We start from the raw sequence: 141,725 nt of genomic DNA, 5'->3' as shown, positions 1-141,725 counted from the left end.
AGCATCAGAGTCCTTTCCAATGAGTCAACTCTTCGCATGAGGTGGCCAAAGTACTGGAGTTTCAGCTTTAGCATCATTCCTTCCAAAGAAATCCCAGGGCTGATCTCCTTCAGAATGGACTGGTTGGATCTCCTTGCTGTCCAAGGGACTCTCAAGAGTCTTCTCCAACACCACAGTTCAAAAGCATCAATTCTTCAGCGCTCAGCCTTCTTCACAGTCCAACTCTCACATCCATACATGACCACAGGAAAAACCATAGCCTTGACTAGACGGACCTTTAGTGTCTCTGCTATTACTTGGTCATAAAAAAGAATGAAATAATTTGCAGCAACATGAATTGACATAGAGATTGTCATACTGAGTGAAGTGAGAAAAAAACACCGTATTATGTCACTTATATGTGGACTCTAAAATGTGGCACAAATAAACTTATCTACAAACAGAAACAGACTCACAGACATAGACTTGTGGTTGCCAAAGTGCAGGGGAGTGACGCAGGGAAAGACTGGAAGTTTGGGACTACAGATATAAAGTCTTACATATAGGATGAATAAGGAACAAGGTCCTTTGTATAGCCCAAGGAACTGATTCAATATTCTGTGACAAACCATAATGGAAAAGAGTTTTTAAAAAGAATGCCTATATGTGTATAACTGAGTCACTCTGCTATATAGTGGAGATTGGCACAACATTGTAGATGAAGTATACACACTGAAATTTACAATTTTTCAAAAATAAAAAAATGAAAAATTTAAAAAACCTTGTACACAAATGTTCACAGCAGCACTATTCACGATAACCAAAAACTGGAAACAACCCAAATGTCCATCAACTGATGAACAGATGAACAGATTGTGGTCTACCCCCATAGTACATGAGTGCTCCACCACAAAAAGGAATGACATGCTGACACACACCACGTGGACAAACCTTGAAAACATAATGGTAAGTGAAAGAAGCCAGACCAAAAGGCCACATACATGAGATGTCCAGAACAGGCAACTCCTTAGCGTCAGGAAGGCACTGAGAGGTTGCCAGGGGCGCTGGGGAGGGGACACGGGAGGAACTATTAATGCGTATGGAGTTTCTTTTTGGTGTAATGAAAATGTTCTAGAATTGATTACCGTGATGCTGGCACAATCTGTGGATATACTAAAAACCACTGTACCTTTTAAATGGGTGCACTGTATTATGTGTGAATTATACCACAATACAGCTGTTTATACTCTGCTGACACGGCTGTGGGGTAACACACACTCTTAAACATTGTGAGAATGCACAATGGAAGGTGAATTGTCAGTATCTAACAAAACTAGATTTGTATTAATATTTAGCCTTTGACCCAGAAATACCATTTCTAGTGCCTTCCTCTTAAAATACACCAGTAACAACAAGAAAATACACAGGCATAAGGATACTCAGCATTACTCATCCTTACAAAATAGTAGAAACTACATACGTGTGCAAATCAAGCTATTTGCTAAATAAATGATGATTCACCCACAATATGGAGTACTATGTAGCTGTAGGAAAAGAATGTGGATGATCTCTATGAGGTGGTGTGGGGTAGATTCCAGGGTATACTTATTTATATACACAAAAAACATATAAATCATCCATTCCCATTTGTTTAACAAAGGGGAAAGAAGTAAATATGCATGTATCTCCATACTTTTGCAAAAGGAAACAGGAAGCATGAACCAGGAAACAATTCACCTATAAGTTTAGGGGTAGATGTGAACAATATGGAATAAATCAAAAGGAAGATGGCCCTTGCAGGGTATATCTTTGTGTATAGTTTAATGGTGAAAGGTCAGAAAAGAGAGCTTCTAGGGGCTCTCAGCATCCATACATGGGCCAACATGGGGCATCAAATAAAGGTGACAATAAAGGATTATTTCAAGGGATTAGATCTGGTAGACAGAGTGCCTGAACCATGATGGACAGAAGCTCGTAACACGTACAAGAGGTGGTGACCAAAATCATCCCCAAGAAAAAAGAAATGTAAGAAAGCAAAGTGGTTGGTCTGAGGAGGCCTTGCAAGCAGCTGGGAAAAGAAGAGAAGCGAAAAGCAAAGAAGAAAGGAAAGGTATACCCAACTGAATGTAGAGTTCCAGAGAATAGTGAGGAGAAGAAAACACTCCTGAGTGAACAGTGCGAAGGAATAGAGGAAAACTATAGAATGGCAAAGACTAGAGAGCCCTTCAAAAAAACTTGAGATGCAAAAGGAACATTTCATGCAAAAATGGGCACAATAAAGGACAGAAACCACAAGGACCTAACAGAAGCAAAAGAAATTAAGAAGAGGTGGTAAGAATACAAATAAGAACTATACAAGAAAGGTCTTCACGACCCGGATAACCACAATTGTGTGGTCACTCACCTAGAGCCAGATATCCTGGAGTGTGAAGTCAAATGGGCCTTAGGAAGCATCACTATGAAAAGGCTAGTGGAGGCAACGGAATTCAAGCTGAGCCATTTCAAATCCTAAAAGATGATGCTGTTGAAGTGCTGCATTCAATATGTCAGCAAATTTGGAAAACTCAGCAGTGGCTACAGGACTGGAAAAGGTTAATTTTCATTCTAATCCCAAAGAAAGGTAATGCCAGAGAATGTGCAAACTACTGTACAATGCAACCATTTAGCACGCTAGCAAGGTAATGCTCAAAATTCTTCAAGCCAGGCTTCAACAATACATGAACCGAGAACTTCCAGATGTACAAGCTGGATTTAGAAAAGGCAGAGGAACCAGAGACCATCAAATTGCCAACATCTGTTGGATCACAGAAAAAGTAATAGAATTCCAAAAACAACTACTTCTGCTTCACTGACTACACTAAAGCCTTTGTGTGGATCACAACAAACTGTGGAAAATTCTTAGAGATGGGAATACCAGACCACCTTACCTGTCTCCTGAGAAATTTATATGCAAGACAAGAAGTAACAGTTATAATCGGACATGGGACAACAGACTGGTTCAAAATTCAGAAAGGAGTATGTCAAGGCTGAATATTGTCACCCTGCTTATTTAACATCTATGCAGAATACATTATGTGAAAAGGGCTGGAAGACTCACAAGATGGAATCAAGATTGCCAAGAGAAATATCAACAACCTCAGATATGCAGATGATACCACTCTAATGGCAGACAGTGAAGAGGAACTAAAAAGCCTCTTAATGAGAGTGAAAGCAGAGAGTAAAAAAGCTGGCTTAAAATTCAACATTCAAAACACAAAGATCATGGCACCCGGCCCCATCACTTCATGGCAAGGAGATAGGGAAAAAGTGGAAACAGTGACACATTTTCTTTTCTTGGGCTCCAAAATCACTGCTGATGGTGACTGCAGCCATGAAATTAAAAGACTCTTGCTCCTTGGAAGAAAAGGTATGGGAAACCTAGATAGCATATTAAAAAACGAGACATCACTTTGTCAACAAAGGTCTGTATAGTCAAAGCTATGGTTTTTCCAACAGTCATGTACGGCTGTGAGAGTTGGACCATAAAGAAGACTAAGTGCTGAAGAATTGATGCTTTCAAACTGTGGTGCTGGAGAAGACTCTTGAGAGTCCCTTGGATAGAAAGAAGATCAAACCAACCTATCCAAAAAGAAATCAACCCTGAATACTTATTGGAAGGACTGATGCTGAAGATCCAATACTTTGGCCACCTGATGTAAATAGTCAACTCATTGGAAAAGACCCTCATGCTGGCAAAGATTGAGGGCAAGAGGAGAAGGGGGCAAGAGAGGATGAGATGGTTGGATGGCATCATTCAGTGTACATGAATACAGCTCAAGAACCTCCCTGAGATTCACCTCTAGGCTGTATTCTCAGGACCTGGAAAAAATTTGACCCTGAAAATCTTAGAAAGAAAAGGCTCACATTCTTTTTGCAACAAAACTTGGAACCTGTACAAATTGAGGAAATATGAAAAATGGCCTTTGAATGGCACACTAAATTATAACGCAATCCTCCAACTTGATCTCTTTTGCTGTTCCTCATGATCAAACCTTTATGGCACTTAGTCTGACTCCAGATCTAAGGGACTCATGCCACATACGTCTTTCGGTTGCCACCTTATCCTCTCAACTCCCTCTGGCTCTCCCCCTCAGATTTCCAAGCCCAGGACTTTCTCCTGTAATCAAAAGCCTGGGAAAACTCTCCTAACATTCTAAAGAATCCCCTTCTCACTCCTCCTACCTCTTGGGGGCAGGGTTGGGGGGAGGGAGAAGAAAATGGGAAAGGAACCAAGCTTCCTCTCTTTCTGCAAGTTCCCTTATTCTTCCAAATTCTTCTGATCAAACTAAGATCCCACCTCCCCAGGGGAACAATCGCTGCTGAGACAACATCAGTCAGTCTGCCCCTGTCATCAGAGCCAATTTGAGCACTCTCTAATTTAAATGTTGTCTATGAAACTATGACTACAAAAAAGAGATGACATTTTTGACATTGGATGGCCATGATATTCTTTCGACCCTGAAAAAAAAAAACTGGTTAAAATGAAATCTTTTTGAAATTGCAAAACTGGTTCTTTTTGCTATTGCAATTAGGAAAAAGCTGGTTTGTTAAAATCTCTACTTTTCTTTTTTTAGCTCTGACCCAGTCTGAGAAAACAGAAACATACCTAGTAAAAAGCCTAAAGTTAACTCTTACCATGCCCTGAAATATACACCCCACTCTGCCTGAGACTCCAGCCCTGAGCAAGTTAGCAAAAACTTGAAGCCAAGGGAAAAAAGGGGCAAAGAGACATGTTAAATCTCAAGCAGAAAACTGTGAGATTTCTGTCCAGATTTTGTATGTCTCAGTGTGTCTGTGTCTTTGGATGATATTGCTGAGGTTATTCTGTCAATGGGCTCTATTTAATCTGCCCAAAGAAAAGTAAGCACTTACAAATCATACAATTCTTAAGTCAAGAAAAAAAATCAAACTGAATGAATTTCATGTTCATGTGAACTGGAAAATATTCACTATTAAGTTAATACCTGGTATGAACGTTTATTTGTTAATCTAATGAACATAGACATTGTGAAGGTACTTTTAAGAAAATGCAAATGACCTAAGAGTTTTGGGTGATTTATGTTTACCAATCTACGGAATGCTTATATAAAGGACAGTCCATGGTTGCTGAAGGAAAGTAGGATATATGTTTTCAGTAAAAAGGTATAAGAAATGAAACTACATTTTATTAAGGGAAAAGGAAGGTAAGTCTAAACTTACAGGTGCCTGTTCTCTGACTGAGCAAGTGATGTATTTACTGAAAGCATAAAAAATGTTTGTGGGACATGGACCCCAAAAAGAGAGTTTTGTGCATGGTACAAGCTTCTTAAGATGTTAAACTGCATTTGAAATCTTATTGTTACTTTGGCTAAGTGAATAACTATTGTTTCACAGTGAATATAAGCTGGTACCAAACTGGAATTTGGTTTTGTCTCCCTGTTAAAAGAATAAACTTTTCTTGGACTATGGCTTTTAATAACAGATTATGTAAATTTCTTCATCTTTAAGTGATTTATATTTGCTTTCAAAACTTATTGTTACTTTGGCAGAATGAGTATTATTCCACTATGACCTATGAAGACTGTGACACACAGACAAAGCTCATTCTGCTTCCACAAAAATTAGCCCCTCATCTACTCCTAATCAGGGAATTTAAAATGGATCAAGAATGGCTGTACATCAAACAGTCAGGGCTATGGGAAATCCAAGACGGCCATTTGGCTCTTCCTGGCTCCCTGACAAACCTCACTTTCATTTGATGGGATAAAGCCTTTCCTGGTGGCAGATTTGATGCTCTTGCAATGAAAAAAAAAAAAAAGTTTAAAATGTTTCTTCCACTTGGATATATGTTCTACAATCTCCAGTGAGCAAGGCACCCACTTCACTGGACAAATCATACAAGCATTAACAAAAACTTCACAGACTTCTTAAAAACTATCACTGTCACTGCCATTCCCAGTCATCAGGCAAGGACAACAGAACAAGATTAACTACACGGGATTAAATAAACTGCTAAATATGATTACAATTTTAATCTTTGTTTTCAGATATAAAGAAGCTCTTCTCCTCAAAGTACTTGCGGTCTAAAACAATTTAGCAATTTACACCTGTGGGTAAAATTAAAACTTTTCTCTCTGCCTTGTCCCTCTACAAATTTGAGACACTTGAGCTCTGAATAACCTTATCAGGTAAATGAAAAGACTGTCTCCTGGCATATAGAGAGATTTCAAAGTGTAGTAGGGACCTCTAGAAGAAAATATCCACCTTACAAAAACTCATGACAGGTGTATGGTGTCTATAGTCAATGGACCAAACTTATTTTAAAAAGAAATTAGTTTTGACTGTGTTTAATAAAAAGGGGGGCAGAAAAATTTATGTTTCACTGAATATTAAATTCTAGTTTTGTTAATTTAAGGTCTATGTTTACCAAGACTCACTTCCCAGTTAGTCCCTTGCTGTTATGTTTTACTATTATAAGGTCTAACTGAGTTGATAAAAGGACACTCGAAGGTTGTTTCTGAAGCCTAACTTCATAATCAATCTTTGGATAAAGATCAGGTGCCTCATGACCTACAACCAAGAGATGAACACCAGCCTACAGTCGTTCAACAAAGTCAGACAACATGGTATATACTGGGCTGCATCTAATAAAAGTTCTTAAATTCTTACTTGTGAACTTACTACTAGCATATTGTTTTCTTTTTTAAATTAATTTAATTGGACGATAATTTCTTTACAATATTGTGGTGGTTTTTGCGATACATTGACATGAATCACCCACAGGTATACATGTGTCCCCCACATCCTGAATCCCACCACCACCTCCCTCCCCACCCCATCCCTCTGGGTTTTCCCCAAGCACTGGCTTTGAGTGCCCTGCTTCATGCATCGAACTTGCACTGGTCATCTGTTTCACATATGGTAATAGACATGTTTAAATGCTGTTCTCTCAAATCATCCCACCCTAGCCTTCTCCCTCATAGTCCAAAAGTCTGTTCTTTACATCTGTGTCTCTTTTGCTGCCTCGCATATAGGATCATTGTTACCATCTTTCTAAATTCCCTATATATGCATTCAGATCAGATCAGATCAGTCTCTCAGTCGTGTCCGACTCTTTGCGACCCCATGAATCACAGCACGCCAGGCCCCCCTGTCCATCACCAACTCCCGGAGTTCACTCAGACTCATGTCCATCGAGTCAGTGATGCCATCCAGCCATCTCATCCTCTGTCGTCCCCTTCTCCTCCTGCCCCCAATCCCTCCCAGCATCAGAGTCTTTTCCAATGAGTCAACTCTTCGCATGAGGTGGCCAAAGTACTGGAGTTTCATTGGTGTTTTTCTTTCTGGCTTACTTCACCCTGTATAATAGGCTCCAGTTTCATCCACCTCATTAGAACTGACTCAAATGCATTCTTTGTTATAGCTGAGTAATATTCCATTGTGTATATGTACCACAGCTTCCTGATTCATTCGTCTGCCAGTGCACATCTAGGCTGCTTCCACGTCCTGGCTATCGTAAACAGTGCTAGCACGTTGTCTGCTATATTGCACGGTTTACAAAACTGTTGTCTCTTACATTACCAAATGTGTGACTGAGCCTCTAATAAACTGATGATATGCAGTTCCATAAGAGATCAATGATTGTAATAATGTTAACTCTAGATATGGGTATATGCATTCAAATCAGATCAGATCAGATCAGTCGCTCAGTCGTGTCCAACTCCTTGCGACCCCATGAATCGCAGCACGCCAGGCCCCCCTGTCCATCACCAACTCCCGGAGTTCACTCAGACTCATGTCCATCGAGTCAGTGATGCCATCCAGCCATCTCATCCTCTGTCGTCCCCTTCTCCTCCTGCCCCCAATCCCTCCCAGCATCAGAGTCTTTTCCAATGAGTCAACTCTTTGCATGAGGTGGCCAAAGTACTGGAGTTTCATTGGTGTTTTTCTTTCTGGCTTACTTCACCCTGTATAATAGGCTCCAGTTTCATCCACCTCATTAGAACTGACTCAAATGCATTCTTTGTTATAGCTGAGTAATATTCCATTGTGTATATGTACCACAGCTTCCTGATTCATTCGTCTGCCAGTGCACATCTAGGCTGCTTCCATGTCCTGGCTATTGTAAACAGTGCTAGCATGTTGTCTGCTATATTGCACGGTTTACAAAACTGTTGTCTCTTACGTTACCAAATGTGTGACTGAGCCTCTAATAAACTGATGATATACAGTTCCATAAGAGATCAATGATTGTAATAATGTTAACTCTAGATATGGGGAGAAGCAACACGAGGGAATGTTTTCCTGGACTATAAGAGACCAGTAAGGCAGATATGGTCCAGGACTTTTGTTACTTTCATGGCCTAGTCCAGTAATGGCATACTGAGTGACCTATCAAAAATAAATCTTCACCAGACCTGAGCACCGCTACCACCATGGGACAAAATGGACCATGAGTTGCCCCCAAAACCAAGGTCAAATGTATAGCCATGAAGGAGCCCTGCTGACTGGAAACTGGCACTTGCTGTTTGCCTCTACAGAGATGAAATCAGGAGGCACTGCAGCTACTGACCTTCCACAGCCCCTGAAAGCAGTTCAGGCTAGCAATCACAACTGAGGCACTTTGTGCTCTGGGAAAAACTGGCAGAGCAGGCCTTCAGGTAATTAGGTATTTTCATGAGTCCCAATTCTTGCATCTTCGCATACCTAGAGAAACACCAGCATCATGGGCCAATGTCTGATCCTAGTCCTCCTGACTAGCCCCTCTTCTAGGCCCCTGGCAGCTTCTCTACTTCTATTAATCTTTGGGCCACGTTATCTCTAACCATCCTGTTAAGTTTGTTTTTTCTAGAAGACAACAAGTAAAATTTCCAGATGCTGTTACAACAAGGATACCAGCTGGTTAACACACTGGAACAGGCGGTTTTGTCATTCTGTGGACTCTCGACTCCCTGAGCAGATGCACCCTGACAGAGAGCGGGCACCGGGACCCAGGGCCCCACAGTGCCCCTGGCCAGCAGGAAGAAGCCAGAGTGCTCTGCGCCCCTCGCCCCAGTGACCTGGGTCCCCACGTCCCAGGCCGGGATAGGCAGGTAGTTAGACATGAGCAGGGTGTTAACGGGCCATAGATTTGGCCCATTCATAAGAAGAGGGACGAATGTTGAGTTCCTGCCCCCAAGGCCACAGGTGTGAGGACTTGCACCAAGGCCACAGAAGCGGAGCCCAGAACCAAGGACACCTCTGAAACTGACTGAACCCCTTTGAAATCCCTGATCACTAACAAGCTCCCTGACTCCCAATTAGATCTTGGGAGTCCTGGGAAGACTTGGGAAGGCATCTTGGGAAGACCCTACTCCAGTAAACACCCTAAGGCACCCCAACCAATCACCTAATGTCAACCATCCAGCAGGAATTTTGCCTTGAGGCTATAAAAATTGGCTATTAACTCACAAAAACTATCAACTCTCCCTGGCTTGTCAGGAGGATGGTCCACTGCGCTCGCGGTGCCCATGTTATCTCTGCTCTTAGTTTGATAAACTAACTCCCTTCTCAAATGCTCTATGTCTGGAAATTCTTTTCCAACCCTGACTCAACAAATACTATCTACAATGATGATAAGACTTTAGCTGGTTAGACTCATCTGTTAAAATACAGGGAAACATACAGCAGGCCTAATTTCCCTGCGGGGAAAGGTAATCGCAGACCAGCATTACTGATGTTCTCTACTCCTAAACCTGTTCGTAACTGTCTCTCCCAGGCAGGATTCTCTGCATGTTTGTTCAGTTTTCACCTGGTGTCCTTCCCAAGTCTCACCAAGCTGCGTTGAAATGTCTTATTGTCCATTTGGGCCATTGATTCCAACAGTAAGAACCAACGAATATCTCCTGGGCACAAACCTATACAAAGACTATATTTAGCTAGGCATCTACCAGCTGGGATTCTACTAGGAAAGTCACTTAAAACTTTGTCTGTACCTCCATTTCTCTGCTTTAAAATAGCCCCCATGAACAGGAAGATCTTGTCTTCAATTTGGGGCACATCCAGACAACACATTAGAAACGCTTGTGGAGAGAAGGAATATTTCATTTGGAGATACTTCCCTAGCCTAAGGGAACATACAACACAGCTGGAAAGACAGAAACACATCAGACATTGAAGTGATTTGTGCAGAGGATTGATGTGAGAAAAGGCAATTTTAATCCTGGTCTACCATGAATTCCCTGTGTCACCGTGGCACATGATACAATCTCTTAAACCTTCCTGTCTCATTTGTAAACTGAGAAGGCTGGAGTGGGGGATGATAACGATAATAGCTAAAATTCACTGAGCGTTTCTTATATACCAGGCCCTATAGTAAGTACTGACCATGGATTAACACACTGAAACCTCACAATACTGCTGAGGTAGGTACCACTACCATCCCTATTCCGCAGATAATCCATGAGATCTAGTGTTCTATAATTATATGGTTTCAAGTTAAAGATTATGGGAGACAGTATTTTCCAAAGGTGGCCCTGACAATAGATCCCATTCCACATGCTCTTCTTAGAAAGTATGACTTTGACACTCCTGCTTTAGAGAGGTGGGTCTATGTCCCCTCTCAGTGAATCTGGGTGGGCTTTTGTCTGGAGAAAGTTATGTTATGGGACTTCTGAGAAGAGATCATAAAAGCCAATTAATACAGTTTATATTAGATTTCTACTGCTGCACAACAGATTATCACAAACAGTGGCTTAAAATAAGACATGTGATCATCAAAAAGTCTACACACAAATGTTGGAGAGGGTGTGAAGAGAAGGAAACTCTTCTACATTAGTGGTGGGAATGTAAATTGGTACAGTCACTATGGAGAACAGTATAGAGTTCCTTAAAAAACTAAAAAATAGAGCTACTATCAGTTCAGTTCAGTCACTCAGTCGTGTCTGACTCTTTGGGACCCCATGAATCGCAGCACGCCAGGCCTCCTTGTCCATCATCAACTCCCGGAGTTCACGCAGACTCACGTCCACTGAGTCAGTGATGCCATCCAGATGCTAAAGCTTAAACTCCAGTACTTTGGCCACCTCATACGAAGAGTTGACTCATTGGAAAAGACTCTGATGCTGGGAGGGATTGGGGGCAGGAGGAGAAGAGCTACCATATGACCCTGCAATTCAACTCCTAGCCATATAGTTGGAGAAAAATACGATCCAAAAGGATACATCCACCTCAGCGTTCACTGCAGCACTGTTTACCACTGCCAAGACACAGAAGCAACCAAGACCCAGAGTTATGGATACAGAAAATGTGGTACATATATACAATGGAATATTATTCATCTAATAAAAGAATGAAATAATACCATTTACAACAACATGGATGGACCTAGAGACTGTCATACTGAATGAAATAAGTCAGAAAAAGAAATGCATGCAGAATCTAAAGACAAATGATAGAAATGAACTTATTACAAAATAGAAACTGTGTGAAGTTAGTCAGACAAAGAGAAATGTATGTGGAATCTAAAGACAAATGATAGAAATGAACTTATTTACAAAATAGCAACAAACTCATAGAATGAATTTCTGGTTACTAGGGAAGGGTTGGGGGGAAGATATAGTTATGGAGTTTGGGATTGACATGTACACACTGCTATATTTAAAATGGGTAACCAACAAGGACCTACTGTGTAGCACAGGAAGCTCTATTCACTGTCATGTGCCAGACTGGATGGGAGCGAAGTTTGGGGGAGAATGGACCCATGTATATGCATGGGTGGGTGACTTTGCAGTCCACCGGAAACTAGGTGGTATAGTAGTAAAGAATCCAGCTACCAAGGCAGGAGACGCAAGAGACACGGGTTCAATCCGTGGGTCGCTAAGATCCCCTGGAGTACGAAATGGTAACTCCCTTTAGTAATCTTGCCTGGAAAAATCCATGGACAGAGAAGCCTGGTGGGCTACAGTCCATGGGGTCTCAAAGAGTCAGACAGGACTGAGCATGCACACGCGCACTTGCCTGGAATACTCCTCCCCACCCCCAGTGAAACTAGCACAACATTGTTAACTGGCTAAACTCCGATATAAAATTAAAAGTTTGATAAAGAAACTACACAGAGAACATCAATTAGGATGTCTGCAACAAAAATGACAGAGAATAACAAGTGTCAGTGAGGTTGTGGGGACACTGGAACCCAAATACATCACTGGTGGCAATGTAAGAAAGACACTGAAGCCCACTTTGGAAAAACAGTCTGGCAGCTTTCAAAAGACTAAACACAGAGTTACTTATGACCCAGTCATTTCACTCCCAGGGTCTACCCAAGAGATGTGAAAACATACAATCACATAAAACAACCCAATCAAAAAGTGGGCAGGAAGCCTTGACAGACATTTCTTCAAAGAAGATACACAGATGTCAGTAGGCACATGAAAAGGTGCTCAACATCACTAATTATTAGAGAAATGTAAATCAAAAGTACAATGAGGTACCACCTCACACCTGTCAGAATGGCCATCATCAAAAAGCCTACAAATAACAAATGTTGGAGAGGATGTGGAGAAAAGGGAACCCTGCTACACTGCTGATGGGAATGTAAACTGGCACAACCATTATGGAAAACTGTGGCATTTCCTCAGAAAACTAAAAACAGAATTACCATATGATCTAGCAATCTCATTCCTGGGCATATACCCAGACAAAACTATAATTCAGAAAAGATACCTGCAAGAAAACACTTGAAGACATTACAGTCAAAACCTTCCAAACACGATAAAGGAAATAGCCGGCCAAGTCCAGGAAGCACAGAGTCCCATACAGGATAAACCCAAGGGGAAACACGTGGACACACATATTAAACTAACAAGTATAAATTCAAAGAAAAAGCATTAAAAGCAGCAAGGGAAAAGTAACAAATAACATACAAGGGAAACTTCATTAACTTATCAGCTGATTTTTCAGCAGAAACTCTGCAGTCCAGAAGAGAGTAGCAGCATACATTTAAAGTGGTGAAAAGGAAAAAAACTACAACCAGGATTACTCTACCCAGCAAGGTTACCATCCAGATTCAATAGAGAAATCAAAAGTTTTACAGACAAGCCAAAACTAAGAGAATTCAGTACCACAAAATCAGCTTTACAACAAATGCTAAAGGAACTTCTCTAGGCGGGAAACACGAAAGAAAAAAGACTTACAAAAACAAACTCAAAAGAATTAAGAAAAGGGTAACAGGAACATACATACTGATCATTATCTTAAATATAAATGAATTAAATGCTCCAATCAAATGGCACAGGCTGGCTGAATGGATACAAAAACAAGACTACTATATATACTGTCTACAAGAGACCCACTTCAGATCTAGGAACACATACAGACTGAAGGTGAGGGCATGGAAAAAGATATTCCATGCAAATGGAAATCAAAAGAAAACTGGAGTAGCAATACTTTTATCAGACATAATAGACCTTAAATTAAAGACTGTTGCAAGAGACAAGGAAGCACACTACATAATGATCAAGGAGAATCCAAGAAGATATGATTGTAAATACTTATGCACTGAACATTAGAGCACCTCAATGCATAAGGCAAATTCTAACGGCCATAAAGGGGGAAATTGACAGTAACACAATAATAGTGGGGGACTTTAGCACTCCACTTACACCAATGGATAGATCACCCAGAAAAAAGTTAATAAGGAAACACAAGTCTTAAATGACACACTAAACCAGACAGACTTAATTGATACATATAAGACATTCCATCTTAAAGCAGTAGAATACACTTTCTTCTTAAGTGCACATGGAACAGTCTGCAGCACAGATCTCATCTTGGGTGAAAAATCAAGACATGGTAAATTTAAGAAAACTGAAAGCAGATCAAGCATCTTTTCAAACCATAATGCCATGAGATTAGAAATCTATTACAGGGGAAAAAAACGTAAAAGAAAACCCCACAAAAACATGAAGGCTACATGATATGCTACTAAATAACCAAGAGATCACTGAAGAAATCAAAGAGGAAATAAAAAATACATAGAAACAAATGACAATGAAAACACACACAAAACCTATGGGATGCAGTAAGAGCAATTCTAAGAGGGAAATTAATAGCAATATAATCCTACCTCAAGAAACATGAAAAATCTCAAATAAATGACCTAACCTTACACCTAAAGCAACTAGAGAAAGAAGTACAAACAAAACCCAAAGTTACTAGAAGGGAAGAAATCATAAAAATCAGAACAGAAATAAAGGAGACTCATCAAGAAAAAAATGGAAGAGGACACAATATATAAAACTATAAATGGAAAAGAAGAAATTACAACTGACATTGCAGAAATAGCATTATAAGAGACTACTTCCAAGCAACTATGAGGCTTCCCAGGTGGCTCAATGTGAAGAATCTGCCTGCCAATGCAGGAGATGTGGGTCCAATCCCTAGGTTGGGAACATCCCCTGCAGAAGGGAATGGCGACTCACTCCAGTATTCTTGCCTGGAAACTCCCATGGAAAGAGGAGTCTGAGAGGCTACTGAATGACTGAGCATGCATGGACAAGTAAGTATATGTCAATAAAATGGATAACCTGAAGGAAATTGACAAACTCTTAGAAACATACAACCTTCCAATTGAACCAGTAAGAAACAGAAAATATGAACTGGCCAATCACAAGTATGAAATTGAAACTATGTTTAAAAATCTTCCAACAAACAAAAGTCCAGGACCAGATGGCATCACAGGTGAATTCTATCAAACATTTAGAGTAGAGCTAACATCCATCTTTCTGAAACTCTTCCAAAAAAATTGCAGAGGAAGGAACACTCCCAATCTCATTCTACAAGGCCACCATCACACTGATACCAAAACCAGATTAACATATCACAAAAAAAGAAAATTACAGACCAACATCACTCATGAACATGCATGCAAAAATCCTCAACAAAATATTAGCAAAAAGAATCCAACAACACATTAAAAGGACCATAGAACCATGATCAAGGGAGATTTATCCCAGGGATGCAATGATTCTTCAATAAACACAAATCAGTGTGATACACTGTATTAATAAATTGAAGAATAAAAACCATATGATTATGTCACCAGATGTAGAAAAAACGTTTGACAAAATTCAATACCTATTTAGGCACTGAGGGAAACTACCTCGACATAATAAAGGCCAGATACAACAAAAACACAGGAAACATCATTCTCAATGGTGAAAAACTGAAAGCATGTTCTTCAAGGTCAGGAATAAGAGAAGGATGTCCACTCTCATAACTATTAATCAAAAATAGTTTTGGAAGCACTAGCCAGGTCGGCAGATAAGAAAAGTAATAAAAGAAATCCAATTTGGGAAAGAAGATATAAAACTGTCACTGTTTTCAGATGACATACTATACATAGAAAATCCTGAAGATTCTACCAGAACACTACTGGTGCTAATCAACGAATTTAGTAAAGTTGTAGGATACAAAATTAATCCACAAAAATCTGTTGCATTCCTATACATTAGCAATGAATGATTGGAAAGAGAAATTAAGGAAACAATCCCATTTATCACTGCAACAAAAAGAATAAAATACCAAGGAATAAATTTACATAAGGAGACAAAAGACCTGTACTGAGAAGACAAGAAGATACTGATGAAAGAAATCAAAGATGACACAAACAGATGGAGAGACATACCATGTTCTTGCAATGGGAAAATCAATATCATCATGAAAATGACGATAACTACCCAAAGCAATAAACAGATTCAATGTAATCCCAATCAAATTACCAATGGCATTCTGCACAAAATTAAAACAAAAAAAATCTCACAATTCATATGGATACACAAAAGACACCAAATAGCCAAAGCAATCTTGAGAAAGGAAATGCAACTGGAGGAATCAGGCTTCCTGACTTCAGATTATACTACAGACCTACAGTCATCAAGACAGTAGAGTACTGGCACAAAAACAGAAATACGTATCAATGGAACAGAATGGAAAGCCCAGTGATAAACCCATGCACCTATGGTCACCTCATCTTTGACAAAGGACACAAAAATACACCATGGAGAAAAGACAGCCTGTTCAATTAGAGGTGCATGGAAAACTGGAGAGCTACATGTAAAACAATGAAATTAGAACACTTCCTAAAACCATACACAAAAAATAAACTCAAAATGGATTAAAGACCTAAAATAAGGCCTGACAGATAAGACTTCTACAGGAATACAAAGGCAGAACACTCTAGCATAAATTCCAGCAAGATCTTTTTTGACCCACCCTACAGAATAATGAAAATAAAAACAATATAAACAAATGGGACCTAGTTAAACTTTAAAGTTTTGCACAGCAGAGGAAATCATCAACAAAACAAAATGATGACCCTCAGAAAAGTGCAAAGTCCTTGCAAAGTAAGCAAATGAGAAGGGAGTAATCTTCAAAATATACAAACAGCTCATGTAGCTCAATATAAAAAAAAGCCAATCAAAAAAATGGGTGGTATCCCTAAACATGCAGTTCTCCAAAGACGACATACACATGAAAATATGCTTAACATCACTATTTATTAGAGAAATGCAAATCAGAACTACAGTGAGGTACCACCTCACACTGGTCTGAATGGCCATCATCAAAAAATCTACAAGAAATGAATGCTGCTGAGGGTGTGGAAAATAGAGAACCCTCCTGCACTGTTGGTGGGAATATTTATTTGTACAATCACTAAAGAGAACAGTATGGAGGTTCCTTAAAAAACTAAAAGTAGAACTACCACATGACCCAGCCATCCCATTCTTGGGCACATGCTTGAGGAAAACCACAATTCCAAAAGATGCATGGACCCCAATGTTCACGGCAGCACTATTTACAAGAGCTAGGATATGGCAGAAAGTAGAGAAGAACTAAGGAGCCTCTTGATGAAAGTGAAAGACGAGAGTAAAAAAGTTGGCTTAAAATTCAACATTCAGAAAACTAAGATCATGGTATCCGGTCCCATCACTTCATGGCAAATAGACAGGGAAACAGTGGAAACAGTGACAGACTTTATTTTTTGGAGTTCCAAAATCACTGCAGATGGTGATTGCAGCCATGAAATTAAAAGACGCTTACTCCTTGGAAGAAAAGCTATGAGCAACCTAGACAGCATATTCAAAAGCAGAGACATTACTTTGCCAACAAAGGTCCATCTAGTCAAAGCTACGGTTTTTCCAGTAGTCATATATGGATGTGAGGGTTGGACTATAAAGAAAGCTGAGCACCGAAGAATTAATGCTTTTGAACTGTGGTGTTGGAGAAGACTCTTAAGAGTCCCTTGGACTGCAAGGAGATCCAACCAGTCCATTCTGAAGGAGATCAGCCCTGGGATTTCTTTGGAAGGAATGATGCTAAAGCTGAAACTCCAGTACTTTGGCCACCTCATGCGAAGAGTTGACTCATTGGAAAAGACTCTGATGCTGGGAGGGATTGGGGGCAGGAGGAGAAGGGGACGACAGAGGATGAGATGGCTGGATGGCATTACCGACTCTTGGAGAAGACTCTTGAGAGTCCCTTAGACTGCAAGGAGATCCAACCAGTCTATCCTAAAGGAAATCCGTCCTGAATATTCACTGGAAGGACTGATGTTGAAGCTGAAACTCCAATACTCTGGCCACGTGATGCAAAGAACTGACTTATCTGAAAAGACCCTGAAGCTGGGAAAGATTGAGAGCAGGAGGAGAAGGGGACGACAGAGGATGAGATGGTTGGATAGCATCACCAACTTGATAGACATGTGTTTGAATAAGCTCCGGGAGTGGGTGATGGACAGGGAAGCCTGGTGTGCTGCAGTCCATGGGGTCGCAAAGAGTCGGACACAACTGAGCAACTGAACTGAAGTGAGGATATGGAACCAACCAGAATGTCCATGAAGAGATGAATGGATAAAGAAGATGTGGTACATAGACGCAGCGGAATATTACTAAGCCATAAAAAGGAGCAAAATTGTGCCATTTGTAGAGACATGGATGGGCCAAGAGCTTGTCATACAGAGTGAAGTAAGTCAGAAAAAGCAACTTTCTATCATATATTAATGCATATATGTGGGGTCTAGAAAAATGGTACAAATGAACCTAACTGCAAAGCCAAAATAGAGACATAGATGTGGAGAACAAACATATGGACAACCAGAGGGGAAAATGGGGGCTGGGATACATTGGGAGACTGGGATTGACATATATACGCTACTATGCATAAAATAAATAAAGAATGAGAACCTAGTACACAGTACAGAGGGCAAAAAGTACAATCTGTTTCAACACATGGGTTATTGTTGTTCTTTAGTTGCTACGTCATGTCCCCATGGACTGTAGCCCGCCAGGCTCCTCTGTCCATGGGATTTCCCAGGCAAAAATACTAGAGTAGATTTCCAATTCTTTCTCCAAGGGATCTTCTCAACCAAGGTATCAAACCCACATCTTCTGCTTTGGCAGACGGGTTCTTTACCACTGAGCCGCCTGGGAAGCCCAAGACATATATTAACTTTAAAAATGCAGTGTTTATTAGGTGCAAATAGTTTGATTCCACTCATATGAGGTACTTAGAATAGTCAAATCATAGAGTCAGAAAGTACACTTGTAGATGTCAGGGGCCCTGGGGTGGGAAGTGAGAGTGGGGAGTGTTTAATAGGGACAGACTTTCAGTTTAGTGAGGTGAAAAATTTGGGAGATGGGTGATGGTGAGAGTTGCACAACATCATGAATGTATTTATTGCCACCGAGTTAAATGAATGTATTTATTGCCACCGAGTTAAATGAATGTATTTATTGCCACTGAGTTAAATGAATGTATTCATTGCCACTGAGCTAGACAGTTAAATATGGTTACAATACTATGATTTATATTATGTGATTATTTTTACTACAATAGAAAACATTCAAAAAGATACACACACCCCTATGTTCATAGGAACACTAAACATGGAAACAAGCTAGATGCCCACTGACAGATGAATGGATAAAGAAGATGTGGTGCATATATACAATGGAATATTATTCAGCCATAAAAAGAATGAAATAACGCCATTTGAAGCAACATGCATGGACATAGAGATTGTCATACTGAGTAAAGTAAGTCAAAAAGAGAAAAATATCCTATGATGTCACTTAAATGTGGAATCTAAAATCTGGTACAAATGATCTTGTTGACAAAACATAAACAGACTCACAGACATAGAGAACACACTTGTGTTTGCCAAAGGTGAGAGGATTGAGAGAGGGAAGGGCTGGGAGTTTGGGGCTACAGATGTAAGCAATTACATATAGAATGAATAAGCAACAAGGTCCTAGTGTTTGGCAAAAGGAAATGTATTCAACATTCAGTGATAAACCATAACAGAAAATAATTCGAAAAAGAATGCCTATATGTGTAAAACTGAGTCACTTTGCTGTACAGTGGAGATTGGCACAGCATTGAAAATCAAGTATACTCCAATTTAAAATTTTTCAAAAATAAAAATTTGAAACAGCCTTGTACACAAATGTTCACAGCAGCACTATTCACAATAACTGAAATGTGGAAACAACCCCCATGTCCGTCAACTGCTGAACAGATGAACGCAATGTGGTCTACCCCCATACCAGAAGAGTGTTCCACCATAAAAAGGAAGGCAGCCCTGACAACAGAATGCTAAGCGAGAGAAGCCAGACCAAAATGAGGTGTCCAGAATGGGCAACTCCTCAGAGTCAGGACGGAGAAGGCAATGGCACCCCACTCCAGTACTCTTGCCTGGAAAATCCCATGGACGGAGGAGCCTGGTGGGCTATAGTCCATGAGGTCACTAAGAGTCAGACACGACTGAGCAACTTCACTTTCACTTTTCACTTTCATGCATTGGAGCAGGAAATGGCAACCCACGCCAGTGTTCTTGCCTGGAGAATCCCAGGGACGGCAGAGCCTGGTGGGCTGCCGTCTATGGGGTCGCACAGAGTCGGACACGACTGAAGCGACTTAGCAGCAGCAGCAGCAGAGTCAGGAAGGTGTTGGAAGGTTGCCAGAGGCACTGGGGAGAGTACAGAGGAGGAAGTACTAACGGGCATCGAGTTTTCTTTCGGCTGGCGAAAACTTTCTAGGATTGATGACCATGACACAGCTCTGAGCATATACTAAAAACCAGTGTACGTTTTAAAGGGGTGAATTGTATTATATGTGAATTATACCTCAATACAGCTGTTTATACACTGCTGACAAGGCTGTGGGTAACACACATTCTTGAACATTGTGAGAATGCACAATGGAAGGTGAATTGTCAGTATCTAACAAAACTAGATTTGTATTAACATTTAGCCTTTGACCCAGGAATATTTCTAGTGCCTTCCTCTTAAAATACACCAGTAACAACAAAAAAATACACAGACACAAGGTTATTCAGCATTACTCATACAATATGGCAGAAACTACTCAAGTGTGCAAATCAAAGCTATTGGCTAAATAAATGATGATACACCCACAATACGGAGTACTATGTAGCTGTAGGAAAAGAATGTGGATGATCTCTATGAGGTGGTGTGGGGTGGTTTCCAGGATACACTGTAACACAAAAAGTATATAAATCATCCGTTCCCATTTGTTTAACAAAGGGGAAATAAGTAAATATGCATATATCTCCTTATGTTTGCAAAAGGAAACACAGAAAGGATGAACCAGAAAACGATGAAGTTTTCTACTTATAAGTTTCAGGGTGGGGGTGGACAACATGAGCTAAATCAGAAGGAAGATGGCCCCTGTAGGGTATATCTTTGTGTGTATTTTAAAGTTGAAAGGTCAGAGGAGACAGCTTCAAGGGGCTCTCACTGCCCAAACGTGGGCCAACTGGGGCATCAATTTAAGGGCACAGTAAAAAGTTATTTCAAGGGATTAGATCCGGCAGACAGAGTGCCAGAAGAACTATGGACAGAGGTTTCTAACACCGCATAGGAAGCAGTCACCAAAACCATTCCCAAGAAAAAGAAATGCAAGAAGGCAAAGTGACTGTCTGAGAAGGCCTTACAAATACCTGAGAAGAGAAGCAAATGGCAAAGGAGAAAGGGAAAAATATACCCAACTAAATGTGGAGTTCCAGAAAATACCAAGGAGAGGTAAGAAAGCCTTCCTAAGTAAACAGTGCACAGAAATAGAGGAAAAGAATAGAATGAGAAAGATTAGAGATCTCTTCAAGAAAATCAGAGATACCAAGGGAACATTTCCTGCAAAGATGGGCACAATAAAGGACAGAAATGGCATGGACCTAACAGAAGAAGATATTAAGAAGAGGTGGCAAGAACACAAAGAACTGTACAAAAAAGGTCTTAATGACCCAATCACTCACCTAGAGCCAGATATCCTGGAGTGTGAAGTAGAGTGGGCTTTAGGAAGCATTACTATGAACAAAACTAGTGGAAGTGATGGAATTATAGAGGACTGTTTCAGATCCTAAAAGAGGATGCTGTGAAAGTGCTGCACTCAATATGCCAGCAAATTTGGAAAACTCAGCAGTGGCCACAGGACTGGAAAAGGTCAGTTTTCATTCCAATCCCAAAGAAGGGCAATGCCAAAGAACATTCAAACTACTGCACAACTGCACTCATTTCATATGCTAACAAGGTAAAGCTCAAAATTCTTCAAGCTAGGCTTCAATAGTACATGAACCAAGAACTTCCAGACATACAAGCTAGATCTAGAAAAGGCAGAGGAACCAGAGATCAAATTGCCAACATCTGTTGGATCATAGGAAAAGCCAGGGAATTCCAGGAAAACATCTACTTTTGCTTCATTGACTATGCTAAAGCCTTTGACTGTGTGGATCACAACAAACTGTGGAGAATTCTTAGATGGGAATACCAGATCACCATACCTGCCTCCTGAGAAACCTGTATACAGGACAAGAAGCAACAATTAGAACCTTACATGGAACAACTGACTGGTTCAAAGTTGGGAAAGGAGTACATCAAGGCTGTATATTGTCACCCTGCTTATTTAACTTATATGCAGAGTACATCATGCAAAATGCCAGGCTAGATGAAGCACAAGCTGGAATCAAGATTGCTGGGAGAAATATCAATAACCTCAGATATGCAGATGACACCACCCTAATGGCAGAAAATGAAGAGGAACTGAAGAGCCTCTTGATGAAGGTGAAAGAGGAGAGTGAAAAAGCCGGCTTAAAATTCAACATTCAAAAAACCAAGATCATGGCATTGGTCTGATTAATTCATGGCAAATAGATGGGGAAACAATGGAAACAGCAACAGACTTTATTTTCTTGGGCTCCAAAACCACTGTTGACAGTGACTACAGCCATGAAACTAAAAGACGCTTGCTCCCTGGAAGGAAAGCTATGACAAACCTAGACAGTATATTAAAAAGCAGAGACATAACTTTGCTGACAAAGGCCTGTATAATCAAAGCTATGGTTTTTCCAGTAGTCTTTGTATGGATGTGAGTGTTGGACAATAAAGAAGGCTGAGTGCTGAAGAATTGATGCTTTCGAACTGTGGTGTTGGAGAAGACTATTGAGAGTCCCCTGGACAGCAAAGAGATCAAACCAATTAATCCCAAAGGAAATCAATCCTGAATATTCACTGGAAGGACTGATACTGAAGCTGCAACTCCAATACTTTGACTACCTGATGTGAATAGTCAACGCATTGGAAAAGATCCTGATCCTGGGAAAGAATGAGGGCAAGAGGAGAAGGGGGCAACAGAGGATGAGATGGTTGGACGGCATCACTGACTCAATGGACATGAGTTTGAGCAAACTCTGGGACATAGTGAAAGACAGGGAAGCCTGGTGTGTTGCAGTTCATGGGGTTGCCAAGAGCTGGACACGACTTAGTGACTGAACAACAAAGGATTATAACCCAGTAAATAAAATATGAATCTGTGAGGTCACTTTAATAATAAATAGGTTAAGTATATAAATGGGCTTCCCATGTGGCATAAAGAACCCTCCTACCAATGTAGGAGACATCAAGAGACCTGGGTTCCATCTCTGGGTCAAGAAGATTCACTAGAGGAGGGCATAGTAACCCACTCCAGTATTCTTGCCTAGAGAATCCTGTGGACAGCGGAGCCTGGTGGGCTATATAGTCCATGAGGCTGCAAAGAGTCGAACACGACTGAAGGGTTTAGCACGCGGGCAAGTATATACCCCCCTGTGCCCCTCCCCAGGCTCACACTAGACTCCTGGCCAGTCTCTCTTCAGGGCCCATGGCCCGCTTTGGCTCCTCACACTGACTGGCTGGCAACTTCTCCTCACTCCAGGTCCCCCATCACATCACCTCCCCAGCTTCGTCTGCTGTAACAAACCCCTTCTTAAGCTCAGTGGCCCTGCTTCCCAGATAGAACCCTAAGGCTGGTTGATCTCAGGAAAGGGTATGTGAGAATTTTTTGCATTCTTGCAACGTTTTTTGTTAAGTGTGAAATAGCTTCAAAATAATGTCTTAAAAAACTGATTTTTTCTAAGATTTACTTGAGGATGCTTTCAGTAAAAGGTTAATAACAGAAGGTTTTCATTTCTGGTGCCAAGACTAAGTATGAGTAACAGGCACTGCATATTTCCTATGACAGGACCCTGGGAATGAGGCAGGAGAGGGATGGGGGAGTCTTGCAGCCTTTTGCTCATTTCACCACTGACCTGATCTGAGGACATAGGAGTCAGGCAGAAATGAAACAGAAGACGACAAGGAAGCCATGGTCCATTGGGGGCTGGAACCAATGACCCCCTCCTGCCACTCGACCGCAACGAGGGGACCAGACCAGAACACGGGGTGTTTTATAGCTAGAGAAGCAGAGCTACAACACACTTGATTGATATTTCTGAGTTACAGGAATACACTGGATAACCACCCAGCCTTTAGCCACTGTATTTACACGTGGGGAAAAAGAAAAATAGCATAAGAAGGCAAAAGATTAGAATCAGGGCCACAGACGGCTCTAATATTCATTTTTGCAGTAACTGAAAATAGCACAACCAATATATCCACCTATTGTCTTCCTTATCCAGCTTTTCTGGAGGCACTATTCTATTTATTCCCTTTGGTAGAAGGTGAGAGCAAATATTCCAAGGAAATCAGCATCAAATGTGGCCCCCCAAATTTTTATAAAATACCTAAATCATAAATGTTCAGTTTTCACAGCCATAATTCAGGAATAATTCTCATGTTTTATAAATGTTGGCCAGCATGCCAGGGCAGCTCTAAAGAAATACAATTTCTAATTTTTGTGTTAAACCATAAGACAGAAAATCATTAAAAAAAAAAAAATATTGCCATCATGACTGTAATTCTTTTTTTTTGCCTGTACTGTGTGGCTTCCAGGATCTTAGTTCCCCGAGCAGGGATTGAACCTGGGCCCCTGCAGTGAGAGCACTGAGTCCTAACCACTGGACCACCAAGGCATTCCCACCCATGATAGTAATTCTTGATTCAGGCAGAATCATCAATGGATGCTAAAACTAGTAGTTAAATATTTGATGAGGAAATGGATATTTACATAGGCTCAAAGTATCTCCCCACAAATTATGAATTACAAAGGGGAAAATACTGTGTTTTTGAGAAATCTAGGGAACATCACTGGAGAAGGCAATGGCAACCCACTCCAGTACTCTCTTGCCTGGAAAATCCCATGGAGGGAGGAGCCTGGTAGGCTGCAGTCCATGGGGTCGCTGAGAGTCAGACACGACTGAGCAACTTCACTTAGGGAACATCACTTCAGTCTCATGCGTCACCAGAATGCCATACGTCTCACTAAAAACAGTCACATGCCTCCTAAGGTGCCTCGCTGGGCACAGGACGTCATTTCTGTGGGGCTCCTGCTAAACATGAACTTCCTGCAGGCAGTTATGAGGAAACATGCAGTGAACCCAAACTGAGGGACATTCTATAAAACAGCTGGCCTGTACTCTTCTCAAATGTCAAGGTCATGAATGCTGGGGAAAGGCTGAAGAACTGTTGTAGATTACAAGAGATTACAGAGACAGTTGCCTTATTAACAGACAGATTAACAGAGACAATTAAAAACAATGTGTGACCCTGCTCTGGATTCTGGACTAGAAACAGAAAATTGTTATACAGGACATTCAGTACTGGGACAATTGTAGATTACAGTACTATATCAATGGTAAACGCCTTGCTTTTGATGGGTGTATTGCGGTAATGTAAGAGAAACTCCACGAGCATCCAGATGCTTAGGAAATAGACACTGAAGTTCTTCTGAAGTTCTTAGGGGCAAAGAAAACCATAAAGCAAATGTGTCAAAATGTTAACAGCTGGTAAATCTTGGTAAAGGATATACATGAGTTCTTCTCACACTTTCTGCTTTGTTATTCTTGTTTTAAACTATTTTCACTTTTCTGTGAATTTCAGATTATTTCAGAATGAAAAAACTAAAAGAAAATAAAATCAAAAGGTGTGCTCTTCATGGTCCACCTCACTGGAACCCCCTGAGGAGTCACATGGGTCCAGGTCCTTAATGTCAAGGACGATGGCAAGAGACCTATGACCTGGAATCTTTGTTAGAAGAAAGTATGCAATGGCGCATTTTCAATAGACTGCGGAAAGGTAGAAAATCTTAGTATTTGCCAGTCTTCTGCAATTGTTTTCCTTTCTTTTTTTAAATTATTAATTAATTTGGCTGTATTGGGTGTTAGTGGTGGAGTGCAGGCTCTGTAGGTGTGGTGCGCAGCCTTAGTTGCTGTGAAGCGTGTGGGATCCTAGTTTGCTGACCAGGGATTGAACTAGTGTCCCCTGAATTGCAAGGTGGGTTCTTAACCACTGGACCACCAGGGAAGTCCCCAGTGTTCTCCTTTGAAAGGTGATAATGAACTTGCCCTCCGTGTTCATGTGTCTGGAGGGGGAACCACACAGGAGACTCTGAATGCTTTATGTTGGCGAGGCGGCACAGACTGTAGAAAAGCCACTTTCAACGATATTAATATCATTATCTACAATACTATCTACAATAATCATAAATCTTTAGCTGCTTTGTCTCATCTATTAAAATACAGTGAAATATACAGCAAGTCTAACTTCTCTGTGGGGAAAGGTAATCCCAGGACAGCATTACTGATATTCTCTCATTTTAAACTGGTCACTATCTTTGCCAGGTAGGATTCTCTACAGCTTTGTTCATTCCTCGCCCTGTATCTTTCTCAAGTCCACCCGAGTTGCGTTACAACGTCTTACCCTCCATTTGGGCCATTCATTTCAACTGCAAATACCAACAAATATCTTCCAGGCACAAACCTTATACAAAGACTATATTTAGCTAGGCATTTACCAACTGGGATTCTACTAGGGATGTCACTTAAACTTTGTCTCTACCTCCATTTCTCTGCTTTAAAATGCCCCCCGTGAATGGGCTTCCCTGATAGCTCAGTTGGTAAAGAATCCTCCTGCAATGCAGAAGATCACGGTTCGATTCCTGGGTCGGAAAGATCCGCTGGAGAAGGGATAGGCTACCCACTTCCAGTATTCTTGGGCTTCCCTTGTGGTTCAGCTGGTAAAGAATCCACCTGCAATGTGGAAGACCTGGCTTCGATCCCTGGGTTGGGAAGATCCCCTGAAGAAGGGAAAGGCTACCCACTCCACTATTCTGGCCTGGAGAATTCCATGGACTGTGTAGTCCATGGGGTCACAAAGAGTCGGACATGACTGAGTGACTTTCACAACACAACAACAACATGAACAGGCAGATCTTATCTTCTTCAATTTGGGCCACATCCAGGTAATACATTAGAAAGGTTTGTGGGGAGAAGGAATATTTCATTTGGTGATACTTCCCTGGTGGCCTAAGGGAACTTACAACAGAGTTGGAAAGACAGAAACACATTAGACATTAAAGTGATTGTGCAGAGCATTGATGTGAGAAAAGGAAATTTTAATCCAGGTCTACCATGAATTCCCTGTGTCACCATGGCACATAACACAACCTCTTAAAGCTTCCTGTCTTATTTGTAAAATGAGAAGGCTGGACTGGATGATGATAATAACAACAGCTAAAATTCACTGAGCGTTTCTTATATACCAGGCCCTATATTAAGTACTGACCATGGATTAACACACTGAAACTTCACAATACTGCTGAGGTAGGTACCACTACCATCCCTATTCTGCAGATAATCCATGAGATCCAGTGTTCTATAATGATGTCATTTCAGGTTAAAAAATATGGTAGACTGTATTTTCCAAAGGTGGCCCCAACAGTAGTTCCCATTCCACGTGCTCTTCTTAGAAAGTATGACTTCAACATTTCTGCCTTAGAGAGGTGGGTCTGTGTCCCCTCTCATTGAATCTGGGTGGGTTTTTGTCTGGAGAAGTTATGTTATGGGACTTCTGAGAAGAGATCATAAAAGCCAATTAATACAGCTTATATTAGTTTTCTACTGCTGCACAAAAGATTATCACATATTTAGTGGCTTAAAATAACAGTCATTTAATCATCAAAAAATTTACAAACAACAAATGCTGGAGAGGGTGTGGAGAGAAGGAAACTCTCCTAACATTGTTGGTGGGAATGTAAATTGGTATAGCCACTATGGAGAACAGTATGGAGGTTCCTTAAGAACTAAAAACAGAGGTATCATATGACCCTGCAACCCTACTCCTGGGCATATATCTTGGAAAAAAAAAAAAAACATGATCCGAAAGGATACATGCACCCCAATGTTCATTGCAGCCCTGTTTACAAGAGCCAAGACATGGAAGCAACCTAAATGTCCATCAACAGAGGAATGGATACAGAAGACGTGGTACATATATAATAGGAATATTACTCAGCCATTATAAAGAATGAAATAATGTCATTTGCAGTAGAGTGGAAGGACCTAGAGTGTCATACTGAGTGAAGTCAGACAGAGAAAGAGAAATATCATATGACATCCCTGATATGTGGAATCTAAAAAGAAATGATATAAATGAACTTACTTACAAAATAGAAAGAGACTCACGGACTTAGAAAAAGAACTTACAGTTGCCCATTTGGGGAAGGGATAATCAGGGAGTTGGTAAGGTTATGTATACACTGCTATACTCAAAATGGATAACCAACAAGAACCAGCTGCACAGCACATGGAACTTTCCTCAATGCCACATGCCAGCCTGGATGGGAGGGGGTTTGGGAGAGAATGCGTGTGTGCTTAGTCACTCAGTCGTGTCCAACTCTGAAACCCCATGGGCTATAGCCTACCAGGCTCCTGTCCATGGGGATAATCCAGGCAAGAATACCAGAGTAGGGGAGTGGGTTGCCATTTCCTTCGCCAGAATATCTTCCCGATCCAGGGACGGAACCCACGTCTCTTACGTCTCCTACACTGGCAGGCGGGTTCTTTACCACGGCCGCCCCCTGCGTGGATACATGTATATGTATGACTGAGTCCCTTTGCTGTTCTCCAGAAACTACTACAACATTGGTAATCGGCTACAACCCAATACAAAATAAAAAATCTCAAGTATGAAAAGAAAAACCCAGCCATTTATCAGCTCATAGTCTGTAGGCTGGGATTCTGGGCAGAGCATGGCTAGGTTCTCTGCTCAGGGTCTCACAAGGTGTGCATGTTGTCGGAGGAATTCAGTTCCTTGTGGCTACAGGGCTCTGGTCTGCCTCTCCTCACTGGCAGTCAGCTGAGGATGCACTCAGCTCCTAGAGGCTGCCTACATTCCCTGCCAGAAGGCCATTCCATGCTCCAAGTCAGCCAGAGAGACTGTCCCTCATGTCAAATCCCACTCACAGTTTCGATCTCTTTCTCTGTCTCTGACTAACAGACCCAGATTCAAATGGCTCGTATGAGAGAGAAGACACTCAGGAGAGGAGGCATGTTACTCCAGAGGCAGAGTCTGGAGTAATACGGCCACAAGCCTAGGTATGGAAGATGAAAGAGGCTTAAGTTTGGACTTTTAGCCTCCAGTATTGTGAGAAAATAAATTCCTGTTGTCTTATGCTATGCTATGCTATGCTAAGTCACTTCAGTCGTGTCCGACTCTGGGCGACCCCACAGACAGCAGCCCACCAGGCTCCGCTGTCCCCGGGACCCTCCAGGCAAGAACACTGGAGTGGGTTGCCAATTCCTTCTCCAATGCATGAAAGTGAAAAGTGAAAGCAAAGTCGCTCAGTCGTGTCTGACTCTTAGCGACCCCATGGACTGCAGCCTACCAGGCTCCTCCATCCATGAGATTTTCCAGGCAAGAGTACTGGAGTGGGGTGCCATTGCCTTCTCCGCCTGTTGTCTTAAGCCAAAAACAAAACACCTCATGTGATCAGGTCAGGCCCACTTAGAGAATCTCCCCATGTTAAGGTCAACTGATTTGGGACCTTACTCTTATCTTCAAATTCCCTTTCATCATATAATCATGGGAATGATATTTAATCATATTCATGCATTCTGCCCACACTTGAGGGGAGATTATGCAAGATTATGCCTACAACACATCTTCTTAGGCACCGTGCTATGAGGAAGCACAACTGGCTTTAATAGTCCCAGCTGAGCTCCCAGTAACAACCAGTATCAACTTGCCTGCCTTGTTAGCGAACCATTTTGAAAGTGGATCTTCCAACCCCAAGCTGAGCTGCCTCAGGTGGATCAGATAAGCTGGCTATATTTAGTCTCACCCAAATTGAAAATATCTGAGTACAATAAAAGGTTGTTCTGAGCCACTATATTTTGGGGTGATTTGTTACACAGTAATAGGTAATCAAAACCAAGCAGCAATCTATGGGAGATGATCTCCAAGTACTAATAGCTTCTAATGCACAAGGTATGGCAACTTACATTTATTTTAGGACACTGGAGCATCTGGCAGTGTAGACCTAAAATGTCATTCCATTCATGGTTTGCTGATTTATTAATTCCAATTTATAATGAATTGACTCAGACCAGTGTATCAGTCATCTGTATTTGGAAGCCCAGTGCTTTAAAAGGGTTATATAAAAATAATGCTGCTTTCTTTTTGAACAATGGTTATACTGTGTATTTTAAAACTATATTAGTAAAACATCTGGGATGTAAATGAACACAGATAATGAATGTATTAATTTTTAAAAGTATAATGGGCTCGTTGTAAATCACTGTATGTTCTCCAGGCAAGAATACTGGAGTGGGTTGCCACTACCTCCTCCAAGGGATCTTTCCGACCCAGGGATCAAGCCAGTGTCTCCTGCATTGCAGGCAGATTCTTTACCACTGAGCCACCTGGGATGCCCTATAAATCACTACATAAGTACGGACTATACAGTCCATGGAATTCTCCAGGCCAGAATACTGGAGTGGGTAGCCTTTCCCTTCTCAGGGGATCATCCCAACCCAGGGATCAAACCCAGGTTTTCCACATTGCAGGCAGATTCTTTACCAACTGAGCTATCAGGGAAGCCCATAAAATGAAAGTCACTCAGTCGTGTCTGACTTTTTCCGACTGTATAGTCCGTGGAATTCTTCAGGCCAGAATACTGGAGTGGGTATCCGTTCCTTTCTCCAGGGGATCTTCCCAACCCAGGGATCGAACCCAGGTCTCCCGCATTGCAGGAGGATTCTTTGCCAGCTGAGCCACCAGGGAAGCCCATTAATATTTCAATGTATACTTAATTACTTTTCAACTCATCATTTTTACTGGAAAAAGCAGAAAACACTGGGAAGACCACCATCAGTTTTGTCATTAAGAATTTTCATCAATGGATATTAACTATTAGGGGAAAGACTTGGGAGAACACAATATTCACCCACTCTCAAAGAGGCTCCAGAGAGGAGAGGAAAAGGTACCTTTATAATGGAGAAACCTGACAGACTATTCCTTAACCACATGATCAAACTCACTGTCACCAATGATGGAAACAAATGATATCAGGTGCCTCCCACTGTAATGCATTAAGGACAACCACACCTGTGTGGCATTCTTACCCAAAAAAATTCAATTTAAATTTAATATAAAACTGACTCATCCAAATTAAGGACATTCTGAAAAACCACTGACTTGTACTTTTCAAAAATATCATATCACAAAAGAAAAAAAGCTGGGGAACTCTTCTAGATTAAGGGAGGTTAATCTAAAAAATATAACTACATGTGAATCTTGAGTGGATCCTGAATTTTCCCCCTCCAACAAGAAAGAAAAAAACAGCCATAAAACTATTTAAATATGCACTGCTTATTAGATGATAATGCTGTGCTAAATGTTAAGCATCTGAGCGGATTACTGTGGTTTGGAGAATGTCCTTGTGAAGAGCCAGACACTGAAATATATAGAGGTGAAATATCCGCAGGTAACTCAGGCAAATTGTACAGAGAAAATTCTGTACTTGAAGAATTTTGTATCAACATCTAGTCAATGCAGTCCACAGACTAGAGAGAGCAAGCAGTTTCCCTCGTACCTGAGAAGTGGTAAGCTAGACCACCGTCTCCCCCGGCGGCACCTGGAGCACTGAAAGGTTTCAAGCGGCGGCAGCACACCACGGAGGTAAAGACAAGGTTGTACGCGCATCTTTGCTTAAATCATAGCGCACGCGCAAACATGCATGCACATTGTACACACTTTATGGCAGTCATGCAAAGGCACGAAGGCGAGGCCACACTTCCCGTTCCCAAAGACGGACATGACAATGGCACGTGCCCTCTGGTGCACTTTACGGCAGAAACGCAAAGTCACGAGGGCAGGCCACGCCTCTGCCCGCAAAGGAACACAGGCCAGTGGCACGTGCAGTCTGGCATGCTTTACGGCTGTCGCGTGTAGGTGCGAGACTTGGGGCTAATGCAGCTTCAGGATAGGCTGAGGTTCCAGGTTCTACGCCCCACGTCAGTGTCGGTGAGCTGTTCGTTTGTTGGTGCTCCCAAGTCTTAGTGATCATGGCAGCGGTGGTGGCTCTGTGCCGGAAGGCGATGGAGACCGTGAAGACTAAGGAGTTCCGAGATTACCTGGCCAGCACGCACTTCTGGGGTCCAGTGGCCAACTGGGGCCTCCCGCTGGCCGCCTTCAGGGACATGAGGGCATCACCGGACATCATCAGTGGCCGCATGACGACTGCGCTCATCTTCTACTCGATGGCCTTCATGCGCTTCGCCTACCGTGTACAGCCTCGCAATTTGCTGCTGATGGCGTGTCATGGCACCAACATAGTGGCACAGAGTGTGCAGGCGGGCCGCTACCTGAATTACCACTACGGCGGTGGCACCACGGCGGCCACCACTGCTGCTGTCTCTGCCGCTTCTGCCGCCGCTACCGGCTCTGTGGATTCTTCTGCCGCCGCTACCGGCTCTGTGGATTCTTCTGCCGCCGCTACCGGCTCTGTGGATTCTTCTGCCACCTCTACCGGCTCTGTGGATTCTACTGCAGCTACCACCCCTGCAGCTGAAGACCCTGTGGCTCACAGCAACTGCCAGGAGATCACCTGCTGTTATCTAGTGACCTGGGACTGTGATTGAGTGGCCTGATCAAATCTCTGCAGCTTCCGTGCACTGAACTAATCTTCCTAAAGAAAAATTAAAAAGTTTGGCTTTGACTCTGAAACAGTGCAAATTTGATTGAAACCTGCAATTTGGTTAATAAAAAATGGCAAATAGCAAAGAACTGACACTGTTGAGTATCATTTATTTTGTGGAGAAATAAAATTGTTGTTAGAAGGTGAGGGTAGATTGGCTAGTCTTCCTCTCCGCCGGGCCTGCAACTCGAGGGTTAATTTATGTAGGGGAGGAAGAGTGAATGAAAAACACTTTAAAGTATTGATTTTTTTTTAAAAAAAGCTCTCTTGAGAACATGTTTTTGGTACTTGTTTTGGGTGTTCAGGTTTAAATAAGGGTACTTAGTAGAATATGACTTTAAAAACTTGATATAGCCACAATCTCTTTATACCAATAAATTCAAGGGCTGTTTCTACTGAGGTAAATATTTCCAAGTGGGTTTAAATGAATTCAGTGATATCCAGCTTAGACTTTTAAGGTGTACTTAGCAAGAGACCGTAGAATCTCTTGGTGACCAAGAACAATGATAGAACCTTCCATGGAAACAAGATAAACAACTCTGAGGTCAGTGGCTGTCAACCCGGAATTCTTGGTAAATAGAAAATAAAAACAAGATCATAATCCTTTCCTCTTTTCCTCATGCCTAAAAATGGGGGAAATGGCAGTTTGTAAAACTGGTGAACTTATCACCCAGTGTTGCAGGCTAGCTAGGGTTGGGGGTGAGGGTCAGTGGTCAACAGTATAAGCCCAGGGTATCCCTCTCTAGGAGGACTTCCTAAATGGTTTGGTGGTAAGGAATCCACCTGCCAATGCAGGAGATGCAGAAGACATGGGTTTGATCCCTGGGTCAGGAAGATCCCCTAGAGGAGGAGGAAATGGCAACTGACTCCAGTATTCTTGCCTGGGAAATCCCATGGACAGAGGAGCCTGGCGGGCTACAGTAGTCCATGGGGTCTCAAAGAATCAGACATGACTAAGCATGCACACACACACACACATCCAAGCTAGTCCATGGGGTCCCAGAGAATTGGATATGACTAAGTGCATGCACATGTGTGCACCATACACACACACACACACACACACACACACACACATCCATGCTAGGAATCCTATGAGTGCTCAAGGATTTGCTTAAACCTGGGAGCATGAGAAGGGAAAAAGATAAGGATGGGGTTGTGGGTGTGAGGCCATTACCTCTACAGCAGAGGCTGCCCTCTAGGATTTGATCCCAAATCCCCCAAATCCCTTGGGAGAATGCAGGAGGTTCCAAAGTGATCTACTGGGGAACCTCAATCAATGCAAGTGTTCAAAGGTGCTTACACCCTGCTTCTGTCAAAGATTTCAAACGCAAAGACACTGAAAACAACTCTGAAAGCTTCTGAAGACATCAGGTTTTGGACAAGACAGGCCCAAGTTTACCTTCTGTGGCATCTAAGCAACAGTCCTCTTTGGAGGCAGTCTCTGCATTTCACATTTTGCATACAGGGGGAAAAACAAACTCTGGGAAATGACAGCATATGAGTTATCTATTGCTGTGTAACAGATCACCCCCACACTTAGCTTAAAACAACAAATATCTCACACAGAGTTTTGGAGGGTCGGCAATCTGGGAGGGGCTTAAGTGCTTCTGGCTTGGTCTTTCAGCTGTCGGCTGGGGCTGCAGTCTCTGAAAACTTGCCTGGGGCTGGAGGATTCACTTCCAAGCTCATCATTCACACAGTTGTTTGCAGGAGGCTTCACTTCCTTGTCATGTGGGCCATAGGGCTGCTCACAACATGGCTTCCCCCAGGGAAGGTGTTCCAAGGGACAGAAAGTCCAAGATGGAAGTTGCAGTCTTTCATAGCTTAACCTGGGAGGGGACATACTATCACTTCAGCTGTGTTTGCTTGGTCACATGGACCAACCTTGGTGCACTATGGGAAGACAGCAGAAGGGCAGGGATAGCAGGAGGCAGGGATCATTGGGGGCCATCTTGGAGGCTGGCTACCGCACGGTTCTGAAGTAAAAATTTTCATACCTTTCTGAAACTCAGTAGAAAGTAATAAACCACGCAAGATCATTGCCCACCTTCCCCAAGAGATGTCACAAAATGTTCAGTTTACAATTGTGCAATCATTACAAACAAGCATGTATCACAGAGGATGGTTTTTGAGAAGCAGGAAAGAAGTCTCTGGAAGACATGGTAGCTTCTAATATTTCAGATAGTTCAGACATACAATAATAAAAAGCAGTTCTAAAAGTTCTGAAATGAATCATAACCTTGGTATCAAGATTTTAATTGAAACTTTAAAGGATTTTCCCCCTTTGCTCTTACATGAGTAGAAATTAATATATTTCTAGATTTGTTTTACAAAATATATTTTGTAATTTGAGTATTGCATTTCAGTCAAGGGCCACTGTCTGTCGAAGATATATGAGAGCAGGTAGGTTTCTAATTAACCTGGTAAGGGGAAAGGGGGTAATCCCTGCTGATAATTTCCTGTCACTCTACATTTATAATTTAGAAACCCAAACGGTTAGAGAAAAAAATCCCAAAGATTGCAATGCCTCCATTCTAATGCAAGGCTTCACTTACAGGATCTAATTTGTAGTGCACCCACCCAGCTCAGAGCTCCAACCCTTTGTCGTCTAGGATATTAGTGTTTACAGCCATGTAAGTGATTAATACTTTAATAAAAATGCACTCTTCAAATCATTAGGGTAATAATCATTTCATAATCCCCCCAAACTCTCAAACATAATCCTTTCTGGCCTTGACAATTTGACTTAAAACTGTCTACAGGTCTCTACCATTGCTTTATGAAGCAAGAAGTTTTTGTTACTGACACACTTCGGTTATTTCCCAGCATTGTGGTTTTGTATTGAGTTTAATACATAACATCTTTCTCTTGAGGTCTTCTGACTTTCCCAGCAAAGCCCAAGATAAAATCCAAAGAACTGCCTTATCCTTGCAACCTGAATGCTACAACCATTTTGCTCCTCCAATTCTTTCAAAACTGTGAACCTTATACCATGTACCAGGGAGAGGCCAGGTGCGCAGTGCATTGCTGGACCCAAACAAGGCATCTGGAGATGAAACAGCGCTGTGTGGGAAGGAAACCACTTCCTGGGCTTCTCCTGACCCTGACAACTCACAAATGCCCCTGGAGGGGGAGCTGACACCCACAATAATGTAGACCACAATATATTCCAGCAAATGTGACCCACAGGTCTTGCAGCTTGAGTTTATGTCTATTATTTTGAAATACAAAATTTTAATGAAAAAATTTCAAAATACAGGAGTGCACGTTGTCATTCAAATTCCATATGGGAGTGTGCCAAGGACAGAAAAGCCAAATTCGACCCTAATTCTTCTCGCAGAGGCGACCTGGGAAAAAAGCTTGGGAAAAGCACACAGCTTTCCAGATCTCCGTTATCTTGAAAGCGCCATAGTTGTATAGCATGCTATGCATTGTTATACATTCTGCTTTTCTATCTGTACGTCTTAGACATCATTTCCTATCACAGCATGGCAGCCTTACCTCCTTCTTTTTTAACAGTCATCCAATTCTCGGCAACATGGATGTGCTGTGATTGTTCAACCATTTCTCTCTCCATGGCCGCCTGCCAAGACTGCTGTGAACACCCTTCTGTGCACGCTCTGTGCCCTCGTACAGAGATCCAGGTTGATGTCCCTGAATACCCACTGTTTGCTTTAAAGCCCCCTCCGGGCGTGTCTTCTTAAATTAAATGCTGGCCACACCTTGTGGGTCATGGGATCTTAGTCCCCCACACCAGGGATTGAACCTGAGGCTCATGCAGTAAAAGTACTGAGTCCTAACCACTGGACCACCAGAGAATTCCCTGAATTCATTTAATTCATCAGAGCAGACAATAAATCCAGTAAGATGAGAGCTCATGTACCACTGTCCATACTGTACAAATCTTCACTTTTGCATCTACTTCAGTGCCTGGCATGTGGCTGACACTTGATAAATGTTTGTTTGGTAGATAAGGAAAAAATAAAGAGATACAAGAGGAATGAAACGAAAGTATTCATAACCTAAAGTTCCTAAGGTGAGAAACCAGATCTTAAATTGGTTAGTGAATCAAGATTTTATTTGATCTCAAGTTTTGCTACTTTATATCTAGAAACTATGAAACATTTCATGAAGTTTCTTAGTTTGGTTGTGGGGTGTTGCAAGATGAAAGAAAATTCCAACTGTATTACTGAAGTCTTCTAAAGGTATTCCATGAAATGAAGGGAGAAAGAAAAAGCAAGATTAAAGACCAAATAGTAGCATGAAAGATGAAAGCAGGAAGTTACAGGCATATGTGCATTCATCCAGGTTTTACACAATTACATTCAATGCATTTTAATGTAAAAATTCACGAAATATATCCCCCACCCCCATTCCTTAAAAATCACATCCTTGATGGGCAGCTGAGTAAGCAAAGCAGCAGGGCTTCACTTGGGCTCGGACTGGAAGCACTTTCTCCAGGCAGTGGGGAATGTGGCAAGCCTGTCCCTGAAGATCCAGGGGAAACATGGCCTAGCTCGGCACCGCTGTGCTTTTGTGCTTAGTCGCTCAGTCATCTCCAACTCTTTGCGACCCCATGGACTGTAGCCCACCAGGCTCCTCTTTCCATGGGGATTCTCCAGGCATGAATACTGGAGTGGGTTGCCATTTCCTTCTCCAGGGGATCTTCCCAACCCAGGGATCAAACCCAGGTTTCCTGCACTGCAGGCGGATTCTTTACCATCTCAGCTACCAGGAAAGCCCAAGAATATTAGAGTGGGTAGCCTATCCCTTCTCCAGGGGATCTTCCCAACCCAGGAATCAAACTGGGGTCTCCTGCATTGCAGGCAGATTCTTTACCAGCCGAGCTACAAGGGAAGCCCACTGGCTTTGGAGATGAGCAGACGTGGGGGAAGGTGAGGGTAAAGCAGATCCCACAGACCACAGCACACAACAGGCCAGGGGTTTGCAGTTCAAGAAACAAATAGGACAAAGCTGAAAGTGGATGACTTTTGGGGTAAGAGGAACAGAGTGAACTTGTGAAGTTGCTGAAAGAAAATGATGTCTTTGAACTTCCATAAGAATGTTCAAATTTCCTCCTTAAATTTCATAACAAAGGACCAGGCTTGGTTAACAATGTAATGAATATTTACATTATGAATACCTCTACACTATCAGCTGACCCTTCCGTTAAGGAATATTCATCAAGCACACACGGACCACACCCTGCGCTCAGCACTTGAAATAACTGAACAGAAAGAGCTGTGATACCAGCCTGGGCCCTCCCCCTAAGCTGTCAGTCAAGTTACTGTGTTCTCAGCCCAGTTCTCTGTCTTACCGTCTCAGGCTACCAGAAACGGGTACTCACAGTTCTGTACTAACTGGAAATGCTGGCAAGAAGGAAGGATTTCTATCTCAACATCAATACATCACAGCCCACCCATGGGCATCCTCATGATTGAGACTTTGAGGCAAGAGTGTGTGGGCCAATGGGCAGAGAACTCAGCATGGCCCTTCACAACAGGCCTGGCCGAACACAAGCCTAGTTACTGTTGAAGCTGTTAGAGTTTTAGGACCAGAAAAGAATGTCACCTTTTAAACAGCAACACAAAATGAAAAACAAAACCTGAAAAACAAACCACAACAAAAAAAACCCCTGGATGATAGCAAGTTTGGTACAAGAGTATCTAATATTTTTTGGTTGGTACAGATAACACCACGAAGCTTGTGAATGTTAAAAAAAAAAAAAAAAAATACTCCCGAAGAGTCAAAGGAAAGTCCAGGAAAAGACAACACAAATCCCTTTTTGTTTGAGTGGAGTACTCGGGATAGTTTTTCCTTTTGCCCAGAAAAGGATGCCTGAGATGGAAGCCTGGGCGACTTTCACAGAACACGCCTGATCTTTGTGGAAGGTCGACCTAAAATAGAAGAGAACATTTAATTTTCTTCATGAGGGAAAAAAGTAAAACACTGAATACCATTACTTTAATGAGCTTTTCTTATGAAAAGTAACAAGTTGCCATTATTAACGTCCAGCTAAGAGCAAGGCATCACTGCTAGCATTTTAGGACTGAAGCGCTTTTTGATTGTCATAAAGTTGATTCATGTCAGGCTAGCCGAATGACTTCAGGTATACTTGACTAAACAAAGCTGGCAGGGAGTTTATTTTGAATCAGTTCAGATGTGAGACCCATCAATTAGAAAGAGCACAAAGCTCCGTGTTCTTTCTTTCAAATAATAAGGACACAGTGAAACTTCAGATGAGACTGTGTGTGCTATGGCCTTACCTAAGGGAACAGACATCAAAGAGAAGAGGCCATTCAGTCCTTATTTAAACATCATATGCTTAACTCACCTCAGGCCTTCCCTTCAGGTGTCTACACCCCAGGTTCCTTTGAATCTGGTTTTAGATGCTGTTGATGGAGGCTGTCTAGCTTCTGCATATCTTCTGTCAGACCATTTCTAAGATCCTCATTGTTTCTTAGAAATTCTTTCACCACTTCCAGTTGGTTTAAGATCTGTACGAAGAAACCATACAATGCACAGCTTAGCTAATTTTATAGCAGACTTGAAATTCAGATGAAAAACTTACTAGCTCCAAGACTGAGTCCTGCTCCTGTGTCTACCAATAGCTGGTTTGGGGATCACACAAGGGAGTGTTTACTTGTCTCCTTAAATATTTTTGCTTTTAGGGGTTAATATCCAAAATATATAAAGAACTCATATGATTCAATAGCACAAAAACTACCCAAGTTAAAAATGGACAAAGGACCTGAACAGGCATTTTCCCAAAGAAAACATACAAATGGCCAACAGGTACATGAAAAGGTGCTCAATAGCACTAATCATCAGCGAAATGCAGGTTAAAACGACAATGAGGTATCACCTCACACCTGTTAGAATGGTCATCGTCAAAAAGAGAGAACAGATGCTGGTGAAGGTGTGGAGAAAAGGGATGCATGAGCACTGTTGGTAGAAATGTAAATTGGTGCAGCCACTTTGGAAAACAGTATGGAGGATCTTCAAAAAATTTAAAAAGGAACTACCATATGATTTAGAAATGTGACCTCTGGGAAGGTATTTGAAGACAATGAAAACATCATGCTGAAGAGATATCTACATCTACATGTTAATAGCAGCATAATTCACAATAGCTAAGACAAGGAAACAACGTGAGTGTCCATAAACTTACGAATGGATAAAGAAGATGTGGTACATATACACAATGGAATATTACTTGGCCATAAAAAGATGGAAATCCTATCATTTGAGACAATATGGATGGACCTGGAGGGCATTATGATAAGTTAAATAAGTCAAGCAGAGAGAGATAAATACTTCATGATCTCACATATATGTGGAATCTAAAACAAAAACAAAAAAATAAATTCTTAAGAAAAGAGACCAGATTTGCAGTTACCAGAGGTGGGCATGGGTAAGTGAGTAAATCTTAAGTGTTCTTACCACAAGGTAAAAACCATCTTTTTCCTTTTTTGGGCATCTATATGAGATGATGTCCTATAAATATAGGAAGTCCCCTAGAAAAAAATTTTTCAAGATTTTTTTTTTTTGGCTGTAAAACTTCCTGAATAGGTATATACCTATATGTGTGTGTGTTTATATACATATACACATAAACATATGTACATATGTATACATATACACATATACATAAATATGATATATATGTATATAAAAAAATAAAATGAAGCCCTTTCATTTTGAATTTTGTATCCATTTATTATAATTAAATATATATACATACATACATACGAGGGCTTCCCTGGTGGCTCAGTGGTAAAGAATCTACCTGTCAATGCAAGAGATGCACATACATACACATATATGTACGTACACACATATACAAATGTATACACAAACACATATAAGTGTATACACTCACACATATAGAGCTCTTTCATTTTGAATTTTGTACACATGTATGACTATTAAAAATGTCTACATATGTACATTTATTACTATTCAGTATTTATAAAATATATGTACCTATTCAGTAGCAGTAAATATACTGGTACAAAATTCAAAATGAACACAGGGTACAAGGTAAAAAGTTGGTTCTCTTTCACATCCTGTCCCAAGTCACTCAGCTCCTCTTAGAGGTGACCACAGTGAAGTTTCTTAGAGATGACCACAGTGAAGTTTCTTGTATCTCTTCCAGAGATACTCCATGCATTTACATGCGAACACATGTATATATATGTGCACACATTTTAAAAATTCCAGTTTTACTGCGATATAATGGGCACATACACATTTTACAGAAACACAAATGGCAGCATATTAGACGTTATTCAACTGATTTTTTTTTTCTGTATCAGAATATAAAGACTGGCCTCGTTTTTTTTTATGGCTAAACAGTTTTTTAGTTATGGATGTTTCGTATTTTAACATTATTTCAAGCCTTCTGCTAAGAGAAATGCTGCTGTAGTAACTAAGCTGGGACGTGTGTCATTTTGCATAAAGTGACAGGTTATTTGTAGGATCTACTTTTAGAAGCAGAATGGAGTTTTAATTAATAGAGTTTTCTGTTTTAATGTTAATAGATTTTGCCAAAACTGTCATCTCTAGAGGTTACAGCAATTTAAACTCCCATCAGTAACATACTTCCTGACATTTAAACGTAATATAAGTATGTACTCTCAGAATAGTACCACAGACACGTTTTCACTCAGCTTATCCCAGGATACCCTCAACTGGTCACTGTGCTTATTACAAATAGGAACGTTATTAACCTTTTGGGGTGTGGTGAAATTTTTTTTTAAATAAGGGACCCCCAATTCCAAACTAGGTCAAGATGATCAAAAAGTGATGGAGTACCCTACTCCTAGCAGAGTGGTGGTTCTTAAATTTTAGAGATGTACACAATTGATTCTGGTGCCGGGCGTCTAGAGGACCCAAGCAGGCGCCAGGTTGTGGCGTGAGAGAAGGAGACAGTCAGATGCAGAATAGTGGCTGCCAGAGATGGGAGGGAGGGGAAGACTGGCAGGGACTTGGGGCCAGGATGAACAGGGAACAAAGCTGAGGTCTTCCGGTAGGTTACTAAGTAGATGGGGATGTTCCCTTCAGCTGGAGCTGGGTTTTTTTTTTTTTTTTCTTTTTCCAATTTATTTTTATTTTTTGGCCATGCATATGTGATCTCAGTTCCCTGACCAGGGAATGAACTCGAGCCCCTGCAGTGGAAGTGCAGAGTCTGAACCACTGAACCACCAGGAAGTCCTAGCTGGAACTGTTTATTACATGGCTAGAAACAAGCCTACAGCCCCTGAAAGACTGCTGTTGCTGTTGTTTAGTCGCTAACTTGTGTCCAACTCTTCGTGACCCTATGGACTGTAGCCCACCAGGCTCCTCCGTCCATGGGATTTCTCAGGCAAGAATACTGGAGTGGGTTGCCATGCCCTCCTCCAGCAGATCTTTCTGACCCAGGGATCAAACTTGCCTCTCCTGCTTGGCAGGTGGATTCTTTACCACTGAGCCACCTGGGAAGCCCCGCCCGAAAGATGTGTGCTGTGCTTAGTTGCTCAGTCATGTCTGACTCTTTGTGACCCCATGGACTGCAGCTGGCCAGGCTCTTCCGTCCTTGGAAATTCTCCACGGAAGAATACATGCCCTCCTCCAGGGCATCTTCCTGACTCAGGAATCGAATTGGGGCCTCCCACATTGCAGGAGGATTCTTTACCAAGTGAGCCACCAGGGAAGCCCCTTAAATAATAAATTTGGAAGCCATAGAGATGTGCAATGAAGCTTATATCAGTGGTATTATTCACAGTGGACATTAGTCACGGTGGGTACTGCGCTGTTAGCGCTTATTGCCTGTGCCAGGCATTCTAGATGCAGCCCAGGGTCCTTCCCATTACTGCATTCCCGTCAGATGCCTGAGACCATGCTGGCCTGGTCTGTGCACTAAGATGGACTGGGGTCCTCCCTCCCCAGAGACCTTTTCATTTGATGTCTTGAGAGCTATGATCCTTTGTGCTGTCACCTCCTGACCCTCTCTGCTCTTGAAATGTGCTTCACAGAGATGATTATTTTAGCTTGGGGGGAGGATAGAGACAAAAGGAGTTTTTTTTAATTATCAAGAATGGGGAAGTCTTGTGCACCTTTATATGTTAAGTGGGAAGAGGAAGTAAAGATGGAAAAACTAAGTATTAGAAAAGTTATGGAATGCAGTAGGACAGACTTGGGTATTGAAGCCCAGCTCTGACTTTGGGCAAGACTTGACCTCTCAGAGCTTATTTCCATATATGCAAATATAGGATGACCATACATTTGCCAACCAGGATTCTTGCAAGGATTAGATATAATCTACTAAAAGCACATAGCACTACATCTGGTACATTCCTTCCTTCTGACAATTATTTAACAAAAGCATCGTGAGAGTTAAATGGATGACTTATAAGCTGGAATAAAGACTGCCAAGGAGAATTATCAACAACTTCAGATATGTAGATGATACCACTGTAATGGCAGAAAGCGAAGAGGAAGTAAAGAGTCTCTTGATGAGTGTGAAAGAAGAGAGTGAAAAAGCTGGCTTAAAACTCAACATTGAAAAAACTAAGATCATGGATCCAGACCCATGACTTCATGGCAAATAGATGGGGAAAAAGTGGAAGCAATGACAGATCGTATTTTCTTGGACTCCAAAATCACTGCGGACAGTGACTGTAGCCATGAAATTAAAAGATGCTTGCTCCTTGGAAGAAAAGCTATGACAAACCCAGACAGTGTTATTAAAAAGTGGAAATACCACTTTGCAAACGAAGATCCATGCAGTCAAAGTTATGGTTTTTCCAGCAGTCATGTACGAAAGTGAGAGGTGGACCATAAAGGCTCAATGCCGAAGAATTGATGCTTGTGAATTGTGCTGAAGACTCTTGAGAGTCCTTGGACTGCAAGGAGATCAAACCAGTCAATCCTAAAGGAAATCAATTCTGAATGTTCATTAGAAGGACTGATGTGGAAGCTGAAACTCCAATACTTTGGCCACCTGATGTGAAGAGCTGACTCATCGGAGAGGACCCTGATGCTGGGAAAGAATGAGGGCAGAAGGAGAAGGGGTCGACAGAGGATGAGACGGTTGGATGGCATCACCGACTCAATGGACATGAGTCTGAGCAAACTCCGGGAGATAGTGAAAGATAGGGAAGCCTGGCATGCTGCAGTTCATGGGGTCGCAGAGAGTCAGACGTGACTGTGTGACTGAACAATTCTGAGCCTACTATGTGCCTGGTAGGCACTATTCTAGGCAAAAGATGGTTAGTAAGTACTCTCAGCACTTAAGCCAAAACCCTTGCACTTGTCTTTGACGCCTTTCCTTCTCTCACACGCCATGTGTACCCCCGCTTCTCATCACCTCTACTCTTCACCCTTCCACCCTGGCCCGAACTCCCACCTCTCTGACCAGGTAACTGTGGCAGCCTCCTAACATCTCTCTGGTTCCATCTTTGGTCCCCAGCCCCGCATCCTCTACATGGCGCCAGTGTGCTCCTTTTATTGTCCTGCAGCGTTGCTGCCATCTCAGGAGGAAGAGCCTGCGTCCACCCAATGGCTCACAAGGCTTCCCTTCTATCTGCTCCTACCACACTCCCCCTACGCTGCTCATATCACCGTGCCCTCGGCCTGAATGCTCCTCCTCCAGATCTGCCACCTGTCCCCATTCGGCCACTCCTGATCCCCACACTCTGCTCCACACAGTCCTTCTCCTCTCTCTAAATGCCCCATCATTACTTATTACATGGACCGTTTACCATCTGTCTCTCCCAAGGGGACCTTTGTTTTGTTCACTGACGCACGCCAAGCTTCTAGAACTGTGCCTTGCACACGTCAGCACTCACTCATGAACTAAATCTGGACTTTAACGAATGGAGTGTCAATTACATCCTTTCCCCGCCTGCCTTGACTGCATTCTGTCGCAGTCCTTTCTCCCCAAGCTTCCCTATGAAAGTGGCTCCCCCACCAGGGTTTAAAAAATCAGTAATGATTTTAAAGAACAAACACGTGGACACAGAGGGGTAAGGGGAGGTTGTGATGAATAGGAGAGTAGGACTGACATGTATACACTAGCGTGTGTAAACCAGATGGCTAGTGGGAAGCTGCGGTATATAGCACAGGGAGCTCAGCTCGGTGCTCCGTGATCACCCAGAGGGGTGGGAAGGGACAGTGGGGGTGGGAGGGAGGCTCAAGAGGGACAGCATATATATATATATACATAGAGCTCATTCACTTCATTGCACAGCAGAAACACAACACTGCAAAGCAATTATTCTCCAATTTTAAAAAAAGGATGTGCAAGTTCTTTACATGTTTGTTAGCCATTTATGGTGCTCGACGTTCTTCCGCCGAACTTTGAGCCCCCGAGATCCTAACGAAGCAGGTGTGTGTGAAGGGCTCTTGGGTGGCACCTGCTGCTCCCATTGGGCTCTGAGGTGAACCACCCTAGCCCTGCAGCTTTAACAAACACCAGAAACATGCACCAAGAGTCCCATGCTCATAATACAACCACTGTATTTCTTGATTCCTTACTGCACGTTTTCTCATATTTTAACATCTCAAATGAGACTGCACTTTGCCATTCATAGCACGAGCTTGCATGCTAAGTTGCTTCAGTTGTGTCCAGCTCTGCAGCCCTATGGACTATAGCCCTCTGGGCTCCTCTGTCCATGGGATTCTCTAGACAAGAATACTGGAGTGGGTTGCCATGTCTTTCTCCAGGGGTCTTCCTGACCCAGGGATCGAATCCGTGTCTCTTAGTCTCCTGCATTGGCAGGTGGGGTTCTTTACCCCTAGCACCACCTGGGAAGCCCACCATGTATCTTACAGTAAATGAATAGCATTTTTTTTCTTTGAAAGTAACTGAATTAGTGACGTGTCATGCAATTCATAGTGTTTTACAGTCACTGAAATTTGGTTTATCAAATCCTCTGACTTTGGAGACTAACCCGAAAGAACGTGAATAATCATACATAGTGCTATAATTTCAAAAGAAGTCCGTTCCACGCATCGTGGATAGACAACCTGCAGCTTCTGAGATAACGTGCCAATCAAGCCAAACTTACATTCTGATCAATTGAAATATCAAAAGAAATGCCACGGTCTACTGAACAGAAAGCATGAAAAATGAGAATTTATCACCCCTATCTAGAGACTTTGGGACCCAGAGGACAAGTCAATTAACCCCAATTTCCTCTCTGTGAAATGGAGATAATGAGGGGTCAAAATTTCCAATTGCTAGCTCCTTGATGACATGACAGGAGACAGGATAACCACTGCGTGGCATGTGGGAAGGCAGGCTCAGGGTCAGAGTGGGGTGACCCCTGGGCCAGCCCTCATGCCCCAACCCTGAGGCCTCTCACCCAGCAGCACTTGCTCCTCAGGGTTGCTGTAAAGCAGCGAATTGCCAGGGTCCCTTCCCACTCTCAACTGGCAGAGACTCCTGGTTTCAGTGTGTTGCTACTGATGCATTTTGCTCTTTGTTACACAAACAGGAAAAGAACTGCAGCTCCCTCAAGGAAGAAGACAGAATTTCTGATGACTTGGGGTCCATGAGCCTGAGCCCCTGGTTTTCGTCTGTTGGCTGACTTTGGGGGTTAGTTCTAATGGCATTTTCAAATAAAGCCAGATGAAACAGACGGATTTAGAAAACAGATTTCACAGTCTTAATCATCATCTTAAATACCTATTGTGTGCCACGGTGGGGGTGCCCCCAAACCAGTGGTATCCAGTCCCTGTGCCAAAGGAGCCCATCAAGCTGAGTGAAACACCTGGGTCAGGGTCGGGCAACTTAACAAAGGCACATGGACCAGCACGGAGCCTGGCCTCAAAAAGGAGTACATACTTTGTATTAAAACATGCTGTGTTTTATACGACAGCCTGGATGGGAGGGGAGATTGGGGGACAATGCGTGCGTGCTCACTTTAGTCATATCCGACTCTTTGTGACCCCACTGACTGTAGCCTGCCAGGCTCCTCTGTCCATGGGATTCTCCAGGCAAGAATACCGGAGTGGGTTGCCATGCCCTTTTCTAGGGGATCTTCCTGACCCAGGGACTGAACTTGCGTCTCCATCTCCCGCATTGGCAGCAGGCTCTTCACCACTAGAGCACTTGGGGGAGAACAGATACATGTATATGTATTGCTGAGTCCCTTTGCTGTTCACCTGAAACTATGATAACGTTATTCACTGGCTGTATTCCAACACAAAATAAGCAAGTTAAAAAAAAGTAAAGTTCAAAATCAGCCTATTAAAAAAATAAATAAACCACGCTGTGTTTAACAAGGTAATCAGCAAAACTACTTTCCTTGGACAAGGTGGAATGGACAGATAAAATGACCTGTCCAAGATCTCCTGGGAATCTGGAATTCTAATCCAGCAGGATATTTCTAAGCCTTACAACAATATAATTCTATTATTGTTAATTTTTCTTAATACCTTGCCTGCAACAAAGGAGATTCCTAGTTCTTGTACTTGAGATGCTCATTAGCCTGCAGTGTCCAGAGCTAGAAGCCTTGTTGATCCTTCAACCTTTGCCAGCTCCTGCTGGGTCCAAGAAATCTCACCGGCAACTACAAGCCATCAGCTTTGCCCGGCAGTGCCTCCAGAACTTAGCTCACTGCCTCCTGCACACCTCTAGCTTATGTCCTTTTTCTCTCATCCTCATACAACTGCAAGAGCCTCTTGACTTGTCTTCAACCTCTGACTGCACTAAGACTTCACTTTGCAAAAGCCATTATCTAATCTATTTCTTTTACTCTCTCTTGCTTTAAAACCTGTTGGCTGCCGACTGCTTTGGTAGAATAAGGTCCAAACCTCTTAGTGTGGTACAGAAAACCTTTCAAAATGTGGCTTTGACTTGCCAGACCACCCTCACACCTGACCACACCTCCCTCCCACACTGCTTCATCATTGTCCGGCCCAGGCTAGTCTTTCATGCCTTGGCAAGTGCTGTTTCTTCTGCCAAGAACACCCTTCTGCTCTTGCCAATTTTCCAAACTCTGATTTGATTCTTAGTCCCAGTGATGGACAGGGAGGCCTGGCTGCAGTCCATGGGGCTGCAAACAGGCGGACACGACTGAGCGACTGAACCACCACCACCACCACCACCACCAGTGAAACAGCACCTCTCAGCAAAGCTGGTTTTGCAACCCCTTCTCCCCACCTTGACCTGCAGAAACTCCCCAGTGCCTGAGGCTCAAGATTCCGTGGTCACCCTTCCTGTGGTTTTCCACTCAGTGGCATCCAAATGTTTGCTGATCAAGTGAAAATATTTAAGGGTAACAGTATTTTATGCCAAAAGAATATTCATGTCTGGAAATTATTTGACTTATCAGAAACATAACCGGTGACAAGTTAAAATGAGCTACTCTTCCCCCCCTGGGGCCTTTCTTTGCTTTGTTTACTCACATAGAGGATATAGTACTTTTATTTTTTTTTTTTACCTCTTCAGGCAACACCTCTTGTTCTTTTACTTGAAGATAGAGCTCTTGAAGTTTTTCCTTTAGTAATTCCATTTCTATCTCGTTCACTTGGCTCTCACTCAGGTAAACTCCTTTGTCACACCCATCTCGCTGATCTTCCTCAGGGATGTAAACAGCCCAGTCAGATGTCAACAGCTGTTGGGTTACCAAAGAAATAGATGAACTGAATGGAAAATATATTAAAAAAAAAAGAGAGAGAGAGAGAGATATTCCACTGGGTTACATAAACGTGAAAGGGAAAGTCACTCAGTCATGTCCAACTCTTTGCAACCCCATGGACTATACAGTCCATGGAATTCACCAGACAAGAACACTGGAGTGGGTAGCCATTCTCTTCTCCAGGGGATCTTCCCAACCCAGGAATCGAACCCAGGTCTCCTGCATTGCAGGAGGATTCTTTACTATCTGAGCCACCAGGGAAGCCCAAGAATACTGGAGTGGGTAGCCTATCCCTTCTCCAGGGGATTTTCCCAACCTAGGAATCGAATCTGGAGAAGGCAATGGCAACCCACTCCAGTACTCTTGCCTGGAAAATCCCATGAATGGAGGAGCCTGGTAGGCTATAGTCCATAGGATCGCTAAGAGTCAGACACGACTGAGCGACTTCACTTTCACTTTTCACTTTCATGCATTGGAGAAGGAAATGGCAACCCACTCCAGTGTTCTTGCCTGGAGAATCCCAGGGACGGGGGAGCCTGGTGGGCTGCCATCTATGGGGTTGTACAGAGTCGGACACGACTGAAGCGACTTAGCAGCGACAGCAGCAGGAATCGAATCAGGGTCTCCTGCATTGCAGGTGGATGCTTTACCAGCTGATCTACCAGGGAAGAATTTATAATTAAACATTGTTCACTGGATCCATTCTAATACCATCCCGTGACCACAGAAAAGCTGCTCAGATGAATCACAATTCTGACTTCATGTCAACATGCTTACATTCTAAACATGCTTACATTCTAAAATTTTGTTTAAATCTAATAAGCTTTAAATTCTAAATAAGTGACTGTGAACTGTACTATATGATGATCTTTTACTTTTATCTAGCTTGTTTCACTTTTTCTATTTCATATTCAGTACTCCATTTGATTTAGTTTATATTTTCTAATTTCTCCATGTCTTTGTTTTTTGATATTCTTTCTGAAGCTTTGGTATACATATATATATAAATAATAAGTATGATATATACATTTTAAGAAAACTTATGAATAAGAAAACTTATGAATTTTAGTTTTATGAAAACTAAAAACTTTATGACATTTTGATTCCACTTGTTTGACTTAGTATGAATAGAATGCTAGATTTCTAATTTAAAAAATAGATATGCAACAAGTAACAAAGGTTTACTGTATAGTACAGGGAACCACAGTCAATATCTTGTAATAACCTATAATGGAAAATAATTTCAAAAATAATATACATGTGTATGTATAACTGAATCATCTTGCTGTGCACCTGAAACATTGTACGTCAACTATACTTCAATAAAATATATATATTAAGAAAAATAAATAAATAAGTGGCTGCGGATCCTTTTACCTCCCCTTAGTTCTTTAGGCCAGAACTGCTAAATGTAATTTTTACCTCTTCTATTTGGGAGTATACCGCCACAATCTCTGGGATATTTTTGAATTCATTTAGAAAATTTTGGATCTTCATCTGAAAATCTCGTAGCCATACAGAAGATACTTTCATCTCTGAAGAGTGCATGATCTCGTTACGACACTTAATCACCTACAGAAAGACAAAAAAAAAAGAGAGAGAGAGAGAAACCTTCAAAATCCAACAGTGGGGTACACTGAGATTCTGGAGCTCCAGAGAAAAATCACAGAAAGGCCTTGTTCATTCTAAAATCCACAAGTGTGTGGCCTGCAGGTGTTGCCAAGGCTTATTCAACCCCTGTCATTTGAAGACTAAATTAATCAAGGTAAGAAATATAAACAAGCATACAACTGTCCTGAGTCCTTGAACTCTTGGGTGAATCTCTCTTACACAATCCTCCAAATGCCCTAACTTAAAAACACCTGCCAGGGTCTCCGTAGTGGTTCTGTGGTTCAGCCTTGCAATGCAGGGGACACTGGTTCCATCCCTGGTCTGGGAAGATCCTACATGCCTCCATGGTGATGGGCATGGGCAGCTGAGCCCATGCCCTACAACTCCGGACCCTGCATTCTGAATCCCGTGACTGCAACAACTGAGCCCATGCACCACAACTACTGAAGCCCTAGAGCCCACGCTCCATGAGAGGCCACCACAATGAGAAGCCCGCACACTGTGACTAGAGAGGAGCCCCTGCTTGCTGCAACTAGAGAGAAGCCCACACAGCAACGAAAACCCAGCAGAGCCAAAAATAAATACATATTTTTTAAAAAACCTGCCAAAGAGCCAATGCTACTGGCTTTGAGAATACCCAAAGGCTGAAGCAGACAATGCAAAAATCTTTTTAATATGAATATATAATTCCTGCCCAGTCTTCCACATTCTTGATGAAAAGCTATCAAAGGGGTCAGTTTTTTATTGTGATAGTTTTTGTCTTTGCTGATGGTAAAGGACTCTCAGTCCCTTTGGCTGCTGGCATGCTAGCAAAATATACATGCATTTCTGCACATATTATAAATAATCTGTGTGTGCCATATACACTTTTTAATGATCCTCAGAATAACAAATGCACCAGAGCTGTCCTCTGGTGACACAGAGACAGCTGAAATCTCCCAGAGGATGTCTGACAAGCACAGCGATCTGTTCTGACACTGTTTATCCACTAACGTTTATGTTTTCTTTAGGTCAAGGTAACTTGGTCTTGCAACTGTTTACGCTTCCCTGGTGGCTCAGATGGTAAAGAACCTGCCTGAAATTTGGGAGCTGCTGCTGCTAAGTCACTTCAGTCGTGTCCGACTCTGTGCGACCCCATAGACGGCAGCCCACCAGGCTCCCCCGTCCCTGGGATTCTCCAGGCAAGAACACTGGAGTGGGTTGCCATTTCCTTCTCCAATGCATGAAAGTGAAAAGTGAAAGTGAAGTTGCTCAGTCGTGTCTGACTCTTCGCGACCCCATGGACTGCAGCCTACCAGGCTCCTCCGTCCATGGGATTTTCCAGGCAAAAGTACTGGAGTGGGGTGCCATTGCCTTCTCCAGAAATTTGGGAGACCCAGGTTCAATCCCTGGGTCAGGAAGATCCCCTGGAAAAGGTAATGGCTACCCACTCCAGTACTGCCTGGGAGATTCTTTGGACAGAGGAGCCTGGAGGGCTATAGTCCATAGAGTCGCAAAGAGTCAGACACGACTGAATGACTAACACTTTCACTTTCAACTTGGTCTTTCAACTGTTAGCCAATGAGATTGAGAAGGGCAGGACTCAAATACTGGCATCCAATGGAGAGAATGATGCATTGCTCTGTATTTGTTTTTTTAATATGGAAAATCAGTTTGCCTCAGTTTATGACAGAACAGGGAGGAGAAATTTGAGGTTTGCCAGTTTAGCAACACACAGTACAATGGCAAGTTGTTGTTTAACAACTTGGGAAAGTTCAATCAGGGAGAGCTGAAGGGTCAGCTGCTTTCACACGGGGGTTCCGGACATCACAGCAGGTACATGTGACGAGAACGCCGCTCACCTGCTCAGCAATGCCAACGGTGGACCTAAGTCTAACGCTACTCTGTGCACCACTGTCTGGGGAAAAGACTGAGCTCCACCCACATGGCTGCTTTAGCAACACAGGGTGTGGTTCCTGCTTGGCAGCATCTGCTTGGCAATCTGAGGGTTCTTACCTCTGTGACTTTTCTTCGATCAACCACAAAGTGATCACAGGAGTTGATGAGATTCAGAAGAGCAACTGCGTCACATTCCTCGGGTCCCGTTTTGTCTGCCAGTCCTCGGGGCATGAAGGCCTGCAGCAGGGGAGGCCCAAGAGGCTCATGAGTCTCCTCCAAGCCAAAGAGACATCTATCTACACGGGGCTAGCGGAACAAAAAAACGTTATCTGCCTGTTCCCCCAGGGACGACCGAAACTCTCTTGCTGAAGTTAAATTAGAGCCTCATGAGTCCACAATGCAAGTCGGGAAACAGTGCGGCAGCCAAGCCTCAGCCCAGGGCAGTAACTGAAGAGCTGCTTTATCTGTCCCCCTGCTAGTAGAGGCACTTCCACACCTGACCTAACTGTCCTTTCTTAATGGCATATAAGCAGGAGGCAGGCGTAGGAAGCAGGCTTCCCCGGTGGCTCAGTGGTAAAAGAATCTGCCTGCAAGGCAGGAGACTGGGGTTCGATCCCTGGGTTGGGAAGATTCCCCTGGAGAAGAGAATGGCTACCCACTCCAGTGCTCTTGCCTGGAGAATTCCCATAGACAGAAGAGCCTGGCAGGCTACATTCCACAGCAGGGTGCAAAGAATCAGACAGGACTGAGCATGCAAAGAAAGAAAGGGGTAGAAAACACCCTTTTTTTCCCCCTTAAGTTTCAGTGGCTGAGTTGTTAAGATAAAACTAATAGTTGCTCCAAAGTGAAAGTTCAGTATGGTGGTAGAATGTGAAGAGTTTGGGCTTTGGAATGTGACAGAGCTGGGCTGCAAAACACTCTTCTGCCACCTGTCAACTGCATGACCTTGGGCTAGTTATCTATCCTTGGATCCCTCATCAGTAAACGGGGGATAACTGTCCTCATCTACCTTGAAGGATGTTTTGAGAATTAAATGAGTCAATGCTGGTAAAGCACTTGCATGGTGCCTGGCACATGAGGATGCTGCTGCTGCTAAGTCGCTTCAGTCGTGTCCGACTCTGTGCGACCCCATAGACGGCAGCCCACCAGGCTCCCCGTCCCTGGGATTCTCCAGGCAAGAACACTGGAGTGGGTTGCCATTTCCTTCTCCAATGCATGAAAGTGAAAAGTGAAAGTGAAGTCGCTCAGTCGTGTCTGATTCTTCACGACCCCATGGACTGCAGCCTACCAGGCTCCTCCATCCATGGGATTTTCCAGGCAAGAGTACTGGAGTGGGGTGCCATTGCCTTCTCCGGGCACATGAGAATACCCAGGCCACAAATGTTGGCAATTATGATGCTGATGGTGCAAGGTAAGCAGAACCTACATAGGCATTACAGATGGAGTCCCAGGGTGTGAGATACTAGATCCAACAGAATGGCCTCATTCTAGCATGATCTTGCATTGGTAGGATTTTATGGTGTGGACCCCCAAACTGGTGTTTTAACAAGGCTTGGGTTTACTTCTTTCCTGAAATATTTCCAAATTTACGTCTGAATGCACCAACTTTCAGATCAGATCAGTCGCTCAGTCGTGTCCAACTCTTTGCGACCCCATGAATCACAGCACGCCAGGCCTTGCTGTCCTCAGTATCCTATCATTTTGCCTTTTCATACTGTTCATGGGGTTCTCAAGGCAAGAATACCAAGCCACAAAAGAGTACATTCCTGCTAAGGGACTAAAAGAGATGACATATGAAAAATGACTCGCAAAAAGAACTCTAAATAAAGAGACCTGCTGCCTTGACTACAAACACGTTTCTGTAGGCAGGCAACCAGCCACTTCCTATAGTGCTGCTCATAGTGCTATTTTGAAAAAGGCACGTGGCAGGGGCTAACGCCCAGCAAGGAGAATCAGGGCTCTGTTCCTGACGGTGGTTGAATGACACACCCTGGCCTCACATGACTGAGAATTTGTATACTGTACACTACATGAAAGTGTCAGTTGCTCAGTTGTGTCCGACTCTGCGACCCCCTGGACTGTAAGGGACTACAGCCCTCTAGGCTCCTCTGTCCATGGAATTCTCCAGGGTATCTTTCTGACCCAGGGATCAAACCCACGTCTCCCACATCTCCTGCACTGCAGGCGGATTCTTTACCATCTTAGCCACCAGGGAAGCTCCCGTCACTGTCTCTATCTTAACAGACATTGCCATGTCCCAACCCACTGAAAGAAGTGGATTATGGATGCTGCAAATGTTAACCAAAAACTTAACTAATGTATCACGGGCCAATTCATTTGAAGAAATGATGAAATGGAGAGGAAACGAAGAAAAGAAACATGGCTGAGAGGGCCATCCAAAGTGAGAGGGGCCTTAGTTGACTCAAGACCAGGCAGTTTCTCTTGCCCCTTACAAGGTATGTCCAGTCTGGCATTTTCTCACCAAAATAAACCTCTACGTGAAAGTTTCTCCACATGAAGATTTTATTCTAGTACTTTTTCTGTTCTTCGGAACCAGAAGCCAATGAGGAGGCTCCACTGCCTCCCTGCCGCTGACATCTGTTTCTTAAAATGGCATCGACCACTGCTGCCTTCCAAATGTGACGGGCACAGGGTCAGAAACACACCTGATTGCCTCTCACTACCCACTCCTGAGGGGCTTCCCAGGTGGCACACTGCTAAAGATCCTGCCTGCCAATGCAGGAGACATAAGAGACCCGGGTTCGATCCCTGGGTTGGGAAGATCCCCCAGAGGAGGGCATGGCAACCCACTCCAATATTCTTGCCTGGAGAATCCCATGGACAGAGGAGCCTGGTGGGCTACAGTCCACGGGATCGCAAAGAGTCAGACATGATTTAGCATGCGTGCATGGACCCCCTTCTGTCTCTTCACTGAGTAGTAGGAGAAGAGGCTGGAGAAATAAACAGGGGCCAGAACATGCTGGGCCTTACTGGCCTCGACATGGAGTCTGGAGTTTATTCTAAGGACATCAGGAAGCCATCCAAGGATTTTGGGCAAGCGAAGAAAAGTGATCTAATTCCCACAGGAAGACTGCACATCCTCCATCAAGGGTGAACAGAGCAGCAGAGGCAGCCAGGTGGGAGGCTGGCAGGAGAAGGGGTCGAGAGCCGTGACCTAGAGAGGGTGAGGAGGATTCCAAAAATAATCTGCAAGTACAAATAAGAGGGGGAGAGGAGGGAAGAGATGAAGCAAGAATGATTATAGGTGGTTGGTGGTGGGGCATGGGGACAGGCTGGGAGGGGGAGATGAAGAGTCCAGCTTGAGAAGACAAAGTGCCCAGGAATTGAGGAAGTGAAAGAGTCACGTAGCAGAGATGGGCCTCCGGAGCACAGAAGAGAGCAGAGAGCTGTTCTGTCGGCAGAAATATAATATTTAATATCTCACTCCACAGGCCTGAGCAATATCCACCCGGGGAGGAGAAGCGGGGGACAGAAGAGGCCCAAGGAAGGCTAACCGACATTCAGAAGGAGCCTGAGGAGGAGGAGTTGGGGGGACAGAAGGATACTCGGAGAGGAAGATGTCTCACGGCCGGGACTGTTTCAAGAAGAGGAGTGGCCGGCAGTGTGGTAGTGCTGAATATCTGAGAGGCAGGAAGGAGGAGGCTGGAGAGCTGAAGGTCACGTGTGCCTCTGACTAGATAGATGCAGTGGAGGGGCAGGGGTGGCAGAAGCCAGAGGGTAATGGGTTGAAGAGTCAATGGGACTGGAGGAAAAGAGAATTAGGCATAACGCACTTTTTGAGAGGTTCTACTGGGAATACATATGGGAGGCTGTTAGAGAAATGGGGAGACAGCAGAAGGTAATGGATAAGGGGAGCTTTCATTTCTTTCTACAGTTTATTTTCCAAGTGTTTATTCAATTTTTTTTTAAAAAAAAACCAGCTTTACTAAGATGTAATTCATATACTATATAATTCACCCATTTAAAAGTATACAGCTCTTTGCAATGACATGGATGGACTGTGAGGGCATTATGCTAAGTGAAATGTCACAGAAAGACAAATACCATATGATCTCACTTATATCTGGAACCTAAAATAAACCCCCAAACCCGAGCTTATAGATGCAGAGAAGAGACTGGTGGTTGCCAGAGGTGGGGGAGGGTGGAGGAAGGGGGCAAAATGGGTGAAGCAAAAGTTACCAACTTCTGGTCTTAAAATAAGGAAGTCCTGGGGATGTAGTATTTGAAAGTTGCTAAGAGAGTAGGTCTTAAAAGTTTGCATCAGAAGGAAAAAAAGATTGTAACCCCACATGGTAATGGATGTTAGCTAGACTTATCATGATAACCATTTCACAAAGCATATATCAAATCATTATGTTGTATGCTTGAAACTAACTACACCTCATTAAAAAAAAAATGAAGCATTTACAGTTCATTGGTTTTTAGTATATTCAAAGTTGTGCAACCATTGCCACAGTTGATTTTAGGACATTTTCATCACCCCCCAAAAGAAACCCTCTAGCCATCAACTATTGCCCCCTCTTCTCCTCCAGGCCCTGGCAACACTAGTCTACTGTCTGCCTCTATAGATTTGCCTGTTCTGGACACTGCATATAAACGGAATCATACACTATATGACTGGCTTCTTTCATGTTTTCAAGGTTCAAGAAAAGATATAGCATGTATCAGTACTTCACCCTCTGCCCCCATTAGTATCTTTATGTTACAAATACTTAATTTCTTTTTACGGCTAAATAATATTCCATTGTCCGGACAGACCACATTTTGCTTACCCATTCATCAGTTGATGGACATTTGTGTTGTTTCAACCTCTTGGCTAGTGTGTATACTACTACTTCTGTGAATATCTGTGCACAGGTTTTTGGGCAGCTGTGTGTTTCAATTTCACTGAGTATGTACCTAGGAATGGCACTGCTAAGTCATAGAGTAACTCTATATTTAATCTCTTTTCTTTTAAAAAACTGAATAAACCAAGGCAATACTAAGACTATTTGGACAGTGATGAGAGTAAGCTGGCAGGTCAGAAGAGTAGATAACTGGAGACTCAAAGTCGTTGGGCAGGTGGGAGGGGATAAGGTCCAACACTCAAGTGGAGGGACAGGGCGGTAAGAGGAGAGATGCCCTTCCTCCTTTGTAGCAGAAGGAAGAAGATGGTGCACGTGGAGATAGGTTGGTAAGTCTGGTAGAAAGACAAGGAAGCATATATCTGGGGCTATCTGTAAACTCCAGGAAGCGAGAGCAAGATTAGAAGCTGGGATCGAGGGTGGAGGGAAGGGCAGTAACAGCTGTATCTGGGAAACAGGAGCCTACCCAGAGACAGAGCCAGATGGCAGGGGGCTGGGGGGAGCTGATGATTAAGAACTGAAAGTGAAACTGATCAGCTTGCTTGGAGCTGAAGTAGAGGATGCTGTCAGGAAGGCTGGAGTTGGGGCCTGGCCAATGCAGAGAAAGGAGAATAAAGGCCGAGAAAACTGCAAAGGACTAAACAGAATGATGGACCATGGAATCTGGGCTAGCCGAGGAGACAAAGGACATGGGGAGGGCCAAGGCTGCTGGGGACTGGGAAAGCAGGGGAAACCTCAGAGCTGTGAACATTGTATAGGGACAAGGGGCTAAGCCTGGGGTGGGAGATATTAACAAGTGTGCTAAGAGTAAGGAGGCTGCTCGGCAGCACAGCTCTCTGTGCTGACGCGGCCCCAGATGTGAGCCTGCAAGTGGGAGGCTGAGGTGGATGAAATCAGAGGATGTTCAAGCGGGGAGTCTAGAAACTGAGAAGATGGGGTTGGAAAGGTCTGCGGGTGACAGCAATGATGAGGGGAAAGAGTGGCAGAAACAGGTGGCAAGGGCTTCAAGTGGATTCTGAGGGCATGAAAGCAGCGGCTGAGGGACCTTCACTCTACACCAGTAAAGGGTAGAGTTTTAAGTCTTCTCCAGGTAAAAGAAGCTGGCAATTCTATGACAGCAACCAAAAAAAAAAAAAAAGAGAGAGAGAGAGAGACAGAGAGGAAGAGGGTGTAATGATTGCTCCTTGACAGCCAGAAGTCTGGGGGTCACTGATATAGTCCAATTTCCTCATTTTTGAGGTTAGAGAACAGAGGCTGGCCCAGGGCTGCACTTCTGATTCGGGCTTCCCAGGCACCTCCAAAGGTGAATGCAGGTTCGGAGGTGACTTTGACAGGTCCCTCCCACCCCCTACTGGGCTTCTGGCAAATACCAAAAAGTCAAAAAAATTCCTCCATCTGCCCAGCTAGTGAGTCACAGCGCCAAGACCTAAAAACAGGCCTAATAACCCACCCCCTTCTATCTTGCTGCCTACCCCAACCCGCCTCCCCAAAGTTTTATGCCTTAGCTGCGCACTCACGGTCCTTTCTATCTTTGCCCCAACTTTCTTTTCTTTATTCTGCCATCTTCATGGCACCCTACAGACAAAACGAGCAATTCAGGAAGCCTACTCTCATAAACGCCTTGCCTGCTCTTTCCTCTGTGCCGGTGCTCAGGATGCTCACTCCACACCTTGCCCCAGCTACAACTGTTGAAATCTTCTACTTCACCAAGCTGCGCTGGGTCCGATATAAACAGCCCTGAACCACCTAGACACTAGATCAAAAGCCCAATCTCTCTCTCTGAATCGGCTTGTGAGGCTACAGCTTCCATAGAGACCGGACAGAAGCCCCGGGCTCCAGGTAACGCTTACCTGGTAGGCCAACTCCTTCTACCCTCCCGACCGCAGATGCTTACCTTGGCCACCTCCCAGGCGTCGACCGGCCACAAGGCCGGCCGGCAGTTTCCCCAGTGGACGTCTCCATTTCTGTTGGTGTGATGTTTCAAAATCTCCCGTTTCCACTCTGCGCACACCTGACACTGAGGCTGAAACTACAGGGGGCGGCGGTGAGGAGGGGCCCGGGAGGGAGGGGCGGCATCTGGGCTTCGGAGCCTCGGGTAACGCGGTCGGTTCGGCTCCGGGGAGGGCACGAGACACTGCGCCCAGGGAAGGGGGCGGGGTGAGGGGCGACGGTCAAGACCACGGGCCAGGTGCTCACCTGGCGGGCGCGAGGGCTGCACCGCGAGCCGCCGCTGCAGGCGGCGCGGGGGCCCAGGCCGGGGGCGGCGGCGAGCAGCCTGCTGTGGAAGGCGAGCATCTCGCGGCCGACGAAGCCCTGCAAACAGCCACGCAGCAGCAAAAGACAGTAGCCCGCTTTCACCCAGTTCTTATACTCGGCGCAGTTGAGGCGCACGGCCAGCTCAGAGAGCACCATGTCCAGACCTGGCCGGCGCGGCTACCGGGTGAGGGGCGGGGCGGACTGCCGTGCGCAGGCGCAGAAGCCTGGGAGCGCCGGAGGCAACAGAGGCGCCTTGGGCGTGGCCCCGCCCCCTTCCCGTGACTGGGTGTCCTAGTTTCCGGGGCAAGTCGGCCCCACCCCAGTCTTATACGACAGCAGACACGTAAGTTCTTTGTCTGGTGCTTGCCCAGAAAGCCTCTACCTAAAACTGTCTCTCTCTTCTCTGTTCCCCCAAACTGAAACCTCACCAGGCCCGATTTTAGCTCCCTCTCCTTGAGCCTGTGCTCCAGTTCTCTTACTGTAAAGCTGTAGACGGTGCTCGGTGCCTGGTGGCTCAGACGGTAAAGCGTCTGCCTGCAATGTAGGAGACCTGGGTTCGATCCCTGGGTCGGGAAGATCCCCTGGAGAAGGAAATGGCAACCCACTCCAGTACTCTTGCCTGAAAAATCCCATGGACTGAGGAGCCTGGTAGGCTCCAGTCCATGGGGTTGCAAAAAGTCGGGCTCGACTGAGACTTCACTTTCACTTTCTAGACGGTGCTCAAGGCCCAGTTCTTGGATTACATATGTTCCTTGTGTTATATAGTTCTAGAAAGTTTACTTAACTGGATCCTAAACCTGCAGATTGACTGTAGCAAATCTGGACATTAGTTAAACTTGACCGCTGTCTGTCTGGACCGCGCACTTGTTATGTGCCTGCTGTGTGCCAAGGTGACACAAAGCTCAAAAACTTCCGCCATTGGGCCACCTAGCAGAGGCAAACAGGACACCACATCACCTGGATTCTGGAGGGCTGCATCGTCCCAGGTGGGATGAGGACTTCTTCCACTATGGTTCTGAAGCATCGTTCTTAGATGATGATTTTGGTTATATGATAGCTGGAGCTCCTTGCATAGGGTAAGCTAAGTTCCCAATCAGTGCTGTAAGGGTCAGAAGGCAATGGCTTGTCAACTCCAAATGACAAGAAGTCATCTCAATTTTAGTTGCTTTTAGTGAGCTTCTTGAGCTTGGAAAACATGTTAAAATTGCATGTAGTCAAAAGGCTCTGAGGGAAGCGTCTAAATGCTTGAAGTCTTCCCCTGACTGTTTCACAGCAAAGTGGCAGTGTTAGGAGTGCTAGCTTTGACTCAAAATGCTTCTTAGCTGTTTGATCTTAAGCAATGTTGATCTGATCTCAGCAAATTACTTCATTTCTCTGGGCCTCAGTTTACTCATCAGAAAAAGGAGGCCTACCCTGTTGGGTGGTTGTGACAAATAAAGACACTGAAATAGTTAGAATAGTGCCTGGAAACAGTAAGCTCTCAGTAAATATTATCTATTATTTTATATTGAGCTAAATGTGCCCTTTTAGTCAGTCATTCCTGGGCAAGATATTTTAACAAATCACTGGCTACCTGAAAACGGAGGCAATTTATAGAAAACTGTGAGCAGATCAGTCTCCTGGAATTGTGCAGCGCACAATGCTGCTCCTGTTGCTGCTGCTGCTGCTGCTGCTAAGTCGCTTCAGTCGTGTTTGACTGTGTGCGCTGGATAGCCTCTAATTTTTCCTTCAAAACCTCAATATTAAATCCATCCCAAGTAAATTTAAAATCATTTCCTTAGACAAAGTGTCCATTTCCATTAAACCAAAGGAAGAGGGAAGTTCCACAGGGTACAATGAAATATACATTAACGTTTCTCTTTTTCTTAAATTACCTGAATATAAGTTCTCTTGTAGTTTCCTGTGTATGATTTTATATCAGGAACACTTTGTTGATAGTAAATGATTCAAGTAAAATGTAATAGGTATTTCTTCTGGGGAAGAAACCATGAAAGGAATTTCTTTTTTATGTTGAAATTGCATACAAATTTATAGTGGCAAAATTTTATTTCTTGAAGTTATCAAATCAACCATGATCTAAAAAACGACTAACAAACCATTTAGTATCCTTGCTTTACAGGTTACTGTGCTAACTGCAACACAGTGAAGTTGTTAGTGGAATTTAAATTCAAAATCATGTATATTTTAGTTTATGCCTGCACTTAGCTCACTGTTAATTTTCAAACAAAAGGTTCAGCTCTTGCTATTAATAACTTGGTATGTTCTGGTAAAGTTTTTGCTTTCTTCCTAATTCTGAAAATACTTACACATTCTGAAATGGCATTTCAGCAGATGGAAAAAAGATGTGGCAAATCAGGACCAATTTCTTTAAGGTTAAACCAGACTATTAGCCAAAACATCTTCATGAAAATTAACTAGAGAGTTGTTAGTTCTCTGAAACTTGTATAAATTTCATTTATTACTGAAATTACTATAATCACATTGAAACACACTAAAAATCCAAACCATCAATTAGGAAAAACTCCTATGGGTATCCAGTCCCTTTGACTGAACTTGATTAACAAAAGAGATAAAAGACACAGTTTGTGATGAAACTTAAGATCCAAATGCTAAGCATTTTCAAGCTGTAATAAAGTATGTACCAATTCCAAGTATCAAGTATGATAGCAAAATTCTAATTCATGGATTTACTCTTAATAAGCATCAAAACCAAATTCTGTTCACTGAATCCTATCTTACTTTTGATTTGTACAATGCATTCAGAGATGAGTTATTAATAAGGAAAAAAGTATTCACTGAATGCATCATGTTAAAAATGCAATTAATATTTCAAAACCACCCTTAAAAGGGAAACTATTAATAAAATTATTTGAGACAATATTATCCTGCAGATAAAGATGAATTTCTTGTATACACATGTATATTTCTACATGAAAGAAAGGATTCAACTCCAAATAGAAAAGGGCTGACCCTGGATAAAATCTCAGACTGCCAAACTGACGTGATTACCATTTTAAGTTGAACCAAATACAGAAGGATAAAAGCTAAGTTATGGAAAGGATGCAAGTTTAGTTACCTGCTTCCGCATAGTGGCAGAATTGGGGGTGAGAAGCAGGAAATGAAGGCAGAAATAAGACACAGAAGAAAAGGCAAAGAAGGCCTCAACTCTGACCAGAAATGAATAGAGTCAAGCAAAGCTGAGGACAGATATAACTGCAATGAGATGCCTGAAACTAGAATTTGGTAATTGACAGTCACAGAAGCTCAATTAAATCATCTTAAAGTAGAATCAGACAAAGCATCTAAAATTTCACGGAGAACAGTAGTACAGTGACCAGACAACTCAGCATGGTATTACCATTTAAAAACCTTCCCAAATAACATCAAGTCTTCAGAAGACCTTTGCTTTGGATCATTCTCTTTGAAGCTTAAAAAAGTTCCTGACTGACTGGGAGAGGCAGCACATTGCTCCAAAAAGAAACTGCTGAGATGGGTCAGTAACAGAACCCCCATTTGACCCTGGACAGACCCTGGGTCTTGGATTCTTCAAACTGAGTGGACTGTACCAGGTTTCTTCCAAGTAAAACATTTTATCATTTTGTTGACAATAAATTAAATTGGGATTGTTTAGAACCACCCCAGTTTTGGTGAGGAAGGCAAGGGGAAGAAGTTACTCAAGATAAAGAAACGTCACAGAAATTTCATGCAAGGGTCCAGCATTCAAGTTCTTGGTTTCTTAATGAATGCTGTGTGCAGAAGTAGCCTGTAAACTACATTTGCCTAACAGAAAAGTTCCCACATCCTCAGCAGAGAATGACTGCATTATTTGGAATCTTTGATCAATATGAACTACTCACTGTCTCTTCTCAAAGACGTGAGTTCTTTTTTTTTTTAAACCCAAATCCTACACTGAAAGACAATCAAGGTGCTAAATGTTAACCACCAGTCAAGTTAGGAATGTTTGAAGAAAATAAATTAATCTTGAAACAAAGCAGCAGATGTTTTGGTCAAATTTCAGACATATATTATTAGAAATTAATTACTGGCCCCACTAGGTTAAAGATAAAGGGAGGCCGAGAAGTCTACAGAGCTGATATACACACAAGTGAGTGTCACTGGTTTTTTTTTTTTTTTTAAACCTAGTTTTATTAAATATTGCTTCTTTGGGGTGTGTTTATAACAACTCCCAGAACATTTTCATGTAAGGATTCAAAGCGGTCATATTAAAATACAGCTTCAATATAAAGTTTATCACAGTTTTACAGTATTCAAAAATGACAGACCTGCCTTAAAAAACAAAACCAAAAAAATGACTATTACACCCAAAACATAAGAAAACAATTAAATAAACAAATTTGGCATTTCCGTAACTTTATAGTATAAAACAGAATATTAAACCTATTACTGGCAAACGGACACTGATGTATTACCTAGTTTGAAATGTGTCCCATTTAAACACACTATACAAGTTAGCTATACAAAAGATTGATGGTCTTTTTGATGAAAGAAGTGCACCCTGAAAATTTTTGCCAGTTTAGAATATTTAGCTCTTAAAGTCAAAAAAGTCCTTTTTTCTTTTTTAAACTGAAGGCTGAATTCAGATTTTTTTTTTGTTGTTTTGTTTCTTTTGTCAGCCTTCCTGGTTTAAAAACAATAGTGTCTATGGACGCCCACCAGGGGGCAGTGTAAGATTAGCCATTAAATCACGAACAGCTGCAAATATTGTGCATTCACCTGCAACAGAGAAAAATGGTCATTAGCTATTCGCAATACAGGAAAGATGATAACACACTGGTGGGGTAAGGGTAGTTAAATCTAAAATTAGTAAGAACTTTAAAGATCAAAACGAAAGACTAAATTTTAACTGCACAGATTATAGGGGATTAAGCTTTGGTGTTAAGTATTTATTAGATGATACTTGGTTTGGGTTTTTACATCATGAAGACATTTTGGGCAACTCCCAGTTAGATGTAAATTTAAGCTAATATGCCTAGAGTTTCTTTACAGAAACATTGGAGCATTGGATAAGCCTCTGAAGCTGGACTTCAAGGCTACTGGTGACCTGGTTCTTGAAACTAATGAAAGATCTAGTTTTATATTTATGCATTAGTTACAACATCAATGACATCCTTCTGCTGTTACATTAAAGGCCAGGTAACACCTGTGATAGCACTGTCTTAACAGAATCTTCTGTGATGACAGAAATATTCTATATGTGTGCTGTGGCTACTGAGGACTTGTAATATAGCCAGTGACTGAGGAGCTGAAATTTATATTTTTTATCTGATTTTAATTAACTTAAATAGCCAGATCTGGAGAGTGGCAGTTATACGGGACAGTGTAGATCTGTGACATCTATTGGAGTTTTCCCCAAAATTTTAAGGAATTGATTGACTTCTGGAATTCAATGTTAAAATCAATTAATAAAGTGATTCCTCCTTCACCAGGGGAGGAAGTGATGAGTCTGGGAGGAGGGAAGGTAGGCTAAAATATGGCATACCAACAATCCAAAAACAAGATTTGTGTGTGGGGGGCGGGGAGGCAGAGGATTGTAGGAGGTTAATGATTCATCCTCTCAATTTCCCCTTTGCTCCAAGAACCAAAGAGTCTGTGCCTCTTACTTCTTGTATATGTAAATTAAAAATAGTTCAATACAGTTAACCAAAACCAGTTGTAAATACGATAAATCCTTCCCTAGAGCATGGTCTAACGCTGAGAGGCCGCGAGTGAGGGAAGTGAAGACCTCAACTGAATAATGGCCCTCCGGCAAAGAGCAGGATATGCAGTGACCCTGTGCAAGTCACTGCAGCCTTCTCTCCAACCACCGGCAAATTAAGGTACAGAAAAAAACACCCAAAGGTTTAACCAGGCTAAGGTCAAATACAAGAAAACTACTTCCAAAATATCTCAACAATTTCGTAAATAAAAGAAGTTACATCTTTTTCTTTTTTTTAAACACATTTTCATTATTGATAGGGAGAAAAAGTTGCTTGATCCCAAACAGGATCAACACATTTGTTCCTTTAAATTTTAAATTCCATGAGACACAATAATGATAGTCATCTGCTTGTGAAGGAATGGTGTTTGTGATCAAGGTTATACTGAAAATATAATGCATGCTTTGAAAATGCTGATAGCTTTAAACTTTGATACTGAAGGACGACCTATTTTGAGCTGAAAGAAGAGATAAGTCAAAGGATGAAAGCAGAAAATTATAAGAAGTGGAAGAAGCATTACAACAAAAGCAGCACACCCTTCTCTACTGCCCAGTGCGTTCCTTATAAACTATACTTAGGTAGAACTTGTCTTTGTACATAATATGGGGTAACAAATAGCTGAAAATATAACTTCTCCCATGATCCTGTGTCTAGTAAAATTTTGACACTGTGGTAACTAAAAAATGTTTCAGAGAACAACTTCCCCTCGTTTAAAAAAAATGAATTGTTATCATACTAATCTGAACAGAAAGATATAGAGGACTTCCTTAATATTAGATATAAGCAAAATGTACTTTAATCTCCTTAATGTTAGAAACAAGCAGAATGGAAGGTAAGTTCTCTTTGCTGAGCGTTATGTTCTATAACCAAAAATTTAGCACTGCCAGGAGTTCCAGGTTAAGCATAGGCTACTCCAGTATTGAAGGACCGTGTTTCTCTGCCAGAATCATTCTGGTCTCCTTGAAAATGTTCCGTTTGAGAGCTTCACTGTGCACTTGGTGAAAAGGTTCACTTGCACCCACCTAACACTTATATAAGAAGCCCAAAAAGCAGGAAGCCATTTGTATCAGCTTTTATTCTTCACAAAACATTTAGGAGATACAGAAATTTGGATGATATTATTCTATTCATGACTGAACCATGAAATATGAGAAACCAACATGCATTTCAACTTGGTGACGAACAGAGTGGCAGGTATCGATGGTGGGGCAGGAATTCACAGCCATGGAAAATTCTATCATCCTAACCTACGGCTTAGTAGCAATGTGTGCTATAAATACAGGCTTCTGACATTAGCAACTGGGTCAGTCCTAATCACGAACAAAAATAAAGTCCAGGCAGCAGAGACGTGGACAAAACTGAAGAGCCAGTGAGAAAGGAAGAAAGCGACAGGCAGACATTAAGAGGGCCACGGCAACCATAGCTCTACTACTAGGACTGGAGGGGTGAGGTGGGTAAGGAAGCAGCAGAGGGGAGAAAGGGGGATCTCTCAGAAGAACGTTTATAACATATATGCAATAAAATATCATCTACTGGTCATGTACCTTGTCGTGGTGGGTTCATCTCTGCAAACCTCTTCAGAATGTTGCTGACCATCATGGGAGCAGCAACAGAAGAGTTCTGCTGCCTGGGAATGTCTGCCTGCTGGGTGGTACCTGAAGCCATGTCATAAATGATTGGAACTATAATACTAACAGGTTCTTGGGGAGGGACTGATGTCTTCTGAGTCAGCTGAAGCTGTTGACATACAACACATACAAAAGAAAATAAAAATACAGTAAGAAAACAAAATACTTACTGAAAATGATTCAAAGGTACAATCATTTACTAAGATTAAAGATACAACAAGTAAAAGAAAATTAAATATAACAAAAGAAATGACCAACAATACCATGATTAAGATGCAATTGTGTCACACAATTACCAGGTTCAATATATTTCTTACTACAGAAACGAAGATTACATGAAGTCTAAACACACACACACACACACACACACACACACCCCAGGTGGTACTTACAAAAAATAGCATTTTGGATTTCAGCACCACAGCAGGTGTCCCAGGAGGTGCAATTGGTGGTGCACTGGGAGGGATCGTCAGGCAAAACTGAACGTTCCATTTTAGCTGTGTTGCCTGGTCAGGAAACTGTTTCGGAAAAAAAAAATCATGATAAACGAATTTTATACTCACTTATCAACAGATCGTGAAGTTGATAACCTGCATTTTTTCAAAGGAAATACACATGTGGAGTTGCTAACTGAAGAGTCAAGCTCTCGATTTATGAGAACCCTTTCCTTTCCTCCCACTTCATTAAGGTCTGCGGGTTCTGCTTCCTTGTTGTCTCTGACATCCGTTCCCGCCTCTCTATTTTCACTGATGCCAAGGAGCTGATAGATCCCTAACTTCTCCCATGGCCCCTGTAACGGTCCCTTCTGGTGGCTGCCTCTCCCAATCTATCCTTACAACACTGCCAGACAAATGTCCTAGAGCATAGTTCTAATTTAGCTTACAAATTCTCAGTGACACACAAGAATCCATGCTGCCCCAAGCACCCCCACCCTGCCACCTAGGGACCAACACTGGCATTCAAGACACTTCCTAACTGGGGCCAATCTAGACTTCCCAGTCTCATTTCCATCTCCTTCCCTAAAAGCAGCTAGTCAAACTGTATTACTCATTTTAAATTATATCTACTGGAGCTTTTTTAGTGACAATATTTACTCCTTTAAAAAAACTCAAATGGATTTTTTTAAACCCAAATAATGTTTCCTATAGCCTATCAGAGCAGAAGCCAAATGCTGAGACAATTAGCAAAGGGACAGTGCCGTCCCAATATTAACAGTAAAACACGAACTGAAAAAAAGAAGTGAGGTATTTACAGTTATCCAAAGCAATGCTAGAAACATTAAAATGAAGGACTACTGTAAAACTGGAAAAATAAAATTAGCTTCCACCTGGATTCCAGCTATATAATTGTATACTTTCATAGGAAAGAAGAGGCATTAAAAATTTCCCCAGAGAAAACAGTTTTTTCAATAAATGGTATTAGGCATGGGAGGATTATTTCATGATCTAAGAATAGGAAGAAGATATTAAATGTATTTGTTTTTGTAAGAGAGAAGTCGCTGGCAACTTAGGTTACCTATGGGGAGGAGGACTAGACAGTTGGACAAGGATGGATGTGAAATTTCCCACTGTCTCATTCTAAACTCAAAAGATACAAGAGGATTGTGTTACCTACCCAAAGACAAATAAAATTTAAGTTAAAAATTAAGAAGAATGCAAGAGGAAAATAAAAGTTACATAATGGTGAAAACCAACATATGCTCTCCCACCAACTCCAACCTCCTCTGATTGACCTGGCTAGAAAAGTTTGTCTCTGTAACTTACCAGCTCTAGCTTCATAATATGCACACAGTCCCTGAGGATGTGTGTAGGAGCTCCTAACAGCTTGGTGAAAGCTATTAATGTATTGGCTTTAAATGGTGGTCCTGCAACCTACAAGGATAAATAAAGCAAGTTAAGTTACTCTTCATTCTACCTTGATTCTGTTTCACTGAGTGTATTAAAATTATGCATTAAGAAACACATACTCTTGTTTCAAAGAATTTCTCCAAAACTTGAAGTTCGTCAGGTTTCCACTGTCCTGCATTTTCGGGTGTCACTTTTAGCTGAAGTGTTTGGTTGGTTTTAGGACTAAGGGCTACTCTGCATTTCAGTGCATCAGTCTTAAACATGATCACCCCGGGTTCATTGGAATTTATCAGCTGCAGCTGCAAAACAAGAAGTATGCATCAAATTAACATACCAGGCAATATGTAAGTCAAGGAGAAAATGTAATTATAAGTAGATAATTGTTTCAAAAGGAAAACAACTAAGTTGAGACCTGTTCCAAAACAAAGATATCTAGGCCTTGAGCACCAGCAACTGCTACTAACCACATGGCAGAGAGACAGGTGAGCAAACATTATGTGTCTCTTGATGGAAGAACATACCACCACCTATCAAATACTCTTGCAAAACAACCAACTTGAACCTGAATTCAGTAGTCAGATCCACAGGACTGATCGACATTACAAAAATATGGGGGTCAAAACAGCATGTCAGGTGATTCAAAAGGGATGCGATCACCAAGGTCCAGACTGAGAAATTCTAGAGGACAAATGATATGGCTTCTTCAACAAACAGATTATTTAATGAGAAACAGAGATGGAACCTATAATTTAAAAAGGACTTAAAGATATGTATGGATTCTGATTCAGATGGTTAAAAACTGTGACAACTTGGGAAATATGGACACCAACTAGATGGTTGATTATAAAGAAACCATATTTATGATGAAATGATGTCAGGAATTTGCTGTCAAACAATCTGAGAGGAGGAGTTACAGATGAAATAGTATTAGTGTCAGTTCACTGTTGAAGGTGGGTATGAGAACAGACAGGTTCATTGTATAAGAGAATTATATATTCTACTTCTGTATATGCTTAAAATTGCCTACAGTAAGTTTTAAAAAAAAAAATGGTCCATTAGAAAAAAAAAAAAGAATAAAAAGTTCAATTAAAGAATGTTAGATCTGGGTTGGGATGTTATGCTAGCCCAGGATTGGTAAATATAAGTTCTATGGTTTCTGCTGCAACCACCAACGATGCCATCATAGGTGAAAGCAGCCACAGGTAACAGGCAACTGAATGCGTGTGGCTGTGTTCCAATAAAACTTTACAAAGACAGATGGAGGGCAGGACTTGGCCCCTGAGGCACACAGTTCACTGACCTCTGCTCTACCATAATGTATTGATTATGCACATGAGCAAAATGGGTTCAAAGGCTTTGTGGCAGAGGTGAGGCTAGATAAGGGGTCTGCTGATTACCATTTTAATGCTAATTTATTCAACTTATGTTAAAACTTCTTTCTTTCAAATTCAAATGTAAAGGTTGCAAAATAGCTTGGTGCCATCTGTGGAGAGGCTATTTTAAGCATTCACCATTCTGACTACCTCATTAACATAACTATAAATAATAATTATTATAAATAATATATAACTGAATACCAAGACATTATGTAAAAGTTTTATATAAAGTTATCTCAAATTCCCACAACTGCTGGGAATTAGGTAGATACTGCTATTATTATTATCAAAAAGGTGAAGAAATTTGCCCAAGCTTATACCAGCCAGTGGCATGTCCTGGCTACAAACTGGGGTAGTCTGATTCTAGAACTAGAATATTCTAGTTTATAGTTCAACTCTGAACTGTATAGATTATATATATATAAATATAATTATATATTATTCATATTAATAACTTATAATTATATTACATTATTATATATAATATTATATATACAACTCTGAACTATATATATTATAGATTCTAGAATAGTTCAACTCTGAACTATTTCCTAATGATTATCACCACAGGATAGAAGTCTTTCTACACGAGTTTGAAATCCATTCAATTGCTCATGTATTTATGAAGCAGCTTTCAGGGCTTTTTCCTGGTAGCTCAGTGGTAAAGAATCAGCTTGTCAATGTAGGAGACATAGGTTCAATCCCTGATCCAGGAAGATCCCACATGTCGCAGAGCAACTAAGCCCGTGTGCCAGAACTATTGAGCCTGTGCTCTAGAGCTTGGGAACCACAACTACTGAAGCCCACATGGGCTAGAGCCCATGCTCCACACACAAAAAAGCAGCTTTCATCCTTTTGTGATCATAAATAACTTCAGGATCACAGATTCAGAGTCAGCCTGCCTGCAGAAGCATTCCAGAAGGCAAGTAATTACTCATGTGCTATTCTCTGCCAAATCAGATCCTGGGTACACTTGTCTCATGGTCTACTGGAGATCTCCAGATTCATGTTAGCCATAGTACAGCTAATGATAAAAGAAGCAACTTGTTAATGTAAGAAGGAAAAGAAAACAGTGGATCCACTTTCAATGCTAGGCTGGGGAGAAACCGTAATTCTAACGAGCTGGTTAAAGGAGGTGAGGGAACAGTTCATATCCTATTCTGGGAGGCATCTAAGCATTTGACTTGACAATCACCACTCAGGAATTCACCAGGTACCCACATACCGTCTCCTGCTGAATAATTCTTTGAAGGTGGCGTCTCATGATGACTGATCCAAGGAATCTCTCAAGCGGAGAACATAGGTAACTACCTGCCAGGCCGGGCACGAGGCCTGGCGTTGGAGAGGGCAGCAGCAAAATGTTCAAGGCACTGTGAGTGAGGATGGTAGGGATGGAGGCTGCCCAGGAGCGCTGAGGTAGTTTACGAGGTGGAGGCATGTTTGTTGGCATCGTTTGGGAACCTTTTGGGAAGGAAAATATCATTTTTTTTTTTAAACAAATGCTTACTATCTCACTGTTCCCTGTTTTGCTTTGCTTTTATCTATCAGTCTGTACTGTTTCTGTTACTCCTTGTGGTGTAACAATCACACATAAGCTTCTTACAGTTACTTTCCTCCCTGCAGCCAGGTCCCTTGCAGTATGACTTTATGGCAACTCCTTCAAGGAGTGATGTCTACTTCTTTACTTGTATTCTGGGCTCACCCTGTCAGTTGCTGTGGCCTACAGAAGGCACTGGAAGTGACACAGTGCCAGCTGTCGGCCTAAGCTTTTACTCACTCTCTCGGAACCCTCTCCAGCCCAGGCGAGCAAGCCCATATTAAGTATGAGACCACACGAAGCAGAGAGAAGCCAGGCCCCCGCCAACCCAGGAGCTGACCACAGATGCACAAGTGAGCCCAGCAGAGCCTGTAAGCTCATCCAGCTGGGCTCAGCCCAAGCTGCCAACCTGCAGAACAGCAAGCTAACATATAATTGTTGCTTTAAGCCACAAAAAGTAATGCGGCAAAAGCTAATGAACATATCTGTACAATTCTTCTTTATTAATCTGCATAACTATGCCAGTTACCTTGAGGTTATCTTTCAAGGTCCAGTACTGCAGCTAAGTTAGCAATCACGACAGAGATACAAGACTCTCCTCCAATTCTGGAGAAAATATTCCCCTTCTTCTGCCTAACTTTGCAAATTAACTATCGTTACAACCAACTTACTAAATGGATAAAAGTTTAAGTTGTTAAGTATCCTTATTAAGTCATGACTTTCAAATGTGAGGATGGGATAGGATGATTAAAATAGGTCATTTGTTGGTTATCCTAAAAGCTCAAATAAAAATGTTGATGACACTCACTTGTTCCAGCTCGAGGGGAATGAGAAGCATCTGGAACTGGAGAATGTAGTGATGGGTTGGCTGGTGACATCCCAGGCATGCGTGTTGCTGGTGAGGGGCCAGACACTTGAGGAGACCCTGGCCAGTTCCCTGCTCGGCCACTTGGTGACACCATAGTGTATGGAGAACTAGGGTCCAGGGTTCCTGCAAACAAGTAAACAAATGGTTTTCAAAACCTGTATTTTAATATCTGAAAAGTATTTGACAACATTCACATGCTTATACCCTATGTAGTGATAATTTTATTTTTTCTTTCAGAAAGATATTTCACTAAAGCCTGATAGACATGACACATTTGATCTCTACTTGGTATAGTTTTTGTATTTTTTAATGTGATACAAAAATTAGGAACATAAAAAAAAGATTGAGAAAGGATAAAATTTATCTTTACATAAGGTTCAAGATGTATAATACGTAACAGTCTCCTTTAGACTATATAGGAAATACTATGGTTGAAAAGATAAAGAAAAAAAAAAAACAACCTCAAAGCACCATTAAGGGCAGAAATCTTTTATTTTTAAACTAACCCTGACAAATTATGTTTTCAATCTATTCAGAGAAGGCTGAGGAGAGGGATTTTCCATTTTCTTTATTTAGTAAAAGACACAGTAACTAAGAAATAAACCAAGAATCAAGTTTTGAAAGCAGTGACTTCCTGAACAATATCAAATTAAAATTTCATCCTGCAGATACCTTTAACATAATTACACCCCTTTGTAACCATCATGAGAAATGCTGGGCTGGAAGAAGCACAAGCTGGAATCAAGACTGCAGGGAAAAATCTCAATAACCTCAGATATGCAGATGTCACCACCCTTATGGCAGAAAGCGAAGAGGAACTCAAAAGCCTCTTGATGAAAGTTAGAGTGAAAAAGTTGGCTTCAAGCTCAACATTCAGAAAACTAAGATCATGGCATCTGGTTCCATCACTTCATGGCAAATAGATGGGGAAACAGTGGAAACAGTGTCAGACTTTATTTTTTGGGGGCTCCAAAATCACTGCAGATGGTGACTGCAGCCATGAAATTAAAAGATGCTTACTCCTTGGAAGAAAAGTTATGACCAACCTAGATAGCATATTCAAAAGCAGAGACATTACTTTACCAATAAAGGTCCGTCTAGTCAAGGCTATGGTTTTTCCAGTGGTCATGTATGGATGTGAGAGTTGGACTGTGAAGAAAGCTGAGCACCGAAGAATTGATGCTTTTGAACTGTGGTGTTGGAGAAGACTCTTGAGAGTCCCTTGGACTGCAAGGAGATCTGACCAGTCCATTCTGAAGGAGATCAGTCCTGGGTGTTCTTTGGGAGGAATGATGCTAAAGCTGAAACTCCAGTACTTTGGCCACCTCATGCGAAGAGTTGACTCATTGGAAAAGACCCTGATGCTGGGAGGGATTGGGGGCAGGAGGAGAAGGGGACGACAAAGGATGAGATGGCTGGATGGCATCACTGACTCGATGGACATGAGTCTGAGTGAACTCTGGGAGTTGGTGATGGACAGGGAGGCCTGGCATGCTGCAGTCCATGGGATCGCAGAGTCGGAGACGACTGAGCAACTGAACTGAACTTGTAACCAAATGACAAAATGAGAAAATACTACCATATATCAGAGAGTAAATGTTCCTTACTTAATCTTACAAATCGGTAAGAAAAAAACACAAGAATATAGGCAAAAGATATAAACTAGCAGATGTAAAATAAGAGACATGAAAAGACTGATGAACATAAGAACTTCACTAATAATCAAAAAAACACACACTGAACAGTAAGATGCCATTTTTTACTTATCAAAGTGACTGAGACTTCTTTAAAAATCACAATACCCTGTGCTGCCAATGATGCAGGAAAACAGACATTCTTGTATGATACTAGAGGAAATTGGCACAGCCTTTCAGGTGAGCAATCTGCAATGTTTCAAAAGCTTTAGAATTTCTCAAACCCTGTGAGACAGCAATTCCACTTCTAGGAACTTACCTAGGAAAATAATCCTGTGAGCAGAGAAGATACCACTTTCAGTTGTGAAAAAATACAAACATTCTAAACATATCATATTAGGAGAGCAGTTAAATCATGGTATGCCCAGACAAGGGGATACTATGAAGCCATTAGTATGATGATATATAGTTCTTACTAACAAAAATGCTCCTGCAAATATTCATAGTAAAGAGTAGAATCACAGGTGCTACACAGTTGTACAACCTGAGGAAGCTCTTTATGTTCAGAATTGGCATGGGATTCATGATATAGTTAAGTGACGAAAGTAAGGCACTGAACATGGTGTACAGTATGCTGCCATGTACATAAAAGAGAGAGAAAGACCACTCCACATAAAACATCTCGCCAAGAATTCATGAGAAATTAGTAGCACTAAATGCCTTTGGGAAGAGGAACTAGGTGGTTTTGGTCAAAGGGAAGGGAAACACCTCACTGGCTACCTCTTCTTTATCTATCTGAACAAATTCAAAATAGAAATTTTGAGTTAAAAAATTCAAGTCTCAAAGCAATACATATGATAGGGTCCCAATTTTTTTTGACGGGGTGGTGTTTGGGCAGAGAGACAAGAAGATGGGTAGAGAGCAAGCTACAGCAACAGAGATTCAGGCAAGCAGCAGGTACATGACAGGTCACGTGAGGCGGGGAAAGAGTTCAAAGCAGACAGACTAACTGGTAGATCTCTTGGTGGTGTTATTAGCAAAAACCTAGTTTTTTCATTCTTTTTTGGGCTGAGCCACGCAGCATGTGGGGTCTTAGTTTTGAACCTGCGCCCCCTGCAGTGGAAGTGCAGAGTCCTAACCATCGGACTGCAGGGGAACTGCCAGGAAAAACATATTTTCTTTTGCTATTCCCCCAATATGTAAGTGCTAATTTTGCAAAAAGAAAACTTTTATTTCACAAAAACTACTTTCACATCAAACTCTTATGCTCTAACGATTTCTATGTATGGACTCACCATGTGGACTAGCAAAACTGGCCCCTGGTCCTATTGAGATTCCATGCGAGGATGGGGGAGGAGTTGGAACAAATGATGCTGGTGATGGGGCTCTCAAAGCCCCACTCGGGGAGCTGGCAGCATGCAGATTTCCTAATAAAGGAAAATAATTATAGATGATCTTGCAGGACACATATTATGTCCTGACCAAGGACCCCAAGTTAAGACTCTATCTACAGACTAAAGAAACAAGTAATAAAGCTCCCAGAAGTAGCACAAAGAAAAACTGGAACAATTTCACCACTAAAAGAGAGATCAATTCCATGGGGCCCCAATTCTAGCTCTTACATTGACTAATTTTTTTTTAAAAAAATATATGCAGTGTAGCAGTGTAGTTTTTTATTCACTCATTCACTCATTCAACAAGAAGGCATGAACATCAATGTCATGCCAAGCATTGTTGTACGTACTGGGGATGCAGCAGTTAACAAGAAACAAAAATTCTTGCCCTCATGGGAGTTTATATTCCAGTATAATGAGAAAGACAAATATATGTCAGGTTATGTTAAGTGCTATGGAGAAAAACAGGGCAAGGTAAGGGGGATATATCGTGTGGTGGTGGAGGTAGGTGCTGCTCTTTATATAGAGCAACTTCTTCAAAAAGGGGCTATGTGGGCTGAGACATAAAGTGAAGGATGAGGCATGAGGATATCCAGGGAATAACACACTGAAGGCAAACAGAGGAGCTAGTGCAAAGGCCCCAACAGTAGCAGCAGTTAAAAATAACAGGGGGAGGCCAGTGTGGCTGGAACAGCGTGAGCAAGGTGGGGAAGGGGAAATGGAAAACAATTAGGTCAGAGAGGTGGGAGGAGGGTCCCAGATTTCATAGGGATTTGTAGGCTGCTTTAAGGACTTAGGGTTTACCCTGAAAGAGATGGGAAGCCACTGCAGAGTTTGGAGCAGAGGAGTCATGACCTAACTTCTGTACCCCAAGGATCATTCTAGCTGCTATTGAAAAACAAGACTATAGGGAAGGGGGCGGGGAAACCAGTCAGAGGCAACTGCAATTACCTAGGTAAAGATGGTTAGTGACTCGGGAAAGGGTGAAGGCCGAGACATTGATAAGTGGTTAGGTTCTAGATAAAGTCTGAAGACAGAGCTGACAATATCTGGTAACTGACTGACTGTGGGTGTGAGAGAAAGGAGTCCAACACGACTCCTACAGCTGTGGCCCAAGTAACAGGAACGAAGAAGCTGCCACTTGCTGAAATGGGGTGTCTATGGGAGCAGTAGTATAGGGAACAGCTGGAGGGTGTTAGGAATTTAGTCTCAGCTGTACTGAGTTTCAGATGTTGGTTAAACATCTATCGATACATGGAAATGCTGAACAGATAGCTGGAAAATGATAGGACTCGAGTTTAGCAGAGAGGCCTAGATGGAGATATAAAAAACTGGGAGACGTGAGCTTAAGGATGGTGTTTAGCCACAGGACTAACTTGAATTTACAACTATGAAGGGCAGGGACTATGACTACCAAAACTATGAATGCAACATTAAAATACTTGCTACATTACCATAATTATCCTCAATACCAGCAGTTTTCAAATTCTCCACTATTAGGTAAGAGAACTTCATATTCTTAATATTATATAATACCTAATGCAGTATTAGTTCAATACAGTATGAATTCAATATTAACATATTTACATTCAAGAAATATGTTAATTGACTTGGTTAATCTTTAAGTATTATATTTACATATCTAGCTGTGTGACCTGGACAAGTGACTTAACTTCTCCATGCCTCATTTTTCCTCTGTTAATGGGAAATAATAGGTCCTATGCCACGGGTTTGCTGTGGAGACTAAATGGGTAAAGTACTTAGAACAGGGCCTGGTGCACAGGAAGCACTATAGAACTGTCTGCTACTATAATTATTTCAATAATCATCTCTCCTTTGCGAAACCAGTCTCAACTCACATCCTAGAAACCCCCTCCCCTCGGGTGCTGGGTCCCCGCTTCCCATTCTCTCCCTTGCTCCCCAGCTGCTCCTCCCTAGGCTCCCACACTGTCTACTGTTGGAACTTCACAGGGGCTGAGTCCCCCACCAGCTCAGCCTTCGGGAACCTTCAATGACACAATGATCCAAGTCTTCACCGGGGGTGCCACCAACTCCGATGAGCAGGGAAGGGCTCATCTACCTGAAAATCTCATACCAGTCCTCCTCGCTAGCTTGAGCTAACAGGGTAAGCTTGAGGAGCAGGGCTGTTATTGGGCTCACTGCTGAATTCCCAGCACCCAGCAGCATTAGACACACAGCAAGTGCTTAAAACATACTGTTTTAACATTTCAGTTAAAAGTCTAAATCTGGCATTCTCCAGCAATTTTTACAGTGCACTTCATGAGGCTGCCCACAGAGCCATTTTGTTCGTACAAGCAGGTTGTGCCCTGCTTGACTCTGAGGGCGGGGCACCATTCACACACACCGGGGCTCTGTCAGCTCCTTCTGTAAGGGAGCTTTTCTGTAAGCAGTCATCGAAGCAGGAAAGCAGTCACACACACTACACACATGGGTGTGGTTGTGTTCCATGAAACTATTTACAAAAGCAGGTGGTGGGTAGGACATGGCCCACTGGCCTGAGTGTGTCAACCTCTGACACAGATCACGCTGTGACACAGACCATGCTGTGATTCCTGGAGTTGCACCGTGAGTCTGGTTCCGGGTGACAACCCTGCCACTTAACTCAAACCTTTTAAAAGTGCTCCTGAATCACACAGATTTCAAAACCCTGCAATAATGAATGAATAGCAAATATCTGGCCATAGACTAGCAAAGCAGTTCTCTCTGAAGTCTCAGGCTACATGTGTAGGATTTCTCACTGTATGTGTGTCTATTTGGGATGTGAAAGTTGAACATGCCAAGAGTTAGTATCTTACCCGGAGACTGTGTATGCATCATAGAGGGAGACTGGTTGACTGTGCTGTGGTAAGATGTAGGGGGTGAAGTAAGAGGATAAGCACCTGATGCTCCTGGCTGCTTTGGAAATGGCTGAAAAGAAGAAAATTCCTTGTTGGTAAAATGGCCAACCATGTAGCATATGTGGGCGTGGCTTTCCGCCATCAAGAGCTACAGTGTTAATTAACATTTACATGTCACTGGTTATCAAATAGGAAAAGTGAGGTGTGAAAATGCCCCAAATTCACACCAGTATTGCAAATTTTAAAAAGCTCCCTTTCAAAGTGTTTTAAAAATAGCAACGTCCCCATTCCTGACCTTGCAGTACCACTACTTTATCCCTCAAGAGCTTTTTTTTTTTGCTCATTTTATCTACCAAATCACTGATTTATCAGTATTATTTATCTACCATTTCATTGATTCTAAGATCAACTCCCCCCGCATTTTAACATCTCTGAAATTATGGTATGTCTTCCAATTCATGCATGCTGCAGTCTAACTGCAGCACTCTTTCAGGCAGTACATAAACAGCGCACCATACACTGGTGGCATTTGAGAGTCAGTGAAATATGATAGTTCAACCTGGTCCCTACTCATTTTCACCTTCATCTCCAGTAACAAAAATCCGAGGACAACTCTTCCTAGTGTATTTTCTTAACTAGAGTATGAGTCACATACAACAAAGCACACAAATGCATAGTCTGATGAGGGTTTATAAATGTAACTGCCACATAAGTCAAGATGCTGAAGAACATTACCAGAACCCCAGAGGCCTCCCTCCTTCCAAATCTCTTATCACCTCCCAAAAGGTAAGCAGAACTCTGACTTCCATCACTCAAGCTTGGTTTTGCATCTCATATAAATAGTGAATGTACTCATTAGTGTTTGGCTTCTTTTGTTCAACACTGTTAGTGAAAACCATTGTTTTGTTGCATGGAGCAACAGCATTTTTCTTTTCTCTGAAGTATTTCTGTGTATTCCAGTTTACTCACTCATTCTTCTGTTGTCGGTTATTTGGGTTGTTTATAATTTTTTGCATAAATAATGTTGCTATGAACACTCCTGTATTCTCCGGCTGCATTTCTGTTGCACATATACCTAAAGTAAAACTGTTAAATCACAGGCATGCATAATGTTCAGCTTTAGCACTCTGAATACTGCTAAATACCACTGCAAGGTAGCTGTACCATTTTACACACCTTTCAGCAGTGAGAGTTTCAGGGGTCCTGATACCAAATGTTGGCAAGGATTACTAATTTTTTTCCTTAAAGCCATTTTTGTGGGTATGGGGTATTAACCTCACCATGGTTTCAATGTATAATTCTGTGATGCCAGATGACAATGTTCACCTTTTCTGTGCTTACTGGCCATTTGGACATCACCTTTTATGACCACACGGGTGATCACCCACCATTATTTTAAGTGCATGAGTCGAAGGTTAATGCTGTCTCTGGTACTATTTACTTCCCTTCACTAGAAGCCTCCCCCTGTCTCCCTTTGTCATTATTTTTCACATGGCTGTCTTGTGTCCACCAAGGACTTCCTTGCCTTTTAACAAAGAAGTGCAAACACCTGTAGAACCTGTTAAGTAACAGAAATGTGATGCCATGTGCAATATCAGTTAGACATCACCTGTTGCTGCGGTGGTGGTTGGAGTTGTGAGATTAAAGAATCCATCATATCTCCTCCAATGGGAGAAGGGGGATTATCGTCCTCATTTACAGACCTTCTTCGAGCATCCTGATTGCTGTCAACAAACATATTCAGGAATGTCTATGGATATAAACAGGTAAAATTTAGATTATTTTGCCTAACTTTAGTAAGATATTCTTAATCATTTAGCATGTGTTAATAGAAACAAACACATCATGTCCATCTCTGAAATACAAGTTTGACACATGGCCACCATTGTTAGGCCAACCTAGAAGAGACAGTCATCGTTTTGAAGGAAAGAAGGAAAATTGAGGAAAATGGTTAAACATAACAATAAAAAAATCTAAGTGCTGTTATGTGAACAAAAGTTAAAGAAAGAAGTACATCCTGGTCAAAATATTTTATTAATTTCTGAATCAGAAATGTGGAAAAGAATAAAAAGTTGCATGGTAGGCATGTAAACAACTTCAATGACTTGGAAAGTTTCCTATTTAGTGAGAGTTCTCACTTTTTAAGCCAGCAAATATGAAAGAGGAAAACTGAATAAAGAAACTAAGCCATCTTTTTCCTTTTTATTTTATGTAACAATCTTGAACTATCAAGAATGGGATAAGGGTGTGTTTTATAGAGCATGTCATCAAAAATTAGGCGAGGCTACCAGAATTTGTGTCTCAATCACAGATTCTTTTTAATACCCTCTACCTGCCCAATCTTCAAAAATATAGATTATAAGCTTATCAGAATTACTGAAAAGCTTTTAAGGGTACATAGTCTGACTTCTAATTAAAGGTAATAGTTTATTCACAATACTCATTTCATCTTCTCTCAACAGCCCCCTGAAACTCCTAAAAAATTTTTTAAGCAAAAGTCACAAAGACAAAAACAATGGGATAAGAGAGAAACAACAATAAATTCTAGGAGGCTGCAGAGCAGATGGCTGAATGGTAACTGAACTATCCAATGTGAGGAAGTCGTTTCCTAAGCAAGCAGTGGGGAAAGCCAAGAAGCAAAGCTATTTCCACCCAGATCTCCAAGATACACAGGAACTGACAGCATCAGACACCTCTGGAAATGAGAATGAAAGAGACTAAAAGCAGAAGGACTAGGTGATTGTCTCTTTCCGAGACAGTGAAACCCTCCAGACCCTCTGTCCTCCCACTGAATGAAGCTGACCTCTACCACTTGGCAGAAGGTCTCTGATTTGGGGGACTCTAGGATCAATTGAGAGCTGGGGTACCATATTAAAAATGAAGATTAAAGTTTTCATAATGAATGCTGAGAATACCAGTTTACTTCTCTTATTTCATTTGCCAAAAATTGGGAGCCAGTGCACACCATGCAGAGTTTTGATATTCTTCTCTTGGTCCTCACACTGGCCCAACAAAGAGATCTAAAGCTACTGACACTGGAGTTACAACCAATGAAATGGCCCAAGCAGATCGTTCCACAGTGAAGATCACAGTCAACGAGGCTCACCTTCAAGAGAGGACAATGTAGCCATAGAGAACAGATGTCACAAAATGAACTTTGAGAAACAAAAAGAGCTCTCGAATTTTTTCTAAAAAAGATGGCAAAAAAAGTTCTTGATGGAAATGAAAAAATAGAAGGATTGGAGGGAAAATGAGGAAATCTCCTAGAAACAAAGAGATAAAAAAACAGAAAAGATAAGAAAATCAGAGGATATGTCCAGGATTCCCGACATCAGAATAGCGGGGATACCAAAAGGAGCTCACAGAGAACACAAAGAAAAAGACTTGAGGAATAGCATAAGGAAGTTCCCCAGAACAAAAGGATGTAAGTTTCCAGACTGAAGGAGTCCACTTGTTCACATAAGGCTGAAGAAGTGGAATGGATTAAACGTCTCAATGGTCACAATAGAAGCCAGGGGACAATGGAGCAATGCTTTCAAAATTCTTACAAAAAATGACTGCAACCTAGAACTCTATATCAAGCCCCTCCCTCAACTAGATGAGGTTAACTAAAGACACTTGCCAACACACAAGGTCTCAAATTAACCTTCTGTGTATCTTCTCCCAGGGAGCAACGTAGAGCATTCCACCAAAACAATGAAGTAAACCAAGAAAAAGAAGTGGGGTCCAAGTTACAGGGCAAGCAACACAAGAGAAATGAAGGACTCTCCCGCTTCATTGCTGTTTCTGCAGATCCCTAAATCGAAATCAGGGAAAAGGTCTGGAGCATTTAGAGGTCAGAGACCGTGGAAGAGATGGCTTCAAGAGGAAACTCATAAGGTACCTGATTTGTAAACATACTGAGGGCAGAGTTACATACAAGGGAAAGACTTTAAGGCTGTTAATGGTAAATAGAGAGAGCTAATAATTTTAATTAATTATGAATTTTAAAAACGAGTAATTCCCAGGAAAATAAAATGTCGAGCGAGAAAGGAAAAGTAATCATAGTAAACTTGGTAGAATAGTGTTATAATATTCATAATAATGTGAACACTGAAAAATTACCTAGTTGAAACTGCTACCCTAACCATATCTCGAGGCTGGAGGAAAAGAAGGCAAATGTGTACTGAGAGCAGCCTGGAAAGGGGAAGGGGCATACAAGAAAGAACTAAAAAAGAATTAAATCCTCATCTTCCATTAGAGTCAGATACTGCCCTTAACTAAGAAGTCAACAGGGGACAACAGAGGATGAGATGGCTGGATGGCATCACCAACTCGATGGACATGAGTCTGAGTGAACTCCGGGAGTTGGTGATGGACAGGGAGGCCTGGTGTGCTGCGATTACTGGGGTCGCAAAGAGTCGGACACGACTGAGTGACTGAACTGAAGAAGTCAACAAAGAGCAATGAAAGAATGCTATTTAGAGGTAAAGGTGTGAATACCATGAGAATGTGCTGTACAGAGTAGGAGAACAGCAAGAGTAGAATTAATTTTCAATACAAACCATTTGGAACTATTAGACTCTCAACTGTAAGAACATACAATTGAGCTATCATACCAATATCTCCAGGGGTTGTGGCCTAGGACCCTACATTAAAAAAAAGAAATATCATAGTTGAACTGATGCTCAAAGCTTCTCAATATTCACTGATAAAGGCTACTTCTAAAGTTCCCTGAAACTCCAAATAGCGAACAGGACTCTCTTGAGTACCTTCCACCTTACTCATTCCATTGTAAGGAAATAAAAGGACATTTTATCATTTCATATACATAGGCACAGAACTTGTAGCTCCTTCAGAATAAAGCTACAGAGATGATGAATTACTACTAGAAGTAGTTACTACTACAGGGAGTAGTAACATGGCTACTCATTAAATTTAAACAGGAAATTGTTGCTTTCCCTCATTATTTCCCCCTCAAAGGAATTGTTTTAGGGATCCCATTTATATTTAGTACTTCTGCAACACTAAAGTCCATTACCTTGAGTCCTGGTGCAGGATAAAAACCTTCAACTAACTTGCTATTATCAAAAAGACTATAGGCCCCGTCCCGTATTGCCACGACACCTCGACTTCGGCAGTATATATCAATGCAATACATGTTCCTGAAGGCCAGTCGGATGTGGGTGGACGACTGTGGCAGGATGGAGAAGCACTGGTAGGCAGTGTTGGTTCTCTGGGTCAAGCCCAACATCGGCACAGTGGGCAGTTTGTTGATGGCATTCAACGGTGCCTGAGTATCAAACAATACCTACAAGGAACAAACACAGTGAGAGCAGCCAGTTTCTGTACAGATGCTAAAACCTCAGAATCTTCAATCATCACAAATGAGACAATCTCCTTCTGGCACATTCTGTAAAAACTTTCATCATTAAAGATGAGTTAAGTCCACATGATTTTTTGAGGAATTTTATATGACACACTGAGTCTTATTTTTAAACAGAAAATAAAGTTAATTACCTGTAATAACTGAACCACATTTGGTGTTTTGTTGAACATTTCTTGAAGCTGATGGAGAATGGTGTTGTGACAGTTACTGCATCCTGAGTTTGGACCCACAGTTCCCAAAGAAATGTGAAATTTCTGATGTATGGAATTCCACTGGATACTAATCTAAATCAAAAAGATTATGTTTCAGAAACAAAGAAAGGAAAAGATACAAGGAGAAGAAAAAATAATCTTTAAACACTAAGGCAAAATGCCAAAGATCTAAATGAGGTCTTTTTGGGAAGCAACTTGTTAAGATTAGACTCTGTAAATTCCAGATGTGCTGTCACTATGGATCAGTACATTCACTGAGTGTGTGTGTTAGCCCACTTCTACTAAATTTCTGGTATTACTTTATGTGGAAGAGTTCAGAAAGAAACTAGCTAGCTGAAATTTGTATACTAAATTTCTAGGACTTTACATATGGGGTGGGGAAAAAATAAGAACTACAGATTATGGGGAATACCTTCAAGATTAATATAGGATCAAATAATGTTAACAATCATGTGACTAAAAGCGCAGAAACATACCGTATTGTTCAAGACCATTTGTACATAATCTTCATTATAGTAATCACGCTGCTAAGTAGATTTGAAATCAGTGAAGAAAGAAACACAAATACCAAAAGTACATTACGTTGCCAAAACTCTTTATGAATACACACTCCGAAGAGGGTATAATTTTTGTTTTCAATTTTTAAGAGTTAACCATTACAAAATACTATAACAAAGTACTTAAAAATATCATTTTATCCCTAATTTTTACTTGTACCCTCAATTATTTCAAGAAACTTTTCATAACTGTTGAATTCTTGATTTTTTTTAAAAAGACTTATGAAAGGAACTTTAGTTTTAAGTAATTCATAAACTTACTGAACTTCCCTTGGTGGTTCCATAACACAAGATAAGTTTTCGATAATTATAAACACGAACTTCTGAGAAAATGTTTAGATGAGTGGGTATGTCTAAACAGAAAGAAAACAAAAAGGAATTTAAGATTATACATACAAAACTTTAAAATATTTATGTGAAAAAGAAGAGATCTTGGTAATATTATATGCCTAGATAGAAAGGTCTCTCTCTTTATAACCTAGTTTAAAAAACAGAAAGAGAAAGAAAACAAAAAAAGATCAGCAGCATAAATAGTTAGTAGGCTCAAATTTCCATTTGGACAGACGGGGCAGGGCTGGGCAATGGGGGAGATGTACGGAAGGACAGTGGTTCAGGGGTTCCAATTCCAGCCCTGTCTTTTACTAGCTATGTGAACTTCTGCAAGTTTCTTAAATCTCTTGACTTCTTGTCTTCATTTCTGACACGAGGAATGGTAAATTACCTCCCTCATAGGGTTACTGTGAGGAATGAATGAGTTAATACAAGCAAAGTGGTTATTGCATTTATGGCACCTAGTAAATTCTCAATAAGCACTACTATAATCTTGTATACCTATGTGTAAACATTTCTGAATATATACAAATCATAACAGTAGCTATCTCCTGGGGAAGGAAACTAAGTCTGAGGTAAAACAGAAAACTTTTCATTAGATATACTCAGGATTTTTTTTTTTTTTTTAACAACGTACATGTTTTACTTTCTCCAAAGGCATTGGCACAGGGAGGGATACCTGCCCTCCCCCACAAGATGATTACTTGTACCTGGTAGAGAACGTGCAAATTCCAACACACACTCATATAATCGTGCAATGCTATTCCAATCATTAAGGAACATTTCAACCACTTTTCTACCACCAACGGGTTCAGACAACAGGTTTTCATATGTCAGATAAACATGCCGGGATGGTCCTACAAGATTAAGAGAGAAGATTAATAGGAATCAATACTAAAAAAAAACCCAAAAAACAGAAAGAGAAATATGCAAAGACAAAAGTGTGTGAAGCATCTCACCTTGTTCCCTGGTAGAAGTGCCATTAAGTGGACAATTTGCAAACACTAGCTCTGCCACCCACGTGCGGTTATTTCTACCTTGTAATCGGAAAGTGCAGTCAAGGAGAGAGCGGTCCAGAGCCTTTTGGGTTTCCTCATTTACACCCTTACAGGGAGGAATTCTGGTAATGAAAGATAGCATATGAAGTGTACTTCACATCACAGAAAGACGAAAGCACAATTTACACAATGACAGGCAGGGTATCACAGTAGAGCTTCAGTTCAAACTCTACTACGAGGTACCTTCTGCAAGAGGAGGAAGCAATTCATAGCAATTCACAACAATTAACAGCATTTAACCCACTTTCATCCCTATCAACATGGATTAGGACTCTCATTTTAATGGTGATGTTTGCCTTTGTCGTTAATCTTGTTATTAGAAAAGACCACAATTTCTCAGAAAATCAAATATACTGGCTTTCTATGAAATCTACCTAGAATATCCTCAAGGAAATGTTAAGGAGAACAAAATATTTTAAGACCAAACTTTGAAGGCAGGATGATCTCGTGAAAAGGACAAGGCTTTGGAATCAGGCTGCTGCTGCTAAGTCGCTTCAATCGTGTCCGACTCTGTGCAACCCCATAGACGGCAGCCTACCAGGCTGCCCCTGTCCCTGGGATTCTCCAGGCAAGAACACTGGAGTGGGTTGCCATTTCCTTCTCCAATTGGAATCAGGCACCTGCATCCTAATTCTGGCTCAGCCATTCACCCTCTCTGAATTTGTTTCGCAAGTATAAAATGAAGATACATAATTACCTTCTGGGTCACTGATTTTAAAACATGATGAAACATATATATAAAGTGCTTACAGCGGTTGGTTCAGCAGGTATTCAGATATATTAGTTTCTTCTTGCAGTAAAACCAAGTCTTAATCACTTAACCACCATGACAAAATTTCAGGTTCATTATCTCCCCTCGCTTCATTATTTCATTATTTCCCCTCCTCCACTGTAGAGATAACTCACTGTGATGCAGCTATTCACGTATCAACTCCTTTACCATACATACTGTCTCTTATATATACCACATATACAAGAGGAATGTATTAGTTTTGGTGTCTTAAAATACCCCTTTATCTTTTCTCCTCTTGCAGTTTATGAACTATCTTATTTGTCAAAAAACATTATGAGATAATATATTTTAGCAGTTTTTTCAGTACTGGATGAAATGAGATAATATTTAATTACACGCTCTCCTTTAACTCATAGGAAAGAAAGAGTTAATTGTCAGACTTGATATAATTATTATCAAAATCTAAGGCAAAAAACAACAAACATAACTAGAAATATTGAATTTCGGTTCAGGCCTCTTAGATATAACACCTAAAACAGGGCTCCTCAATGTCAGCAATACTGACTTTCTGGGCAGGAGAATTCTTTGTTGGGGGGCGGCTGTCCTGTGCAGCCTTGGCCTCTATCTACCAGGTGCCAGTAGCATCTCCCAACCCTTCTTCTCAGTCAATGATAACCAAGAATATCTCCAAACATTGCTAAATGTTCCCTGGCAGGGAAAACTGTTCTGAGGTTGAGAACCACTGACCTAGAATAAACAATTTAAGAGAGCAAAAAGGGTGGAAAGTTTGCTCAAGAGCTCATAACCAGGCACTGCAAGCATGCTGCTCTTGAGATTTGTGTCATCTATGTGGTGTGATCAAGGCTCTTTTGAATCTGCACAAGGCAACAGGTCCATGAACCAGAGCAGCCTAAGGTGTTTACCATGGTATTTTCAGAGATACAGCAAGGAGACCTGTTCAACAGATTTTCATGGAGATAAGTTGAACAAGAACAGACTATATCTTTAGCAAAGAGGAGAAAAATGTGCTCAGTTTTAAAGTTTTGAAGTATCTACTCATATTCCCACTTAATATGAAAATACCTAGGACTAAAAGCTTAAGTTTCTGAAGATTAAATGTATTAAAGCAATTACTTAATAATTAAATCTAGGCCAGATTTTAATAAAATCATATTTAGACATTATTTTTTTCCTTTTTCACGTCTATGAAGAAAATACCCCCAATAATGGACATCATGTACCAAACAGATCTCTTAATCTGTTTCTATATATTTTCCTAAGTTTTAAATAAAGAAAACAATAGCCAGGATATAGTAAAGACTTTCTTAAAAATTACTGTAAAATGAAAGTTAAAAAATATGAAGTGCTTTCTTTCTAGGTAAGGACTATAATGAATTCTCTTGAGCACAAGAAGAAAGGGGACTGAAATTTCTTTCATAAAAATGCTGAGAGCAAGACATTTTAAGATTGCTGTAAAACATGAAAAAATAAGAGAAGAGAACACAAATGTTATCATCTATTAATCTGCAATTGTCAAGAAGAGTAAAAAGAAACACCTCATATTTTAGGCAGCAGTGATATAAAACCAAAGGCAAATAAACTAAAAGTATTACATTTCCTTTTGATGTCTATTGTAAAACCAGCTCGCTCTCTAGAAATCATTTTGTGAACATGGGATTATGGTAGCCAGGCAGGGCAGCTTTTCTAGTTCTTCAACTCTTTATCTAAAGTGAGTACCATGACACGTGGGTGGAGTGCACGCCATCTGCTAGACCTTCCCATCTTCCACAGGACAAACTGATTTGCAAGCAACAAATTGGTTACAAATTGATTCCTGCCGGCTCAAACTGCAGAGCCATCATGTCTTGGCAGACAGAGGAATTCAATAAATAAAAATTGCTTCTATGGTTTATATTATTAAGCAACATCTAAGAAACAATACAAATGCAAAAAAAGAAAACTGCTTTCTGCACCAAAAAGGCTGACCTCTTAAAATGGCATTTGAGCTTTGCAAGTCCATCCTGGTCAACGCATAAATCACACATGGTGCCCTAGTTTTCCCTCTAAGCATCCACTGGCCCCTAGTCCTCTACCCATTTAGAACCAAGCCCTCTGCACATCTCCCTCCATGTACTTTTTCCCAGTGATCTAAGTTACCATCCCAGCTTAATTACTTCCACCTTGGTAGTGACTCATCTATTTCCCCTGCCCAGACCTGTCACCTGAGCTTGAGACACATCCTTGCCTGCCCAAAGAGATGTCTAGACACCTCGAACTTAGCAAAACCTCTTCAAACTCACATCTTCATCCCCTTGTCTCAATAAACAACACCACCGTCCATCATCTGCCCAAGATAAAACTAAGAGTCATCTCTGCCACCTTCTACTCTCTTTCTCTCTTTCAGTATCACTTATAAAGACTTCATCCCCTAAGTCTTTATGGAACTTGCCCTGGTCCAAGCTACCAACAACTCTGGTGTGAACCATTTCAGCAACTGGTTTTGCTACTTCAGTCTTGTTCCTTTCCCATTTATTCTCCATGTTGCTATCAGGGCGAGCTTTCAAAAAAAAAAAAACCTATCTAATAATGTCAGTTTCTGCTTAAAATCATCTGATGGCTCTAGATACTGCCATTCGGATAAAGTGAATTCCTTAAGGACATTTACACCAAGGCCCTATAGGATCTGACCCTTCCTGTGTACATCTGTAGGCTCATGTCCCCTAACTCCTGCCATGCCCTACTTCTTTCAGTTCCAGGATACCGAGCTTTCTCTCCCCTCTAAGCCTTCATTTTAGCAGTTACTCCTTCTGGTTGGGACACCCACTCCCACTGTAGCTCCCTTTCCTCTGGCTAATTCTCACCTCTCCTTCAGTCCAGGTACAACTGGTACTTCCATGGGGATATCCTTCCTGATTTCCAAACTAGCCCAGATCCCCCGGGTATGTGAACCCACAGCATCCCGAAGGGCTCTATCAGAATTCAAGCCTGATACATATACTCAGTAAACATCTGCTGAATGAATGAAAGAAAGCCAGAGGAAGGACATCCTAAAATACCAAGAGGTGCTGGATGTCCACTTGGCAGGTAAAAGAGAGTCCTCTCCTAGACTGTGTAATTCCATACAGAAACCTGTGACATCCGCAGGTTCTGAGCTCTGCTGCATGCTGACTCGCAGGAGTAGCACTGGCGCTAGGGCTGCAGCGTGTGGCACCACCTCAGACGCATGACAGGGACTTACTTCAGTAAGCGAATCGCGTGGCTGAAGCCATCACCTTCCATTTGCACTCCTTGATGTGGAATCTCCAGATTGGACAACTGGAAAGAGAAAGGTACAGTTATTATGAGACCACCAATTTTACAAAGGCAACTACCTTTTCTAAGTACTATTGTCTCTCTTCTCATGGCATCTGTTCTAGAGTTGTGAGCATTGTCCCCCCTCATCTGGTTTCTTGGGGAACTAAGTAAGACTGGCTTCCTTGCATGATGCAATTAACGTCTATTTGAAAACAAAGTTTGAGTCATAGCCACATCTCATTTTTAATCACAAACAGTATTTTTCAGTTTACAACTTTTCTGGAATATATTTTTTTAAATAACTATTTCCTCTGTGAAACTCGAAAGAAAAGATTTTCAGTTGATGCATTTACCCAGAGACCCTGTCGGTGGAACTTACAGGTTAGTTGGGTATGCCGGGAAGTCATTCTAGTCACCTAGCAGAGGAACACACTTGCCTTCAAGCAGATATTCCCAGGTCTTCTCTGACAGACTATTTATTTATATCCACCTTATTCCAGAAAGGATTTAAGGCAGCCTTAAGCAGGTCACTGAGCCCTGCTCTTTGGGCCTGGGAAGAGTAGAGGTGTAGAAAAACAGCTGCTGACCATGAACTAGGGCTCCAGATTCAAAAGACAGCAAAGTGTGGGAGAGCTCAAAAACACTGCCTCTGTTCTATGGATCACAAATATCAACATTCCTGCTAAGATCAGATTTAGTTATTCACATCTCAGTGTAAATTACCTTAAGCAGAAAATGTGCTTGCTTTTGCCTTTATCATCTTTTTCAATGAGAGAAAAGAAAGCTTTTAAGAGCTTAACTGAGTTCAATAGAGTACTACAGAATGTTGAATAGCCTACATGTGCGACAGGTATAGGAACACAGAGAAGGAGGAAAGAGGCCATTACGCTTACAGGTGTCTATGTGGGCACTACAAAGACACAAGCTTCTGCAACTTCTGGCCTGTGGGTAAAGAGGAAGACAGCAGACAATGACTGAGGCATTTCCCCCTGGGTATCGTGTAGCCTCCCATTCCACTGCAAGGGAGTAACTGAATGACATTCATGTAATCCATCCACGTGTTGTGCTTAGTCACTCAGTCATGTCCAACTCTGCGACCCCATGGACTGTGTAGCCTGCCAGACTCCTCTGTCCATGGATTCTCCAGGCCAAGAATACTGGAGTGGGTTGCCATGCCCTCCTCTAGGGGATCTTCCCAACCCACGGATTGAACCCAGGTCTCCCTCATTGCAGGCAGATTCTTTATTGTCTGAGCCATCAGGGAAGCCCAATCAATCCATGTAGCATGATGAAAAAGTCCAACAACAGAGTCAAAGAGTTGGAAGCACAGACACTGTAGGAGCTCTGGACAGTTCCCAGACAAGAGGACACTCATCAGGCTCACAGTTGTAGGAGCTGGGATATGGAGGACATGAGTATCTACTTTAGTCGCCTATTTCTGGACTTGGATTTTCTGGGCTACTGCTGCTCCTCACAATTTCACACCCTATTTTCTGCCTTTAGATCCTGAAGCCCTATAAAGCAGCAATTGTCATACCATAGCTCATGGGCCAAATCTAGCCACTGCCTGTTTTGGTAAATAAAGTTTTATTGGAACACAGCCACACTCATTTGTTTAAATATCAACTATGGCTGGTTCACACTACAACAGCAGACCTGAAGAGCTAAAAAAGAGATGACTGATGCTGAAGCTGAAGCTCCAATACTTCGGCCACCTGATGCGAAGAGCTGACTCAGTCATAAAGACCCTGATGCTGGGAAAGATTGAAGGCAAAAGGAGAAGGGGACGACAGAGGACGAAATGGTTGGATGCCATCACCGTCTCAATGGACATGAGTTTGAGCAAACTCTAGGAGATAGCAAAGGACAGGGAAGCCTGGCGTGCTGCAGTCCATGGGGTCGCAAAGAGTTGGACAAAACTTAGTGACTCAACAACAACAATAAATGACCCACAAGGCCTAAAATATTTACCGTCTGCCCCTTGATAGAAAAAGTCTGCTGATTCCTGCTCTAAAGCATCAAAGTGTTTTCAACAAGTCTTCCCCAGACTATTATCATCAGCCTAACAAATAATCCACTTCCACATTTCTAGGTCTTTCCTTCATCACCAATAATTTACAGAAGGGAAGAGTCTTACAAAAAGTAGAACTTTAAACTAGAGGGAAATAATTAAGATTTTCATGTATTACTTTTTAATTGTTGCCAATCCTTGGCCAAAGCCCTCTTTGGAAATACAAAAATGCAGGTTCTGTTACCTCCCTTTCCTCTTATGCTTGGGGATCATGCTGAGTATCACAATTGTGTACTCTTGAAAGACACTAACTCGGGCTAAGTCTATTGCTTCTTCCATGGGAAAAAAGTAAAAATTTAGTTTAATACTCTTTCTGACCTGCTTCTCACAAAGGAACCCAATTTTATTAGTAAGCAATATGCACAGCTTCACTGAAAAATAAGCAACCCCTTTAATTATTAACCATCCTTAAAAAAGGTAAATAATGCTCCTTCGAGGTATACAAGTAAGGTTCTCAAAAATTGTCTTTATTTTTTTTTTTAAACTGGGAAGAATTTACCTCCCATTTCCACAAAGAACAGAAGGCCTACAATTTGGAATCAGAGATAAATAATTTAATAATCTCATGATGTTGTGATTTCAACCCCTCCCCTCCCCACATAAATAAGATCACAACCATCTGGTTCTCCTAATGGAATTCATGTAGCTTTAGCAAGGCATTTAAAACATTACTCTCTGGGTACCCAAAATTGTTCCAAAAAATTACCTCCAACCGAAGTCCTACAAATGGCATGTTTGTATCACACATAGCGACGAAGTGAGCTAGAACTTTATTGAAGGCACGCATTTCTCCTGATCGTTTGGTTTTCTTGGGTTCTACTGGACATAAATCATCAGACAACTAGAATTTAAGTAAAGAACACAAGTGGGTTATAAAAAGAAAAAGTATGTGATACAATTAGTTAAGCACTTGGACTACTATAACAAAAGTCAAAGTTAACCAGAACAAATCTTAATTCATTCAACAAATGTTTACTGAGCAAATACTGACCTAAACACGGGAAATTTAGTAGTAAATATTATGTACTTAACAAGTTGCTTTGTGGGAAAGAGTGTACAATTAATTATTAATTAAAGGAGAAGCATTTTCAAGAATGTGTAGACATTTGTTACCTAAAACCTTATTGTTGGCCAGCCTCTTAAAAATCATACCTAATTTTTTCCCATTTAAAAATAGTTAAAAGAGTACAGCAAAGTCAATAGACACAAACCCTGGGCTCATTTCTGTTTGTGAACATACCTTGCGCTTGGTACTGGTTCTAGGCTGTTTCCCATTTTTTGTACGATAAACTGATTCCTGGAGATTTTCCTTAAACTGCTGCAGCAAGAGGGCCATGAGAGGGCTGTCTTCACGATCCACTGCATTCACAGACAAGAAGTAGTACTTGTACGACAGTTGTGTGGGTTTATTGGGAACTTCTAACATCTCTACAACCTAAAAAGGTCCAAATCAGAAATGAGACTCAGAGACATTACTAACTGGTAAGTGTTGAATATTTTCCTCCTTGTATCAAGTAGGGCTCAGAATTAAGGACAAATCAGTCATGATCTCAAAAAAAAAGCATTGCAATTAAATATGTAATTTGTTTTTTAAAAAACAGATCAGACTAAAGAACAATGATGAAAGAAAAATGACAACTGTATCTCATACTTGGAAGGATATAAAAATAAACCCTGACTTTTCAACTGAAATATACAGTCACTATAAGGATGACGATAACAAGAACATGAACAATAGTTAATACCAACAAAGAGTTTATCACGTACCACATACTCTCCTAGTGAGTGAAGTAAGTGAAAGTTGCTCAGCTGTTTGAAAGTTGCTCCAACTCTTTGGGACCCCATGGACTGTTCAGTTCATGGAATTCTTCAGATCAGAATACTGGGGTGGGTAGCTGTTCCCTTCTCCAGGGTATCTTCCCAATCCAGGAATCAAACCCAGGTCTCCCGCATTGGAAGCAGATTCTTCACCAGCTGAGCCACCAGGGAAGCCCTATACTCTCCTAAGTACTTGATAGATGTTAACACATTTAATCCCAGTAACCCAATGAAGTAGGGATTCTTATCTTCACTTTTCTGATAAAGTTAGGCACAAAAAGCTTAGATTAATTGTCAAAGGTCTCAGAGCTGAGAAGTGACAGACTCACACTCTGATCCTAGAAGTCTGGATCCAGAGACCTTGTTCTCACTACAGAGGCTTACTATTTTCAAGGTCTACCTAAAATTTAAGAAGAGTCCCCTAAATACTTGAGTGAGAGAAATAAATGCCACTGGACAGGGCTCTTGACCAACACACACTTTTCTGTCTCTATTCCTGTCTCTCTCCTTTCTCTACCCCACACCTTCCCATATAGTCTTTTCAGGAAATTGTTTGGCCGACACTTAAGAATCAACACTGAGGAAATGGAAGAATTAAAAGTAAAATGGAACTTCACCAAAGATATATGGACGGCAAATCAGCAGATGAAAAGATATTCAATATCATCAGTCATCAAGGCAGCATAAATTAAGACTACAATAAGACACCACTACACAATGGCAAGCCACTCCAGTACTCTTGCCTGCAAAGTCCCATGGATGGAGGAGCCTGGTGGGCTGCAGTCCATGGGGTCGCGAAGAGTCGGCCACAACTGAACAACTTCCCTTTCACTTTTCACTTTCATGCACTGGAGAAGGAAATGGCAGCCCACTCCAGTGTTCTTGCCTGGAGAATCCCAGGGACAGGGGAGCCTGGTGGGCTGCCATCTATGGGGTCGCACAAAATCAGACACGACTGAAGCAACTTAGCAGCAGCACACATCTATCAGAATGGCTAACTTAAAAAAAAAAAATCGCAATAACAAGTACTGGCAAGAATGCAGAGCAACTAGAACTCTCACGTATTGCTGGCAGGAATGCAAAATGGTCTGGCCATTTTGGAAAAGAGTTTAGCAGTTTCTTATAAAGCCAAACATACTCTCAGTGTGTGACCCAACATTCCCACTTTTAGTTACTTATCCAAAAGAAATCACCCAAAAAATCTATATGCAAATACTTATAGCAGCTGTATTCACAACTGCCCAAAACTAGAAACAATGCAGATGGCCTTTGATGAGAGCCTAAACAAACTGTGATACATTCATACCACGGAACACTACTCAGCAATAAAAAGAATGAACTATTATAAATACAACAATATGGATGAAAATCAAAGGCATTATGCCAAGTGGAAGAAATGACTTAAAGGCTAAACTCTAGAGACAAAAAACAGGTCAGTGGTCACTAGAGCGAGCAGAGGGAAAGTCTGATTATAGAGAGGAAGCATGAAGGAATTCTAGGGGATGACGGATAGCTTCTGTGTCTTACTGAGATGGCAGTTACAAAACTGTATGCATTTATTAAACTCCAGACACTTAAAAGTCTGAATTTTTACCGTGTGTAAATTATATCTTAATAAAGCCAGTAAAAGTAAAATAGCAAAGACATTTAAGGGCAATAAGAGTTTCCTCTATTCTTCTTAAAGGCTATGGTAGTTTTCGCCACTATTATGAACATATCATTCTAAGTGAGAAGGATGAAGAGTGATATACATTCAGTTTGGTCTAAACCATGTGAAACAAATTATTGCTTTATAATAAACCACTAGTTATTGAAACTGAAAGCCTGGCGTTTTGTTGATACTAAATAAAGTCAGAAAATACATGTAGATCAGGCAGCACATGGAGAACTGAAACAACAATCCTGTCACATGCCAAATCCAGTTCCACAGCTGGTGTTTTAAAATTCAGAAAACAGTGAATTCATATCAATGACAGACTTATTTGTCAACATAAGTAACCCTAACTTAAGATATATCAGGCTACACAGGGTACCTTTTGATGATAGTATCTTTTTAAAAGTACAGCTTAAAGCTTCAAAAAAATTCACTCCCATTGAATTAAGTTTTTCAAACACCTTAGAATCTTAGCCAAAAGTATCTACTTGGTGTACACAAAAACTTCTACATGCAGGAAATACATTTATGAAATGTATGAGTTCATATTTCAAGTTCTTGCAAATTTTAACTAGTTCAACAATCTGAAAGAAACTACTAGAAAAATCTAGAAAGGGTGAAAAAAGAACGAGGATTTTACTGTGTACTGAAAAGTACATGCAATCAACAAAATGGATACATATACCTTCAATTAAGCATGAGAAAATAAAGCTAATTTAGTCCATCATGTTTAAAAAGCAGCATTATGCAAGCTAACATTTGATTAAAACCAAACAAGTTTATCTGACACCAAAACATCTCTAAAACCTCAAAACAGTTGCTTTCAAATTTTTTCTTACATAGAGGAGATGCCTAATTCCAAGCAGAAACTAGGCCTCACTATACGACAGATCCTGGGTTGAGGGGTGGGGCATACCTTATATTCCCCAAACCTGCCTAATCATTGTATTATTTCCTACAGATAAGATTTTCTCTCTGCCCCATCCCTACCAACTCTCCCCTCTCTTGGCTTCAGAATCATTATACAAAATTCAAATATCCAATAAAAATACATTTGCAAATGAAACTAAACAATAAATGATTCAAGATACAAACAGAATTACTGAACTCAATCACCGAAATCACCCCTTTGCATACTTACAATGTAGTATTGTGGAAGACGGGTAAGTCTGACAAACAGCTTATTCTTAGAAAGGTTTCCTATGGGATGAGTTGAATAATTGGACAGCTGCAATGTTTCACTGGTTATTGTAGGCAGGTGTTTTATAGATTGTTTGCAACGCTGTTGTCCAAGCCAAAACCTTAGTTTAAAAGAGATCATCCACATCACAAAATCATAGACTTCTGTGTGCTACTGTTTTACAAATAGATAATTAAAACCCACTAAGAAACCAATGAATATATGAAACTTAACTGAACTACTAAGAGGACATATGACCATAATGATGAGTCATTGCTCTAGTTTTGTACTGGGCCGTTAATTTTAAAGAGTTTAAACTGCAGTGTGAATGACCTTAATTAGTTATAAGATAGAATCCACTAGTATTAAGGCTGAGAAAGTATCAGTTTACTACAGGAGATGAAAGATCTCCTGTAGTTTATAAGACAGCACAAACTGATCTCAACATCTTTTATAAAATGCCTGAAGTGTTTATAAACCAAAATAGAACAATAAATAAATATAAAAGTATCTCATTTTCCCAGTTATCACTGGAGATCTCCAGTTCCAGTTTTTATCCTGCTCATATAAAAGTGATGGGTATGTCTAGCAGGTGCCAGTAAGTGTTCATTACCTTCCTCTCTCAGTTAAGCCACCAGATTTCACTTTGTTGCTTTTACTGTAGTACCCCTCTTATTCCTTTTATCTGGTTATCTATCCTAGAGACCAATATCATATTAACATGTGAAAAAGGTAAAATGATAGGTACACAAACTCACTGATCCACCATGAGACAACTAAAAAAGTAAGAATACACATTTAGAAGCTTTTCATAGCAATATAACAATGCCACAGCATCCAAACTCATGATCAGTCGGCTTGTCTTACATAACAGGGTACAGACCAGTTTGGGTGCTGTTGCATTTGAGTGATGAGCTGCGTGTGATACAAAATGTGTGCTAGCTATGTGCAGTAAAACCATAATTAATGTATAACATTTTAAGAGCAGTTTGAAAACTATTACCCCAAAAATGCATAAAATCTGGAAACTGCTTTTTCATACTGAAAAACAAGTTTAACTATAGCTTCACAGAATCAATTGCTAGAACTGGCTATTAATAAAGGAATGACGATAAATTTTTAAAATATACCAAAACTTACTTCATTTTGGAAGACAGTTAAAAACAAATACCCTAAACTTGCCAAAATTGCTTTCAAATCTCTACTTCCAATCTTATCAACATACTTTGTGAGACTGCTATCTCTACTATGTATGTTATTTTTAAAAAAACACAGAAACATTTAAGATAAATGTTATCTCCTGTAATTATCATCACCAATCCAACTTAGATTAGTTACAACAAACCAGAAGCAAGCTCTTTTGCCACATTAAAAATTCTAAATATATTACAAATATATAAAAATTATAAACATATGAATAATAAATACAAGATATTCTTTCAGAGCACATATGGAATTGCTATTTCACTCAACTTTTTTGTTATGACTTTGTGGAACAAAAAGTTTAAGTGATGAGTAACTTGTCTATACATGTATACTTTCAATGAAAAATGTATAGATTTTGAAATTATTATTTTTTGTTCTGACCTTATTTATTGCAACGCAATTTTATGGCTGTTGACTAATAAAATATTGGGGCTTATATTTTGAACATGTTTTTTCATTTTTTTTCCTAGAATTTGTTTTCAGTGAATATTATTAAAAAAAATAATCACATTAACAGATGCCCAATACTAATAGTCCCTGCTGATGCTAAGTCACTTCAGTCGTGTCCGACTCTGTGTGACCCCGGAGATGGCAGCCCACCAGGCTCCCCCGTCCCTGGGATTCTCCAGGCAAATGTAAATTAAAACCACAGTCAGATACCTCGTCATACTCACTAGGGTGGCTATGGTCAAAGACAGTAACAAAGGCTGACAGGGATGTAGAGAAATGGAAACCCTCATACACTGTTTGATGTGACTGTAAAGTGGTACAGTTACTTTGGAAACTAGTATGGTAGCTTCTTATATGATTCCACTCCTAGTGGAATGCAAAGTGCACACATGTATTTGCACATGAATACTCACAGCTGCACTATTCATAAGAGTCAAAAAGTGGCAACAATTCAAATGTCCATCAAACGATGAATGAATAAATGGTGGCCTAGGCATACCATGGAATGTTCGTTAAGCATAAAAAGGAATGAAGAATTGGTACATGCTTCAACATGGTTGAATCTGGAAACATTATGCTAAATGAAAGCCAGTCACAGAAGACCACATACTTTATGATTCCATTTTTATGAAATGTTCAGAAAGGAAAAATCTACAAAAACAGAAAGCAGATTCATAGTTGCCTGGGGTGAGGCTGGGAATGGGGAATAACTGTAAATGAGCATCTTTTTGAGGTAATAGAAATGTTAAGTGTTCTAAAACTGGATTGTGGTTATGGTTGTTACAAAACTCAGTAAATTTATGACAAGACGTTGAATGGTACACTTAAAACAATTGAAGTTTTATGCTATGCAAATTATATTTCAATAAAGTTATTTCAAAAAATTAATGTCCCATGATAGATTAGTGATAAACTGATCAAAGATCATCTGAGAAGCATTGTAAGTGACAACCAGGGGACCTTTCCTATAAATAATGTGAGTTTAAGTACAGATACATATTTGATAAGTTTAAAGCTTTTGGGACTTGATGTCTTGGTTTTAGGCTATATTTCTACTAGCTGGAACTGGCCAACAACCCCAAATTATGCAAGATGTGAATTATTAAGATTTAAGTATTAAAATCCCACTGAACAGTCTGCCCCACCCCCACCACACCATTTGCCAGTTTGGTTTTAATCTCTGATATTTATTTTTATTCCTTGGAATTCTGTTTTACTGATTTAAAGAGTCTATTAGAGTTGCCATAATGATATCTTTGTGTACCAGGGTGGTAATGAAACCTCAAACAATTATCTCTAGCTTCATTTTCAATTTTATTTAGTGTAACAGTCTGAAGCATTCAAAGAATTCTGAGACAAACTGAATGAAGCAGATGACTACTCTGAAAGTATCAGCTGGTCGATTCATACCATGAAGATTATCCTAGGAAGAATCTACTGCACAGAACACTAGATACAATAAAATTCATTGTGTAAGTGATTTGTAGAGTGCTTAAACAGGAGATAACATGACAAGGAATCAAAGTTGAGTGTCATGCCCTTCATACCTATATTTGCTTTCGAGAGGAATTTGATATGAAGCACTGCCATCTCAGACCTAATTCAAGAAAATTTAGATTCTAAGTACCAAAAGGGGCTCAAGTTTCACATCATAAATATTAAGGATAGTGGCTGATCAAGAGTAATGATGGGGAAGAAAATATATCTTGTCAAAGTAAGTTTCCATTTTTAGTTCTGAGCTAAATAAATAGCCTTACTTAAGTTGTTGAATCCAAGGAATGATCCGTTTCATATCATCATTCACAGACTTCTCCATGTCATCCAGTGTGGCTTGGTCTATAGCATAAAGCACTTCATTAATTAATGGCTTACACGAGACACAAGATATCCAGGTAGCCCAAAATTTAAATGAAAGTTACTGTTTCAGGCAGAAAGTAGTGTTATTTTGAGTTAGAGAAAAGCTAAACGATAATGCATCATGAGGCATAAGTTAATCTAATTTGTTTTCCTTCTTTAATATTTAGGGAGAGTTATAGTTAAGATATTAATAGCAAGTGTACATTAGCAGGAAGAATGAGTAACAAATACATTAAATTCTTTGCCCATATTTTAATTACCCAAACTCTTAGTCTAGTTAATATTATAAATGTGTATGTATTTAAAACTCATAGTATCAATAGACTTAGAACTTTAAAAATTACAAAAACTATAAAACTTCATTAAAATGTTTATTTATTAAACACAAATGATCTCTGGCATAAGCAAGAGCAGTTGGTTGAAGATTAGCTTGCTAAATAAGCAAGAGCTATTGGCTGAAGATTAGCTTGCTAAATGTCACTTAGAATTTTTAATGACATGAGAAAATGCTAATAATAGAATGTTGAATAGAATGCTAGATTTCCAATTTAAAAAAACAGATATGCAACAAGCAACAAAAGTTTACTGTATACACACGGAACTACAGTCAATATCTCATAATAACCTATAATGGAAAATAATTTCAAAAATAATACATGTATAACTAAATCACCTTGCTGTGCACCTGAAACACTAAGTCAACTATACTTCAATAAAATACATATATTAAGAAAAAGAATGTTGAACAAAAAGCAAAATATAAAATGATTTCAACTAAAAAAAAAGTAGAGAAAAAATTAGAAGAGCACTGCTATGGGCTGAATTGTGTGCGTGCTCAGTCAGTCGTGTCTGACTCTGTGACCCCAGGGACTGTAGCCTGCCAGGCTCTTCTGTCCATGGGATTTCCCAGGCAAGAACACTGGAGTTGGTTGCCATTTCCTTCTCCAGGGGATCTTCCCAACTCAGGGATTCAATCTGCATCCCCTGCAGTGGGAGGTGGATTCTTTACCACTGAGCTACCTGGGAAGTCCATGGACTGAATTGCATCCTCCCAAATTCGTATGTTGAAGCCCTACCTCCTAATGTGATAGTGTTTAGAGGTGGAGCCTTTGGGAGATAATTAGCTTTAGATAAGGTCATGAGGGTGGAGCCCTCATATAAGATTAGTGCCCTTATAGAGACACCAGAGAGCTCTCTCTCTCTCTCTTCCTGCCATGTGCGGACACAGCAAGAAGGCTGACAACTATAAGCCAGGAAGAGAGCTCTTACCATAACTTGACCATGCTGGCAACCTTATCTCATACTTCCAATCTCCAAAACTGTGAGAAAATAAATTTCTGTTGTTTATGTCACCCATTCTGTGGTTCTCTGTTATGGCAGCCTGAGCTAAGACAAGCATACATCCCTTAAAAACGATGATTACCAACAGGCAACTGTTTACTGCTTCTCTCATTTTTACACATTTAGTTTTTCTACTTATATGAGTATGTACTATTTTAATTATCAAGAAAAGCATTAAAGTTTTGAAGAACAATTTCCTAACATGTCACTTATCATTTAGCCATCATAAATGTGATGTAATTCAAGTAGTGAGACCAGTTTTTCCCATGAGCAGTTCATAGAAAACTCTACCTTTATAGCCATGTAATATAACCAGAAAGGATTTTTATTTTCATAAATCTGTCTTAAAACTAATTTCAAATGGGAAATGTGCTAACATATTCAAGAATACTAAATCATTAGCAACACAAAAACACTAAGTTTCCAGTATTTCATCATTTCAGAACATCAGCTTGGTGACAGAACATGCCAGAAATCAAACTTCAATTTCTACTGTGTTTAAGCCAGAAAAAAAAAATTCTTTCCTCCAGGATTCTGTATTCAAGTCATCTTGAGATATTTATACTATCATAAATTTGTTCTTCAGTCACGAATGACATTAGATTGTAGTCTTCTCCATGACACCCAACTATTAGTGGTAAAACAGTTAATTTAAGAAAAGATCAGCCATCAACATTATTACTTTTACATAAGAGAAACAACATGAATGGACTTCATATTGGGAAGTTTAACTTCTTGTACAAGAGAGTTAAAATGGGCCCCAAGGAACAGACATCAGCCAGTTATTCCTTCCAGATCTACTTTCTATATACTGTTTATACCACCCTTCCCAATACCTAATGGCAAAAATTTTTATTCTGTTTTTGTTAAAAATATTTTTCTTTATACTGAGTGAGTCTATCATTTAGTAACTTACCAAGTCCATAAAGCATCAACTGGAACATTCCAGAATGCAAATCGACAAAAATGTGTAGACACTCTGAATTACCACAGGGCTCCAAGATGGGAACAACAAGAGCTGGAAGTGCAGTCTCTATGGAAGCTGAAAAGTTAAAAATTAATTATATTTCTATCTGAATATTCCCCCCCCAAAATATATATATATATATTTCTCAGCAAGTAGAAACAAACCAACTACTGAATGATCTGAATGTTAGAGGAAAGACATAACTTTGCTAACCTAGATTAATACTATTATGTCAATTAATAACTCAAAGGAAGAATGTAACCTACAAGGTGACCTGAAAGAAACATACCCATCCCAAATACTATAGCCAAAAAAATAAATAAATAAATAAACCCCTCCAAGATTCCTTAAAAAAGGTTAAAATAGCTAATGAAAATTTAACCTTATCAATGAGGTGTGTTCTAGCTTTGCTGTCAGTAATTACGAATAAGCTAATTTTAAGGATTTTCTTTTTGATATGTGTGCTTGATTGCTCAGTCGTGTCTTTGCAACCCCATGGACTGTAACCCACCAGGCTCCTCTGTCCATTCTCCAGGGGATTCTCCAGACAAGAATACTGGAGTAGGTTGCCATGCCCTCCTCCAGGGAATCTTCCCAACCCAGGGATTGAACCCAGGTCTCCTGCATTGCAGGCGGATTCTTTACCATCTGAGCCACCGGGGAAGTCCCTTTTTGATATAGTGGGGGGAAAAAGTTGTTTGGTAAATAAAGTATATTTCATTCACAACCTAAATATTTTTAATGCCATTCTTCATAAAGAGATATTTTTCTGGCAATTAGGGCCCATATATTTAAAAAAACATTTGAAAGCTATTAAGCATTATTTATCATACAGGACAAAGTTTTTTCAAGTTATTTATGTACCTCATTTTCAAGTCACAGATAAAATAAGAACAGAGGCAAACTACTAAACACAAATTCCCAATACTCATTCTAGAGTTTCAAAGTATTTCCACCAGGCCCAATTAACTTTCTCCTTAATCTCACAAGTTAACAACAAAATCCAGTAGGGAAGCAAAGTACTGAAAGCACACCCACCATGTGCTAATCAGACTGATGACCTGCAAAAGGAATATGCTCTCCTGGTTACCACGTTCCTCTAAAACTACAGTGCAGAAGGCAGGCAGGCAGTGAGGAGAGTGGTAATGTAGGCTCAGCCTTTCACCAGGAGTGACTTCTCTATGCTACTTCATTAAAGAAGGGCAAAGACATCTTCCTGTCCACACCATGGGTTCTCAGGAAGAAGCAATGACAAGCTTGTAAGAGTGCTTTGAAAAGCAAAGCGCTCAATAATATACATTATCTGTATTCCTTTCTGAACCAAAGGAAAAAACCAAAACCTCCCACTATATAATCTGCAACAAGTAAAATGGGAGGTGTTGCCATTGGTACTGTCTATGCAAATTACTAAAGCAAAAAAGATTGCAGGAAACATATTTAATCAGATGAAAACTAACTGCTTTCAAGTATATCTAATGTATTTGGATACAAATCTTTAACATGTGGGTCCAGCTTAACTCTCACCTAAAACAAATAAACAAAAAAACAGGACAAAAAGGCACAAACAGGAATATCTTTTACAATATTCTATATTCAGGTTAGCGTGAAAAATTTTAAAAGTGCTTACAGACTTGAAGCAGACTTGCTGATTTTTAAAACACATCTGTAGGTCTTAAATCCTAATAGGATAGGAAGGTATTCTTTAAAGCAAAACTATTTTTAAAGTGTAGTAATGGAGTATAACTAACTCTTGACAATTGGGGTTAACAATTATAATTTCAATCTAATTAACAAAATTAAATATTTTTGAAACAACAGGGAATCAGAGAAGAATACAGAGAACACAGTCCAAAAGATATTAATAAAAAATATGTTCATATGTATCTCTGAACATATTTTATGGTTGCCAGTGTATTTTTCTTTACAGAAAATACTGATAAAACACATAAGGCCCTGAGCATTTAAAGGCAACAGGTTTTAACAGAGAAACTTATAAAGAGACAATTAAAGGCTGTGAAAGATAACCAGGCTACACACTACTTTTTCCTGCAGCAGGAATATACACACATCTCCTTTTTCATTTCTCCCTGTTTATTGAGGACAAGAAGAATGGACCAATAGACAGTAATATAAAGTGGGAAAACTAAGAGAAGCAATTAAGGCCCATTAGGAATTGCTGTGTGTGGTTCACAGCTTCTGAAACTGATCTCGAGACCCTGAATCTGGCGCTGACAGAGGACAACTCGAGGGAGAGCACCCTGACTTCCTCGAGTCAGGTGCTGCTGAGAAGGGGCCGCAGGACAAGTTACCTTTAGTGCCTTACACTGCCTTTTAAAAATTTCTCTCCAAAAGTCTTGCCTACTCTCCCCTAAGACTATCTCACCCCTATCTCCCACCCTCAAGAAACCACACACTACCCCTTGGGCTATCCAAAACCTGCAGTCTGTGCTCTCTCTTAGCCCTTTCTTGAAATGCTCCATTCTCCGAGCGACTAATTTCCTCGGTGTATCCTAGTGAGGAGCTGGAAGAAAAGACAGCTAATGAAGGGTGACTGCACTAAGGGATTCCCAGAACAGACTATGGCCCCTCGTCCCAGCAAAGGATCTGACTAAAGCATGCTTTCCCATCACAAAAGCGATCAAGTGAGGTTACACTGTGTATAAACGCATGAACATGAATTAAAAAAAAAAAACTTGAGGAGGGAGGAGGGTTCAGGATGGGAACACGTGCATACCTGTGGCAGATTCAGGTTGATATATGGCAAAACCAATACAATATTGTAAAGTTAAAAAATAAAATTAAAAAAAATTATTAAAAACAAAAAACAAAACTTAAAGCATATGTCCTAAAATGGTGGGTCAGCAGACCTTTTCCTCATTTCCAGAACTGCTCTGATTCAAGTAAGGCTGAGGGGCCCAACCTCACATGCAAGATCCTCCCTCTCCTTCAAAACTTGAGTCTCCAAAGCACCCTTCTCTAACACTGAGGACTCAACAGACTCCCGGGGCTTGAAAACCACTGCTAGAGTACACTCCTACTAGAATCAGAGATCCAGGAAGAGCCTGGAGTAACACCCTCAAATACAGATGAGGACAATGAGGCCCAAAGAATTTAAGTGACTTGTTCAAGAGCACATGAAGAGCTATACCAACATCTTCTGACTACTCAAGCAGTGATATCACTACAAAGTGCTAAAGAAAAATCTTCACAACTTCCTTGAAAAATACACAAAATTATTCCCGGGTAAACACATTTTCAGAGTCCATTTTTCAAAGTAATTTAAATAGCCCTCAGGCAATCATGCTGAGTTTTTTTAACTTACTAAGCCTTGTTTACACATGACACTAAAGTAAACCAGAGCCTATCAAAAGATCACAAACCCCAATTTTCTACAATCCCAATGATATTATTTTGAAAAAATTGAAATTAAAATTAGAAAAATTAAGATTGTGAAAATACTGTGGGCACAAGGTAATACCAGTCAAAAATAACTGGCATTGGGATAGTAAATGTTCTCATCATGATACTGGAAACTGTATTCCTAGAATGAAAACACTTACTTTCTAAATGACTGACCGTTCGTCTCCTAACGCTCTGAATATACTAGGTAATTAGAAGATTTTTCACGGTGTGTACACCTGTATTTCTTATTTTGAACTGTTGATATATTAACAATTCAAAAAATTTTTTTGAAGACATGGGATAAATTTAGCTTCATTTCAAAGAGGCATATTTTATAAACACATTATAAATATTTGCAAAGCTGCCTTATTAACCTTTTAAAAGAAAAATTAGAAGAATGAGATTCATATTAAAATGTTAAGTCAGGTTCTGTTTCAAAAGGGAAGTTTTAAGGAGAGTCAATATGCATACATTTCAAAAATAAGGTCAAGCTAAAGGAGAAAGAAGAAAGGGGAAAATTAGGACAAGCTTGATAGATCATAAATTAAAAGGCAGAAATGCCCAGCTTTTACAACAAAATCAATACATTAGGGAAAAAAGTCATTTTAAAAAAGACTCTTCATAAAATAAAAGCAGATGCTAATTTAAACAAAAGAAAGACATGCATGCTAAGTTGCTTCCCATTAAGCTCCTCTGTGCATGGGATTCTCCCGGTAAGAATACTGGAGTGGGTTGCCATGCCCTCCCTCCAGGGGATCTTTCCTACCTAGGGATTGAACCCACACCTCTTTATGCCTCCCGCATCGGCAGCCGGATTCTTTACCGCTAGGGCCACCTGGAAAGCCCCAGAAATGTCACTTTAAAAGAACCTACAGTTTTCATTAGCATTGACGCCTCTAAGAATGGCCTTCAGTTCCTGAAGCTTCTGATGAGCTCGTGCATGGACACTGTCAATCAGGAGTTTTTCTATTGATAAATGATCAATCTGCATAAACAAGAACAGAATCGTATGTACAATTCGAACATTTTTACTTTAAAAGTCTGACAGTAGATTACTATGCTTCAAGATACTTCCTTTTAGAATCACACTGATGAAGTGTTAACCAATAAAAGAAAGCAAACTTAAACAATGGTATTGATAGCTTAAAGGCTATAGTTAACATCTGGCAAGTATAGATCAAGACACTGTTAATCATAGTTATCACAGTGATTAAATGGCAGATCTTAACAAAAATTAAAATGGTTATCTGATCTAAATTACAAAATTTGAAAGAATATCTTAAAAATTATATCTTACCATATTAGATGTTAAAACAACCACAACAAACCTATCAGCATAACATTCATTTAAAATAAGTTTCATAAAGGGTTTTAGGAACCATTAGGTATTTTAAAGAATTTGTGCTAAAAGCTTAATTAGAAATGATAAGTTACGTTATATTCATTTAATCAAGCCAATATTAAAATATATTAAGTTCTTTTACCTTCATGGCTCTTTCTACTAATTTGGAATCAGAAGCTGGCAAAGGAGGATCATGAAAAATCTGTAAAGGCTTGGAGGCATCATTCTCATCAATTTTAATTGTAACTTTGTGAACAGATGCTGTCCCTGTTTTTCTCCCAAGAACCTGTTGACTAAAGAGAAAAAAGAATATTAAGAATTTTTTCCAACAATCTGTTAACTTCTGGAATAAAAGAGAGTCTACTGTGCACCTTATCCAAAGTCTAGAACATGGCAGGCACTCACTCTTTGTTGAGGGAATATTAATATTGGGAAGACAGCTATTCTGTAATCCAACACAATATGATCTACTACATTAAAAAAAACACACAGAGAATTAAAAACACATATACACATAAAAAATCCCCAAACAAAACAAACTGTCTCTAAGTGGTGCCTATTCACCTCTGATTCCTTTACAGAAAATGAAAACCAAGCAAAGTTCAAATGGAGAAGAGGATTATAAGACCTTACCCAAAAGTTTGTAAAAAGTACAATTCAAAATATAACACTGTGACTGGCAAGGATTTTTAAAAAATGATACCCAGTAATTTAACCTACTGGTCTTTTAGCAATCTGGTTTGAAGCCAGAGTAATCTAATCTTTTAAGAATAGTAAGTTTTAGTACAAACAGACAAATATCTACATATTTAAAACATGCCTCTAAGAAAGGTGCTAATTATGGATGTCCTACGTGGTTTAGGATACCATGGGACCTTACCATACAAATTCAGGTTGCTAGATACACAGAAAATCAGATGCATGAGAAAAAAGGAGAAACAAAGAGAACAAAGAGTATTTACAGTCATTGCATGACCCCAGAATCAACTTTACTTACTTCCAAACTGAGAGGGAGAGGCATTTTCCTGCATGATACCTTTCCACCTGTACAAGGTCTCCCCACCGCTCTCGGATTAACATTAGAGTTTGAGAATGTAGCACTTCTAACTGAAGTGATAAGCAGAAAGAATCTGATGGATCTAGTTAAGCAAATCTAATATATTACTACAACAGCCGAAGAAGTATAAGCAAACTTCATTTAACAAATGCTCTATTCCCCAAAAGTTGACCATTATATTTCTCCAGTGATGTATATAAAAGGAGGTGCAATTTGTGACATAATTTTAGAAAAAGGTTTTACATTTAAATTTGAACCAATATAAACAAAACATAAGGTCCAGGTTACCCCTTAATTCATCATAGTTTAGAGAATATGGGTAGACCAAATTTTTTCTCTCCAAAGAGTACTATTTCTACCTCATTATTTAAAAATTTTACCTGCAAAGTCAACAGTAAAATGAAAAGCTTGGTTTAAAAAAAAAAAAAAAGATCTACCATTATTCTTTACACTGGCCAGTTCCCAAGCCCCATTTCCACCCTGAAAAGGTAAGGGAGAGAGTTTAAGCTGCTCCAGTTCAGGACTAGAGGCAAATGGAAACGTGTGTGCTGTGGGGGGGGGGGTTGTTGTTTAGTCACTTAGTCGTGTCCGACTCTTTTGCGACCCCATGGTCTGCAGCACACCAGTCTCCTCTGTCCATTGGATTTCCCAGGCAAGAATACTGGAGTGGGTTGCCATTTCCTCCTCCAGGGGATCCTTCTGACCCAGGGATCGAACTCACATCTCCCATACTGGCAGGTGAGTTCTTTACCACTGAGCCACCAGGAAAGTGTGTTGGGGGTGGAGGGATACAAATTCTTCACAAATACAGGGCTCAAATTTCAGAAGGATACGCAGGCAGTTGTACATGTCCTGAAGAGGTTTCTCATCAGCAAAGAGCCTAGATTGTACCAGTTGATGGATAAAGTTGATCTGCATACTATGAACCAAGGCTCGCCCATCTTCCATTGGCGGGAAAAAAGAAGGTGGTTACTCAGAAAAGTGTCCAGACTGTGTCATAGACCAACTAAGGAAGAGTATACTAACAATAAGTAAAAAAAAAACAAAAACTGAAATTATCTATCAATATTACTGATTATACTATAGAAACACTGAAACCTTTGTGGTTAGTAGGGAGTTATGATTATCATAAAATCTGTTTCAAATTACAGGATAAATTGTTAAACACATGTATTATTCTGCAAGAATGTATCAATAACATAAAAACATCCAACATTTAAATCAATATTTATGATTTAAATCAGTATTTATGATTTACCTCCTGTTTCTTTATCCTCAACTAGAATTTCTAGCTTGAGAAGACGCCACGGAACATCAGGGTCATCTCCCATCACAGTCAAGGTGGCTTCAAATTCTCCTTCAACTCGAAACTTCACTCGGCCATTTGCTTTTAGAAGAAGAAGAAGAAGAAGAAGAAGAAGAAGAAGAAGTCTACTTTGCTACAAAATAAGCAGCCTCCTCCTGCTAAAACCTAGAACTTTTTAGTCTTGCTCACAAGAAATCTTAAATAGACTGAAGATTCTTTCATAAGTGTTCAAACAATTCAGTATTTCCTGCATTAACAGTAGCCAGCTTCCAGGTCATCGAGAAATCAAAGGCAACTCTTCTAAATATCAAGGAACAATAGCCCCAGGTGATCTCACCCTCTCCTCAGCTTCAAATACCAGCACTGTATTTCCAGATACAGTGAAATGATATGGCACAAATTACAGTTTCAAACACCACCAAAATTGTAGGTAAAGACTTCATAATGATATTTTAAAAGATAAAACTCCCCAAAGCTGATTTTAAAAATATTCTAACAAGTCAATTCTTTAAAAATATATTCCAAGCACATACCAACTGTAAGATTTGCTAACTGAGGAGGAAGATCCGTGGTTACAAGCCGATGTCTAAGAATCTGGTTCAGCTGGTGAAGTGTAGCTTGCTTCTCAATTTTGGTAATTGGGTCTGGAGGAATAATTTTATCCTACAAAAATGTTCAAGTGATTTAGAAATAATGTGCAAAGAGACATAATTTTTACCTGCACCTGCCCTAACACAGTACTTTCTTACTTTACCCGAGAGAATCTCAACACTCGTTTCTCCAGTCTACATCCAATAATAGTGACCATTACTATCATGTATTAGAGTGTCAATGATTCCACCAGTCGCCTGGCTAAGATAATAATGCAACAGTCTTCTTCATGCTCTATTTATGAAACCAACTTAATGTCACTAGATGATTTCTACCACTTCTTAGAAGTATAAAATACAATAGCGCCGAGTGAATAAACAACTGCAACAAATTTTATAAAAAACACTTCCAAAAAGCAATTCGTGTGCCATATTTTCACATCTGAAATAGATGTCACCTTTGCAATTCTGTTCACCCTCACCTAAATGAATACATAACTCATTTTGATAGCTACTCATGTTCTGGCTCCAATTTATTTCAACACCTCCCCTCCCCCAAATTTTCATGAGAGAAAAAACAAACTACATGAAGTATTTATTTTAAAACACAGAACAGTTTTTTTTGGGGGGGGGATTGGGCTACTTATTAATATTCTAGAATCTAATGCCAAAGCCTTCAATTTTTGGGTGGGTGGCGGTGGGAACACACTTACTCTGATGCAGGTTGGCAGCCGTGGATAAGACCCAGTAGTCAGTACATCAATAGCATATGGGATGGCAAAACTAGGCAGACGTGCGTGGACCAGAGCGTCTCTAGCTAATGAGGCCAGGCGATCCGCAGTGTCCACAAACAGGATGGCTTGCTGATCTAAGAAGCTTGAGATCATCTTTAAAGCAAAAGGTAAACGCATTAAGCTTCCTTGAAAACTAGCCACCTTTCACTTCACGTATCATTTACTGATTACAAAGTAAACCTTAAGAAATAATATAGCTTTTCCATACGTCAAAATATTTCATCAAAAAATTTTCCAGTAATGTGAGGAAAGAAGAAATAGTTTTAAAACCAGTCATATTCTATCAATTTAAATAAAAGGTTTCCCAATTCATTTCTCCATCCTTAACATTACACATACATATGACAAGTCAGGAAAAATAAATAGAGTGAAATCCTTTTTCTCTTACAGATTTCTAGAGTTGACTGGTAATAAAGTAGATATAAATGCATGGACTCCTGGACCCAGACTGCCTTGGTCTCAATTTTAATTCTGCAATTTATTAGCCCTGTAACCTTGGACAAGTTACTTTCCCTCTGTGCCTCCGTTTTTTCAATATAAAATGGAGATGGTTTTCTCCCTCTCATAAGGTTGTTCTGAGGATTAAGAGTTTATGCATATGAAACCTTTAGAACAGTGCCTAGAACATATAAAACACTCAGTGTGACATTGCCCATTATGAGATCTAGGCCAACTTCATGCCTGATACAGAAAACCTTTCCATCAGTTCTCTACTCAATGCATTTCACAAGTGTGCCTAAACTAACAGAGTTCATCCAGAAGCTGAAAACTAATTCCTTTTGGAACAATACTTAAAAGTCTCTTGTGTCTTTCAAATAGGGGAAGCTGCACTCTACCTTCAAGCTGAACACTGCAAACCATATCAATTAGTCTTCATATCTCCAAATTTCTGACTTACCATCCCTAGTCCACTGCTTGGAAATGGTCCAGTTTATCAGTGATCAACTTAAAATATGGTATCCGGATTTAACAACACATCAGGCTCACACAATGCCCTACATTTTCTCAGCATTCCCACACTTATTATTTGATTTTTACAACTCTAAGAAATAGACAAAAACAGTTAATTACCATCACCTTAGAGATGAAAAACTTGAGGCTGAGGTCTATACACTTGCTCAAAGATAGTCAATAATCAGAGAAGCTGGAAACAAAAACTGTTTTTTCTAACTCTTCAGTGAAGCCCAGCATAACCCTGTAGAAATGCTACCTTCCGTGACTAGTAAAATGGGAGTCTATGAACACCACCAACACTAACTTCTAACATTAGGAACCAAGACACTGTTACCACACAGCAACCCTAAAGTTAACTAACAGGCCTTGATCTTCTGTGCATCAATCTCCTTCAAGCAAGGTCCCCTTTCCCATCCTGAACCTGAAGCATGACTCTACTCTGATTAGAACATATTTAAAACCATTTTGAATCCTGCTTCTTTCAACTTCTGTTGATAAACAAAATGATAAAATGCAGTAGATCCATACAATTCAGCTATAAAAATGAAGTACTGATACACGGTACAACATGGAAGACCCTTGAAAACATTATGCTAAATGAAAGAAGACAATCACAAAAGACCATATATTATGATTCCATTTATATGTAAATATTCAGAAGAGGCATATCTATAGAAACAGCAGAGACTGCTTAGGGCTGGGGGGTACTTGGGGTGACAATTAAAGGGTAACAATTTGAAAGTTTTCTAAAACTGACTGTGGTGATGGTTGCACATATCTGTCAATATACTAAAAACCACTGAATGGTGCACTTTTTTATTCTTGTTTTTTGGCCACACCACATAGTCTGTGGGATTTTAGTTCCCTGACCAGGGATCGAATCTGTGCCGCCTGCAGTGGAAGTGCAGGGTCCTAACAACTGGACCACCAGGAATTCTCAGAATTGTACGTTTTAAATGGGCAGCCTGTATGGTATGTGAATTGTACCTCAATATTGCTTTGGAGAGAGATTTTTCTTTTTCTTAGCTAGAACATTATACAGATTGTTTTACCATTAGTCAGAGTTCTATAAACCATGTATTTATACACTCTGCTAAACACTTAATATGTCTGGCATGGCTAAAAATCATTATCTATTAAGAACCTCTAATGAGTCTAGTTAAATAATCATTAAGTTGAGAACACCAAGTGTCAATATGTGAATAATCCTCTAATTCTCCAGTTAATGGACTTCATTCTTGACAAAAGCACAATGGTATCTACAGTCAAAAAAATACTGAAACGTTATGTATAAAGTTCAATATGAGACTTTATTCAGAATATGACTTACTGTGACAGCCAGTTCAAAAAACTAATAGGAAAATACTATGAATTAATGAAAGATGAATACAATATGGCTCAATATCAAAACCAAGAGTTTTAGATTTTGCTTGATATTATTTTATCAACATACAGCTCAGTAGTATCAAACAGGTAATTTAAAGACCCATGGTATAATTAGGGATTTAACACTGGATTTGAAAAATTGAACACCTGCATTTTATATACTTCAGTAATACCTAATTCTTCACTGAAAGTCTGAATATCTTTAGGAAAACATAACCCCAAATTAACTATTGAAAAGAAACCTTGGGACTTTTCAGAAATACTATACCATGCTTCTTCATTTTGGCCAAAATAGATTCATTAGGCTTGGTGCCCAAATTTCCAAAAACAATGAAACGAATTGTAAACTTTCTGATGAATAAGCTTAAAATAAGCCAGTTTATTCATCTTTATATTCATCTTTATTTAAAAAAGTATTCTTTGAATTATGTTTTACAGTGTACAAAAGGCTTTCTCTCTACAAACTTTAATTTACCAAGGAAATCAACAGACAGATGAATAAATAAAAGGACTTTTCCCCCATTAAAAAAACTCAATATATGGTACAAGATACCCTGCCTTTGACCAATGTTATATAGAAGGATGATATCAGCTTACTCCTAGAGACAAAAAAATCTGTGGCTAGAAATAAGTCTTCTTTTAACTTTCAAAAAATATATTATTCTAGAATTTTAAGTTCTCAACTTCTTCATAACCTCTTTTCCTTTCACTTTAGCAATTTTCACATAAGCTTTCTGTCTAATGATAGGGGAACTTAGTGAAACTGAAGATACCAAATGCACTGGGCTAAAATTGAGGAGACATTTCAGAAAGTCATGGGCAGAAATACAATTGTGTTTAGATTTCTTTCTGAAGTGAAACTTTATGGAATACGCAAACCCTAATAAATCTCCAAATACAGCTACTATCAAAATATTTCAACTTAGCTTGTCAGATGCAAAAAATAAATTACCTCTACACTGAGTAGCTGATTTTAATTTATCTAGGAAACCTGGTAAATTCAGAATTTGAAAATGATCTGAATATAATTTACCCAGTGTAAGCTTTTTCTGAACTTGCACCTATAAAAACTGATACAACTTTTAAATGTCATTACATAACTGAATGGGAAAAAAGAATCTGAGCATCAATGTCAAGTTCACTTAGAGAATCTATCCACTTTTCCTACAGTGGCTAGAAGGCTACTTGACCTTGCAGAGCTGGATCCGGAGAACTAACTTCAATTCATGTAGATTAATACATGCTCTCATCATTTTAGGATTTTATTCACTTTATTATAATTACTCTTTCCAATATGAACTCCTTAACCCTTCTTGAATATAGCTTAAAACATTTGAGGGGGGTGTGTGTGGTGGGCATATTTTAGCATCTTTGGTAAACTTCACTACAGGTCACCCTTTTGAATTCAAGAAAGTGACCCAACAGTCAAAAGACCATGAGCTTCTTGAGGGCAGGGACTATGCCTTATTCGAGTCTCAATCCACCATGTCTTTATGCCTTGTGTGCAATAAAGGTCTGGAGAATGAACAGATGAATAAACGAGTATGTTAGTTGCTCAGTCATGTCTGACTCTTTGCGACCCCATAGACTGTAGCCCACCAGGCTCCCCTGTCCATGGAATTCTCCAGGCAAGAATACTGGAGTAGGTAGCCATGCCCTTCTCCAGGGGATCTTCCCAACCCAGAAATCGAACCTGGGTCTCCTGCTTTGCAGGTGGATTCTTTACTGTCTGAGCCACCAACGAAGCCCCAATAAATAAATAAAGGGACAAATAAATGCTATCGTCAGTTCTGTAGCCCTGAAAAAGCTACTTAACTTCAAGGAACCTTATTTCCTTATCTGTAAAATAAGAAGAGAATACAGACTCTGCCACTCTCAAAGGGTTGTCAAGAAATCAAGAGGCAAAATTTAGGGAATACTTTGTAAACTCTAAGAAATCATACAAATGTAAACTAACCATTTTCCCCCTTTACATCCAGTCTCATATTTAATGTCTCCAGATATGGTCTACTCTTTTTTTTTCTGATTAGGTGTCCATAAACAAAAAATAAGTTTCTACAGATACATACTATATATTATCATACAGAAATGATTACTCACATAAGTAATGCCTCCAAAAACCTATCAGCAGATATAAGTTAGAGTTAAAAGTAGAAACTATGCCTATTACAAGTTAACATTCCAAAAAGTTATTTTATATAAAATAAAGTCGAAAGTTTAACTCACCGCACATTTTTCCACTTTGCCAGCATTATTAGCCCATTTTACTAAAGCTAATAGTCGAACAAAGAGTTGGCGTGTCCGGCTAGCAAACTGCACTATTTCTATTTTCCTTTAAAACAAAACAAAACAACTCTTAATGAATCAGCATATTTGAAGGAGTATTTCACAATTAATTTCATCTGAGCTAAAATATGAATCAATCTGTTTACAACCATTACAATGAAAGAACCCACCTAAAATATTTATCTAAATATGAATTATTGTCACATTTTGCATACCACCTGCATATGCCTCATTTTCTACCTCAGAATAATAAATCCAATAGAATGCTTAGGCAATGAATCACACGTTATAATTAATTTTATACTACAATGAAAGTTGTTTACTAAAATATACTATATTCACAAATATAAAATTATTATATAGGAGTTAACTGGGTCACAAAGGGAACGAAATTATGCTTTGAAATCCAAGGAGTAAGCGTCTTTTAATTTCATGGCTGCAAACACCATCTGCAGTGATTTTGGAGCCCAAAAAAATAAAGTCTGACACTGCTTCCACTGTTTCCCCATCTATTTCCCATGAAGTGATGGGACCAGATGCCATGATCTTAGTTTTCTCAATGTTGAGCTTTAAGCCAACTTTCTCACTCTCTTCTTTCACTTTCATCAAGAGGCTTTCTAGTTCTTCATTTTCTGCCATAAGGGTGGTATCATCTGCATATCTGAGGTTATTGATATTTCTCCTGGCAACTCCCGGCAATCTTGATTCCAGCTTGTGCCTCTTCCAGCCCAGCGTTTCTCATGATGTACTCTGCATAAAGTTATGACCAACCTAGATAGCATGTTGAAAAGCAGAGATATTACTTTGCCAACAAAGGTCCGTCTAGTCAAGGCTATGGTTTTTCCTGTGGTCATGTATGGATGTGAGAGTTGGACTGTGAAGAAAGCTGAGTGCCGAAGAATTGATGCTTTTGAACTATGGTGCTGGAGAAGACTCTTGAGAGTCCCTTGGACTGCAAGGAGATCCAACCAGTCCATCCTAAAGGAGATCGGTCCTGGGTGTTCATTGGAAGGACTGATGCTGAGGCTGAAACTCCAATACTTTGGCCACCTCATGCGAAGAGCTGACTCATTGGAAAAGACCCTGATGCTGGGAGGGATTGGGGGCAGGAGGAGAAGGGGACGACAGAGGATGAGATGGCTGGATGGCATCACCGACTCGATGCACATGAGTTTGGGTGAACTCTGGGAGTTGGTGATAGATAGGGAGGCCTGGCGTGTTGCGATTCACAGGGTTGCAAAGAGTCGGACACGACTGAGTGACTGAACTGAACTGAACCTTTTTGGTAAGAGAAAGAAGTGAAAAGCCCCTTACCAAAGCTTGAAACTGTATTATTTCTACAAAAGCAAGGGTCCATTTATCATCTGGCAGGAACATGATTTATAAAACTGAATGAAGAGCTTAACTACGCAACTCCTTACCAAACTAATTTCAGTGAAAAGCCTGGATATTAAATTATCCAAGCAAAGTTAAAGAAAGCACTAAAAATAAAAGCTAGGTCTGTCCATATCTATTTTTATGCTATATCCACTACAATGCTTTTTCTCCCAGTAACAGTAGTTTTTATCCTTTCCTCATAAAGCCTTAAAAGCTTTACACCAAAAGCTTTATGTTGCCAATCAGCATGTTAGCTAGACCTTGCAACTTCATGTCGGCTACAAAACTGATAATCCTACCTTTCATGATTTACCTTAAGACATGCAAAAAATATTCAACAGGTCAGGACTGATGACAGGCCCCAGAAAGACACAAGCTCCCTCCAAGTGGACTCTAACATATTAATCTTAGTACAGCTATTCAACGACCTACAGATCCAACCCATACCTCTGCAACTCCGCAACAGTAACCCCACAATGCAATGCACCAAAATGAAACGTGCTGCTGCAACATAATCCTGACTGAAGACCACAGAGTCTAGCTCCTATTAAGAGCACACATAGCCCACAGACAACCTGAAAAGCTTCCTGAAGATTCAGCCTGCAATATGATTATTGGTAGTAGAAAGAGAAGAATCCAGGACACTGATAAAATTATGACTCTTTGCCAGTGTCTGTGAAGGATCCTTAGAGATAAAACAAGCAGAGTGCATCACAGGCAGGACTGGGACATGCAGAAATGTTAAATGTACACTCACATCTGCAGTCCCTCAGTGCTGGGAGCCTCTGTGCTCTCACTCTTAACTCGGCAACAGCTTACAGAGGGAGTGAGGTCTCCTCTCTTCTCCCAAAGCAAACATATTTGTCTACTATGAACTCCATTTGCCAGATGAGCTCCTCTACTGGAAAGGAGACATACCCTTTGTAAACTACTTTTACATGTTTTTTTCCTTGACACCACGCTGTCTCGGGTGACAGGCAGCAAGAGTTGGTTCTCCAAGGCCCAGTGTCCCTTTCTACCCCAGAGTGGACAGAACACATCCTGATTTTCATTTCCTTCCTTTAAAATGGACCAGCTAAACCATAACACAGGTATACTTCAAGGTAGAGGTCTCATTTACCTCTATCTTTTCGATCTCTGTCGAATTCTATCAAAAAGGTCATTGGGAGTGGGGGGTGGAGCATAGTCACTAACAATGCTAAAATTCACCCAAGTGATTTGGTATTTAAAAAAAGATCAACCAAGGAGTGTAAGTAGTGCCAAAGATAGAGTCAAGTAGACTATACTGTAGCCACAATTTAAATCTCCATCACCTGATATCTTTCAAACCTTAATTTATCTTGTTCCCTTGGACTGTGGAAATGAACTAGCATTTAGTTATGTCTTAAGCCCCAAACTCCAACTGAATCAAAATTCTCTTAACTATAAATCAGTAATAGCAATAGGCAAATGTCCATTCTCCAAATATATCTAATAGTACTCTTGCCTGGAAAATCCCATGGACAGAGGAGCCTGGTAGGCTGCAGTCCATGGGGTCGCTAAGAGTCGGACACAACTGAGCGACTTCACTTTCACTTTTCACTTTCCTGCATTGGAGAAGGAAATGGCAACCCACTCCAGTGTTCTTGCCTGGAGAATCCCAGGGACAGGGGAGCCTGGTGGGCTGCCGTCTACGAGGTTACACAGAGTCGGACACGACTGAAGCGACTTAGCAGTAGCAGTAGCAGCATCACTGCAGAAAATGCGAAATGACCAACCAGCTATCTCCATTTAGTTCTCTATCTTCTGCATCTTTTTTACCCCCTGAGGCACTTGACCTGGTCAGTTTCTAGAAGACAAGGTCCAGAGCTGGCCACATACCAAGAACTGTCAAAGATACGGAAATTACACTTCCCGGGGCGTCTTAAACAAATGCTGTGAGAAGTCACCCTAGGCTCTCTGGGCCTAGGTTCCCGGTCCACAATCCTACTACCCATACCTACATATATCTCCCCCAACACTCTCTCTCACACTCACATACACTCACTCACTCACTCATAGATGTATCAACACAGATTTAAGGTTTTTTTCATACTCACCTTTCCACATCAGATTTCCTTGGCAGCCTAAGAAGAAAAAAAAGAAGTTGACTAAATATATGCACATCTTCATCAAAGTATGATTATGGCCTTTACTTTCACTCTATTAAAATACCTTAGCATTTCGGAAAAACTGGACAAATAGCCACTATAGGCTTGTGTGGCTCCACTCATAACTTTTCTAAGTTTTCAGTGATATAGCTACAAAGGAAAAACTAACAAAGAAACATTTCTCTCCATTCAAAGTTCTTCAAAAGATATTGCACGAACGTCAAACATTAAAAAAAAGCCCAAGTCTTATTAGCACACTACATCACAGAGAAGTCAAAGAAAATCTTCTTTTAAGACCAAATGGTCATGAATACAAGGTACTACTTAGTCGTGAGCCTCTCTAGATTCAACAGAACCTTGCTTCCAAGCACCAGTCCCTTCATGCTTTGTTATGGTGGGTTAAGCTAGGCATGGGAAAGGGCCACTGTCAGGCAAGGATTATACAGCAATTATGATGTCGCTTGGTGAGATGCATATGATTATTTTCAAACAGCTCCAGGAAAATGTTGATCTCTTTTTTGCTAGTTCTGCAGTACTGACAGCCAGAAACCAATGTCACCATTTCCCTGATAAACTATACCATTTAACACTCTCATACCCACTGATGCTTAGAAAGGTCCTGATCTGCTTCCTGAATCACCACATTCTCCACGGTTCAAGATTCAAAAGCCTGAACTCTAAAGCCTCCCCTACATCGGATCCATTCTTGAAGAACACATACTGAGCCATTTAAGATGCTCTTTTCCCACTGACGTGCCACAGGTGCAGAGAAACTAAAACCACCTCCAGAGATTCACGGTACAAGGAAGAGGAACTATTAAAATGAGCTCCGGCTTACAGTACCTACAGTTCTTAGCGTAGACAGTGGGATGGAAGCTCAAGTTATGATTCAAGTGACAAAAGAAACTGAGTAGGAGTTGGAAGGGCCAGCAGATCAGAGGATGAAGCAAAAATTAAGGCCTTATTATGATAAGACTGTAAGTAAAAGCAGTTGCTGGCAAGTTCCCATGCCTGTGAAGGACTCAGAAGACACTCCTTGACGGATGCTTGTGTGCATGTGTGAGAGAGAGAGAAAAAGAGCAGAGCAGAGTCTTCGGGGGCAGAAAGAACAGGAATCATTGTTTCAGCTCTTGCCCCTTGTCCCAGAGACCCTAAAAGGATCTTCTCCCGCCAGAGGTGGTATCATTTCAGGGACAAAGGATAGGCTTTGCTGCCTGCATCCCGTTCTCCCCAATTCCTCCTCATCTATTTAAAATTCCTTTATGGATGACAAGTCCACCACTTGGGGCAAGAGCCCAAAAGTGCAGTAAGTCACAAAAACCTTATTTACACCAAAGTGTGTAAGATTCTAGCATTTTCTGATTTTTTTAAAAAGTAGAACCTAAATCTCTTTAAAAAAAAAAATCACAGCAGAATGTAAACTCTAAGATAAGAGCATGTACATGGGTGAGGGAAGGGCAGGAGGAAATGAACAAGCAAAAGAAAAAAATTTAGAAATCTGGGGCCAAAAACAAACCACCTTACTTTCAATACTCCACAAACATCAAATGTGGCAGAAATCAGACTCATAAAGTATACCTTGAACACTGGTTTTATATTAATACATTAATCCTGACAGTTTCTACCAGGAACAAGGAAAAATACATGATCTAGGAACTTATTCCTAAACCTTTTTTTGGTGACCACAAATCAAACGAGAAAAAAGTTATTTTATATACCTATGTATCAAGAACAACAGTGAATTTTCCCCTTAAATTCTCCATGGTCTACAATGGAGGAAACGGAAACAGCAACCCATCCCAGTATCTTGCCTGGGAAATCCCATGGACAGAGGAGCCTGGTGGGCTACAGTCCGTGGGGTCGCAAAGAGTTGGACACGACTTAGTGACTGAACAACAACTAAACAAAGGCGGTAAGGGAGAGAAGACACGTCACGTAGGACCTTACAGGTAGACCACAGTCTCGGTTTGCTCAAGACAGTCCCAGTTTATGCCTGTTGCTCTGACATAGTTATTAATAGCACCACCTTTCATCTTCAAAAGCATCCTCATCTGGACCATAAACTTTATGATCACTCTATTGGTGACTATAAAAAGTTTTTTACTCTGAGATGGGGAACCATGGGAAAGCTGTGAGTAAAAATAAGTTTTAAAAGGATCACCCTGGCTATTTCACGAAGGAAAAACCATAGAGGGGCAGGGGTAGCAGCACAGGTACCAGTTAGTGAACTACGGCAGTAACAGGAGCAAAGGATTAACACTTGATCGGATGGTTGAAAAGTGCTGGGATTCTGAAGCCAGAGATGGCAGAATTTACTGATGTGCGATTGGAAGAAAGAGGAGGCAATAATTAACTCCAAAATTCCTGGCCTAAGCATCCAGAGGAAGAATAGAGAGAGTACTTAGTGAGATAGGAAAGTGTTTTTTTGGTGGGGGGGAGGATTGAATGGAATCAGGAGTTTGGTTCTGGACTTGGTCCGTTGAAATGTCCACTAGGTACTTAGATGAAAGCATGTGGATAGGGTCTGCAGCTCAGTGGAGAGGTCTGTGCTGGAGAGATAAGTGTAGGAATTATCCTCATATAAAGTGTGCAAGACTAAACCTATGTACTTATCCTACAGCAATAAATATTTCTCTTTTCATAACTAAGTGCTAAAACAGAATAACCCAAGAATTTCTACAAATGCCCTATGGAAAGACAAATTATACAAATTACACACCACAGATAGTGGCAGTTTTCAACATTTTCCCATAGCTATACATAGGATGGGTACATGAGATTTTTCTCATGGCTACTCAAATTCTTATATGAGCCAACAATAAACGGTGTAGAGAAGTATACCACCATAATCTAATCATGACAGCTATTTAATTTCCTCATTAGACAGGGGTAGGCTTCTTTCCATCCCCCTCAATAAAGTATATAAAAATTTTCAGAATGATGTTTTACAGGAATAAGTGGAACCTCTTATTAGTCATCTGCAAAAGAATATTTTAACAGTCTCTAGCAACAAATTACTTTGACACTTCACAGCCTCATACCTACATACAAATGTACTTCAACTGAATACACTGGAGTCTACTAAAAGATAAAAATGAATCTAGCTGAAAACTAGTCTTACTTTCTCTGAACCTAGATTTTAAAAATGTTAAACAGTAATTCAACTATATATACCCCTAAATTTCAGTTTCTTTTCTTCACACACCTGAAAATCATTACAGTGTATTCTGATCCTATTCTGAGGGGATTAACACTCTAATCATATCCCAAGGCATTTTACTGCTAACTTGGTGGTTTATAAACTCCCCTCATACCCCATGAGACAATAACAGCAGGCTAGTTACCAAAAAAATCTTTACTTACACTACATGTGTTAAGACTTCAAACAGTCTCAAACATTCCAGGAAAACAAACTTGGAATCCAACATTTTGCATTATTTTACGTACATCTCCTGAGTTCAAACTTTGTCAGAAGCAATTACAACCTACATTTAAAATGTACCGTAAGAGGCTGTAACACAATTTGTCTTTGGGAATTTTTTTAAACGCCCTAATAATATATATTCCTAAACCCTAAACTAGGAGTCTGGGCTAAAAAGCTTCCAACCAACATCAATAAGGTTAAGCTGGCAAATCGAGCAAAAATTCCAAAGATGGGCTTTTCAGGGAAAGTCAAACAACGTGCATAATTTACAAGTCTCGGTTGCTTCATCTCCAGGACCCCAAATGAAAAGCTCCTCCTCCACCACCTCCGCTGGGCCCCAAGAGTTCAGAAATTCTAGACTTAAGCAGCCCAGCGGAGAGGAGAAAGCAGCAGCCTCTTGTGGAGAAGGAGGTGCGAACCTTAGCCGGTTGGGCGGGAAGCGGGGGCTGGGGAACAGGCGTGGATTTCGCGGCACTTACAGGTCCGTCAGCACCATGAGCTCCGAGTAGGCCCGGTGCAGCAGAAATTCGATGAGGGTGCTCAGCCGGTAGCCAGGGCTAGCCGCGGCCGCAGCGGCCGCTGCCACGGCGGCTCCGGGAGGAGGAGGCGCCGGGGCTGACGCGGGGCCGCCGCTGCCGCTGCCTCCGGGCGGGACCAGCTGGTGGTTCTCCAGCTGCACTGGGGCCATGGCGGCACAGGGCCGGGCTTGGCGCAGCGGTACAAGATGCGGCCCTCGAACCTCCCTCCCGGGCGCTCAGTCACCGCGCCTAAGTGGGCGCGGGCGGAGTCGCCGCCGCCGCCTACTACTGCCGAGCCGCCTCCGAACAGGAAGCCTTACGCCGGCCGCAGAGGCCCGCCCCCATGTAGCGATGAGCCCGCCGGCTCCAGGGACTGGAGCGAGGGGCGGGGGGAGGGCGGGGAAGCGGGTGGCAGCCGCAGAGAAGCAGCGCCCCAGCAACCGTTCAGAGGCCGCTCGGCCAGGCAGCCGCAGCGTCCATATTGACGGCCCAAAGCGGAAGTCGTTAGGAAGAACGGAAGGGGAACCAAAGGGGGACTTCCGACAGCAACCTGTGCCTTTTCTCCCGGCGGTCGGGCGCGGGGACGTTAAGGGGCGCGTGGGAGTGGGGCGGGGCCGGCGCGCGGGCGGGAAAAGCGGAAACGGGGGCTGCGCGCCGCCGGAAGTGAGTGTAAGGGCGGAGCCAGTGTTGTCACCGAGAACGTCAGCAGTTGCCCTGCCCTTACCCTCGCCGCCCTTTGGAGTTTAAAAAGATCCGATTTGTGCTGAGGTGTCCATCAGCGTTCCCCTGGTGGGTGCAGCCCGGCCGGGGAGGACACCCTATCCCAGATGTTTGTGACCTGTGTTTCTGGACTCGAAAAGAAATTGTTAACGGCTGAGCGCTTGTGACGTCTCAGATCTTTGCATCTCCCACAGTCTGCCCATGCGCCTTTCGTGGGATAGGAGACGTTTTCGTCATTTTTTTTTAACTGTGGGAAAAGATGCGAGAAAATATTATTGAGGGTAGAAAAAGGGCCACTGGCAGAATAACTTAACTTGAATGGAGTTGGATATATGCTGAGCTCATTAGCTACCCCCAAAACCTGGCAGTTCTACCGCAGAAACAGTCTTTAAATCCTCTACCACTGATTCTCCCACTTGTTTCTTGTCCCTGCTCTTGAAGTAGCCGCCCTGCCTTCCAAGGACTTTTCAGTTCGTTTTCTATGCCCTACTGCCACATTTTCCCGATCAAAATGCACGCTTAATATTTTGAGTTCTGATTTAAAGCCATGATTCTCAACCTTGCCTGCACGTTGGAATCGGGGGAGATGGAGGAGTGGGTGACTTTAAAAAATACTTATGCTCCTCTCCCCATAGATTCGGCTTTAATTGGTCTGGGCTTCAGGATTTTTAAAAGCTTCCTAGGTGGTTTTAATGTGCACTGTTTAAAAGCGTCATTTGCCACCACCCTTTTCAAATATCTTTTTGCAGAGTCTTATCTATGACTCTTAGACGTAAATAAGGTTAAAATACTCTAATTCTTGTCCACTTGTGTAATTATTAGTCATTCTTGAAGACAATTCACCTGTCTTCTGAGGATGTAATCTTAATCACTTGCTCCCTTTTGTGATCCTAAAGCACATTTACACAAACAGTACCATCCTAGTACTCATTAAAAGGCAGTAGGATCACTTACAGCCTCCACAGGTAACAGTTGCTGAACGTAGATACTCTCCCTAAGATCCATCCCTATGCTGCTACCTTAGGAAACATTTTTTTCTAAGTTAGCTAGAATGGTATCATTTCTTTGGCAGTTGTTTTGTTTTATTGAAGGTTCTTTTTCCTCTTTTGAAAACTGTTGACTTCAGCTAAAAAGCCCTGGTGGTCACATACACATAAGATGTACAAGACGGTTCTTAGTTCTCCAAAAATTGAAAGTGTTAGTTGCTCAGTCCTGTCCCATTCTTTGCGACCCCATGGACTGTAGCCTGCCAGGCTCCTCTGTCCATGGGATTCTCCAGGCCAGAATACTGCAGCGGGTAGCCGGCTGTTCCCTTCTCCAGGGGATCTTCCCAACCCAGGGATGATACCCAGGTCTCCTGCATTGCAGGGAGATTCTTTACCATCTGAGCCATCAGGGAAGCCTTTAGTTCTCCAGCCAAGTGTCAAACCCAAGCCCCCTGCACTGGCAGCACAGAGTCTTAACCATTGGACCACCAGGGAAGTCCCTGAGATGGTCCTTAAAGTCTTTTCTAACACATTCTGATTGTGTGATGTTAATAGGATTTTGAAGTCAAGTGGGCCTTAGAAAGCATCACTACAAACAAAGCTAGTGGAGGTGATGGAATTCCAGTTGAGCTATTTCAAATCCTGAAAGATGATGCTGTGAAAGTACTACACTCAATATGCCAGCAAATTTGGAAAACTCAGCAGTGGCCACAGGACTGGAAAAGGTCAGTTTTCATTCTAATCCCAAAGAAAGGCAATACCAAAGAATGCTCAAACTACCGCACAATTGCACTCATCTCACACGCTAGTAAAGTAATGCTCAAAATTCTCCAAGCTTCAGCAATATGTGAACCGTGAACTTCCAGATGTTCAAGCTGGTTTTAGAAAAGGCAGAGGAACCAGAGATCAAATTGCCAACATCTGCTGGATCATCGAAAAAGCAAGAGAGTTCCAGAAAAACATCTGTTTCTGCTTTATTGACTATGCCAAAGCCTTTGGCTGTGTGGATCACAATAAACTGTGGAAAATTCTGAAAGAGATGGGAATACCAGACCACCTGACCTGCCTCTTGAGAAACCTATATGCAGGTCAGGAAGCCACAGTTAGAACTGGACATGGAACAACAGACTGGTTCCAAATAGGAAAAGGAGTATGTCAAGGCTGTATATTGTCACTCTGCTTATTTAACTTATATGCAGAATACATCATGAGAAACGCCGGGCTGGAAGAAGCACGAGCTGGAATCAAGATTGCCAGGAGAAATATCAATAACCTCAGATATGCAGATGACACCACCCTTATGGCAGAAAGTAAAGAGGAACTAAAAAGCCTCTTGATAAAAGTGAAAGAGGAGAGTGAAAAAGTTAGCTTAAAGCTCAACATTGAGAAAACTAAGATCGTGGCATCTGGTCCCATCACTTCATGGGAAATAGATGGAGAAACAGTGGAAACAGTGTCAGACTTTATTTTTCTGGGCTCCAAAATCACTGCAGATGGTGACTGCAGCCATGAAATTAAAAGACGCTTACTCCTTGGAAGGAAAGTTATGACCAACCTAGATAGCATATTCAAAAGCAGAGACATTACTTTGCTAACAAAGGTCCATCTAGTCAAGGCTATGGTTTTTCCAGTAGTCATGTATGGATGTGAGAGTTGGACTGTGAAGAAAGCTGAGCGCCAAAGAATTGATGCTTTTGAACTGTGGTGTTGGAGAAGACTCCTGAGAGTCCCTTGGACTGCAAGGAGATCCAACCAGTCCATTCTGAAGGAGATCAGTCCTGGGTGTTCATTGGAAGGGCTGATGCTAAAGCTGAAACTCCAATACTTCGGCCACCTTATATGAAGAGTTAACTCATTGGAAAAGACTCTGATGCTGGGAGGGATTGGGGGCAAGAGGAGAAGGGGACAACACAGGATGGGATGGCTGGATGGCATCACCGACTCGATGGACATGAGTTTAAGTGAACTCTGGGAGTTGGTGATGGACAGGGAGGCCTGGCGTGCTGCGATTCATGGGGTCGCAAAGAGTCGGACACGATTGAGCAGCTGAACTGAATAGAATTTTAACTCGGTCTTATTGTCTACATTAAACACAATTATACACCATGCCTCTTGGTATTCATCTTATTTGGCAGTAAGATTCTACCTAGAGAAATTACAACCAATTTGCAAATAAAAAAGATTAATGGGTGGATGGGGGTTGTTTTAAAAAAGAGAAATTTTCACCCATATCCATCAGGTTAAATTTTAATGAAATTTCTGTATATCTTTAAAAATTGAAAAGTTCTCACAGAAAATAGGGTGAAAATACAGGGAAATAACTGTATTTTGCTTAAATTGTTGGCGATTGGGGAGGTAATTTAAATGAAAACTCCTGAAAGTGATAGCCCACCTCCCAACCTGATTAGTATAGCCACAGGCAAATATAGAAGAAATGAGTAAGGAAGGAGAGACAATATTAGCATGTTTGGCTGAGATACTAAATGAATGGTTCATATCCAAATCACTTTTGGAAATAGTGTAATTTATCATTTTAAAGCCCACAATACAATGTTTGGCATTGTATTAATAGTATAAGTGCCCAATTCTTTCATTCCCAATTTTCAATTGTTTCTGTACTTGGTCATCACCAGATTCTATCACACCTCAGATAAAACTATCTGAGAATTAGCAGATAAAATTCAGAACTAGCAGTATGATATATCCTCAGCTCTTAAATCAACCTAAATGCTAGATCTTTCTGAAGTCAATCTGATTTTAATAAAAAGAACAAATTGATTGCAAAATACGGAGAAAAAAGAGAACATTTCCCTTTAAGCCCTTTTGATGGAAAATTGACAAATTGGTACATATACATTTGACCCTTGAACAATGCAGTGGTTAGGGGCACAGATCCTCCTTGCAGTCAAAAATCCATAATTTATATATAGTTTATAGTATAATTTATAGTCAGCCTTCTTTAACCAGAATTCCTCCTTATCTGTGGTACCTTGATGTTCAACCTACCTCAGATCTTGTAGTAACATTTATTGGAAACAAATCTGCATATAATGCAGTTTAAACCTGTGTTATTCAAAAGTCAACTGTAGTTTCACTCTGAAACATACAGCTGCCCCTCAGGCACAAAACACTGGGAAAGGAATTGAAAAGTTTTTTTTTTTTCTATGATATTATCATCAGTTCCTCCAAAACAGAGAGCAAAAGCAGTAACTGCATTCACTTAAGAGCTGCTCCATTCTCTGGTGGCTCAAATGGTAAAGTATCTGTCTGCAATGCAGGAGACCCAGGTTCGATCCCTGGGTTGGAAGGATCCCCTGGAGAAGGGAATGGCAACCCACTGCAGTATTCTTGCCTGGAGAATTCCATGGCCAGAGGAGCCTGGCGGGCTACAGTCCATGGGGTCACAAAGAGTCAGACACAACTGAAAGACTAACACTTTCACTTTCCATTCGTACTGAAGTTGAGGAAAGGAACTCACAATACTGTGAGTATGGTCTGATCAATCCAGAAAAAAATGAGAACATTTTGATGGCTTTCCACATACATAGAAGAAAACCCAAACTTCTTAGTATGGCCTTTAAAGCTATTAACACAGTAGTCTTTACCTGCTTCTCCACCTCTGCCTCCTGCCTCTCTTTCCTTCACTCATTTCACTGTAACTGCCCTGGGTGGGTCTAGTACATGCCATTCCCTAAGGTATTAGGGCTTACCCACTACTCCAGACACCTGAAACACTTGTTTTCCAGCTCTTCACGTGGCTGCCTTCTCCTTCTTCCAATATCAGCTTAAATGAGAACTCCTCAGAGAGGTCTCCCCTGACTGTATGATATTAGGCAGATGATACAAGGAAGTTCATTGCAACATTGTTTGTAGAAGCAAAAAAATATGAATAATCTTAACTGTCTCTCAGTAGGAGAATGGATAAGTAAATTACTATGTTTCTACATAACTCTTCAATTGAATAAATTAGACCTATAGGTACCAACATGGAGACACCTCAAAAACAATATGGAATGAAAAAAGCTATCTTTTTTATACTATTCCTATTTTTCTAAGCACACAAAATACTCCATAATTTACTATACTGTAGACAAAGTAAAAAATGTAAATGAGGATAATAGACACCACCTTCAGAACAGTAATTACGTCTAGGAAGGGGTAGGGACACAGTGATGCTTTATTGGTTATTAGCTATTAGTTATATCTAATGGGTTTCTTGGGCTTCCCGGGTAGCTCAGTGGTAAAGAATCCACCTGCCACACAGGAGACCCAAGTTCGATCCCTGGGTCAGAAAGATCGTCTGGAGAAGGGAATGGCAACCAACTCCAGTATTCTTGCCTGGAGAGTTCCATGGACAGAGGAGCCTGGCGGGCTACAGTCCATGGAGTTGTGAAGAGTCAGACATGACTGAGCAACTAACACACCCATACCCAATGGGTTTCTTGAAGAGTGACCAAAAGGAAATGTGACAATATTAATATCTGTTAAATCCAGGGGCAGAGATATGATTGTTTATTAATATATTCTGTACTTTTCATTAGTTTTGAACTATTTCATAATTTTTAAAAGTTTAAAATGTTTCTATTAGTATTATTTACACAATCTGCCATAACAAACACCCCCCCCCCAATCTCAGTGATTTAGCACAGTAAGAGCTTATTTCTTGTGCTCACAAAGTTCAGTAAAAATGTACCTGATGGAGAGGCTCTCCTCTAAGCAATTAACCCAGCGAAACAGGCTCTTTTCATCTTCGTGAGACAGGCTGGGATCTGGGACCCTTTGCTGCAATGCTTGCACCTGGACACCTCTACTCAAGCAACAAAATACAAAGAAACTACATGGTACTAAAAGCAACTGTGTGCATGCACAGTTGGGACAGATTCTGGACCCCAAAGATACAAAGAGACCAAAAAACAACAACAACAACCAATGACCACTTTTGAGGAGCCTGGAGCAAAAACTGGGTGTCGGGAGCAAAAGCACAGGAACCTTGCACACAGCCCCACGTGAGAGATGGGCAGATCACCTAAGCCACCCCCCTGGCCAGCCCTGAGCACACCCCTGCCCTCACCCCATATAAGGAACAAGCTTGCCTCCACTACACGTAGTGAGCAAGGAAAACTGTAGTTTGTCCTCACTCCCCTCTGCTACAGTAGGAGCTCCAGTAAAGCCTTGCCTGAATTTCTTGTCTAGCCTCTGATCAATTTCTGTTCATTGGGAAAGGCCAAGAACCCTGGTCTGTAACGTTGGGAAACAATCGCTGTAACCCAGAGATTTTTTTTTTTTTTTTTAATATCCACCCACATTCCTTTAGCCAGAATTAGTCACATGGCTTGTTTAAAGCACAAGGAGCTGGGAAATACAAGTCTACCTGTGTGCCTAGGAAGAAAATGAAATGATTTAGTGGATAAATAGCATTGATTTTACCGCAATATTAAGGTAGTCTTTCTTCTTAGAGCACAGCCTACTGTAGGCAAGAGTCCCATAGCAGAAATGAAGTTGCTCTTATAATCAACATGAGTCCAAAATGCAGTGCCTGGGTGCAACCTCAAAAAAGACAGAATGATCTCAGTTCATTTCCAAGGCAAGCCATTCAACATCACAGTAATCCAAGTCTATGCCCCTACCACCAGTGCCAAAGCAGCTGAAGTTGATCAGTGCTATGAAGACCTAGAAGACCTCCTAGAACTAACACCAAAAAGAGATATTCTATTCATCACTGCGGATAGGAATGCAAAAGTAGGAAGTCATGAGATACCAGGAGTAACAGGCAAGTTTGGCCTTGGAGAACAAATTGAAGCAGGACAAAGGCTAACTGAATTCTGCTAAGAGAATGCATTGGTCATAGCAAATACCCTTTTTCAACAGCACAAGAGATGACTTTACACATGGACATCACCAAATGGCCAATAACAAAATCAAATTCATTATAGTCTTTGTAGCTGAAGATGGAGAAACTGTACACAGTAGCAAAAACAAGACCTGGAGCTGATGGTGGCTCAGATCATCAGCTTCTCATAGCAAAATTCAGGCTTAAACTAAAGAAATTGGGGAAAACCACTAGGCAAGCCAGGTACAACTTCAATCAGATCCCCTATGAATATGTAGTGGAGGTAATGAATAGATTCAAGGGATTAGATCTGGTAGACAGACTGCCTGAAGAACCATGGGCAGAGATCTTTAATATTGTACAGGAGGCAGCAAGCAAAACCATCCCAAAGAAAAAGAAAAGCAAGAAGGCAAAGTGGTTATCCAAGGAGGCCTTACAAATAGCTAAAGAAAGAAGAGAAGCAAAAAGCAAGGGAGAAAGGGAAAGGTATATCAAGCTAAATGAAGATTTCCAAAGAACAGCACGGAGAGACAAGAAGGCCTTCTTTAATAAACAGTGTATAAAACTAGAAGAAAACAATAGAAGGGGAAAGACTAGAGATCTCTTCAGGAAAATTGGAGATATCAAGGGAACATTTTGCCCAAAGATGGGCACAATAAAGGACATAAATGGTAGAGACCTAGTAGACACTGAAGAGATCAAGAAGAGATGGAAAGAATACACAGAACTGTATAAAAAAGATCCAAATGAACCGGACTACTATGATGGTGTGGTCAGCCACCCAGAGCCAAACAATCTGGAAAGCAAAGTCAGGTGGGCCTTAGGAAGCACTGCTGTTAATAAAGCTAGTGGATGTGACAGAATTCCAGTAGAACTGTTCAAATCCTAAAGGATGATGCCATCAAGGTGTTGTATTCATTATGTCAGGAAGTCTGGAAGACCCAGCAGTGACCACAGGACTGGAAAAGGTCAATCTTCATCCCAATTCTCAGAAAGGATAGTACCAACGAATGTGCTAACCCTCCGACAGTTGCACTCATCTCCCATGCTAGTAGCGTTAGTTGCTCAGTCATGTCCAACTCTTTGCAACCCCACGGACTGTAGCCCACCAGGATCCTCTGTCCATGGAGTTCTCCAGTCAAGAATACTGGAGTAGGTTGCCATTTCCTTCTTCAGGGGCCCATGCTAGAAAGGTCATGCTTAAAATATTGCATGCTAGGCTGCAGCATTATGCAAACAAAGAACTTCCAGATGTCCACTCTGGGTTTAGAAAAGGAAGAGGAACCAGAGATCAAATTGCCAACATTTGCTGGATCACAGAGAAAGCTAGGGAATTCCGGAGAGACATCTATTTCTGTTTCATTGACTACACCAAAGCCTTTAACTGTGTGGATCATAATAAACTATGGAAAGCTCTTAAAGAAATGGGAATACCAGACCATCTTGCCTGTCTCCTGAGAAACCTGTATGCAGGTCAAGAAGCAACAGTCAGAACCCTGTATGGAACAACTGATTAGGTCAAGATTGAGAAAGGAGTACAACAGGGCTGACTGCTGTCACCCTGTTTGTTTAATCTATACGCTGAGCACATCATGAGAAATGTGGGGCTGGATGAGTTACAAGCTGGAATCAAGATAGGCAGGAGAAACATCAGCAACCTCAGATATGCATATGATACCACTCTAATGGCAGAAAGTGAAGAGGAAATAAAGAGCTTCTTGATGGGGGCGAAGAAGGAGAGTGAAAGAGCCGGCTTAAGACTAAATATTAAGAAAACTAAGATCAAGGCATCTAGCTCCATTACTTCATGGCAAATAGAAGGGGAAAAGGTGGAAGTAGTGTCAGATTTTCTGTTCTTGGGATCTAAAATCACTGTGGATGGTGACTGCAGTCATGAAATCAGAAGACATTTGTTTTGGCAGGAAAGCCATGACAGACATAGACCGTGTGTTGAAAAGCAGAGACATAACTCTGCTGACAAAGGTCCATATAGTCAAGGCAATGGTCTTCCCAGTGGTCACATATGTTTATGAAAGCTGGACCACAAGGAAGGCGGAGCCATGAAGAACTGATGCCTTTGAACTGTGGTGTTGGAAAAGACTCCTGAGAGTCTCTTGGACAGCAAGGAGATCAAACCAGTCAATCTTAAGGGAAATCAACTGAATATTTATTGGAAGGACTGATGCTGATGCTGAAACCCCAGTATTTTGGTCATCTGATGTGAACAGCTGACTCATTGCAAAAGTCCCTGATGCTGGGAAAGATTGAGGGCAGAAGGAGAAGAGGGCGTCAGAGGATGAGATGACTGGATGAAATCACCATAGCAATGGACACAAATTTGGACAAACTTTGGGACAGAGAGGCCTGGTATGCTGTGGTCCATGGGGTTGCAAAGAGTCGGACATGACTGGGTGAGTAAACAACAACATAGCCTCTGAAATCAGACCACTTAGATTAAAATTCTAGCTTAACTTCTTATGATCTGAATGCTTTCCAGGAAGTTACTTCATTTCTCTGGGTTTCTCAGTTTCCTCATCCTCAGAGGATGATTATGAAGAATGAATGATGTTTATTCTTCTTAAAAAAATAAGTATTGGAGTATAATTGATTCACAATGTTGTGTTTAATTGCTAGAGTACAGCAAAGTGACTCAGTCATACACACATATCTTGTTTCTCATATTCTTTTCCATTATGGCTTATCACAAGATATTGAATATAGTCCCGTGTGCTGTACAGAAGGACCTTGTTGCTTATCCATCCTATATGCACTAGCTTGCATCTGCTAATCCCAAACCCCCAATCCATCCCTCCTGCCACTGTCTTGGCAACCATGAGTCTGTTTCCATTTCATAGAAACCATTTGTGGTTTTTAAAAATTTTATTAAAAAGTGACATTTATTCTTAATAACATTTGCAAAGGGCTTAAAAGAGTCATTTATCTATAAATATTAGCTATCACCATTATCATCACCTAGGGGCAATAATGCTTGTCTTTGATTTTTCATCTAAATAACCCATGAACTTTCCATCTTCTGCCCTCAACAGACTCTCTCTCTAATATTCCCAGCACCTAGCATGTCTGGTTTTCATGAGTGAATAGAACAGGCATATTCCTTCATCTATATTGCGTTAACCTTTTGAGATTAAGATTGACTTACATATTAATATATTTACATGTGAAATGAAGTGTCTAGGAGTTCTTTTTAAATAGTTCAGAAAAATACTTGTAGGAGGTAGATGAAATAAGTTTGGCAGAATGTTGACAGTTATTAAAGCTGATGATGGATACATGGGAATTCATTTTCCTCTTTCTCTTGTTTTCGGTATGTGTGATAATATACACAATAAATTTGTTTAAAAAAAATTGAGAATGGGTAGCCAACCAAAGGCCTGGATCTTTTTTCTTCCCTAATGAACAACCTTTAATATATCTACTTAATTTTTTCAGATGTTAAGAACATGTTTTGTAATGTATAGAGTGTTTAAAACTAACTTTAAAAAAGAAAGCTACAATAAACTTCAATGATAACTGCTTATAAAAGAAATGAAAATGTCCAATATTTTAACAATTTTGGTTTCAGGCCTTGAAATAAGAATGTTTCCAAGGAGCTCTCAAAACACACACACACACGAATTTATAACCTGAAATTTTTCTAGCTACATTAAAATTCAATATCTTTATTTTTCACCTCACATAGTTACCTTTTTAAAATGTTTGTTGTGGGAACATTTAAGATACCCTTCTTAGCAACTTTCAAGTATAGAATACGTGTTAACTATAGTTTCCATGCTGCATATTAGACCTCCAGAACTTGGGACTTCCCTGGCAGTCCACTGGTTAAGACTCCCTGCTTCTACTGCAGGGAGTTCAAGTTCTATCCCTGGTCAGAGAGTTGAGATTCCACATGCCACAAGATGTGGCCAAAAAAGCAAAGAAAAGACACCTAGATTCCCCAGAACTTCAGTTCAGTTCAGTTCAGTTGCTCAGTCGTGTCTGACTCTTTGCAACCCCATGAATTGCAGCACGCCAGGCCTCCCTGTCCATCACCAACTCCCGGAGTTCACTCAGACTCACATCCATCGAGTTGGTGATGCCATCCAGCCATCTCATCCTCTGTCGTCCCCTCTCCTCCTGCCCCCAATCCCTCCAAGCATCAGAGTCTTTTCCAATGAGTCAACTCTTTGCATGAGGTGGCCAAAGTACTGGAGTTTCAGCTTTAGCATCATTCCTTCCAAAGAACACCCAGGACTGATCTCCTTTAGAATGGACTGGTTGGATCTCCTTGCAGTCCAAGGGACTCTCAAGAGTCTTCTCCAACACCACAGCTCAAAAGCATCAATTCTTCAGCGCTCAGCTTTCTTCACAGTCCAACTCTCACATCCATACATGACTACTGGAAAAACCATAGCCTTGACTAGATGGACCTTTGTTGGCAAAATAATGTCTCTGCTTTTGAATATGCTATCTAGGTTGGTCATAACTTTCCTTCCAAGGAGTAAGAGTCTTTTAATTTCATGGCTGCAGTCACCATCTGCAGTGATTTTGGAGCCCAGAAAAATAAAGCGACACTGTTTCCACTGTTTCCCCATCTATTTGCCATGAAGTGATGGGACCAGATGCCATGATCTTAGTTTTCTGAATGTTGAGCTTTAAGCCAACTTTTTCACTCTCCTCTTTCACTTTCATCAAGAGGCTTTTTACTCCATCTTAAAACTGGAAGTTTTTACCATTTGAGCAACATCTCTCCATTTCCCCAATTCCCAGCCCCTGGCAACCACCAAGCTACTCTTTGCTTCTATGAATCTGGCTTTTCTAGATTCTACATCTGAGATCGTACAGTACAGTTTTAAAAAGATGAGGGTGAAGGCAATGACCTGCACAGCTTAAAAAATGTCTAACTTCCCAATCAGCCCTCTGTATATGTCATTCTGCATCTGAGGATTCAACCAACTGTAGATTGTATAATATATATTTGTGTGTGTGTTAGTCACTCAGTCGTGTCCGACTCTTTTCGACCCCATGGACTGTAGCTCTCCAGGCTCCTCTGTCCATGGACTTCTCCAGGCAAGAATACTGGAGTGGGTTGCCATTCCCTTCTCTAGGGGATCTTCCAAACCAAGGGATCAAACCCAGGTCTCCCTCATTGCAGGCAGATTCTTTACCATCTGAGCCACCAGGGAAGCAGGGGAAAAAATTCATGTATAAGTGGGCCTGGGCAGTTCAAACCCATGTTGGTCAAGGATTCCCTGTATTTGCCTTTCTTTGTCTGACTTATTTAACTTAGCATCTGCCTTCAAAGTTTTGTCCATGTTGTCACAAATGACAGGGTTTTCTTTTTTATAGCTAAATAATATGCATGTGTGCATGCATTTGTGTATGTGTGTGTGTGTATGTATTCCACATTTTACTTGTTTGTTGACAGACAGTTCAGAGGAGGAAATGGCAACCCATTCCAGTATTCTTGCCTGGAGAATTCCATGAACAGAGAGGCTGGTGAACTATAGTCCATGGAGTCAGAGTCATTAGACACAACTGAGCAACTGAGCATCGGTTGCTTCCAGGTCTTGGCTCTTGAGAATAATACTGCAGTGAACACAGAGGGTGCAGATACCTCTTTGTAAAATTCAATATCTTTTAAATAAATGATTTCTAGTGGGTGAACAAAGGAAAAAGAAAAAGAGGGGTTTTATTAGAAATAGAAGCAGAAAGGAACCCATTTAGAATACAATTATTATATTCTTCAAGAAGAGATGAAAATCTCCCCTTGCCTTGTTCTTCCTTTGTAATTAATAGGAAGAACCCCCAACCTGTGGATTGCAAGGAGTAAACCTGGCATCCATAGGTACTGGAAGTAGATTACGTGATCAGAATAAGCCTCAGCACAGCAACAGCAGAGACATCAGCATGGGAGCTCTGGTTCTCATGCCCCCAAGTCCCAGGGAGTGATTCAATGGGCTTGGATGGACATTCTGTGAGCAGTGAGTTGCATCACAGCTGAGGAACCCAAGGCCAAGGGCTAAATGCCTTAATTCCTATCAGCCAGATTGGAACAAGGTTACACTGGTGCCCATATGAGGGAGGAGCTGAGGTGTCCGACACACCCCAGGGGTCCAGCTTTCCCGAGGGTGTCGGACAGAACTGAACAGTCCTGCTATTGTGCAGGTGTCCCGCACAGCAGAGAAGTTTTGATCCCACATTAATTTATTTTTCTTTTCCTAGGACTCAGATGGGATGACAAGCCCAGCAGCAGGGTTATTGCCAATTGCAGCCGTTGCTTAACTCAAGAGGACCATGTCATTATTTTGTGACGCTGCAGCACTGGGTCTAGAGAATGGAGGAAGCGTTAAATATTTCCACCCACCCCCCAACTTCCTAGGGAACGGAGATATTCTTTCTTCAGGTACCAGGGTTAGTGTCCTCTTTCCATGGGCACATTGTTCGTTTGTTCTAGGTCAGTAGCCACTATTTCTCCCTGGGGGCCAAAGGCTTCTCTCTGAGTCATCTAGGAGAGGGAACTACAATGGCCCCTAGAGGGAGCTACAATAACCCAATCTCTTCACCAGTGGAACTAAGCTGGCTTCTCCCTTGATTCCATCCTTTTCATTAAATCAGACAAGACTGCTGTGCCTTTCCCTTCCATCGTTTTGTCTTAGATCACAGTTTGTGCCTGGTTTGGGCTGCCCATCTTTATCCGGGGCATTTTGGGTCTCAGCGTCATCACAGTCTACCACAGAGGGCCCCCAAGTAGTAAAACAAAGATGGTGGAGTCTTTCTTCCACTTGAGGCAGGAGGCAGATCGAAGTATCTTCTCAGCCATTCTCTGCAGTGGGAGGCTCATCGTGGGAGCTGTCATTCTGTCCATTGTCCATTGTCAGTCTGGAGTACCTACAGCACTCAGGCTTTGAATAGGTTCTTCCATGGTATTCTGTGGGATTTTTTTTTTTTTTTTTTAAATCAGCCTCAGGGAAGTCAGGTTGGCCATACTATAGTCATTGGAACAGAAATCCAAAGTAGCAAGCCTTGTTGAGGGAATAATTCTGTCCCAACTGAATGGTCTACGTGGCAGCCTGAAGCCCGGGAGACAGCCTGGCTACTGCCATTCATTCTCACTCTCTTGTCACACAGACACACCAGCCATGTCTTTAACAGCTCCCCAGGCCATCAGCCAAAGCCATCTCAGGTCCCTCAGCATGATGGGTCAATAAAAACTGAAGTTTTCAGGCTATGGGTTTATCTCTGTTGGTCTTAAGCGGATTCGGCTAGGACAATTTGGAGTTTCTATCAAGGTACGGCTAGATACTGATTTATTTATTTGGCTGCATCGAGTCTTAATTGCGGCACGTGGCATCTTCTTGTGACATGCGGGATCTTTTCGTTTTCATTGGGGCTCGCAGGCTTCCCTAGTTGTGGTGTGCAGGCTCAGTTGTCCTGCAGCAGATGGGATCTTAGCTCCACAACCAGGAATCGAATCCTTGTCCCCTGCACTGGAAGGCGGACTCTCAACCACTGGACCACCAGGGAAGTCCTGAACCAGGAACTTTGACTCAGTAATCACGTGGACATCTGCAGCCCCTTGCCTCTCATCTACTTGAGGCATCTCTGTCCCTGATTACGTGGGTTTTGCACTGAATATGGACTCTGATGGTTTCTTTGTCCCTGTGGTATCAGAAGTGTTATTCACCTCCTGAAATTTTAGAGGTCTGATTAGACTTTGGTGTCCTCTGGTGGAATCTAGCTTTTAACACCACCTTCTATTGTTTGCGTATCCACCATCTTGTCTGTTGCTTGTCTGAGAACTTATGAGAAATTGACTTTGGAAGAGATCTTTGTAAATATTCTGCCTTCTAGGAGAGTGCTGATTCTTCTCGTCAGCAGTCGAGATGACTTAACATTAGAGTTAAGGGCCCAAGTCATTCATCAGAGATATTTTTATGTTTGACCAAGTGTCAGCCAGATTCTCATGGGTTTGTTGGCTAATAAACTTATACTAACTTCTGGCATAACTTCACTAAGAACAATTTGGAATTGTCATGCCTACTTTAGGCAACTTTGACATGGATAAGATTGTTCATTTGAGAGGAGCTTTAGAATAAAGAGAGACCAAAAAAAAGAAAAAAACTCATGAGGAGACTGACTTGTCTAAAAGACAGAGACCATGTTATTTTTTTCCATACAAGTGTTAATAAGTACTAGCTTTTTAATAGTATGATGATAAAATTATCAAGACCCCAATAACATGCTAGAAAGGGTGTGGAGAGAAGGGAACTCTCCTACATTCTTGGGAATGTAAATTGGTGCAGCCACTATGAAGAACAGTATGGATGTTCCTTAAAAAACTGAGAATAGAGTTGACATATGATCCAGCAATCTCACTCCTGGGCATATATCCAGACAGAACTATCATTTGAAATGATACATGCATCCCAATGTACATAGAAGCACTATTTACAATAGCCAAGATATGGAAACAACCTAAATGCCCAAAGACAGATGAGTGGATAAAGATGTGGCACACACACACACACAGACACACACACACACACACACACACAAATATTACTCAGCCATAAAAAAGAATGAAATAATGCCATTTGTAGCAACATGGATGGACCTAGAGATTATCAAACTAAGTGAAGTGAGAAAGAGAAAGACAAATACCATATGATGTCATTGTATGTGGAATCTAAAAATATGACACAAATGAACATATCTGTGAAAATTGAAACAGGCTCAGATATAAGAACAGACTTGTGGGTCCTGAGGGGTAGGGAGGTTGGGGGAGGGAAGGATTATGAATTTGAGGTTAGCTATTATATATAGAATGGATAAACAACAATCTCCTGGATACTGGAGTGGGTTGCCATTTCCTTCTCCAGGAGATCTTCCCGACCCAGGGATTGAACCTGGGTCTCCCGCATTGTAGGCAGACGCTTTACCATTTGAGCCACCAGGGAAGTTAGAATTATACATAGAATGGATAAACAACAATCTAATACTGTATAGAAAAGGGAACTATATTCAATATCCTATAATAAACCATAATGGAAAAATAATATATATGTGTAACTGAATATATATATATATTTGTATAACTGAATCCCTTTGCTGTACAGTAGAAATGAATACATTGTAAATCAACTATACTTCAAAAAAATGAAAGAAGACTATCAAGACCCCAAGCTATAGCTTAAAGCACCTCTAATACACATGCATGGTTGTGTGTATATGTGTGCATGTGTACATGCTAAGTTGCTCCAGTCGTGTCTGACTCTGTGCAACCCTATGGACTACAGCCCGCCAGGCTCCTCTGTCAGTGGGATTCTCCAGGCCAGAATACTGGAGTGGGTTGCCATGCCCTCCTCCAGGGGATCTTCCCGACCCAGGGATCGAACCCACATCTCTTATGTCTACTTGCATTGACAGGTGGGTTCCTTACCACTAGCGCCACCTGGGAAGCCCATGTGTGTATGACTATGTGTTAAAATGTGTGCTTAGCTTTTACAATGATAATTTTATTCTAAAACTGGTTCCTTTTCTTTTATTTTTTTTTCTCTTTACATTTTACATTTTTCTCTTCTCTCTTCCAATTTACCCTTATTCTTTTCTATTATAAAACTGTTGTTAAGTTAACAGAAGGTTCCAGTCCTGTGGCTGATATATGAGCTTATTTTGCCACCTTAAAATTTATTAATATAATGTAAAAAGTATATTCAGGGAAAATTAACTAGGCGGTTCTTGGCTTCAAAAGTTGGCTATGTAAAGTAGGTAATAAAAAAAATGCTTAAGGCTATACATAGTATAGGGGATTCCCTGGTAGTCCAGTGGTTAGGACTCTGCACTTTCACTGCTGAGGGCACAGATTCAATCCCTGGTCAGGGAACTAAGATCCTGCAAGCCATGCAGTGTGGCAAAAAAAAAAAAAAAAAAAAAAAGCTATACAGAGTATAATAATTACCTAAAATACAAATATGTGTACAAGAAAATGTTTTTTCTGATGATGGATTTGTCCGTTACTTAAGGAAATCATTAGTTTGTTAAAATAGTAATTTCAATGTCATATATATTTTATTTAATATACTAACACTAATTATATCTTAAAATTAAAGTCATTAATTTTATTATCTATTTATATTGCTAGATATTTACATCTAAGCACATTCATATAAAAGTACATTATGGAATGATGTCACTGAAAATTAGGGAGTAGGGAACTCCAGGACTGTGTCCCTCCACAGAAGCGACTAATGAGCTGGCAAGAACAATCATTATCAACTTTTGCACAACTCTAGAATTTGGTCAAAAACACAACAACCAAAGGAAGACCTGGTGAAGACAAAAGCTGCTGTATTGAAGAAAGAGAGCACAGTGGCATTTTAAACTGCCTACTTACAATCCCCCCATCCCAGACTGGCAGCAGCCACAAGGACAGCAGTCCACACCCCTGGCGTACGTTGCCAGTGCCTCAGGGGGCAATATGAAGTTGATTCTCAAATACTTGTGGTTGTGGGTTTAGACTTGCCTGGCAGCTCCCTAAAGGAGCTGCACAAGACTTACCTTTGTTTTGCTCAACTGGGAGCATTCCCAGGCCTGGAGCAGCTTCCCAAACAGCTTTTACCAAAAGCATTTCAGGCCCCAAGTATTGGCAGTAGCAGCCCCGGACAAGAAATAGAGAGACCATAAAGTCCGGGAAGAGATTGGGAAAGGAGGTACACGAGAAAATAAGGACTTTTAAAAGCTCCCACATATACTTAGGCATCAAGAAGGCCACATGCATGCCCAGGGCTAGATGCATGCTCAAAAAAAAACAAAAACAAAAACAAAAACAAAAAACCCTGAAAAGATCCTTAACTCTCACCTCTGGCTTGCCTTCAGGCTCTGTGCAAGCAGGATGTGAAGGCTAAGCAGAGTTGCAAAGGGCTTGGCTAAGCATTGGAGGAGTACTCTGACACTGAGCCAATTTGCAAAGACTAGGAGAGAGGGGTTTGTTTTTTTTTTTTTTTCCTTCTCTCTTCCTCCTCCTTCTTCTCTTTTTCTCCTCTCCAGGTCCTTAAGGAAACTGTCAAAACATTATCTGAGCACAAAGCTAACAGAGCAGACGTAGGTGGCCACGTATGACAACACAGAATTTACAAAAATAGTTTAGAAAAGTCACTAAGCAAGCAAACAACTAAATAGATCAATGGAATAGAGAGTTCAGAAATGAATTTGTATATCTACGGCCAATTGATTTTTTTTGAGTGCTGAGACCATTCAATGGGGGAAAGAATTGTGTCTCCAGTAAATGGAGCTGATATCCACACGCAATTGATTCAATGAGGCAAAGAATTGTGTCTCCAGTAAATGGAGCTAGATATCCACATGCAAAAGACTGAAATTGTTAAGAGGTACAAACTACTATGTATAAAATAAATAAGCTACAAAGATATACAGTACAACACAGGGAATATCACCAATATTTTATAATAACTATAAATGGAATATAACCTTTAAAAACTGTGAATCACTATGTTGTATTTGTTGTTGTTCAGTCGCTAAGTCATGATCAACTCTTTTGCCTGAAACTTATATAGTATGGTACATCAAATATTCCTCAATTAAAATAAAGATGAAATTGGACCCTTTCCTTATACCACATACCAAAATTAACTCAAAAATGGATCAAAGACATAAACTATAAAACTCTCAGAACAAAACATAATAATAAAACTTCATGATCTTAGATTTGGCAATGGATCCTTAGACTTGACACGAAAAGCATAAGCAATAAAAAAAGTAGATAAATCGAACTTCATAAAAATAAGAAACTTCTGTGCATCAAAGGAAGCTATCAAGAAGTTGAAAATACATACAACTAACAGATGGGAGAAAATATTTGTGAATCATAAATCTCACAGGTATATAGTATTCAGAATATATATACAACTCAACAAAAAACAACACAGTTTTTAATATGTGCAAAGAATTTGAATGGACATTTCTCTAAAG

At 40.9% G+C, this 141,725-nt stretch overlaps 3 protein-coding genes and 1 non-coding gene across 7 annotated transcripts; 2 read left to right on the top strand and 2 right to left on the bottom strand.

The window, feature by feature from the left end:
- Positions 1–31,340: 31,340 nt before the first annotated feature.
- On the top strand, positions 31,341–32,527 carry MPC1L (mitochondrial pyruvate carrier 1 like). Its single transcript, XM_055564896.1, has one exon. It carries the CDS (start codon positions 31,808–31,810, stop codon positions 32,381–32,383), a length of 576 nt encoding a protein of 191 aa, XP_055420871.1. The 5' UTR covers positions 31,341–31,807; the 3' UTR covers positions 32,384–32,527.
- Positions 32,528–36,498: 3,971 nt separating this feature from the next.
- CXHXorf38 (chromosome X CXorf38 homolog) lies at positions 36,499–58,902 on the bottom strand. Of its 3 annotated transcripts, XM_055564893.1 has the most exons (7): positions 58,622–58,900; positions 58,320–58,454; positions 51,678–51,797; positions 49,494–49,643; positions 47,874–48,047; positions 38,777–38,939; positions 36,499–38,339 (listed from the first exon to the last, which is right to left on the bottom strand). In XM_055564893.1, the coding sequence occupies exons 1-6, from the start codon at positions 58,835–58,837 to the stop codon at positions 38,799–38,801; spliced, it is 936 nt and encodes a 311-aa protein (XP_055420868.1). In that variant the 5' UTR covers positions 58,838–58,900; the 3' UTR covers positions 36,499–38,339; positions 38,777–38,798. The 3 variants fall into 3 exon arrangements, with proteins under 3 accessions (XP_055420868.1, XP_055420870.1, XP_055420869.1); XM_055564895.1 differs by lacking the exon at positions 49,494–49,643 and having other exon boundaries at positions 58,622–58,902; XM_055564894.1 differs by lacking the exon at positions 58,320–58,454 and having other exon boundaries at positions 58,622–58,901.
- A 3,898-nt stretch (positions 58,903–62,800) lies between these two features.
- Positions 62,801–122,755, bottom strand: MED14 (mediator complex subunit 14). 2 transcript variants are annotated; one of them, XM_055565166.1, is made up of 31 exons: positions 122,163–122,754; positions 118,209–118,235; positions 114,694–114,799; positions 110,047–110,220; positions 109,277–109,406; positions 108,696–108,824; positions 108,271–108,378; positions 107,378–107,510; positions 106,523–106,673; positions 105,912–106,023; positions 101,586–101,711; positions 99,229–99,307; positions 95,777–95,936; positions 92,404–92,598; positions 91,870–92,004; positions 89,037–89,113; positions 84,967–85,127; positions 84,718–84,864; positions 83,939–84,030; positions 83,040–83,192; positions 82,561–82,830; positions 79,150–79,290; positions 77,499–77,610; positions 74,584–74,715; positions 71,595–71,777; positions 70,475–70,710; positions 67,993–68,172; positions 67,790–67,897; positions 66,419–66,544; positions 65,943–66,135; positions 62,801–63,415 (listed from the first exon to the last, which is right to left on the bottom strand). In XM_055565166.1, the coding sequence occupies exons 1-31, from the start codon at positions 122,369–122,371 to the stop codon at positions 63,342–63,344; spliced, it is 4,359 nt and encodes a 1,452-aa protein (XP_055421141.1). In that variant the 5' UTR covers positions 122,372–122,754; the 3' UTR covers positions 62,801–63,341. The 2 variants fall into 2 exon arrangements, with proteins under 2 accessions (XP_055421141.1, XP_055421143.1); XM_055565168.1 differs by lacking the exon at positions 74,584–74,715 and having other exon boundaries at positions 122,163–122,755.
- Positions 122,756–139,547: 16,792 nt separating this feature from the next.
- Positions 139,548–139,620, top strand: TRNAE-UUC (transfer RNA glutamic acid (anticodon UUC)). Its single transcript has one exon. It is a non-coding gene; the product is annotated as a tRNA-Glu (tRNA).
- The last annotated feature ends 2,105 nt before the right edge of the window (positions 139,621–141,725 follow it).

The sequence above is a fragment of the Bubalus kerabau genome, chromosome X (assembly GCF_029407905.1).
Source record: "Bubalus kerabau isolate K-KA32 ecotype Philippines breed swamp buffalo chromosome X, PCC_UOA_SB_1v2, whole genome shotgun sequence".
In the NCBI taxonomy this organism is placed as follows: domain Eukaryota; kingdom Metazoa; phylum Chordata; class Mammalia; order Artiodactyla; family Bovidae; genus Bubalus; species Bubalus kerabau.
This window is presented reverse-complemented; position numbering and strand designations above follow the sequence as displayed.

Coding starts and splice junctions, on each gene's coding strand:
- CXHXorf38 (XM_055564893.1), bottom strand. CDS start 58,837: ATGGTGCTCTCTGAGCTGGCCGTGCGCCTCAACTGCGCCGAGTATAAG. Junction 49,644..51,677: donor ATCGAAGAAAAGTCACAGAG/GTAAGAACCCTC, acceptor GTCTTTCTGTAG/GTGATTAAGTGTCGTAACGA. Junction 38,940..47,873: donor AAGAGGTGTTGCCTGAAGAG/GTAAAAAAAAAA, acceptor TTCTTCGTACAG/ATCTTAAACCAACTGGAAGT.
- MPC1L (XM_055564896.1), top strand. CDS start 31,808: ATGGCAGCGGTGGTGGCTCTGTGCCGGAAGGCGATGGAGACCGTGAAG.
- MED14 (XM_055565166.1), bottom strand. CDS start 122,371: ATGGCCCCAGTGCAGCTGGAGAACCACCAGCTGGTCCCGCCCGGAGGC. Junction 108,825..109,276: donor GTTAGCAAATCTTACAGTTG/GTATGTGCTTGG, acceptor TTCTTCTAAAAG/CAAATGGCCGAGTGAAGTTT. Junction 68,173..70,474: donor GAATTATTCAGCAGGAGACG/GTATGTGGGTAC, acceptor CTTGTTTTGCAG/CTGCAGCTGATAAATTCCAA.